Source organism: Salmo salar, chromosome ssa12 (assembly GCF_905237065.1).
Source record: "Salmo salar chromosome ssa12, Ssal_v3.1, whole genome shotgun sequence".
Classification (NCBI taxonomy): domain Eukaryota; kingdom Metazoa; phylum Chordata; class Actinopteri; order Salmoniformes; family Salmonidae; genus Salmo; species Salmo salar.
In genome coordinates, this window is record NC_059453.1 from 8,217,700 (window position 1) to 8,333,348 (window position 115,649).

Below are 115,649 nucleotides of genomic sequence, written 5' to 3' on the forward strand. Positions count from 1 at the left end.
AAGAATAAATAAAAGGGAGGACTGGGTGGTGGCAGAGCCATATTACTGTACTATCGAGTTGGTCCATTGCAGTTCTGTCTGAACGTTCTGAGAGCGCCACCTTCTCCATAGCTGAATAAAGGCACTGACATGGTAGCCGATCTAAAACCTCAGGGTGGTGGTAGTTGATGATGCCATCTTTAACAGGTATCTAGTCTTCACATAGAATTTACAACAATGGTCTGATTCACATAGGAAATGTACAAGTATAAAATGCATGAATAATATTAGGTGTGGTACCAAGATTTAACTGTGACTGAACTGAGGAGTCAAAACAATAAAAGGTCACGCACACTCCATGTAACTCAATGATTTTAATGAACCAATGTTTCTGTACACAGTGTCTTAAGTCATCTTAAAGCAGATAAAAGTATATGAGGCTATTTTATTCAATTTCTGACCACACCTCAATTTAAAAAGCCATTTTCTATCGAAAAAAATAAGGTTAGTATTTAATCTATTAAAACTCAATTCAGAATCTGTAGAGCTGGATTCAGGCACAGATGCGGGAAAAGAGGTCAATGGAACGCAGGACGCTGTGACGGAGTCATTGGCTCACATTCAACAAATCTGATCTAACTAAAGTGGATATATTCATCAAATCCGTCATATGATTTCTGTAACAGGCCCACAAAGTGGTTACTTTAGTCCGATTTAGATATATTTGTCGGTTTCCTCTGCATAACATTTTTGAAGTTGTCCCTTTTCCTGTTTAGAAGAAGTAACTGCTAACTCCTGTTGTTATGAGCTTGTAGCATACACAAATCGCTGATGGCAGTCAAAGTCCTTTTGTTACTATTATGCAGTTGATTGGTGATGATGACATGAACATGTGTTGGGGTTGACATCCATATAAGCATTATACTCCGATTTTTACCTCAACATATAGTGAGGGGACCATGAGGAGATTCGGGATCTTTCCCCCATGGCATCTTTCTCCCACCTGTATTCATGACATTTCTATTGTTTTGGTCGAGTTCCATCCATCTCTTTACCGCATATGCATATATGCATATATATATATGCATATATGCATATTGCCGGTAAAGAGATGGATGGAACTCGACAAAACAATAGATATACACATTATATATATATATATATATACATACATATATATATATATATATATACATACATACACATTATATATATATATATATACACATTATATATACATACATACATACATACACACACACACACACACACACATATACATACATACATACATATACATATGGTAAAGAGATGGATGGAACTCGATGTGTATATATATATGTATGTATATATATATATATATATATATATATATATATTATATACACTATATATATATATATATATATATACACATACATACATACATATATATATACACATACATACATACATACATACATACATATACATACATATCCCGGGGAGGGATATGGATCTGGAACTTTGTGCTGTTCAGAGTTTATCGAGGGTTCTGTTACTTTGGGCTGTTCAGATTTATTTGAGGGTTCTGGAACTGCTGCTGGGGAGGCAGATCTGTACACACGTCACCTGCTGCGTGTGATTTCTGGTGCACTTTCAATGTTCCTGTTCTAGCAAAGTTCTTTCCACACTCTCCACAGATGTATGGCTTCTCTCCTGTGTGTGTTCGCATGTGATTTTTCAAGTGTTGTGAATGAGCAAATTTCTTCTCACACTGATCGCAGATATGAGGTTTCTCTCCAGTGTGTATTCGCAGGTGTGCTTTGAGTTGTTGTGAATGAGCGAATCTCTTCTCACACTGATCACAGACAAACGGCTTCTCTCCAGTGTGTGTTCTCATGTGTGATTTCAGGTGTTGTGGTTGAGTGAATTTCCTCTCACACTGATCACAGCTAAATGGCTTCTCTCCTGTGTGCGTTCGCAGGTGTTCTTTCAGGTGTTGCGAATGACCAAATTTCTTCCCACATTGATCACAGCCGTAAGGTTTCTCTCCAGTGTGCATTCTCTGGTGAACTTTCAACCTTCCTGATTCACTGAAGCTCTTCCCACACTGGTCACAACAGTACGGTTTCTCTCCTGTATGAGTCAGCTTATGTTTAATCAGGGTTCCTGACATAGCGAAACTTTTCCCACATAGATCACAGCTATAAGGCTTCTCTCCTGTGTGTGTCCTCCGATGGTTAGCCAGGGTATGTGATTCAAAGAAACTCTTCCCACAATCCGCACAGCTATAAGGCTTCTCTCCTGCATGTTGTTTTCGCTTGTGCTTTGCCAGGGATCCCGGATTGACAAAGCTCTGCCCGCACTGATCACAGACATACGGTTTCTCTCCTGTGTGCGAACGACGGTGGCTGGCCAGTAGTCCTAACTGAGAAAAGCTCTTCCCACACTTCTCACAGCTGTAGGGTTTCTCTCCAGTGTGTGTTCGCTGGTGTCGGATCAGATTGAAGGCTACGTTAAAAGTCTTCCCACATACATCACAGCTATGAGGTTTCTCTCCAGTGTGTGTTCTCAGATGAGTTGCCAGGCTTCCTGACTGAGTGAATGTCTTCCCACACTGATTACAGCTGTAAGGATTCTCTCCAGTGTGTGTTCGCTGAGTCACTTCCAACTGTCGAGGCTTCCCAGCTTCATGGCAGTCTGCAGCGTCCCCGTCACCATCAGACTGGCTGGGACTCGAGGACACGCTGCTCGATGCACTGGAGCTCATGGTTACATGTCTACCATCCTCCTGTATACCTCTGATGTCCTCTTTCAGTTGGAGTAACCAAGAATTTGAATCCTCATTTTCCCAGATTTCCTCCATGATTTGACGCCGCAGCGTGCGTTCACTGTTTTCTTTACCTTTGAACCTATCCTTGGAGCCTATTCCACAACGAACGCACAGGTAACATAAGTTGTCCTTGGTTAGAGTGTATAAACTCTGTTCCAGTCCATCCAACAGCTTGTCCCTGTTTCGACTCATGTTGTCCTGCTCATGTGGCAACAACAGCAATGCAGTCAATGGAAAGACAGCAGGAAGTCCATACACTTTAGATGACCTGCAATAAAATACAGCAGGAAGTAAATGAACTGTAAAAGACAGCAGGAAGTCCATACACTTTAGATGACCTGTAGTAGAAGGATAGTGTCAAAATATATACATCCAATACTTCGATGCTTACTGATAACACTTTACCAATTGAATATTTCCACAGCATTTCAACTTTTGATGTGAAACCAACATGCTGTTGTAATATCAATGAATGCTTTTTATGTATATTGTGTGTTTATATAACATTTATATTTAGAGGCTATTGATCTCAACACTTTACACTCTAGCCCGTAAACGGGTTGAAAATGGCAGATTAGGTCACTGATATGGGAAAACATTGGAACACAGTGGCTGTACAGTAACATTCTATACATGTCAGAGCTCAGCGCTGTATGAGATTCAACTGATAGACGCTCTAAAAACGTGAGCACCACACACAACAAGATCTCACCCACATCCCTCCTGCTAATTGGGACTTCTGTGCATTGTGTCGTCTGAGTAAGGGGAATGCTGTAGATCAAGAGGACTCGATGTGTTCTGAGATGTTAAGGATTAGAATAAATACCGCTCTGATGTCATTCATATAAGCATCTTGGAGATGCAGGGTGAAGATGGAGATGCAGGGCTGGGTTCCAAACAAGAAAACTACAAGTGCTTGCTTCAGTTCCTCAATGGCAAAGCTAGGAGAGCTTAAAAAAATTAAATAAAACTTAGATGGCTCTTTCGTTGAGTCAAAGTGCATTGAAATTACTTAGTAAGTGTGCACACATTGAAGAGGTGTGTCCACTTGGAGACACCAGTTAGTCCTCTTACTGAAACCTTTGTCATTTTGGGGTCTTAGTTGCACCTACCCTTAGCCCTTGATCCTGACTCTCAGTTGCATTACACATAAGAGTAATTGGATGAAGGCATCTTCTGTACAGGGGAGTTTTGTTAATAGCCCTGATGTTTGGTCTGAACATTAACACACAACACTTACGGTAAGGTTTCGGAAGCATAAGGACCTTATCTTTCATATCATTGAGAAATAATAAATAAACATGTTTTAAAAAAAAAAGGTTAAATTGATGCACACCTTTATAGGGTTTGTGTTCCCACACGGCCATATCTCCATGTTAAAGCAGCGTGTTTACAGAAAACAGACGGAAGACAGCGTGGACTACATGCTCTAGTTAGTTATATGCATCTCCGAACACCAGTGTGTAAACGGGAAGTGTGTAAACGGAAGCCACAAACGTAACCGGTTAAAACAGTAAGTGTGTATTTCGCATTTGTGAAATTATTTTGATGTGATATGAAAGTCGAGAGATTTATGTTTCTAGAACCGTACCGCAATTGAGCATCGATTCACATTTATATGTAGTATTTGGCTTCCAGAGCCAATTCACCCTTTAAAAACAGAAGATGTAAGGTTCTTGAACTATTGAGTAACGTTAGACTCCTTTAGTCCAATACTGAGCTACACCTACCCCTAATTGAGCGTGAATATTCTAATTATTTTCCTGAATGTATCCAGAGTATTTTAGGGTGTTATAAAGAGAGGACCATAGATAGTATTATATAAATAACATCTACTGTATTCTGTGTAGCTATGGTCTAATCATATATTCTAATATCAACCAAAAAAAAAATGTGTCTGGAGGGAACCATTTTAAGGGAACGCATCTCATTTCGTGACGTAAATTTAATCAAATCGTCTCTAGAACATTACTATATCATACGTGTATAATAAAATAACACATGTTGAGAAGCTTTGCTTGAATAAGACACAAATAAACCTTCCACTATTCTATAAAGACGCGTCCAGTAAAGTCATGTAAATTTACCGCACATATTCATTGAGTTGGCGCTGCCTATTTAACTTACAGTTAGCTAACGATAGCATGCTAACTCACCAGCAGTAAAAGGCCAAGACCAAAGTTTCCACGGGATGACCGTTACTTTCGTTGACGTTCAGATTGAATTGTCGTTGCTCTTGAGGTCAGTTTGACGATGTACTTTATAGATCGAGTGTATGAAGTATGCCCAGCACAGAACATTTGGTGAAGTATCGCCAGAGTCGGCCGGAAGCGAAGTGACATCCGCTTGCCTATGGCCACTTCTTCTTCTATGATATAATGGCGGTCCGCAAACCAACGTTAAAGGTGCATGCCGCCACCTACTGTGCTGGAGTGGGTGGTCAATCACGGTTTACAACATTTCTAAATCCTTCTACCTAACTCAGTATTTCTGAGAAAATAAAAAAGATCCTACTAACTTCTAATAGACCCTCCCCCATCCCCCAAATCCCTTCCAACCTCAATGACCCTATACTTCAATCTCTTAAACACACTTTCAACAATATAACAACACATACTCCACCGTTTCATCGACCATACACTCGAGACACAAACCATTCACATGCTTGCCAAACAGATGTAATGACAAGTTCCAAGTACAATGTCCAAAGCGCAGTCGAGCAAACAACACCTCTTCCTTTGCATCTTGGTCCACAACCTTTCTTTAGAGGGCATATAAATGCCAGCACTTGGGCTCAGAGTTCCATCTCTTCTGCCACATATCTATCAAATGGCTCTGATCTTACATTTGGCCTCACCTCTACCCAGTGGAACATTAATATCAATTATATCTAATTTCAAAACTCTTTTGGCTAACTGGTCTACAATTTCATTCCCTTCCACACCCGAATGTCCTGGGACCCAGCAGAGTCTCACTAATACACCCATTCTCTCAATTCTCCATAATAACATTAATACCACCAATAGTAGGTCACTCCTATTAGATTTACCAAATTATAAACTATTCAATACAGACAGAGATCCTGAGCATACATTGTTTTACGCCGTATATTCAAAGGCATCTCACCTGCCTCCACTAGTAAGGCACAGATACAGATGTTGATAGTCTGGTAAAATCAACTGATCATGACCTGGGGCTGTATATCCACAGCCTATTTGTCAGAAGGTGAGTGTAGCTGGTGTCACGCCCTGACCGTAGAGAGCCTTTTTATTTCTCTATTTGGTTAGGTCAGGGTGTGATTTGGGTGGGCATTCTACCTTATTGTATTTCTATGTTGGCCTGATATGGTTCCCAATCAGAGGCAGCTGTCTTTCGTTGTCTCTGATTGGGGATCATATTTAGGCAGCTTTTTCCCACTGGGTTTTTGTGGGATCTTGTTTTTGTATAGCTGCTTTGAAGCCTGCAGAACTTTACGTTCGTTTTTGCATTTTGTTGTTTTGACGGTGTTCATTTTAATAAAGGAAAGAAAATTCGCCAACCACGCTGCACCTTGGTCTCCTTCTTACGACGGACGTAACAGAAGATCCCACCAAAAACAGACCAAGCAGCGTGGACATGGGAGGAAATCCTGGATGGAGAAGGGCCCTGGACGCAGATTGGGAAGTATTGCCGTCCAAGGGAGGAGATAGAGGCAGCAAAAGAGGAACGGCGAGGCTATGAGGAATTAGCATGGCAACAACGGAAGCCCGAGAGGCAGCTCCCCCCCAAAAAATGTTGGGGGCACACGGGGAGATTGGCGGAGTCAGGGTTTAGACCTGAGCCAACTCCCTGTGCTTACCGTGGGGAGTGTGTGACCGGACCGTGTTATACGGTGATGCGCTATGTATCTCCAGTGCGCATTCATAGCCCGGTGCGCTCTGTGCCTGCGCCTTGCATTTGCCATGTTAGAGTGGGCATTCAGCCAGGACGGATTGTGCCGGCTCAGCGCTCCTGGTCTCCAGTGCGTCTCTTTGGCCCAGGATATCCTGCGCCAGCTCTACGCACGGTTTCGCCAGCACAACCCAGTGCAGCCTGTGCCAGCTCCCCGCACTTGCCGTGCGACAGGGGGTATTCAGCCAGGACGCGTTGTGCCAGCTCTATGCTCCAGACCTCCGGTCCGCCTCCACGGCCCAGGGTATCCTGCACCGGCTCTACGCACTATGCCTCTAGTGCGCCTTCACAGCCCAGTGCGTCCTGTGCCAGCTCTCCACACTTACCGAGCTAAGGTGGGTATCCAGCCAGGACGTGTTGTGCCAGCTCCACGCACCCGGCCTCCAGTGCGTCTCTCCAGCCTGGTATGCCCTGTGCCTGCTCCACGCACCCAGCCTCCAGTGATGATCCATGGCACGAAGCCTCCAGTGATGATCCATGGCCCGGAGCCTGTAGTGATGATCCATGGCACGAAGCCTCCAGTGATAATCCATGGCCCAGAGCCTCCAGTGATAATCCATGGCACAAAGCCTCCAGTGATGATCCATGGCCCGGAGCCTGTAGCAATGATCCATGGCATGGAGCCTGTAGCGAGGGAACCCTGTCCGGAGCCTCCAGCGACAGTCCCCAGTCCGGGAGCCTCCAGCGACGGTCCGCAGTCCGGAGCCTCCAGCGACGGTCCCCAGTCCGGAGCCTCCAGCGACGGTCCGTAGTCCGGAGCCTCCAGCGGCGGTCCGCAGTCCGGAGCCTCCAGCGACAGTCGGCAGTTCAAAGCCTCCAGCGGGGTTCCCAGTGCAGAGCCTCCAGCGACGATCCACGGTCCGGAGCCTCCGGTGACGATCCACGGTCCGGGTCCTCCGGCGACGATCCACGGTCCGGAGCTTTCGACGACGACCCACGAAGTAGAGTCGCCACCGAGGATGGCGGATCCGCGAGCAGAGTGGGGTCTACGTCCCGCACCGGAGCCGCCACCGAGGCTCCCCTATTGAGTCAGGTTTTGCGGCCGGAGTCCACACCTTTGGGGGGTACTGTCACGCCCTGACCGTAGAGAGCCTTTTTATTTCTCTATTTGGTTAGGTCAGGGTTTATACCTCATTGTATTTCTATGTTGGCCTGATATGGTTCCCAATCAGAGGCAGCTGTCTTTCGTTGTCTCTGATTGAGGATCATATTTAGGCAGCTTTTTCCAACAGGGTTTTTGTTGGATCTTATTTTTGTATAGCTGCTTTGAAGCCTGCAGAACTTTACGTTCGTTTTTGTATTTTGTTGTTTTGACGGTGTTCATTTTAATAAAGGAAAAACATTTTTACAACCACGCTGCACCTTTGTCTCCTTCTTACGACGGACGTAACAGCTGGTGCATGAAGTCAGGCGCAGGAGAGCAAAATGAGTGAGCAACGTACTTTACTCATAATCAAGGTAACAAATACACTTGACCAAATACAAACGGTAAATATTACGCACGGGTGAAAACAGCAACCGACAAAAAAACAGCCATCATGAACCGACATGAACATAGAAACAATCACGCACAAAAAAACATGGGGGAAACAGAGGGTTAAATACATGAACATGTAATTGGGGAATGAAAACCAGGTGTGTAGAAAACAAAGACAAAACCAATGGGAAATGAAAGGTGGATCAGTGATGGCTAGAAGACCGGCGAATGCCGCCCGAACAAGGAGAGGGACTGACTTCGGCGGAAGTTGTGACACTATTAAGGCTGAACACATCTCAAATCGACATCTAAAGAAGACTCAATAGTATCTCTTTTCTTATATACATTAACATGAGCATTTAAAATCTCACACCTGTGTTGCTAATAAAATAAAATAAAATGTTATTGGTCACATACACATGGTTAGCAGATGTTATTGCGAGTGTAGCAAAATGCTTGTGCTTCTAGTTCTGACAGTGCAGCAATATCTAACAAGTAATATCTAACAATTCCACAACAAATACCTAATACAAACAAATCTAAGTAAGGAATAAAAATATATAAATATATGGATGAGCAATGTTAGAGCGGCATAGGCAAGCTGCAATAGATAGTATAGAATACAGTATATACAAATGAGATGAGTAATGCAAGATATGTAAACATTATTAAAGTGGCATTATTAAAATGACTAGTGTTCCGTTTATTAAAGTGGCCAGTGATTTCAAGTCTGTATGTAGGTCGCAGCCTCTCTGTGCTAGTGATGGCTGTTTAACAGTCTGATGACCTTGAGATAGAAGCTGTTTTTCAGTCTCTCTGTCCCAGCTTTGATGCACCTATACTGACCTCGCCTTCTGGATGGTAGCGGGGTGAACAGGCAGTGGCTCAGGTGGTTGTTGTCCTTGATGATCTTTTTGACCTTCCTGTGACATTGGGTGCTGTAGGCGTCCTGGAGGGCAGGTAATTTGCCTTGCGGTTGTGGGCAGTGCAGTTGCCGTACCAGGCGGTGATACAGCCTGACAGGATGCTCTCAATTGTGCGTCTGTAAAAGTTTGTGAGGGTTTTAGGTGACGAGACACATTTCTTCAGCCTCCTGTCTGTGTGGGTGGACTGTCTGTGTGGGTGGACCATTTCAATTCGTCTGTGATATGTACGCCGAGGAACTTTAAACTTTCTACCTTCTCCACTGCTGTCCTCTGCTATAAACGCTGCTGACAGCACAGGCACTTTGAGTGTTGAGAACGTGAAGAGGGTGATGGTAGTGAAAAACGAAAGTAATAATGTGTCGGAAGTGGAAAGTTGTAATCATGTTTGATGCGACCACGGGGTCTCAACTACACCCTATTCGATTAACCAAGGCCGTTAAGAAAGAGATAGGGAAGTCACATTAGCCCGGTTCATTGGTAATGGTAGCCTGTTAATATTCTGTGCTGACCATGTTCAGCGAGGGAAGATTCTGAAAATGAAAACTCTCAATGGGAAGAAAATCACAAGTCATGTCCCTGGAGCTTCGGCTAGGCTGAGGTTGTGTATAACGTTAGCAGTGTGGTTAGATTTAGGTTTTAAATCTGATTTTAAGAAGAGAATTGTAGAAATATGCAGTGTTTTTGACTTTATGGCTGTGGTAACAGCCCATGCTATCTGGAATCCCTGGGACGTCCATACCACACTACAACATTGCAGTTGACATTTAAAATGGTAGTGGTTAGGTTTAAGGCTAGGGACATCCCAAGGATCCCAGATAGCACAAAGCCTATGGTTGAAAATGCATAACATGGCGCGGCTATGTCACCTACGGTGGTTGCCATACAAACACATCCACCCACACTCATCATCATTGCAGCCAACCTGATAACAAATATGTTAAACCAATGACAGTTTGTGGGTCAACTTTTATTAGTCACAAAAGACATTGACAACATTGCAATAAGGATAATGGCAGATCTGTTGCTAGAGACTGGGTTAGGATTAGGCCTAAACATTTATATAGTTTATTAGTAATAAACATTTAGGGTTAGGATTAGGCCTAAACATTTATATAGTTTATTAGTAATAAACATTTAGGGTTAGGATTAGGCCTAAACATTTATATAGTTTATTAGTAATTAACATTTTGGGTTAGGATTAGGCCTAAACATTTCTATAGTTTATTAGTAATAAACATTTAGGGTTAGGATTAGGCTTAAACATTTATGTAGTTTATTAGTAATAAACATTTAAGGTTAGGGTTTGAAATAAACATTTATACCGTTGTGCCGTGCATAAGAACAGCCCTTAGCCGTGGTATATTGGCCATATACCACACCCCCTCTGGCCTTATTGCTTAATTATAGACCTGTTCAATAGCACTACTTCAAAATAACACATTTCAAAACAGTTAATTTCACATTTAGGCAAAAAGGGTTTTCTACTAACTCAGATCTGATTCCAGATCTACTGAAGACTGCCCTCACAGATCACAGTCAAATTACAAAGCTCCAGCACAGAGATTGATGTCCTGATTAGTCAATTAATCATTCAACCATTCGATCAATAAAATAATCATTCAATATAGCCAATGAATGAGCTGGTGGAGCAGCAGAGCCACCGTGGCACTCCCAGCAGCCTGACAGGAAGCTCCTGTGGAGGGAAACAGAAGTTGAACAACACCTTAAAAATCCGTTTCTAACACGCGCGCACACACACAAACACAAACAAACAAACACACCTCTAGCAGCACGGTCATGTAGGACCTCCACCTCCACTGTGTGATTGGCTTTTCCGATACGGTTCAAAGCCATGAGGGTGTAATTCCCAGCATCCTCTCTGCTCAGGTGTGTGGGCGGGGTCAGCATCTTTCCGTCTCTCAGCCAGGTGACCGATGGGAGGGGATTGCCTCTGACATCACAAGTTAGCCCCTCCCCCGCTCGCACCTGCAGCTTGGCAGAACAGGAGAACTCAGGAGCGACTGGGGGGGGGAGAGAAAGGATACGAATCTTCAGTGAAACAACCATATTATAATCATCATCATGACCTCATAATTACATCCCATCATTTGATCCCCGTCATCTTTACAACCATCATAACCACAGTACTGATCTGTACAGATAGACATTACCAATCAAGTCACGAATCTCCAGATGGACTCACAGTGCACGGTGGTGTTGAGGCATTCTGATTCCATTACAGGAGGAGGTTGGGGTCCCTGTGGTCCCAGATCCAACATGGCTGAACAACACATCTGGGCCCTGTCATCAACACTAGTGGGGGAGAACTGCAGGGAAAAGCTCTCATTCACCGGTTCCCTAATGTCATTGTTCAGTTGTTGTGTGTATAACACTGTCTGTTCACCATTGGTAGAGACTTTGAAGAAGGTCACTCTGAGGTGCTCAATAGGAGCGGTGTTCTGAACAACACAATGCAGAGAGTACTGATGCCCCTCAACCACGGGACCAGAGTGGTTTAAATATCTGATGGATACTCTGTCTGGAAGCTCTGTGGAGGAAGGGAAACACACACGCACCATTGAAATGGACAGAGTGTGTTTCTGGTCAGTGTGTTACTAACAGGTTTCTGGTCAGTTACTAACAGGTTTCTGGTCAGTGTGTTACTAACAGGTTTCTGGTCAGTGTGTTACTAACAGGTTTCTGGTCAGTGTGTTACTAACAGGTTTCTGGTCAGTGTGTTACTAACAGGTTTCTGGTCAGTTACTAACAGGTTTCTGGTCAGTTACTAACAGGTTTCTGGTCAGTGTGTTACTAACAGGTTTCTGGTCAGTGTGTCACTAACAGGTTTCTGGTCAGTGTGTCACTAACAGGTTTCTGGTCAGTGTGTCACTAACAGGTTTCTGGTCAGTGTGTCACTAACAGGTTTCTGGTCAGTGTGTCACTAACAGGTTTCTGGTCAGTGTGTCACTAACAGGTTTCTGGTCAGTTACTAACAGGTTTCTGGTCAGTGTGTCACTAACAGGTTTCTGGTCAGTGTGTCACTAACAGGTTTCTGGTCAGTTACTAACAGGTTTCTGGTCAGTGTGTCACTAACAGGTTTCTGGTCAGTGTGTCACTAACAGGTTTCTGGTCAGTGTGTCACTAACAGGTTTCTGGTCAGTGTGTTACTAACAGGTTTCTGGTCAGTGTGTTACTAACAGGTTTCTGGTCAGTGTGTCACTAACAGGTTTCTGGTCAGTGTGTCACTAACAGGTTTCTGGTCAGTGTGTCACTAACAGGTTTCTGGTCAGTGTGTTACTAACAGGTTTCTGGTCAGTGTGTCACTAACAGGTTTCTGGTCAGTGTGTCACTAACAGGTTTCTGGTCAGTGTGTCACTAACAGGTTTCTGGTCAGTGTGTTACTAACAGGTTTCTGGTCAGTTACTAACAGGTTTCTGGTCAGTTACTAACAGGGTTCTGGTCAGTGTGTCACTAACAGGTTTCTGGTCAGTTACTAACAGGTTTCTGGTCAGTGTGTCACTAACAGGTTTCTGGTCAGTGTGTTACTAACAGGTTTCTGGTCAGTTACTAACAGGTTTCTGGTCAGTGTGTTACTAACAGGTTTCTGGTCAGTTACTAACAGGTTTCTGGTCGGTTACTAACAGGTTTCTGGTCAGTGTGTTACTAACAGGTTTCTGGTCAGTTACTAACAGGTTTCTGGTCAGTTACTAACAGGTTTCTGGTCAGTGTGTCACTAACAGGTTTCTGGTCAGTGTGTCACTAACAGGTTTCTGGTCAGTGTGTCACTAACAGGTTTCTGGTCAGTTACTAACAGGTTTCTGGTCAGTGTGTCACTAACAGGTTGTATGGTCAGTGTGTTACTAACAGGTTTCTGGTCAGTGTGTCACTAACAGGTTTCTGGTCAGTGTGTCACTAACAGGTTTCTGGTCAGTGTGTCACTAACAGGTTTCTGGTCAGTGTGTTACTAACAGGTTTCTGGTCAGTTACTAACAGGTTTCTGGTCAGTGTGTTACTAACAGGTTTCTGGTCAGTGTGTCACTAACAGGTTTCTGGTCAGTGTGTCACTAACAGGTTTCTGGTCAGTGTGTCACTAACAGGTTTCTGGTCAGTGTGTCACTAACAGGTTTCTGGTCAGTTACTAACAGGTTTCTGGTCAGTGTGTCACTAACAGGTTTCTGGTCAGTGTGTCACTAACAGGTTTCTGGTCAGTGTGTCACTAACAGGTTTCTGGTCAGTTACTAACAGGTTTCTGGTCAGTGTGTCACTAACAGGTTTCTGGTCAGTGTGTCACTAACAGGTTTCTGGTCAGTGTGTCACTAACAGGTTTCTGGTCAGTGTGTTACTAACAGGTTTCTGGTCAGTGTGTCACTAACAGGTTTCTGGTCAGTGTGTCACTAACAGGTTTCTGGTCAGTGTGTCACTAACAGGTTTCTGGTCAGTGTGTCACTAACAGGTTTCTGGTCAGTGTGTTACTAACAGGTTTCTGGTCAGTTACTAACAGGTTTCTGGTCAGTTACTAACAGGGTTCTGGTCAGTGTGTCACTAACAGGTTTCTGGTCAGTTACTAACAGGTTTCTGGTCAGTGTGTTACTAACAGGTTTCTGGTCAGTGTGTTACTAACAGGTTTCTGGTCAGTTACTAACAGGTTTCTGGTCAGTGTGTTACTAACAGGTTTCTGGTCAGTTACTAACAGGTTTCTGGTCGGTTACTAACAGGTTTCTGGTCAGTGTGTTACTAACAGGTTTCTGGTCAGTTACTAACAGGTTTCTGGTCAGTTACTAACAGGTTTCTGGTCAGTGTGTCACTAACAGGTTTCTGGTCAGTTACTAACAGGTTTCTGGTCAGTGTGTCACTAACAGGTTTCTGGTCAGTGTGTTACTAACAGGTTTCTGGTCAGTTACTAACAGGTTTCTGGTCAGTTACTAACAGGTTTCTGGTCAGTGTGTCACTAACAGGTTTCTGGTCAGTGTGTCACTAACAGGTTTCTGGTCAGTGTGTCACTAACAGGTTTCTGGTCAGTGTGTCACTAACAGGTTTCTGGTCAGTGTGTTACTAACAGGTTTCTGGTCAGTTACTAACAGGTTTCTGGTCAGTTACTAACAGGTTTCTGGTCAGTGTGTTACTAACAGGTTTCTGGTCAGTTACTAACAGGTTTCTGGTCAGTTACTAACAGGTTTCTGGTCAGTTTGTCACTAACAGGTTTCTGGTCAGTGTGTCACTAACAGGTTTCTGGTCAGTGTGTCACTAACAGGTTTCTGGTCAGTTACTAACAGGTTTCTGGTCAGTGTGTCACTAACAGGTTGTCTGGTCAGTGTGTTACTAACAGGTTTCTGGTCAGTGTGTCACTAACAGGTTTCTGGTCAGTGTGTCACTAACAGGTTTCTGGTCAGTGTGTCACTAACAGGTTTCTGGTCAGTGTGTTACTAACAGGTTTCTGGTCAGTTACTAACAGGTTTCTGGTCAGTGTGTTACTAACAGGTTTCTGGTCAGTGTGTCACTAACAGGTTTCTGGTCAGTGTGTCACTAACAGGTTTCTGGTCAGTGTGTCACTAACAGGTTTCTGGTCAGTGTGTCACTAACAGGTTTCTGGTCAGTGTGTCACTAACAGGTTTCTGGTCAGTGTGTCACTAACAGGTTTCTGGTCAGTGTGTCACTAACAGGTTTCTGGTCAGTTACTAACAGGTTTCTGGTCAGTGTGTCACTAACAGGTTTCTGGTCAGTGTGTCACTAACAGGTTTCTGGTCAGTTACTAACAGGTTTCTGGTCAGTGTGTCACTAACAGGTTTCTGGTCAGTGTGTTACTAACAGGTTTCTGGTCAGTGTGTCACTAACAGGTTTCTGGTCAGTGTGTCACTAACAGGTTTCTGGTCAGTGTGTTACTAACAGGTTTCTGGTCAGTGTGTCACTAACAGGTTTCTGGTCAGTGTGTTACTAACAGGTTTCTGGTCAGTTACTAACAGGTTTCTGGTCAGTTACTAACAGGTTTCTGGTCAGTGTGTCACTAACAGGTTTCTGGTCAGTATGTTACTAACAGGTTTCTGGTCAGTTACTAACAGGTTTCTGGTCAGTTACTAACAGGGTTCTGGTCAGTGTGTCACTAACAGGTTTCTGGTCAGTTACTAACAGGTTTCTGGTCAGTGTGTCACTAACAGGTTTCTGGTCAGTGTGTTACTAACAGGTTTCTGGTCAGTTACTAACAGGTTTCTGGTCAGTGTGTTACTAACAGGTTTCTGGTCAGTTACTAACAGGTTTCTGGTCAGTGTGTCACTAACAGGTTTCTGGTCAGTGTGTTACTAACAGGTTTCTGGTCAGTGTGTTACTAACAGGTTTCTGGTCGGTTACTAACAGGTTTCTGGTCAGTGTGTTACTAACAGGTTTCTGGTCAGTTACTAACAGGTTTCTGGTCAGTTACTAACAGGTTTCTGGTCAGTGTGTCACTAACAGGTTTCTGGTCAGTGTGTCACTAACAGGTTTCTGGTCAGTGTGTCACTAACAGGTTTCTGGTCAGTTACTAACAGGTTTCTGGTCAGTGTGTCACTAACAGGTTGTATGGTCAGTGTGTTACTAACAGGTTTCTGGTCAGTGTGTCACTAACAGGTTTCTGGTCAGTGTGTCACTAACAGGTTTCTGGTCAGTGTGTCACTAACAGGTTTCTGGTCAGTGTGTTACTAACAGGTTTCTGGTCAGTTACTAACAGGTTTCTGGTCAGTGTGTTACTAACAGGTTTCTGGTCAGTTACTAACAGGTTTCTGGTCGGTTACTAACAGGTTTCTGGTCAGTGTGTTACTAACAGGTTTCTGGTCAGTTACTAACAGGTTTCTGGTCAGTTACTAACAGGTTTCTGGTCAGTGTGTCACTAACAGGTTTCTGGTCAGTGTGTCACTAACAGGTTTCTGGTCAGTGTGTCACTAACAGGTTTCTGGTCAGTTACTAACAGGTTTCTGGTCAGTGTGTCACTAACAGGTTGTCTGGTCAGTGTGTTACTAACAGGTTTCTGGTCAGTGTGTCACTAACAGGTTTCTGGTCAGTGTGTCACTAACAGGTTTCTGGTCAGTGTGTCACTAACAGGTTTCTGGTCAGTGTGTTACTAACAGGTTTCTGGTCAGTTACTAACAGGTTTCTGGTCAGTGTGTTACTAACAGGTTTCTGGTCAGTGTGTCACTAACAGGTTTCTGGTCAGTGTGTCACTAACAGGTTTCTGGTCAGTGTGTTACTAACAGGTTTCTGGTCAGTGTGTCACTAACAGGTTTCTGGTCAGTGTGTCACTAACAGGTTTCTGGTCAGTGTGTCACTAACAGGTTTCTGGTCAGTGTGTCACTAACAGGTTTCTGGTCAGTTACTAACAGGTTTCTGGTCAGTGTGTCACTAACAGGTTTCTGGTCAGTGTGTCACTAACAGGTTTCTGGTCAGTTACTAACAGGTTTCTGGTCAGTGTGTCACTAACAGGTTTCTGGTCAGTGTGTTACTAACAGGTTTCTGGTCAGTGTGTCACTAACAGGTTTCTGGTCAGTGTGTCACTAACAGGTTTCTGGTCAGTGTGTTACTAACAGGTTTCTGGTCAGTGTGTCACTAACAGGTTTCTGGTCAGTGTGTCACTAACAGGTTTCTGGTCAGTGTGTCACTAACAGGTTTCTGGTCAGTGTGTTACTAACAGGTTTCTGGTCAGTTACTAACAGGTTTCTGGTCAGTTACTAACAGGTTTCTGGTCAGTGTGTCACTAACAGGTTTCTGGTCAGTTACTAACAGGTTTCTGGTCAGTGTGTCACTAACAGGTTTCTGGTCAGTGTGTTACTAACAGGTTTCTGGTCAGTTACTAACAGGTTTCTGGTCAGTGTGTTACTAACAGGTTTCTGGTCAGTTACTAACAGGTTTCTGGTCGGTTACTAACAGGTTTCTGGTCAGTGTGTTACTAACAGGTTTCTGGTCAGTTACTAACAGGTTTCTGGTCAGTTACTAACAGGTTTCTGGTCAGTGTGTTACTAACAGGTTTCTGGTCAGTGTGTCACTAACAGGTTTCTGGTCAGTGTGTCACTAACAGGTTTCTGGTCAGTTACTAACAGGTTTCTGGTCAGTGTGTTACTAACAGGTTGTATGGTCAGTGTGTTACTAACAGGTTTCTGGTCAGTGTGTCACTAACAGGTTTCTGGTCAGTGTGTCACTAACAGGTTTCTGGTCAGTGTGTTACTAACAGGTTTCTGGTCAGTGTGTTACTAACAGGTTTCTGGTCAGTTACTAACAGGTTTCTGGTCAGTGTGTTACTAACAGGTTTCTGGTCAGTGTGTCACTAACAGGTTTCTGGTCAGTGTGTTACTAACAGGTTTCTGGTCAGTGTGTCACTAACAGGTTTCTGGTCAGTGTGTTACTAACAGGTTTCTGGTCAGTTACTAACAGGTTTCTGGTCAGTGTGTCACTAACAGGTTTCTGGTCAGTGTGTTACTAACAGGTTTCTGGTCAGTGTGTCACTAACAGGTTTCTGGTCAGTTACTAACAGGTTTCTGGTCAGTGTGTCACTAACAGGTTTCTGGTCAGTGTGTCACTAACAGGTTTCTGGTCAGTGTGTCACTAACAGGTTTCTGGTCAGTGTGTTACTAACAGGTTTCTGGTCAGTGTGTCACTAACAGGTTTCTGGTCAGTGTGTCACTAACAGGTTTCTGGTCAGTGTGTTACTAACAGGTTTCTGGTCAGTGTGTTACTAACAGGTTTCTGGTCAGTGTGTTACTAACAGGTTTCTGGTCAGTGTGTCACTAACAGGTTTCTGGTCAGTGTGTCACTAACAGGTTTCTGGTCAGTGTGTCACTAACAGGTTTCTGGTCAGTGTGTTACTAACAGGTTTCTGGTCAGTTACTAACAGGTTTCTGGTCAGTGTGTTACTAACAGGTTTCTGGTCAGTTACTAACAGGTTTCTGGTCAGTGTGTCACTAACAGGTTTCTGGTCAGTGTGTTACTAACAGGTTTCTGGTCAGTTACTAACAGGTTTCTGGTCAGTGTGTTACTAACAGGTTTCTGGTCAGTTACTAACAGGTTTCTGGTCGGTTACTAACAGGTTTCTGGTCAGTGTGTTACTAACAGGTTTCTGGTCAGTTACTAACAGGTTTCTGGTCAGTTACTAACAGGTTTCTGGTCAGTGTGTTACTAACAGGTTTCTGGTCAGTTACTAACAGGTTTCTGGTCAGTGTGTCACTAACAGGTTTCTGGTCAGTGTGTTACTAACAGGTTTCTGGTCAGTTACTAACAGGTTTCTGGTCAGTTTACTAACAGGTTTCTGGTCAGTGTGTTACTAACAGGTTTCTGGTCAGTGTGTCACTAACAGGTTTCTGGTCAGTGTGTCACTAACAGGTTTCTGGTCAGTGTGTTACTAACAGGTTTCTGGTCAGTGTGTCACTAACAGGTTTCTGGTCAGTTACTAACAGGTTTCTGGTCAGTGTGTTACTAACAGGTTTCTGGTCAGTTACTAACAGGTTTCTGGTCAGTGTGTTACTAACAGGTTTCTGGTCAGCGTGTCACTAACAGGTTTCTGGTCAGTGTGTTACTAACAGGTTTCTGGTCAGTGTGTCACTAACAGGTTTCTGGTCAGTGTGTTACTAACAGGTTTCTGGTCAGTGTGTTACTAACAGGTTTCTGGTCAGTGTGTTACTAACAGGTTTCTGGTCAGTTATGTTTCGTTACTAACAGGGTTCTGGTCAGTGTGTCACTAACAGGTTTCTGGTCAGTTACTAACAGGTTTCTGGTCAGTGTGTCACTAACAGGTTTCTGGTCAGTGTGTTACTAACAGGTTTCTGGTCAGTTACTAACAGGTTTCTGGTCAGTGTGTTACTAACAGGTTTCTGGTCAGTTACTAACAGGTTTCTGGTCGGTTACTAACAGGTTTCTGGTCAGTATGTTACTAACAGGTTTCTGGTCAGTTACTAACAGGTTTCTGGTCAGTGTGTCACTAACAGGTTTCTGGTCAGTGTGTTACTAACAGGTTTCTGGTCAGTTACTAACAGGTTTCTGGTCAGTTACTAACAGGGTTCTGGTCAGTGTGTCACTAACAGGTTTCTGGTCAGTTACTAACAGGTTTCTGGTCAGTGTGTCACTAACAGGTTTCTGGTCAGTGTGTTACTAACAGGTTTCTGGTCAGTTACTAACAGGTTTCTGGTCAGTGTGTTACTAACAGGTTTCTGGTCAGTTACTAACAGGTTTCTGGTCGGTTACTAACAGGTTTCTGGTCAGTGTGTTACTAACAGGTTTCTGGTCAGTTACTAACAGGTTTCTGGTCAGTTACTAACAGGTTTCTGGTCAGTGTGTCACTAACAGGTTTCTGGTCAGTGTGTCACTAACAGGTTTCTGGTCAGTGTGTCACTAACAGGTTTCTGGTCAGTTACTAACAGGTTTCTGGTCAGTGTGTCACTAACAGGTTGTATGGTCAGTGTGTTACTAACAGGTTTCTGGTCAGTGTGTCACTAACAGGTTTCTGGTCAGTGTGTCACTAACAGGTTTCTGGTCAGTGTGTCACTAACAGGTTTCTGGTCAGTGTGTTACTAACAGGTTTCTGGTCAGTTACTAACAGGTTTCTGGTCAGTGTGTTACTAACAGGTTTCTGGTCAGTGTGTCACTAACAGGTTTCTGGTCAGTGTGTCACTAACAGGTTTCTGGTCAGTGTGTCACTAACAGGTTTCTGGTCAGTGTGTCACTAACAGGTTTCTGGTCAGTGTGTCACTAACAGGTTTCTGGTCAGTGTGTCACTAACAGGTTTCTGGTCAGTGTGTTACTAACAGGTTTCTGGTCAGTGTGTCACTAACAGGTTTCTGGTCAGTGTGTCACTAACAGGTTTCTGGTCAGTTACTAACAGGTTTCTGGTCAGTGTGTCACTAACAGGTTTCTGGTCAGTGTGTTACTAACAGGTTTCTGGTCAGTGTGTCACTAACAGGTTTCTGGTCAGTGTGTCACTAACAGGTTTCTGGTCAGTGTGTCACTAACAGGTTTCTGGTCAGTGTGTTACTAACAGGGTTCTGGTCAGTGTGTCACTAACAGGTTTCTGGTCAGTGTGTCACTAACAGGTTTCTGGTCAGTGTGTCACTAACAGGTTTCTGGTCAGTGTGTCACTAACAGGTTTCTGGTCAGTGTGTTACTAACAGGTTTCTGGTCAGTTACTAACAGGTTTCTGGTCAGTTACTAACAGGGTTCTGGTCAGTGTGTCACTAACAGGTTTCTGGTCAGTTACTAACAGGTTTCTGGTCAGTTACTAACAGGTTTCTGGTCAGTGTGTCACTAACAGGTTTCTGGTCAGTGTGTCACTAACAGGTTTCTGGTCAGTGTGTTACTAACAGGTTTCTGGTCAGTTACTAACAGGTTTCTGGTCAGTTACTAACAGGTTTCTGGTCAGTGTGTCACTAACAGGTTTCTGGTCAGTTACTAACAGGTTTCTGGTCAGTGTGTCACTAACAGGTTTCTGGTCAGTGTGTTACTAACAGGTTTCTGGTCAGTTACTAACAGGTTTCTGGTCAGTTACTAACAGGTTTCTGGTCAGTGTGTTACTAACAGGTTTCTGGTCAGTGTGTTACTAACAGGTTTCTGGTCAGTGTGTCACTAACAGGTTTCTGGTCAGTGTGTCACTAACAGGTTTCTGGTCAGTTACTAACAGGTTTCTGGTCAGTGTGTCACTAACAGGTTTCTGGTCAGTTACTAACAGGTTTCTGGTCAGTGTGTCACTAACAGGTTTCTGGTCAGCGTGTCACTAACAGGTTTCTGGTCAGTGTGTTACTAACAGGTTTCTGGTCAGTGTGTCACTAACAGGTTTCTGGTCAGTGTGTCACTAACAGGTTTCTGGTCAGTGTGTCACTAACAGGTTTCTGGTCAGTGTGTTACTAACAGGTTTCTGGTCAGTTACTAACAGGTTTCTGGTCAGTTACTAACAGGGTTCTGGTCAGTGTGTCACTAACAGGTTTCTGGTCAGTTACTAACAGGTTTCTGGTCAGTGTGTCACTAACAGGTTTCTGGTCAGTGTGTTACTAACAGGTTTCTGGTCAGTTACTAACAGGTTTCTGGTCAGTGTGTTACTAACAGGTTTCTGGTCAGTTACTAACAGGTTTCTGGTCGGTTACTAACAGGTTTCTGGTCAGTGTGTTACTAACAGGTTTCTGGTCAGTTACTAACAGGTTTCTGGTCAGTTACTAACAGGTTTCTGGTCAGTGTGTCACTAACAGGTTTCTGGTCAGTGTGTCACTAACAGGTTTCTGGTCAGTGTGTCACTAACAGGTTTCTGGTCAGTTACTAACAGGTTTCTGGTCAGTGTGTCACTAACAGGTTTCTGGTCAGTGTGTTACTAACAGGTTTCTGGTCAGTGTGTCACTAACAGGTTTCTGGTCAGTGTGTCACTAACAGGTTTCTGGTCAGTGTGTCACTAACAGGTTTCTGGTCAGTGTGTCACTAACAGGTTTCTGGTCAGTGTGTTACTAACAGGTTTCTGGTCAGTTACTAACAGGTTTCTGGTCAGTTACTAACAGGGTTCTGGTCAGTGTGTCACTAACAGGTTTCTGGTCAGTTACTAACAGGTTTCTGGTCAGTTACTAACAGGTTTCTGGTCAGTGTGTCACTAACAGGTTTCTGGTCAGTGTGTCACTAACAGGTTTCTGGTCAGTGTGTTACTAACAGGTTTCTGGTCAGTTACTAACAGGTTTCTGGTCAGTTACTAACAGGTTTCTGGTCAGTGTGTCACTAACAGGTTTCTGGTCAGTTACTAACAGGTTTCTGGTCAGTGTGTCACTAACAGGTTTCTGGTCAGTGTGTTACTAACAGGTTTCTGGTCAGTTACTAACAGGTTTCTGGTCAGTTACTAACAGGTTTCTGGTCAGTGTGTTACTAACAGGTTTCTGGTCAGTGTGTCACTAACAGGTTTCTGGTCAGTGTGTTACTAACAGGTTTCTGGTCAGTGTGTCACTAACAGGTTTCTGGTCAGTTACTAACAGGTTTCTGGTCAGTGTGTCACTAACAGGTTTCTGGTCAGTTACTAACAGGTTTCTGGTCAGTGTGTCACTAACAGGTTTCTGGTCAGCGTGTCACTAACAGGTTTCTGGTCAGTGTGTCACTAACAGGTTTCTGGTCAGTGTGTTACTAACAGGTTTCTGGTCAGTGTGTTACTAACAGGTTTCTGGTCAGTTACTAACAGGTTTCTGGTCAGTGTGTCACTAACAGGTTTCTGGTCAGTGTGTTACTAACAGGTTTCTGGTCAGTTACTAACAGGTTTCTGGTCAGTGTGTTACTAACAGGTTTCTGGTCAGTTACTAACAGGTTTCTGGTCGGTTACTAACAGGTTTCTGGTCAGTGTGTTACTAACAGGTTTCTGGTCAGTTACTAACAGGTTTCTGGTCAGTTTACTAACAGGTTTCTGGTCAGTGTGTCACTAACAGGTTTCTGGTCAGTGTGTCACTAACAGGTTTCTGGTCAGTGTGTCACTAACAGGTTTCTGGTCAGTTACTAACAGGTTTCTGGTCAGTGTGTCACTAACAGGTTGTATGGTCAGTGTGTTACTAACAGGTTTCTGGTCAGTGTGTCACTAACAGGTTTCTGGTCAGTGTGTCACTAACAGGTTTCTGGTCAGTGTGTCACTAACAGGTTTCTGGTCAGTGTGTTACTAACAGGTTTCTGGTCAGTTACTAACAGGTTTCTGGTCAGTGTGTTACTAACAGGTTTCTGGTCAGTGTGTTACTAACAGGTTTCTGGTCAGTGTGTCACTAACAGGTTTCTGGTCAGTGTGTCACTAACAGGTTTCTGGTCAGTGTGTCACTAACAGGTTTCTGGTCAGTGTGTCACTAACAGGTTTCTGGTCAGTGTGTCACTAACAGGTTTCTGGTCAGTGTGTCACTAACAGGTTTCTGGTCAGTTACTAACAGGTTTCTGGTCAGTGTGTCACTAACAGGTTTCTGGTCAGTGTGTCACTAACAGGTTTCTGGTCAGTTACTAACAGGTTTCTGGTCAGTGTGTCACTAACAGGTTTCTGGTCAGTGTGTTACTAACAGGTTTCTGGTCAGTGTGTCACTAACAGGTTTCTGGTCAGTGTGTCACTAACAGGTTTCTGGTCAGTGTGTTACTAACAGGGTTCTGGTCAGTGTGTCACTAACAGGTTTCTGGTCAGTGTGTCACTAACAGGTTTCTGGTCAGTGTGTCACTAACAGGTTTCTGGTCAGTGTGTCACTAACAGGTTTCTGGTCAGTGTGTTACTAACAGGTTTCTGGTCAGTTACTAACAGGTTTCTGGTCAGTTACTAACAGGGTTCTGGTCAGTGTGTCACTAACAGGTTTCTGGTCAGTTACTAACAGGTTTCTGGTCAGTTACTAACAGGTTTCTGGTCAGTGTGTCACTAACAGGTTTCTGGTCAATGTGTCACTAACAGGTTTCTGGTCAGTGTGTTACTAACAGGTTTCTGGTCAGTTACTAACAGGTTTCTGGTCAGTTACTAACAGGGTTCTGGTCAGTGTGTCACTAACAGGTTTCTGGTCAGTTACTAACAGGTTTCTGGTCAGTGTGTCACTAACAGGTTTCTGGTCAGTGTGTTACTAACAGGTTTCTGGTCAGTTACTAACAGGTTTCTGGTCAGTGTGTTACTAACAGGTTTCTGGTCAGTTACTAACAGGTTTCTGGTCGGTTACTAACAGGTTTCTGGTCAGTGTGTTACTAACAGGTTTCTGGTCAGTTACTAACAGGTTTCTGGTCAGTTACTAACAGGTTTCTGGTCAGTGTGTCACTAACAGGTTTCTGGTCAGTTACTAACAGGTTTCTGGTCAGTGTGTCACTAACAGGTTTCTGGTCAGTGTGTTACTAACAGGTTTCTGGTCAGTTACTAACAGGTTTCTGGTCAGTTACTAACAGGTTTCTGGTCAGTGTGTCACTAACAGGTTTCTGGTCAGTGTGTCACTAACAGGTTTCTGGTCAGTTACTAACAGGTTTCTGGTCAGTTACTAACAGGTTTCTGGTCAGTGTGTCACTAACAGGTTTCTGGTCAGTGTGTCACTAACAGGTTTCTGGTCAGTGTGTCACTAACAGGTTGTATGGTCAGTGTGTCACTAACAGGTTTCTGGTCAGTGTGTTACTAACAGGTTTCTGGTCAGTTACTAACAGGTTTCTGGTCAGTTACTAACAGGTTTCTGGTCAGTGTGTCACTAACAGGTTTCTGGTCAGTGTGTTACTAACAGGTTTCTGGTCAGTGTGTCACTAACAGGTTGTATGGTCAGTGTGTCACTAACAGGTTTCTGGTCAGTGTGTTACTAACAGGTTTCTGGTCAGTGTGTCACTAACAGGTTGTATGGTCAGTGTGTCACTAACAGGTTTCTGGTCAGTGTGTCACTAACAGGTTTCTGGTCAGTGTGTCACTAACAGGTTTCTGGTCAGTGTGTCACTAACAGGTTTCTGGTCAGTGTGTCACTAACAGGTTTCTGGTCAGTGTGTCACTAACAGGTTTCTGGTCAGTGTGTTACTAACAGGTTTCTGGTCAGGGTGTCACTAGCAGGTTTCTGCACAGACAAAAGATACTGGGAGACACAAGAGAGTCAGAGAGCAAACATAAGAGGGAAGTTACTCACTGTAAACAGTAACATTCAACACTCTGACACACTGGCCTCCCTCCTCAGACATCTCAAAGCATTGAGGCTTTATATTCCAGTCAGTCAGGCTGTCTACTCTCCAAGTCAGCTCTTTCACCCCAGGTCTAAAGACCTGAGATTCTCCCTGGCTCGTCACCCAGCCCATAGAGGTGACCGTATCGGAGGTGCAGTAGCCCGAAGCAGGGGCTCCATACTTCACCACCAGCCCTGCAGGACTGACCACCAGGGAACAGGACTCACACACGCCTGGAGAGAGAGACGGACGGGGGAGGGAGGGAGGGGACAGATATTATGTCTGTGAGTGGAGAGCTTGGAGTGAGAGACGGACGGGGGGAGGGAGGGAGGGGACAGATATTATGTCTGTGAGTGGAGAGCCTGGAGTGAGAGACGGACGGGGGGAGGGAGGGAGGGGACAGATATTATGTCTGTGAGTGGAGAGCCTGGAGTGAGAGACGGACGGGGGGAGGGAGGGAGGGGACAGATATTATGTCTGTGAGTGGAGAGCCTGGAAGTGTCAGGAAACCAACGTCTTAACAATTACGCAAATAGGAAACTCCGTCTTGGTCCGAGGGTGACACTGATTTTGAAGTCAGGGCTACCTCATCAAAACAGCATAAGTCCAACTCACCTCTGGTACAGAAGCACGACTTCACATTTTTAGAGAGAGAGAGAGAGAGAGAGAGAGAGAGAGAGAGAGAGAGAGAGAGAGAGAGAGAGAGAGAGAGAGAGAGAGAGAGAGAGAGAGAGAGAGAGAGAGAGAGAGAGAGAGAGAGAGAGAGAGAGAGAGAGAGAGAGAGAGAGAGAGAGAAAGGGAGGTGACCTCACCGTTGTCATTGATAGAGAATGCTGACGACGCCAACATCCAAACACAGCAACAGCACACGCATGCACACACACACACTTCATTTCCAAAAATGAGGAGAGGAAAGGAGTTCCTGACAGGAAGGAAGGAGTCCCTGACCTAGCCAATCACCTTACTGTGACCGTTTTTCAGCCAATTACCTCATTCCTCTCTATGAACATTGTTCAGTGGTCCTCTGGGATATTATGATCTCATTTACTTTCACTGACATAGGGAAATCATGTACAGTCATGATAGCACTGTGTGTCTGAATGTGTGTGTGTGTGTATTTGTTCAACCGCCGTCTCTATCTCTCTCAACCTCAATCTTAGTGTAATATAATCCTAAACATACGTGACATTAGACATCTGAAATCAAGTTTCAAAGTTTATTCGCCACGTGCAAAGCATACAGCAGCTGTAAAACAGTACAGTGAAATTCTTACCTTGAGAGCTCTTTCCCATCAATGCAGTGATAATAATAATGATAATAATACTAATGATATAGATAATAATAGAAAATAGAATTTCAAAAAATACAAGAAGTATGATATATGTTATTTTTTTTAAACAATTGTTTCCTGGTGATCTAATTGTCACTGTTCTAAAGACTAAATCTCTTTCATGATCTAGTGCTCTGTATCACGCGTCTCTCCCTCATTTTCTCTCTCTCTCTCACACACACACACACACACACACACACACACACACACACACACACACACACACACACACACACACACACACACACACACACACACACACTCACCTGGCTTCAGAAGGAGGAGGAGGAGGAGGAGGAGAGTGTGTGTGTGCATGCTGTGTCTGTTTCTTCACTGAGAGATCAGTAGCTGCACATGCTCCCCTCAGAGTTCTCTTAGTAACTGAGACGAAGATAGCTGATCTCCTCCGATGTGTGTGTGTCCAGCTCATTGTCCCTTTTCTTTAGTCTTTTGGGTTTGTCCTGTGACCAACCTGGGTGTTCCTACTGTTCTGACTACGACCGCGTTCCAAAAATGACACCCTATTCCCTATATAGTGCACTACTTTTAACCAGAGTCCTATGGCCAATGGCACCCTATTCCCTATATAGTGCACTACTTTGGTGCACTACTTAGGGCGCAGGGTGACATTCAGGACGCATGACCTGTGAGAGGAAGTTAGGGAGGAGAGAGTGCTAGTCTAAACACAATGTGGCTTAAGAAGGGTGGGCAGTACACACACCATTTACAGCACACAGTACATACACACTAAAGTATCAGATACTATGTCTGCTAATGAGTTGAATAGTAGGAGAAGGCTACACACAATCACACTAAAGTATCAGATACTATGTGTGGTATGTGCTGCTTTGCGTGATGTATTGTTGTCTCTACCTTCTTGCCCTTTGTGCTGTTGTCTGTGCCCAACAATGTTTGTACCCTGTTTTGTGCTGCTACTATGTTGTGTTTCTACCATGTTGTTGTCATGTCTTGCTGCCATGCTATGCTGTCGTCTTAGGTCTCTTTAGGTAGTGTTGTGTTGTCTCTTGTCATGATGTGTGTTTTTGTCCAATATTTTTATGTAATTTATTTTTAATTTCAACCCCCATCCCCCCAGGAGGCCTTTTGCCTTTTGTTAGGCCGTCATTGTAAATAAGAATTTGTTCTTAATTAACTGACTTGCCTAGTTAAATAAAGGTTAAATGCATATACTATACATATTTATTTATATGTCTGCTAGTGTGTTGAATAGTAGGCGATTCCAAAATAATAGGAGAAGGCTAAACACAGAGCTGATCATAAGTGGAGAAATACATGTTTGATAACCAGTATACGATAGGATTATAATTGTGCATATATTTCCAATCGTTTATTTCGCCTTCATTACCCATTTACACACGGTTTACAGGACAGAACTCTTATGTTGAAGGATTTTTCCCCCAAATGACGTCACCCGGAAGTTATTGCTAGCTGGCGTCAAGTAGTTTTCCACCGATATTCTCATCCAAACAAACAATTATTTCAGGTAGCTAGGAAATTCGTTTAAATGTGTTTTACATGTTCATTTTGAACTTTAATGAGTTATTTAAATAACGCATGTGTCAGACAAACTCTTGAGTCTTTTAGAGTGCGTGTTATCCTAGCTTGTAAGCTAGCTAACGTTACACTAGCCATTGTCTTGGTTTGGAAAGTGACTACAGCTAAATAGGTTGGTATCGTTCTAGCTAGCTAACACTTTGCATTGTGTTTTGTCCATAATATAGTATTTAGCTATTGCTGTTGGCTACGAAAAGTTATGCACTCGTATGTTGCTCTGGATAAGAGTATCTGCTAAATTACTCAAATGTAAAATGGCTAGCTTGCTTTGTTTACTACCACATCAGCGTACACACGTTTGCATTGCACCCCTTTCCCAAATGTGGTATAACCTGTTTGTTTGTAAAACTCACCTTTTTATACCGCCTCTGGTTCTACTGACCCACCTCTAGCCCACCATGTCTGAACCGAGTTCTGGCTGTGGCATTCCAGTCCAGAGAAGCTCACAGCCTGGTCCAGAGACTGTGTCAGTAAAGCTGGAGGACTGCGTCTCAGTGAAGCTGGAGGACTGCAGTCAAACACTGGAACTCAATGTGATTGTCAAAAAGGAGGAGAAGGGAGATGTTAAAGAAGAACAGAGCAAAATCAAAGAAGATAAGGAAGAGGGGGAGAAGAGAGAGGTCCAAGTAGAAGAGGAGAGAAATGCTGATATGTCTCCTCCAGGTCAGTTAGGTTGGATGTGGGGTATGGAGAGATGTCAATGACAAAATAATACAGTTGACCTAAAATTTCCTAAGTGATTCCATACATTGAAACTAGTTAGGTGGAGTTTGCCTTCTCCCCCTCTCTCTCACTGCAGCCTAGAACTGGAAAGCTACATAAAAGGGTCACGTGACATGGAAAAACAGATAACAATAATTTTATAATTTTACATTTTTGTACCCATATTTTTGCCACTAGACTACTTCCATATATACTTCCATTCATTTTTTAAAACTGGTACCGGGCTACCTTCAGACGAGTCTTGTGGGCATCCTAGAACGAAACAAGTGTGTAGCCCCAAGCTGTTCGGACACTACAGACAGAAGTTGGGCAGATCGGCGGTACCGACTTCAGGCTTGTTCCATGACACTTGTGAACTATCATGTTCATGAGAGTCTCATCTTTCCATAGTGGTCACAGTAATTTGTAGGCCAAACCGTTCCGACGTTTTTGTGAGAAAGACCAATTTTCGGCATGTCTCGTGGTCTGACAAACACCACTGTAGTTTGCCCACCTTTCACCGCAGATGCAGAAGGCCACCATTGGCGAATGCAGTAGATTGAGACGCAGCCCATACAACAACAAAAAAAACCTAGCATTCTATCTGAAATAGATGGATTTTGATGGAGATTTTTTTGTATTATGCAAGGTGGTTAAAGAGTATATGTATTGATTTTAATTGGACTCAATTGATCCTAAATGTGAAAAACCCAGTTAACTCCTCATTGATTAATAAAATTCTGACTAATAACATCCATAAATATTTCTCTAGTGGAGTATTTGCATATGATCTCAGTGATCATTGTCCCATAGTATGTTTTAGAGATACCAAACGGCAAAATACTAATCTTCGTTTAATTCAGAAGATGCATTTTAAAATGTTTTCTCAAGGGATTTTACATGACATGTTCAACTCTTATTTAGCCACTGACCATGTTTACATATAAACACCCATATCCTGTTATTATTCAGGATACTCAACTATTCTGTTTTTGAGTTGACACATATAAATATCATATCCCGTTTTACAATAACCTGAAAAAAGCTTGTATCTCGGGTTATGAGAAACCCGGATAAGATGCCAGGGATGAGTTGATCTAAGACAGGATACTGTGGCATGTAAACATCTCCTTCCGTATACTGTAGTTTTTGCGGTCTGTGCGGGCTCAGTTTCACATATCATGGGTGTTGTGTGATGCTGTTTTCATCAGATTTTCAAACAAATCACTTCAAAAAGTAGGCTACCTGCGCAGTTAGATCCACCATAATAATTACCCTATCATTTAGCCAGCCATAATGAATTTACTACTGGCTACTTTCACCCCTAATTTAGACAAGTTTCTGCTTATAATTTCTGACATTTGTTAGGCCATATTATAATTTCTGACATTTGGTAGTCCATTTGTTTGTCAACTATAGTTTGATAAAAGCAGCTTCTCTTCTGTCATAACTTGTTGCCCCAGAAAACTAAATAAAGTAATGCTCACCAGAATAATGTCTTACGTCGTTAGAATGAATGCATTAGTAATCTAGTTAACACCAGTAAAGTTGTCTGTTTCGTTTAGGGACTGGGGAGGAAACGCCATAACTCCAAAACAGTGGAAAGATTGGTCCTATGCAAGATGTCCAAATATCATCCGTTTTACCAGTTTTAAGGAAATGACAAGCTGAGAAAACGAAGAAAGACTTCAGTGATGAGATCCTGAGGCCCATTGTCGTGCCATTTATCCACCGCCATCACCTCATGTTTCAGCATGATAATAAACGGCCCCATATCGCAAGGATCTGTACACAATTCCTGGAAGCTGAAAATGTCCCAGTTCTTCCATGGCCTGCATACTCATTGAGCATGTTTGGGATGCTCTGGATCGACATATACGACAGCGTGTAATGGTTGGAATGGAATAAATGGAACGTTATCAAACATATGGAAACCACAGGTTAGACTCCATTCCCTTTATTCCATTCCAGCCATTACAATGAGCCTGTCCTCCTATAGCTCCTCCCACCAGCCTCCACTGGTCACAGAGTTTGCCCCACGAGAGCGCACATGCACAGTTGTTACCCATCTCTGCTGTTGTTGCAGTCGGCCACATAAAATAACCACAATCGTTTTAGGTGGGAAAGTACACATTACCTGACTCAAAACCATTTAGTAATTTTGATTTTAAAAAATAGCTGATTTGGCCATATGCTTTCAATAAATCAAAGAATCTGTCCACAATTCGCAGATTTCACAATCACTCTTTGACTGACAACGGAGCAGAGTTAGTCGTACAGAAAGACGAGTAACGTGACCCTTTTAGCAGCTTTCCAGTTCTAGACTGCAGGGAGAGAGAGGGGGAGAAGGCAAACTCCACCTAACTAGTTTCAATGTATGTAATCACTTGGGAAATGTGGTATTTTTAGGTCAACTTCCCCTTTAACCTCATACATTCTGATAGGCGCTGTAATTTAATGGGGGAGATGCCTTTGTATTATTTGGTGTTTTAATCACACCTGAATTCTAAATAATAGATGCATTATTTTTTTACTTTTCTGATTGTAATCCCATATTACTTGCACATTCGTCTTCTATCACTCCAGTGTTTAATTGTTAAATTGCAATTATTTCGCCACTATGGCCTATTTATTGCCTTACCTCCCTTATCTTACCTCTGTATATAGACTTTTTTCCCTATTGTGTTATTAACTGTATGTTTGTTTATTCCATGTGTAACTCTGTGTTGTTGTTTGTGTCGCACTGCTTTGCTTTATCTTGGCCAGGTCGCAGTTGTAAATGAGAACTTGTTCTCAACTAGCCTACCTGGTTAAATAAATGTGAAAATAAATAAATAAAATCTGTTAATATATTCTCACAGGAGAGAGCTCCAACTCAGGCTCACTCAGCGAGCCCAGTACCACAGTATCAGGAAACCACCGACAACATAGAGGGAGGAACTCAAGACAGAAACATCACCACTGCATGGACTGCTTCACTAGTTTCTATGAGCCAGAGGAGTTGAGAAAACACACTTGTAAAGACCGCAGCCACGGTGCAACATGTCCTCCCAAACGGAAAAAGACTTCCAGCTCCTTCTCACCAATCCTCCCACCAGTCCTCCCACAATTTTCTTTCATCATCGTGTCAGCTAACGGGGATCCTAGTAAACATAAAGATATATGTGATGAGAGCTTGAACCAGGCCAGAAAACCAACATCAATCAGTAACCATGTGGATTTTCTCCTTACTAACCGTTACACTTTGTCACAGGAGGAGAAACTCCAGATAAAAAGTCTCGGTCCCCACCAGCCACCTGATGTAGAAATAACACTTCCCCAACACAGAACAAAGGGAAAGGACCCGACCCGTTCATTCAACCCCTCGTGGTTCCATAAGAAATCGTGGCTGACGGCTAGCGTCTCCAGAAAAGCGCTTTACTGCTTCCCGTGCCTTTTATTCGGCAAAGAGGGCACTTGGTCAACGGTGGGTTTCAAGGACCTGAAGCACCTCTCCGAAAGGATTTCCAAACATGAGAGTTGTTGTACTCATCTGGAAAACGGCATGAAACTGGGATTTCTAGGGAAGACTAACACCGCTGGTCAGCTGGTCAGCGTAAACCCAAGCTCCATTGAGATACACAACAGACAAACAGAGGAGAACAGGTACGTGCTGGGTAGAATGGTCAAATGCTACGTGCTGTGTGGAAGACACATGGCTGCCACGTGGCGGAGCGGCCGGGTAGAGTCGGACTCTCTAAACACATCCATGTTTAAGTGCATCTTTGAGACGATGTGCGAGGGAGACTCGAGACTCCAGAGGCATTACGACGCTCACGGCTTCTTTAAGCACCCAAGAGGCTATGTACAAAACAAACTGTTTGACTGTATGCACGAGGTGTACAAAGAGGCGATTACCAAGGAGGTGTGGGCGGCTAGCTTCGTAGCGGTGCAGGTGGACGGCATGCCGTGGACAGGGGAGGTCTCCTCTAGGGTGACATTACCCCTAGCTACAGATCTAGGATCAGCGTCTCCAATTCCAACCTTGACCATTAGTGTGGAAAATGCCATACTGGCCCAAGATCAGCTTCTTGGGCTAACAATCTACTCCTGTACGCCACAGCAGGTCTCTGTCGTGCTACGGTACATGCTTCCAGACAATACCGTCACAGAGAGGTTTTGGGAGTTTGTGGACCTAAAGGATAAAACGTCCGCCGGTCTCACCAACGCAGTCAAGGACTCGCTGGAACCACTGAAACTGGAGCACAAGCTGATCGCTCAGACGTACGACGGGGTCGCGGCAGCAGCAGTGGACGGGGCCGACGTACGCGACCTGGAAACTCACCTGAAACGCACCTATCCCAACGCTAACTTTGTGCACTGCTACGCTCACCCGCTACGTGTCACACTCCAACAGATCTGCTCGGCGACAGCGACCCAACTCAAAGTGTTTTTTGCGGATTTGTCTTTGTTCGAGACCTTCTTCAAAGATCAGCCAAAGAGAGCTACAGCTGCAGGGTGGAACTGTGAGCGAGAAACGGTCAGTGTGGTTTGGGAGAATCGCGTTGCTCTTCAGAAGTGTGTGGAGGATATTAGGACACAGCCGGTGTGGGACCAGGACTCTATCAGAGAGGCTTATGGCCTGTCAGCCAAACTCAGGGACCCCACGTTCCTACAACTGCTGGAATTATTCTATTTGGTCATGCAAGAGGTGGATGTTCTCACTGTCAATATACTCAAAAGGGACATTGTCGTGGCGGACATCGAACAGGCAGTTGATAGTTTCGAGAAGTACGTTCAGGCCCAACAGGGGAGAGCTGAGGCCACAGCACACGTAGGCTCCACGTCGGACAACGACAAGAGAGACACAAAGAGAACTGCAGCGGTCATGAGGAAGGCATGTGACATCATCGTCACACATGTGCATCACAGGTTTTCTCAAAGTAGTGACCATTTAATCGCAGCCAAACTGGTGAATCCCACGCTCTTCTCTAAGTTCGTAGGCTGTTTCCCGTGCTCAGCCCTACAGTGTGCTGCCAAGCTATGGCCGGTGGTTAACACTGGGAAGCTGAAAGATGAATTGACCTCTCTGTACCAACACACGGAGCTCCACAGGGGTACAACAGCGCTGTCTTTACTGAAAACAATCAGCGAACTCAACCTCCAGGATGTTTTGTCAGAGACGGTCTCTCTTCTCAAAATCATCATCACCACTCCCATGCAGACCGCCGAGTCTGATAGAAGGTTCCCCACTCTGAAAAGAATCCAGGCGTTGCCGTGTTCTCGGAACACCTCGGGATCCGCGGTCGCTTGGCAACAGAACAATGGCAGGCTAAATGCACTGTCCATGCTCTCTGTCGAGAAAGACTTAATTCAAGGACTCAGGTCAGACTTTCACGACAAGGTCGTCGATAAGTTTGTCCGAAATAAAACCTGCCCTGGAGCCTTCCTGTTTAAATGAGCAGTACAGCATCTGAGAAAAATCTGAGAAGGCTTGGGCTCTGTCTGTATATAGTATATACTGGGGGCTGTGTCTGTATATAGTATATACTGGGGCTGAGTGTCCCAAATGGTGCACAATTCCCTCTGTAGTGCACTACATTTGACCATGGGCCCTATTCTGTAGTGCACTACATTTGACCATGGGCCTTATGGGCTATTCTATTGAATACAAAATAAGTCCATAGACTCCAGTAGAATTCAGTTGTAAATAAAAAATGTGTATACATAATTCAAATCAGTAGAAGGGCTGGTTTGTATTGACATTAGAGGTCTTCACAGGTCCAGATATCAGCCAAGTTGCTCTTCTGGTTAATTAATAGGTCTTTATGTTGGCTAGGCCTTCTATAAGTCAATCATTTCACCTGATTAGCGTAAAATATATATGCTATAGACTATGCAGAGCCGGGGTCGGGTCTATCAGCTGTAGTTACGTAGACCCGAGATCCGATGACAATCAAGCAGGACCCACCCTGAACCGAGGGACATGTTAGAATTTCAGACCAGAACGGCCCGGGTCTCGGGTATATGAAGACCTCTAATTGACATCCAAAGTTAACAATATGAGTGTGTTGTAATGTTATGATCTGCTTGTAAACTGTGTAAAATGTTGTCAACTATCCTTCAACTGAATTATAAATACAAACAGGTCCAACTGTCTGTGGCTCCTCTTCTTCATTGAAAGTGTATTATGTTGGTAGATTGTCTTTATCCGATGACAAGTCAGTATAGTAACATTATGATAATAAAGGATAACAGATGTTATACACTGTTGAAATAATATAACATCACACTGCTGATATAAATATAATGTAATGATAGCTGTCATGTTTTGGTTGAGAAATCTACACTGAACAAAACTACAAATGCAACATGTAAAGTGTTGGTCCCATGATTCATGAGCTGAAATAAAAGATTCCCAAAATGTTCCATTAGCACAAAAATCGTATTTCTCAAAAATGTTGTGCACAAATGTGTTTACATCCCTTTTAGGGAACATTTCTCCTTTGCCAAGATAATCCATCCAATTGACAGGTGTGGCATATCAAGAAGCTGATTAAACAGCATGATCATTACACAAGTGCACCTTGTGCTGGGGACCATAAAAGGCCACTCTAAAATTTGTAGTTTTGTCACACAACACAATGCCACAGATGCCTCAAGTTTTGAGAGATTGTGCACTTGGCATACTAACTGCAGGAATGTCCACCAGAGCTGTTGCCAGATAAATTAATGTTAATTTCTCTACCATGGTTATCAACTGTACTGCAGGGATGGAATGTAAGTCGCAGAAGATTGAAGTTGTGGTGGCAGCTGGCAGAGAGGTATTTGGGTGTGTGAGACTTGACATCAAAAGAGTTACAGGGTGTGTTAAGTGGTGGTGTCCCATCCTTTCAGGTTGTTGACCTGAGGTAGGAGTAAAGAGATTTAAATAGTGGAGTAGGGTGGTGTTATTTAAAAAATATATATATTATTTTTTGTGAGTGAGTATTATATGGTAGGGTATTTATTGTTTTTTTTTTCAAAGTATAAGGAAGTTCTACTCCAATCTAGTAGGTGGCGGTAATGTAACATGTATTGGATGCCAACCCCGTTACACCATATCGAAGAAAACGTATTTCCGCCAGAGGCCAGCAACACATGCACAACGACTACGCTGATACGACGCTCACGAACATTTTTTGCAGCATCTCATAATCGAGACCAAACTCACTCGGGAAGTGGATGAATTTCCGCTTGCTCAACTAGACCTCACCATTTCATCAAGTTCTTCTCGGCTAAACAATTAGCTACAGGAAATCAGTTCAAGGTAACCTATTGCTAATTTCAAAAATGTTAAGCTTGAGCTTGTAGGACGGTCTGTGAACTAACGCATTCCACGATTAAACGGCAAGTGGTTGCCGCGGCCTGGCTTTGTTGTTATCCCAGCTAGCTAACTACCTAGCTGTTAGCCACTCGTTAGTTAGCTAGCTACACATCTCCCGTCCAACCCGTTTGTCGATAGCTAACTAACAAACTAACTTCATTTCGGGGTAACGGTTGAAGTGACTTTTACTTCATAGTTAGCGAGCTGTCGTCTAATTGTGAGTAAACTGACTGTTGCGAGGAATTCGCTAACCGCCAGCTCATTGTTTAGCCACAGATAGCTTAACGAAATATGTTTTTATAACTACAGTAACGTTAATCTGTCTAGCTAACGTTACTGTAGGTGGCTACATTGGCTGGACTAACCGTTGCTAAACTATCTGGCTACCGGTTATGAAAACAGCGAATCCCTAACCCTTTTCCCATAACGTTTTCAAGCAAATTTAAGAAGGAATGTCTACATAATTTGTAACAATTTTCGTGTTTCTATCAAAATAATGGCGCTGTGAAGCAGGCATACAAGCGTTTCGCTACACCCAAAATAACATCTGCTATATGTATGTGACCAACTTGACTTGAACAATAATTAAATACTTCCGGGTCACGGATTTTTTTGGGAAGCTTTCAGAATAAGAGTCTCGTTATGTATACTTATGCAGTAAGGCCAGAGGAGGTGTGGTATATGGCAAGTATACCACAGCTAAAGGCTGTTCTTATGCGCAGCGCGGAGTGCCTGGATATAGTGGTGGGGAGTCGACTCCAAATGAATCTATTCCTTGTCGACTCCCATTTCTGGGTGTCAAGCGTCGATTCCTAAGGAAACTATTTGCCGTAGTCTACTTCGAAAACACAAACTCACAGCAAAGAAAGAGCGAGGGGGAGAGAAAGAGATGGGAGGAACCACAGCCAGAACCATGCATCGGTAATCCAAAAAATGTAGTCAATCGCAAATCAATTTTTATTGCTCACATACACATGGTTAGCAGATGTTAATGCCAGTGTAGCGAAATGCTTGTGCTTCTTGTTCCGACCGTGCAGTACTGTATTTGCAATTTCTTGGCATGCAATGTCTCGCACAAGTTCACTAAAGTAGGGGCTATCGATGAGTAGACTGAGCTCTTCTACACACAGCAGACCGAAGACCAAAAACACACTAGCGTTTTTCATAGTGAAGAGAAAGAGGAGCCAGCGAGTTAGAAAGAGGATCGGGGCAGACAGAACCGTGCGCATAGGCTATTTCTTGGTTATCTGTCTAGCAATGCATCGTAAATTCACCAAAAGTCTATATTAGGCTGTCAATGACTATGGTTAAGCTATTCTTCATGGTGCCAGTGTTTTGACGTTGAACATTGCCAAATGCATCAGTTTAATTAGCCGTAAATATGCAATAAAGAAGTATTGCCTATAGCTTATTTAATGAAACCCTGGCTGTCTGTTGATGTCCTAGGTCAGGGCTCTCAACCCTGTTCCTGGAGAGCTACCTTTCTGTAGGTTTTTTGCTCCAACCCCAATTGTAACTATCCTGATCCAGCTTATCAAGCAGATAATTATTGGATCACATGCGCTACATTAGGGTTGAAGCGAAAACCTACAGGAGGGTAGCTCGACACGAACAGGGTTGGAGAGCCCTGTCCTAGGCGATAGATCTCAAAGCAGCATCCCCCGCTAAAGTTCACTTGTCATCCATAAACCCAGTCAAGTGCAAATATGGTTCAGCAACTGGAGTCAGCAGGATTGGGGGCGTTGTTATTAGGAAGGACGTCGACCATGGAATCAGCTACAATAATGAATAGGATCACATTTCATCAATTGTAAATATTATGGGGAGACCTATACATTTGGGAGCCAAGCACGAGTTATCAGTGTAGCCTGTTATCGTCTAGACGTGACATTGAATTATCTTCACGCCTGCAATAAGGCTTCCGTCATAACTCCAATGTTAAAAATAAAAAATATATATTAGAATTGCAGGGGTAGTTTGGAAAGACTAATCCTATGTGAATAGTCCTCTGGAATAACGCACATGCTGGGATACTAATTAGAAAACGCTCATCTCTAGTAATACCTGTCAGAATAGAGCTGTAACATGGAAAATAGTCTTATCAGCGTAGAGTGCTTTAACTAAGCAAGTTGGTTAAGAACAAATTCTTATTTACAATGACGGCCTATCAAAAGGCCGCCTGCGGCGACGGGGGCTGGGATTATATTCATCCCATGGGATCCGTCTAGGCACGGCAGATATATCAGTGAAATATTCTAGTCCTACACATCACCTAGGCTTTTTATAGGCTGCGTTGATGAGCAAATGGCGGTATGATGCTCATGTCAGTCCTCTAGAACGCAAATGTAGTCTTCCTAGTAGGACTGCAGTAAGGAGGTGGTGTGTGCGTATCCATTTCAGTGTGTTTTGGGAGTCGAGTCAGAGTCGACTCCAACCACAGGGAGTCAGAGTCGACTCCAACTCCTGAAGTTGTGCACAACTACCTGGACACAGCCCTTAGCCGTGGTTTATTGGTCATGGGCTCCTGCGTGGTGCCGCGGTCTAAGGCACTGCATCTCAGTGCTAGACGCGTCACTAAAGACACCCTGGTTTAGAATCCAGCTGTATCACAATCGTCCGTGTTTGGGTGTCCCATAGGGCGGCGCACAATTGGCCCAGCGTCATCCGGGTTTGGCCGGTGTAGGTTGTCATTGTAAATAAGAATTTGTTCTTAACTGACATGCCTAGGTTAAAAAAACACCACAAACTCCCGAGGTGCCATATGCTATTATAAACTGGTTACCAAAGTAATTACCCCAGTAAAAATATTGGTCTTATCATACCTGCGGTGTACTTAAGGGATGATCAACGAGGGTTGTTTTCTATGGAAAATAATGAATGACGTGGAAGGTGTTTTCCATGACGCGCTAGTGGAGTAGAACTGATAAAACTGACCTATTTTCCAGAGAACGCATAGAGCCCTGCGTTGATTATCCCTTTTTATACCATGGCTATAATTTAACACATTTGCAGGTAGAAATGTTTTAACATCCACTAAAGTAGCTAGCAAGTTTACTAGATGGCTACAGTAGTTGCTGTGGTAACCAAACAGACTTGCTAGTTTAGCTAACCAAACCACCAGTCCTAGCTTGCTATTATGAAAATCGAATTCAACAATACCAATATTGTTTTCAATTTGACTTTTGCAGCTCAAACACAACTTGTAAAAATGAACTATAGAAATTTTATTCTGAGTTAATATTAAAGAGACGCCAATCAGTTTAAATCCACTTGTTTCATATTGGACATAAATATTGCACTGTACATAATCGATTGTGTGTTCATAAAACCAGGGTCCAGCCTACAAACTAAAGTCCATAGCATACAAAACGGAAGAGTTTGTCTATCACATTTTGCAATATTCATTTTGCAATATTCTGAGTACATAGCTCGGCCATCACGGCTAGCTATTTTGACACCCACCAAGTTTGGGGCTCACTAAACTCAGAATTACTATTAGAAAAATTGGATTACCTTTGCTGTTCTTCGTCAGAATGCACTCCCAGGACTTCTACTTCAACAACAAATGTTGTTTTGGTTCCAAATAATCCATAGTTGTATTCAAATAGCTCCGTTTTGTTCGTGCGTTCAGGTCACTTTCCGAAGGGTGACGTGCAAGCGCATTTCGTGACAAAAAAATTCAAAATATTTCATTACCGTACTTAGAAGCATGTCAAACGCTGTTTAAAATCAAATGTTATGCTATTTTTCTCGTAAAATAGAGATAATATTCCAACTGGGCAACGTTGTATTCATTCAAAGGCTGAAAGAAAAAAATGGAGTAGTCTCGTGACCGTGCATCTCAGTCTCACTGTCCCAAGGCTGACCACTTACAAATTCTGCTGCTGTCCTTTGCCCAGAGACAGCAGACACCCCATTCCACTTTCTGGCGGCTTTAGAGAGCCAATGGAAGCCTTAGAAAATGTCACGTTACAGCACAGATGCTGTATTTTCGATAGAGATGCAACAGAAGGACAACAAATTGTCAGACAGGGCACTTCCTGTATGGAATCTTCTCAGGTTTTGGCCTGCCATATGAGTTCTGTTATACTTACAGACACCATTCAAACAGTTTTAGAAACTTTAGAGTGTTTTCTATCCAAATCTACTAATTATATGCATATTCTCGTTTCTGGGCAGGAGTAGTAACCAGATTAAATCGGGTACGTTTTTTTATCCGGCCGTGAAAATACTGCCCCCTATCCCAAAGAAGTTAACAGTAAAACATAATCAAAACCTATTTCTTTCACTTGTGCTGTTTCGTTGTTACATCTCAACCATGTATTTCATCATACATGTCAAGCAGTGAAGTTTCAGCTCTGTCTGTCCGTGGCTTCTCTTCCTCGGTGCGCACTGTCACTGTGTCCATTTCCATCTTGTCCAGCTGTGTCTAACATTTCACGTAAACCCTGTTTCTTGTCTGTATCGAAGTAGTAGCGGTCCTTATACCTAGCATCGAGCATGGTGGCGACACAGTAAAGAGGCTCAGAGAATGCCACCGAATCGCTTGTTCACAGCCTCTAGTAGAGTACTTTTCCATGTTAACCCGACAGTCTGTTGGCATTTTTGTTGAGCAGGCATGAGAACCAGCACATTTTTGAGCATGCAATACGGCTTTCCTCAGTACAAAATCCTTGTCGACCCACTTTGCTGTAAGACTCGGAATGCTCATCGCTGGTCCAAATGTCAGTCGTGAAGCAAATAGCAGTGATGCCCATAGCAAGTAGTTCATGGAAGTGTGTTTCAACAATACTCCGGTAGGGCAACATCTGAAAAATAGCGCCTACTTGGTAGTAGTGTACCGGTGCTTGAGCAGTCGGGGAAAGCCTAGATCATCCACGACAGAGAACGGTTGATTGTTAAGGGCAGTGAATTCCATTATCTGGCTGTTAATGGATTTAGTCTGAGTTGTCTCGCTGAAATGTTCTTACTCTTTTCAAATGACTGCTGGACTTGTTGACTGCTCCATCCACACAGCAGACATTGTGGGCTAGGTTAGGAATGCTGTGTTGCACGTGTAGCGCTATATTTGTTGTGGCGTCATTACGTCATCTACCTACGTTATATAGGTATGGACAGCTTTGACATCGGTTTTGCACATTGGCGTTAAACTAGACATCGGGCCGAGGCTGGCATTTTTAGCTAATATCGGCTGATTCCGATATGCCTACCTATTTTTATATCGTGCATCCCTAGTTTTGATAGCGTTTAGCGACTTCTCCCACTCAATTCTGCTGCAAATGCTGTCTGTGTGACAGTAACAGCAACGGCGCACACAAGCAGAGAAGCACAAGGGGAGAGTGTAAAAATGCTACATCGGGGACCAATAGCGATTCTCACTGAAATTGTTGGCAACACTGTGTGGAAGAAAGAGCGAAACAAACCGCATGTTGAATAGTGGCCTAAATAATAAAGCCTAAAGAACTAAGACTCAAAGGAAATAACTTCATAAAACAAAAATGTGACCCAACTGAAATTTAGGACTGTCTCCGACTAAAATAACAAATTAAAGTAAAAGTCTTGGTCGACCCAGAGTTGTCTGTTCTTTTAACTTTTCCATGTATAGACACATCCTATGTGTTTTAATCAAATCAACTATATTCATTTAGTTTGTCTGATGCTTTAAGCACACTGTTTTGATTAAATAGTTAAGACACACAAATTACTAGTGGGAGTCCAACCAGCAATAGATTTGATTGTGGCGGGCTGGGCTCAGACTTGCTGTACAGTGTTTTAAAAAAAAAAAAAAGACTGCAACTGACTCTGACTAGCAGCCGTTGTCTCTCCTCCCTGCTGCAGTGACCACCACAGAACATAGTGTTTATCGTGCTGTCCGTGTTGCTTAAGCTGCACCACCATTTTAGCCAATTCTGACTGAACGGTAATGTTACCAAATCCCTCATTTGTTTAGGAAAAACATTCCCTATTCCCTCAACCTTTGCTCTCTTTATGTGAGACATATGCATCGCATGCACGTGACCAATAGGGCCTGACCTATCGCATATCATAGTCACAAAAATAAATTGGTTTATAACAAACTCCAAAAACCATAACCGCAAAAAATGGATGCAGAGGATGTTTACTGGTTGCTCAGGAGGTAAAGGGGAAGTCAGATGTGTGGAATAAATGTGACTGGTTGTGGAAAATACTGGAGATCAAGGAAAAGAAGGTAAGGAGCAAGCATTGCGTGCATATTATGTCATGCCAAACAGGTGCTGTATAGGTTACAATACCATTTTTCTGACCGTTTGGAACAATGTTAACAACACAATACATTATAAGCGTACCAGAGTCCTGTAATGTTTTTTAGGTTTTTTTTGTCAAGCCTTTATTACAGCAAAGAAAAGTCACATTCATTTGTGAATGCAATTACCCGAAATGGAACGATTTATTTATTGTTCAAGCTAATTATTCAAGGTTCGCTTTATTTTATTTCAACAAACTAAAATGCTTGATTGCATTTCAAATCATGAATGACTTGTATGCTGGGTAGCCTTGTTTGAGTAGCCTCATTTCACTGCCAAAAATGTTGTTAAACCATCTAGTGTTCAGCGAAATAACAACACATTGTCAAATACAGGTAAATAATTAACATCCAATCACATTAACCTCTATGGGCTAGGTGGGACGCAAGCGTCCCACCCGTGGTGCACTCCATCAACAGCAGGTGCATTTCAAGAGCGGCAAATTTGAATCCAAATAAATGTCAAAATTCACATTTTTCAAACATACAACTATTTTACACCCTTTGAGAGATAAACATCTCCTTAATCTAACCACGTTTTACGATTTCAAAAAGGTTTTACGGCGAAAGCATAAATTTAGAGTATGTTAGGACAGTACATTTACAAGAGTTGTGTGTAATGTTTTGTCAATTCAAAGACAGGGTCACCAAAACCATAAAACCAGCTAAAATGATGCACTAACCTTTTACAATCTCCATCAGATGACACTCCTAGGACATTATGTTAGAACTAAAAATGCATGCATTGTCTATCAAGTTCATATTTATATCCAAAAACAGCGTTTTACTATGGCATTGATGTTGAGGAAATCGTTTCCCTCCAATAACCGGCAGTCAAGTCAGTACCACAAATTAAATAATTAAAATTAGAAAACATTGGTAAAATATTATATTGTCATTTAAAGAATTATAGATTTACATCTCTTGAACGCAATCAACTTGCCAGATTTAAAAATAACCTTACTGGGAAATCACACTTTGCAATAATCTGAGCACTGCGCCCAGAAAAATACGCGTTGCGATACAGACTAGACGTCATGTTGGGGAGATCTAAAATCGAAAATACTATGTAAATAATCCATTACCTTTGATTCTCTTCATCAGATGTCACTTCCAGGTATCACAGGTCCATAACGAATGTAGTTTTGTTCAAAAAAGCTCATCATTTATGTCCAAAAATCTCCGTCTTGTTAGCACATGATCTAAGCCAGCCGGACTTCTCGTCATGAACGAGGGGAAAAAATATATTTACGTTCGTTCAAACATGTCAAACGTTGTATAGCATAAATCATTAGGGCCTTTTTAACCAGAACATGAATAATATTCAAGGTGGACGAATGCATTCTCTTTTATAACGTATTGGAACGAGGGTACCCAACATGAACTCGCGCGCCAGGTGTCTAATGGGCCATCATCGTTCCATGGCTCTTGTTCGGTCAGATCTCCCTCCAGAAGACTCAAAACACTTTGTAAAGGCTGGTGACATCTAGTGGAAGCAATAGGAAGTGCCAAAATATTCCTCAGCCCCTGTGTTTTTCAATGGCATAGGTTTAAAGGTAATACAACACATCAGGTATCCACTTCCTGTCAGAAAATGTCTCAGGGTTTTGCCTGCCAAATGAGTTCTGTTATACTCACAGACACCATTCAAACAGTTTTAGAAACTTTAGAGTGTTTTCTATCCATATATAATAAGTATATGCATATTCTAGTTACTGGGTAGGATTAGTAACCAGTTTAAATCGGGTACATTTTTTTTATCCAGCCGTGCAAATACTGCCCCCTAGCCCTAACAGGTTAACCGTTACACTCTAGCGGGAAACCTTCACTCTTGCGCAGATATATAAAAATGAAACATGACAACTTGAAAAATAAGCCACAGGAGTTTTTTTGTGAGAACAAAGACAATTTTTGAGTAGTAAGACATGTATAAAAGCAACAGATACCATTAATAAGAAGGGTCTAGAAGCGTCTTATATGGTGAGCTACCGAGTGGCTAGGACAGACAAGCCCCATACTATTGTAGAGACAATGCTGGGGGAAAAGGCCCCAAAAAACTATACAGACAATGCCTCCATCAAACAACACTGTTTCACGACGCATCAGTGACATGGCAGGAGATGTTTTGAAACAATTACTGCTTCGCATATAAGCCAGTGAATTATATGCGTTACAGCTGGATGAGTCAGCGGGCGTGGCACAGCTCCTGGTATATGTTTGTTACGTTTATGGGGCTCTTGGCAAATCGCGCTGTTAAGACACTGATGCCCTTTGCAACCACGTACCTATGTGAGAGTGGATTCTCGGCCCTCACTAGCATAAGAACTAAATACAGGCACAAACTGTGCGTGGAAAATGATTTAAGACTGAGACTCTCCAATACAACCCAACATTGCAGAGTTATGTGCATCATTTCAAGCACACCCTTCTCCTTAACGATTAAGGTTTTATATGTAAGATGGTTAAATAAAGAGCAAAATTATTGTTTATTATTTATGCCCTGGTCCTATAAGAGCTCTTTGTCACTTCCCACGAGCCGGGTTGTGACGACAACGGATTCATTCTTATGTTTAAAAAAAATGTATTGTGTGTGTGGCAGGCTTACAATGATGTCAAAAAACATTTTGAGAGTGCGCTGACCCTGGTGCTAGAGGGGGTACGCAGTTGGAGGATGAATGTTTGAAGGGGTACGGGACTATAAAAAGTTTGCGAACCACAATGGAATTGTCCACTCAGACAGGTGCGAATCAGACAGGAGTCTTGTACACCATGAGGTACCGTGCATTCCCAAATTATTCAGACCCCTCGACTTTTTCCACATTTTGTTACAGCCTCATTCTAAAATGGATCAAATACTTTTTGCCAATTTATTAAAAATAAAACAAATACCTTATTTACTTAACCTCTCTGGAATCGTTCGGGACGTGAGCTTCCCACCTCGCCAACAGCCAGTGAAATTGCAGGGCGCCAAATTCAAACAGAAATCTCACTATTAAAATTCCTCAAACATACAAGTATTATACACCATTTTAAAGAAACTTCTTGTTAATCCAGCCACAGTGTCTTATTTTCAAAAAGGCTTTACGGCGAAAGCACACCATGCGATTTATTTTAGGTCAGCGCCTAGCCACAGAAAACCATACAGCCATTTTCCAAAGAAGAGAGGTGTCACAAAAGTCAGAAATAGCGTTACAATTAATCACTAACCTTTGATCTTCACCGGATGGCACTCCCAGGACTCCATGTTAGACAAATGTGTTTTGTTCGATAAAGTTCATCTTTATCTCCAAAAACCTAATTTGAAATTGCGGTGTTATGTTCAGAAATGCATTGTCTCAAACAAACATCCGATGAAATTGCAGAGAGCCACATCAAATAACAGAAATACTCATGAACATTGATGAAAGATACAAGTGTTATACATAGGATTAAAGATAAACCTCTTGTTAATCCAGCCGCTGTGTCCGATTTCAAAAAGGCTTTAGGGCGAAAGCACACCATGCGATTATGTTAGGAGAGGTGCAGTGGCGGTTCTAGACCATTTCAACTGGGGGGGGCAAGCTGGGGCCAGTTGTACTGTTAGAGGGGCCAGTTACATTAGATGTTATTGTTGTCATATCGTTTTCTTCACTGCATTGCAGGCAAAAGACCATGTTCCTAATCATCATCGTTGCCACTGTCTAATAACGGATGTAAAAAAAAGAACAATGGCAAAGATTTGCACATTTATTTTATACTCCACATTTAGGGGGGCCACAAAGGGGTCCAAAATTGTTGTCACAGGGGCACTGCCCCCCCCCCCATAACCGCTATGGAGAGGTGTCAGAAATAGCGTTAAAATTAATCACTTACCTCTTCATCTGATGGCACTCCCAGGTCTCCATGTTAGACAATAAATGTTTGTTTTGTTCGACAAAGTAAATCTTTGTCAAAATACCTCCTTTTTGCTTGCGCGTTTAGTCCAGTAATCCAAATGCACAAAGCGCGGGCACAAAGTCCAGACGAAAAGTCTAAAAAGTTCCATTAAATTTCGTAGAAACATGTCAAACGATGTATATAATCAATCTTTAGGATGTTTTTATCATAAATCTTCAATAATATTCCAACCAGACAATTCCGTTGTCATTAGAAAGGAAAGAGAATGAGCGTTGCGCTCATGCGCGAGACTAAACTGTCTTTCAGCTTGACCACTTGTTGAAACAGCTCTTATTCTCTCCCCTTTCACAATAGAAGCCTGAAACAACGTTCTAAAGACTGTTGACATCTACTGGAAGCCTTAGGAAGTGCAATCTGATCCCACAGACACAGGATACTGGACAGGCATTCACTTAAAAAACTACAAACTTTAGAATTCCCACTTCCTGGTTGGATTTTTCTCAGGTTTTCGCCTGCCATATGAGTTCTGTTATACACAGACATTATTTTAACAGTTTTGGAAACTTTAGAGTTTTCTATCCAAATCTACCAATTATATGCATATCCTAGCTTCTGGGCCTGAGTTGCAGGCAGTTTAGTTTGGGCACGCTTTTCATCCAAAATTACGAATGCTGCCCCCTATCCTAGTGAAATTAAGTATTCAGACCCTTTCCTATGAGACTAGAAATTGAGCTGAAGTGCATCCTGATTCCATTAATCATGCTTGATGTTTCTAAAACATGATTGGAGTCCACCTGTGGTAAATTCAATTGATTGGACGTGATTTGGAAAGACACACACCAGTCTTTATAAGCTCCCACAGTTGACAGTGCATGTCAGAGCAAAAACCAAGCCATGAGGTTAAAGGAATTGTCTGTAGAGCGCCGAGACAGGATTGTGTTGAGTCACAGATCTGGGGAAGGGTACCAAAACATTTCTGCAGCATTGAAGGACCCCAAGAACACAGTGGCCTCCATCATTCTTAAATGGAAGAAGATTGGAACCACCAAGACTCAACCTAGAGCTGGCCGCTCGGCCAAACTGAGCAATCATGGGAGAAGGGCCTTGGTCAGGGAGGTGACCAAGAACCCGATGGTCACTCTGACAGACCTCCAGAGTTCCTCTGTGGAGATGGTTGTCATTCCCTAAGGTTCTCCCATCTCTGCAGCACTCCACCAATCAAGTCTTTATGGTAGAGTGGCCAGATGGAAGCCACTCCTCAGTAAAAGGCACATGACAGTCCGCTTGGAGTTTGCCAAAAGGCACCTAAAGGACTCTGACCATACCAGATTGGCTGGTCTGATGAAACCAAAATTAAACTATTTGGCCTGAATGCCAAGCGTCATGTCGGGAGGAAACTAGCCACCGCTCATCACCTGGCCAGTACCATCCCTACGGGGAAGCGTGGTGACAGCATCATGCTGTGGGCATGTTTTTCAGTGGAATTATGTCAAAATAGTGGTGGCAACTTCCTCTGGAGTCCTTTTAACTTACATTTGCTCGGAAGAGGTGGTTTTATCTGTATCTAGTGTGCCTAAAGTCGGATTAAATCATTTTACAGTGCACTTGTCACCAATTCTTTTTTTGTTATGGAAAAAGTGTTCCTGTTGGACGGCATATGTGGTTAGCTAGCTTAGATACATTTTTGTCTTTTCCAGAGCTATACCACGATCTAGGTTTGAAAGTCTCACACTGAACTCTTTCGGTCTCCTCTTTTTGTTAGATCTACCCAGCCTACCATGTCTGAACCAGGTTCTGGTTGTGGTGTTCCAGCCCAGAGAAGCTCACAGCGGGGTCCAGAGTTGCTGTCAGTGAAGCTGGGTGACTGCAATCAAACCGTGGAACTCAATGTGATTGTCAAAGAGGAGGAAGAGGACAGAGAAATCAACGAGGGGGAGGAGGAAGAGCGAGAGGATGACAGGGACTCAGTTGACTCAGGTAAATTCAGGCTAACATCCTCTTTGGTTCAGAGAGTTGAACGACCCAAAATAGCTATTGATTTTCTGGTTCATTAAGAAATGTGAACTTAGATATGTTTTTGGTTAAGTCAATTAGACCATGCCAATCATATCTTTAAAAAAAAGTTATTTCTGAATATTTAGGCAAGTTAGCTGGCTAACTCATTGATTCTGGTTTGTAGTATACCCCTCAGTATGTGTAAGAGGTGAGGCGAGTGCCAAAACAAAAATGACTACATACCATTTTGACAATGTCATTATCTATGTGTAATGCAACAAGCCCATTGCAAAGTATTTACTTCAATACTCTGTTAATTCTAATGACTGAATCCTGCATTATTTAACTTAAATACTTTGTTTGTCTGTTTCTTACCCTATATCTGTTAATATTCTTACAGGAGAGCGCCCCAACCCAGACTCAGTCAACAAGCCCATTTCCACAGCATTAATACTACCTGGTTGTGGGAGTTACCCCTGTCCTCAATGTGGAAAGTGTTTCAGTTCCTCAATTAATCTAAAGAATCATCAAAGAGTACACACTGGAGAGAAACCTTTTGACTGCTCAGCATGTGGGAAGAGTTTCAGTGAGAAAGTAAACCTTAAGAGACACGAGAGAGTACATAGTGGAGAGAAGCCTTACCACTGCACCCAATGTGGGAAGAGCTTCAATCATTCAGGAAGCCTTAAGAAACATCAGCGGCTACATACATGGGAGAAACCTTACCATTGCTCTCTTTGTGGGAAGTGTTTCAGTCGAGCAGGAGACCTGAAAACTCATAAGAAATCACACAGTGGAAAGAAGCCTACCTGTACTTTCAATGTGATTGTCAAAGAGGAGGAGGAGGAGGAGGAGGAGGATGATGAGAAGGAAAAAAGAGGGAAGAGGAGGAAAATAGTGTTGTAGTTGACCCACGTTCATCAAGACTACCTAGTCGTGGGAGTTATCCCTGCCCTCAATGTGGAAAGAGTTTCAGTTCCTCAGGTAATCTAAAGAACCACCAGTGTGTACACACTGGAGAGAAACCATTCTACAGTGCCACATGTGGGAAGAGTTTCAGTGTAAAAGTCAACCTCACAAGGCATGAGATAGTACATAGTGGAGAGAAGCCTTACCACTGCACCAAATGTGGGAAGAGCTTCAATCATTCTGGAAGCCTTACACATAAAAGAGTACATACAGGGGAGAAGCCTTACCATTGCTCTCTGTGTGGGGAGGGATTCACTCAGCTAAGAAGTCTTAAAAGTCATGAGAGAATTTCCATTGGAGGGAAGCCTGCCTGTACTTCCAATGTAATTGTCCAAGAGGATGAGGGAGAAAAGAAAGAAGTTGAGGATAAGGGGGACAAAAGTGGTGTAGTAGACAGTGCATGTCAGAGCAAAAAGCGAGGCGTGAGGTCGAAGGAATTGTCTGTAGAGCTCCGAGACAGGATTGTGTCGAGGCACAGATCTGGGGAAGGGTACCAAAAAATTTCTGCAGCATTGAAGGTCCCCAAGAACACAGTGGCCTCCATCATTCTTAAATGGAAGAAGTTTGGAACCACCAAGACTCTTCCTAGAGCTGGCCGCCCGACCAAACTGAGCAGAAGGGCCTTGGTCAGGGAGGTGACCAAGAACCCGATGGTCACTCTGACAAAGCTCCAGAGTTCCTCTGTGGAGATGGTTGTCCTTCTTGAAGGTTCTCCCATCTCTGCAGCACTCCACCAATCAGGCCTTTATGGTAGAGTGGCCAGACGGAAGCCACTCCTCAGTAAAAGGAACATGACAGCCCGCTTGGAGTTTGCCAAAAGGCACCTAAAGGACTCTCAGACCACGAGAAACAAGATTCTCTGGTCTGATGAAACCAAGATTGAACTCTTTGGCCTGAATGCCAAGCGTCACATCACCACCCCTATGGTGAAGCATGGTGGTGGCAGCATCATGCTGTGGGGATGTTTTTCAGCTGCAGGGACTGGGAGACTAGTCAGGATCGAGGGAGAGATGAACGGAGAAAAGTACAGAGAGATCCTTGATGAAAACCTGCTCCAGAGTGCTCAGGACCTTAGGCTGGGTCAAAGGTTCACCTTCCAACAGGACAACGACCCTAAGCACACAGCAAAGACAACCCAGGAGTGGCTTCGGAACAAGTCTCTGAATGTCCTTGAGTGGCCCAACCAGAGCCCGGACTTGAACCCGATCGAAAATCTCTGGAGAGACCTGAAAATAGCTGTGCAGCGACGCTCCCCATCCAACCTGGCAGAGCTTGAGAGGATCTGCAGAGAAGAATGGGAGAAATTCCCCAAATACAGGTGTGCCAAGCTTGTAGCTTCATACCCAAGAAGGCTGGAGGCTGTAATCGCTGCCAAAGGTGCTTCAACAAAGTACTGAGTAAAGGGTCTGAATACTTATGTAAATGTTTTTTAAATAAATTTGCTTAAATTTCTAAAAACCTTTTTTTGCTTTGTCATTATGGGATATTGTGTGTAGAGTGACAATGAAAAAAACCTATTTTATCCATTTTAGAATAAGACTGGAATGTAACAAAATGTGGAAAAAGTGAAGGGGTCGGAATACTTTCCGAATGGGCTGTATATGAAGCTGCCACTTCATTAAAGCCGTTAGATGCAGTTTATCATAGCGCACTGCTCTTTATTACGGCAAACAGTTTCAGTACTCATCACTGCATTCTCTACCAGCAAGTTGGTTGGCCCTTTGTCACGTAGGTAAATAAATTGCTTTGTTTTCATTTATAAAGCCCTTTTACAAAAAGTCTCACAGTACCTAACCTGTTTACCACACCCGGTCTCCGGGATGGTTCACTCTGGAAACGCCTTTGGTCTCTACTGAGTTAGGTACATCAGCTTTTTGTTCCACAAATAAGGTGCAAGAAAACGATCTTCAAAATGTTGTTAAATTTGATGTTTTGATGCCGCTATGGGCAATTCATGAAGCTGATTTGAGGACCTTATAACTGATGAATGTTTATTTCTGCTTGCATTTTGTATTTATACTGGGGGGGGGGAATTATTAACGCAACATGCAACATTTCCTAAGATATTACTGAGTTAGAGTTCATATAAGAAAATCGGTAAATTGAAATAATTCATTAGGCCCTAATCTACCCGAACAATGTAATAGTCCGGTGGCCATTTGATTAATTGTTCAGCGGTCTTATGGCTTGGGGGTAGAAGCAGAGAAGTCTTTCCTCTGACACCGCCTAGTATATAGGTCCTGGATTGCAGGAAGCTTGGCCCCAGTGATGTACTGGGCCGTACGCACTACCCTCTGTCGTGCCTTACGGTCAGATCCCGAGCGATTACCATACCAGGCGGTGATGCAACCGGTCAGGATGCTCTCTGGTGCAGCTGTAGAACTTTTTGAGGATCTGGTGACCCATGCCAAATCTTTTCAGTCTACTGAGGGGGAAAAGGTTTGGTTGTGCCCTCTTCGTGACTGTCTTGGTGTGTTTGGACCATGATAGTTCATTGGTGATGTGGACACCAAGGAACTTGAAGCTCTCGACCCGCTCCACTACAGCCCCATTGATGTTAATGGGGGGCCTGTTCGACCCACCTTTTCCTGTAGTCCACGATCAGCTCCTTTGTCTTGCTCACATTGAGGGAGAGGTTGTCCTGGCACCACACTGCCAGTTCTCTGACCACCTCCCTATAGGCTGTCTCATCGTTGTCGGTGATCAGGCCTACCACTGTTGTCGTCAGCAAACTTGGTGGAGTTGTATTTGGCCAGGGAGTACAGGAGGGAACTAAGTACACACCCCATGAGGGGGCCCCAGTGTTGAGGATCAGCGTGGCAGACGTGTTGTTGCCTGCCCTTACCACCTGGGGGTGGCCCGTCAGTAAGTCCAGGATACAGTTGCAGAGGGAGGTGTTTAGCCCCAGGGTCATTAGCTTAGTGATGAGCTTCGTGGGCACTATGGTGTTGAACGCTGAGCTGTAGTCAATGAATGGCATTCTCACATAGGTGTTCCTTTTGTCCAGGTGGGAAAGGGCAGTGTGGAGTGCAATAGAGATTGCGTCATCTGTGGATCTGTTGGGGCGGTATGCAAACTGGAGTGGGTCTAGGGCAGTGGTTCCCAAACTTTTTATAGTCCCGTACCCTATCAAACATTCAACCTCCAGCTGCAGGGTCACTCTCAAATGTTGTTTTTTGCCATTATTGTAAGCCTGCCACACACTATACAGTACATTTTTTTAAAGAATGAGTGTGTTTTATTTTTTTTACAACCCGGCTTGTGGGAAGTGACAAATAGCTCTTATAGGACCAGGGCACAAGTAATAATATAACAATAATCAATCATTTCTTTATTTAACCATCTTACATATAAAACATGATTTGTTCATCAAACTGAATAACTCACCACAGGTTAATGAGAAGGGTGTTCTTGAGTGGATGCACATAACTCTGCAATGTTGGGTTGTATTGGAGAGTCTCAGTCTTAAATCATTTTCCACACAGTTTGTGCCTGTATTTAGTTTTCATGCTAGTGAGGGCTGAGAATCCACTCTCACATAGGTACGTGGTTGCAAAGGGCATCAGTGTCTTAACAGCTCGATTTGCCAAGGCAGGATACTCTGAGCGCAGCCCAATCCAGAAATCTAGCAGTGCCTTCTGATTTTAAATTCAATTTAACAGAACCACTTATTGCAATTTCGATGAGGCTCTCTTGTTCAGATATGGTAAGTGGACTGGAGGCAGGGCATGAAAGGGATAACGAATCCAGTTGTTTGCATCATCCGTTTCGGGAAAGTACCGGTGTAATTGCGCACCCAACTCACTCAGGTGCTTCGCTAAATCACATTTGACATTGTCCGTAAGCTTACAATGATGGAAAGACCTGTGTGTTGTCCTTGTTAATGCAGACAGAGAAGAGCTCCAACTTCTTAGCCTCAATTTTGTCCCGCACTTTGAATATAGTTGCGGAGAGTTCCTGTAATCCTAGATTCAGATCATTCAGGTGAGAAAAAACATCTCCCAGATAGGCCAGTCATGTGAGAAACTCGTCATCAGGCAAGCGGTCAGACAAGTGATTATGGTCAGTAAACTTTAAGCTCATCTCTCAAATAAACGTGTCAACACTTTGCCCCTTGATAACCAGCGCACTTCTGTATGTTGTAAAAGCGTTACATGGTCGCTGCCCATATCATTGCATAGTGCATAAAATACACAAGTTCATGCGCCTTACTTTAACTAAATTTAAAAAAAAATCTGTAGTGTCAAACGTATTTCAAGCTGTCAAGCTGTCAAGCATTCCCCCTTGTGTACCCAAGTGGCGTCGGGTGCAACTGCTTGCACGCGTGTTACCACGCCACTATGTCTCCCTGTCGTGGCTTTTGCGTCATCAGTACAGATACCAACATGAGCAGCAGCTATGTTTGGCTACATACGGACCGTTAGTGGAATTACCGCGAGAGTGCAGCGATTAATGTGATTGGATGTTAATTATTTGACTAGGCTACCTGTATTTGACATTTTGTTATTTCGCTGAACACTAGATGGTTTAATTTTATTTTTGGCAGTTAAACGAGGCTGCGAGGGGGAAAAAACTCACCCAAATGTAGAGCCCTGTTGGAAAATATAAATGTACTGTTTATTAATGTGAATCACATTTTAATACCTAGTCTACGGTATCCGGAAGGATGCTGTTGTGAGCCATGACCAGCCTTTCAAAGCACTAAATGGCACTTCATGGCTACTGTCTGTAATGCCTCTTCTTCGTTGAAAGTGTATTATGTTGGTAGGTTGTATTTATCGATGACAAGTCAGTATAGTAACATTATGATAATAAAGAATAACAGATGCTGTACACTGTTGTAATAATATAACATCACACTGCAGATGGAATGTAATGATAGCTGTCTTGTTTTGGTTTAAATCTATTTGCATTTGTTTTGCCTGACTTCTTTCCGTCAGAGGCCGGTAAAACATGCACAATGACACCGCTGATACGACGCTCACGAACATTTCCTGCAGCATCTCATAATCCAGACCAAACTCACTCGGAAAGTGGATACATTTTTTCGGTTTGCTCTACGAGACCTCACCATTTCCTCAAGTTCATTTTCAGTCAAACATTTAGCTACAGGAAATCAGTTCCAGGTAACCTATTACTAATTTCTAACACTTTTTCTTTTAAATTCTGCTTGTAGCACGGTCTGTAAACCAACATATTCAATGATGAAACGGCAGTGGTTGCCGCGGCCTGGCTTTGTTGTTATCCCAGCTAGCTAGCCGTTAGCCAGTTAGCCAGCTACACATCTCCCGTTCACCCGTAGCGTAGCTAGCTAGCTAGCTAACATGCTAACGATTGAAGTGTGACTTTTATTTCATAGTTAGCCAGTTGTCGACTCATCGTGAGTAAAATGACTGTAGCGGGGAATTGGCTAACCGGCTGCTCATTGTTTAGCCACAATTAGCCAAACCAAATATTTTTTATAACTAACCTATCTAGGTAGCTCGCTAGCAAAATTAGGACTAACCGTTGCTAAACTACCCGGCTACCGGTTTATGCAAACAGCTAATCCCCTGAACAAACCTATAGTGTCGTTGCGCAAAATGGTACACAGCATCATCTGGCTATGAGTGTAAATTCAACCCTCAGCTACCATTTCTGCCAAGCCGACCACGCATACAATTATGCATACGTTCGATTTATGCACCACACAGAACGCACTCCAACGCAAAGCAAACGCATTGTTCCGTTAAATTAATTAATGTACTTCTTTCTGGTGCAACAAATTGCAATGATGCTGGTGGCGTGATCAAGGCGTAACCATTTTTCCATAACGTTTTCAAAGCAAATTAAGAAGGAATGTCTACATAAGAATCAAAATTTGGGTTTCCATCAAAATAATAAGGCCAAAGATTTGTTATAACTAAACCAATATAAACCACAGCCTGTCGTTTCAAATGGGAACAGATTATAATGGACAGAATAAACACGAACTAGCGAGATCCTATTGGCCCGTTCTAGCATACATCTGCATATTTCCGTTAGGGAACGCCTACTCTGTGAAATACGCCTTGTGCAGTAAATCAATCAGACTTTCACTCCTACATTTAAAAAATAATAAAAATTTTTTGGCAAGGCTAAAGTCTACAAAACTTAGTCAACTCTGTTCATAACAGATTCTAGTTTTGGGAACAGAACTGTATTGAGAGAAAATGTTTAACGATAGAGACAATTTGCAGAATGTAGGTCAAAATCCATCTTGTTCCATCTTCTCCCACTGCCCGCCAGTGGGCTTGAGTTGAACCACCAAGCAGATGCTTCATATTTATACATGCAGTGAAATATCTGTCTCATTGTTCTTTCTGTGATACAGCTGTGACGTAGGCAAGAATAACGAAGTATTTCCAGGTCATGGATCTTCTTCTATGGTATAATGGGATTCTCAACAATTAGATGTGCATTCCGCCACCACCTGTGGGGTGGATAATAAGGATTCGGGTATTATTATATAATAGTTTGCAAAAAAGAAATTTGCTAAACCAAATCAACCTACTTTCCTGTAAAAATATAATAATAATAATAATACTAAAGAAGGAAAAAAGGTCCCTAAACTTCTAAACAGGTTCAGAAGACTCCTGTGAGGACGGGACATTTCCTAGCGACAATAGTCCTAGCAGTGCTTCTGCCGTGAAGTCTTGGAGACCCGAAAACTTATCTGCTGCAGATATAATGATATCCAGCTTCTTGGACTTCTTAGACACTTGTGCTGTACAATTAATCACTGTGGCTATAAATGCCCACAATCCACCTTCTTTACAATGAGTGTATCCAGATAACTCGATTTGACTTGAAACACTAGCAACTGGTTGCAATGCATCCACCACCATATCTTCAACACTGTTGCCCCTTCGACTCTCTTCATCACCTCCACATAGGAGATCCACTGTACAGCCCTGATCCTTGACACCTCGACCTCCCTAACAGGACACTCAAGGAAGTATGATCCCCACCACAGTTGCAACATTTTTCATTCACAGATTCTTTAATACCATACTTCTTCCATCTGCAAACATTAGACCATATCCTTTACAATTCCCACACTATAATGGTTTGGACATAAATGCTCTCACCGCATACCTCACATATCCAAGCTTCACATATTCAGGTAGAGTCTCATCAAACAACAATAATATCGACAGGCTTTTCTCCTTCCTTCCATTCACCATACGGGTCAGGTGACGTGCACTGACCACTCCTGGGACTCGTCATCTATATCCAACGAGACTCCAGCTATAACTCCTTTGGCAGGCGCCTTACTCCGAAGATCAATACAGGTTACTTCTGACGTAGGCACCTTTCCCACTGCTTTCTTCACAGTCCTTGGTATTAAAAATGGATTTCCCAAATGAACCTTCTTGTCCAAAAAATGCAGTCCAATAAGAAGTGCGTTATTGGACCGGTCCTTGTCTTCTACTACAACTTTTGCTCGTTTTGTTCCATTCTTTGATTTCACTCTTTTCCATTCATTGTCACACACTTCACTTGCCACACTTTCAGATTCAAGCACAGTCGCCATTTCCGTCAACTCGCTTCTTTGACCGGTTGTCATCATGGATCTTTTGGAATCCTTCAGAATAAGAGTCCCGTCATGGTTACCAAACATTATGGATAAACTGACAAGATACGTCTCTCCGCCCTAATAATGGGAGCGATTGTCCATAAAACGTCTGTCTAGCGCTCTGAATTGGTGGCCTCATCTCATTATTGTAATCCGTTTTTGAATATTTGATGAGGGTTGTTGACATCAACCGCCTGTATTCAATGGAGAGATATGCTATGCTACTAGCCTCATGCCATGAATATGCATAGCCATCTCGAGACAACTCCAATAGTGTTTTTATTTATTTATTTATTTTAATCTTAAAGTAGTGTGTCACGAATGTCACATGTCCTAGTTATCAGTACAGTCATAACGACTTAAACATTTATTTGATCAAATACATCTAGTGTAGCAATTAAGTCATTGCTTTTTTTGCTGACCAAATTCGACTCACTCTCATTGACCTCCATACAAAACTCCCTGCTTGGTGGGCAAAACAACGAGAACGCCACCTGCTGGAGGGAGACAGATTTGCAGCCGAGTTGGGCCTCTCTCTTCCTCTCTGGGTATACTTTGTAAATTAATAATTAGTGCTGAATTATCGATACATTTTATACTTGTTATCATATATAAAATATTTAATTATTCTTTGTAAGATATTATGTGATTTATTAAAAAAAAAAAAAAGTTCAATGCTAAATGTCCAATAGTGTTGTTTGTGTGTGTACTCTTATCTTCTGTACATTGTGCTGCAGTAAAAGGTCCATTCTACTCAGAAACACTTCTAGTTTCCAAGTCCACAGAGTTTACACCCCAAGGAGCATCGCTGCTCATTTTGCAGCCCTTAGAGTGGTCAATCAGCTTTAATCCACTTGTTTGTCATATTGGACATAAATATTGCACCGTACGTAATCGATTGTGTGTCTATAAAACCAGGGTCCAGTCTACTCACTAGAGTCTATAGCATACAAAACAGATGAGTTTGAACAAAACTCTTCTCATTGTAACAGATGAATTTGAACAAAAAGTTTGTGTCCAATATGAAAAATCTATTGGATTTAGGCTGATTGGCTACTCTTTAAGGGATGCAAAATGAGCAGCGACACTCCTGGATGTAAACTCTGTGACGATAAGAAGTAGCCACCGTAGCAGATAGCCTGGCTAATGCAAATACAGCTATTCAGGAAATTCATGAGCTGGAATATATCGCTAGTTCTGACTATGGAAGCAGATTATTAACAAATTTTAGCTGAAGATCATTAGTTTAATTATGGTGAAGAAAATGTTCCGCAGCTTGAGGGTAGAAGCTGTTCCAGAGCCTTTTGGTGCCAAACTTGGTATTCCGGTACCGCTGGCCATGCGGTAGCAGAGATGACTTGGGTAGCTGGAGTCTTTGATAATTTTTAGGGCCTTCCTCTGACACCGCCTGGTATTAAGGTCCTGGATGGCAGGGAGCTCGGCCCCAGTGATATACTGGGCCGTACACACTACCCTTTGTAGTGCCTTGCAGTCGGATGCCAAGCAGTTGCCATACCAAGTGGTGATGCAGCCAGTCAAGATGCTCTCAGTGGTGCAGCTGTAGAACGTTTTGAGGATCTGAGGGCCCCATGCCAAATCTTTTCAGCCTCCTGAGGGGGAAGAGGCATGGTCGTGCCCTCGTCACGACTGTGTTGGTGTGTTTGGACCATGATAGTTCCTTAGTGATGTGAACACAGAGGAACTTGAAGCTCTCGATCCCTCCCCTACAGACCCGTCAATGTGAATGGGGGCGTGCTCGGCCCTTCGTTTCCTGTAGTCAGTCCACTGTCAGCGCCTTTGCCTTGCTGACGTTGAGGGAGAGGTTGTTGTCCTGGCACCACTCTGTGTGTTGTCGGCAAACTTAATGGTGACTCACCTAGCTGTTTGGGGCCATAAGAAAACAAGAAAATGCTCATCCAGAGACGGCACACCTAGTGGCCGGTGATCAGTTTTACCAAAGTTCTACCAGCATGTCACCTGTGCAAAACTCTAAATCACCTTTACTACACACACAGAGAGAGACATACAAAGCTCTGCCTCGCTCTCTTCGTTTGGCAAATCATCCTCCTGATTCCTGCTTACAAGCAAAAACTCAAACAGGAAGTACCAGTGACTCGCTCAATACAGAAGTGGTCCGATGAAGCGGATGATAAGCTACATGACTGTTTTGCTAGCACAGGCTGGAATATGTTCCGGGAATCATCTGATGGCATTGAGGAGTTTACCACATCAGTTACCGGCTTCATTAATAAGTGCATCGACGATGTTGTCCCCACAGTGACTGTACGTACATATCCCAACCAGAAGCCATGGATTACAGGCAACATCTGCACTGAGCTAAAGGCTAGAGCTGCCGCTTTCAAGGAGCGGGACACTAATCTGTACGCTTATAAGAAACCCTGCTATTCCCTCCGACGAACCATAAAACAGGCAAAGCGTTAATACAGGATCAAGTTTGAATCCTACTACACTGGATCTGTCCCTTGTTGGATGTGGCAGCGCTTGCAAACTATCACAGATTACAAAGCAAAACCCAGCCACGAGCTGCCCAGTGACACAAGCGTACCAGAAGAGCTAAATGCCTTCTATGCTCACTTTGAGGCAAGCAACACTGAACCATGCATGAAAGCATCAGCTTTTCCGAATAACTGTGTGATCACGCTCTCCATAGCTGATGTGAGTAAGACCTTTTAAATAAGTTAACATTCACAAGGCCACAGGGCCAGACGGATTACTAGGACGCATGCGCTGACCAGCTGGCAAGTGTCTTCACTGACATTTTCTCCCTGACCCAGTCTGTAGTACCTACATGTTTCGAGCAGACCACCATAGTCCTTGTGCCCAAGAATGCCAAGGTAACCTGCCTAAATGACTGCCACCACGTAGGACTCCCATCTCTAGGCTGGTCATGGCTCACATCAACACCATCACCCCAGACACTCTGGTCTCACTCCAATTCACATACCGCCTCAACAGTTCCACAAATGACCAATCGCTATTGCACTCCACACTGCCCTTTCCCACCTGGACAAAAGGAACATGTGAGAATTCTGTTCGTTGACTACAGCTCAGTGTTCAACACCATAGTGCCCTCCAAGCTCATCGCTAAACTAAGGGCCCTGGGATTAAACACCTCCCTCTGCAACTGGATCCAGGACTTCCTGACGGGCCTCCCATTTATCTGACAATCTAAGGTTGATTATCTACAAGGTTATCGTTGAATGACTGTTTTAATATTTCACCAGCTTATGTTATTGGTTACTGAGTGTGAAATACTTTGTTACACCTTGCTGAATTTTGAATGTGGTTTTGGGAAAGCTAACTTTTTTTTATTATTGAGTGTTTTAATGCTGATGGTTTGATAAAACAGTCCACTGCTTTTTAATTATTTTGAGTGTTACCAGTGGGAAGCTATATCACAGTGAGTGATTGTATACATTGACTATTAAAGACACCATACTGTTGCTCTTGTTTTGTTGTGTTGACAATCAAGACTCTCAACACTATACCACTGCTCCTAGTGGATGAACATTGTTCATCATTCTAACATTCTTACACTTCATATGAACGGATGGAATTAAACCAAACAATTCTAAACTACTTTTAGCAATTAAGACTGAAAATGATACAAAAACACATTGACTTGAAGAACGGTGCATATACAAAGTTTGGTAACAGAATGACGGTTTGTGCTGTTTGTGGAAATTGTTAGAAGTAGGCCTTGTGCATAGAGTTGTATGGTTTGTTTAACCTTGTAGAATGTTCAGTGGAAATAGTCCTTGTGCTTCCATGGAGTTGTATGGTTTGTTTAACTTTGCATTCATTGGTTTTTCATACATTTTTAAAGTGACAACTCTGTGTCTCAGCATCACTCTGTTACCTTGGAATTGCCCCTAATCTATTCAACTTGAATAGCCAGGCGATTTTGTGGTAAGAAAATGCTTGTGTTGCTTATAGGCGAATGTTTGAATTGGCTACTGAGGATGGGGTGGTAATTTCAATCACTGAGTGTATCAGATATTAGTAATGAATTTGAACTGAATATGCTTGTACTCAAAAGCCAGTGGTTTTCTCTACTTATAGCCTAATCTGACTGGCTGTTGCCGTCAGTCCTATATTTATTATATGGAAAAAGGGTTCCTGCTGGACGGGATGTGTGGTTAGCTAGCACGATCAGGTTTGTGAAAATCACCCTGAACTCTTTCGGTCTCCTCTTTTTTAGATCTACCTCTAGCCTACCATGTCTGAACCAGGATGTGGTGTTCCAGCCCAGAGAATCTTACAGCGGGGTCCAGAGTTGCTGTCAGTGAAGCTGGGTGACTGCAATCAAACAGTGGAACTCAATGTGATTGTCAAAGACGAGGAGGAGGAGAGAGAAATTAATGAGGGGGAGGAGGAAGCGCGAGAGGAGGACAGGGACTCTGTTGACTCAGGTAAATTCAGGCTAACATCCTCTTTGGTTCAGAGGTAAACAACCCAAAATAACCATTGATTTTCTGGTTCATTAAGAAATGTAAACATGTGTTTTTGGATGTTGAATAAAATGTTAATTCTGAATATTTAGGCAAGTTAGCTGGCTAACTAATTGATTCTGCTTTGTAGTATACCCCTCAGACTTCTGTATGTATAAGAGGTAATGCGAGTGCCCCAAAAAAATGGCTACCGACCATTGCCGATATCATAACCGCCATCGATAAAAGACAGTACTGTGCAGCCGTCTTCATCGACCTGACCAAGGCTTTCGACTCTGTCAATCACCGTATTCTTATCGGCACACTCAATAGCCTTGGTTTCTCAAATGACTGCCTCGCCTGGTTCACCAACTACTTCGCAGACAGAGTTCAGTGTGTCAAATCGGAGGGCCTGTTGTCCGGACCTCTGGCAGTCTCTATGGGGGTACCACAGGGTTCAATTCTTGGGCCGACTCTCTTTTCTCTGTATATATCAACGATGTCGCTCTTGCTGCGGGTGATTCCCTCATCCACCTCTACGCAAAGGACACCATTCTGTGTACATCTGGCCCTTCTTTGGACACTGTGTTAACTAACCTCCAGACGAGCTTCAATGCCATACAACTCTCCTTCCGTGGCCTCCAACTGCTCTTAAACGCTAGTAAAACCAAATGCATGCTTTTCAACCGTTCGCTGCCCGCACCCGCCCGCCCAACTAGCATCACTCCTCTGGACGGTTCTGACCTAGAATATGTGGACAACTACAAATACCTAGGTGTCTTGTTAGACTGTAAACTCTCCTTCCAGACTCATATCAAACATCTCCAATTCAAAATCAAATCTAGAATCGGCTTTCTATTTCGCAACAAAGCCTCCTTCACTCACGCCGCCAAACATACCCTAGTAAAACTGACTATCCTACCGATCCTCGACTTCGGCGATGTCATCTACAAAATAGCTTCCAATACTCTACTCAGCAAACTGGATGCAGTCTATCACAGTGCCATCCGTTTTGTTACCAAAGCCCCTTATACCACCCACCACTGCGACCTGTATGCTCTAGTCGGCTGGCCCTCGCTACATATTCGTCACCAGACCCACTGGCTCCAGGTCATCTATAAATCAATGCTAGGTAAAGCTCCACCTTACCTCAGTTCACTGGTCACGATAACAACTCCCACCCGTAGCACGCGCTCCAGCAGGTATCTCACTGGTCATCCCCAAAGCCAGCACCTACTTTGGCCGCCTTTCCTTCCAGTTTTCTGCTACCAGTTACTGGAACTAAATGCAAAAATCGCTGAAGCTGGAGACTTACATTTCCCTCACTAACTTAAACATCAGCTATCTGAGCAGCTAACCGATCGCTGCAGCTGTATATAGACCATCTGTAAATAGCCCACCCAATCTACCTACCTCATCCCCATATTGTTTTTATTTACTTTTCTGCTCTTTTGCACACCAGTATCACTACTTGCACATCATCATCTGCTCATCTATCACTCCAGTGTTAATCTGCTAAATTGTAATTACTTAGCTACTATGGCCTATTTATTGCCTTACCTCCTCACGCCATTTGCACGCACTGTATATAGATTTTCTTTTTTTCCTATTGTGTTATTGACTGTACGCTTGTTTATTCCATGTGTAACTCTGTGTTGTTGTTTGTGTTGCAGTGCTTTGCTTTATCTTGGCCAGGTCGCAGTTGTAAATGAGAACTTGTTCTCAACTAGCTTACCTGGTTAAATAAAGGTGAAATAAAAAATTGCGCAATGCATTGTAATTTGACAATGGCATTATCTATGTGCAATGCAACAAGCCCCTTGCAAAGTATTTCTTTCAATACTCTGTTAATGCTACATTGTTAAACTTAAAGCCTTTGTTCCTCTGTCTGTTTCTTAACCTATATCTGTTCATATTCTTACAGGAGAGATCCCCAACCCAGACTCAGTCAACGAGCCCACTTCCACAGAATCAATACTACCACCTGGTTGTGGGAGTTACCCCTGTCCTCAATGTGAGAAGAGTTTCAGTTCCTCAACTAACCTGAAGAATCATCAAAGAGTACACACTGGAGAGAAACCTTTTGACTGCTCAACATGTGGGAAGAGTTTCAGTGAGAAAGTAAACCTTAAGAGACATGAGAGAGTACATAGTGGAGAGAAGCCGTACCACTGCACCCAATGTGGGAAGAGCTTCAATCATTCTGGAAGCCTTAAGGAACATGAGAGAATACATACAGGGGAGAAGCCTTACCACTGCTCTCTGTGTGGAAAGAATTTTCGTGTCGCAGGAGGCCTAAAGAATCATCAGAGATCACACAGTGGAGAGAAGCCTTATCACTGCACTCAGTGTGGGGAGGGATTCACTCAGCTAAGAAGTCTTAAAAGTCATGAGAGAATACCCATTGGAGGGAAGCCTGCCTGTACTTTCAATGTAATTGTCCAAGAGGAGGAGGGTGAGAGGGACATCAATGTGGAGGAAAAGAGAGAAGTTGAGGGAGAGGAGGACAAAAGTGGTGTAGTAGACAGTGCATGTCAGAGCAAAAACCAAGCCATGAGGTCGAAGGAATTGTCCGTAGAGCTCCGAGACAGGATTGTGTCGAGGCACAGATCTGGGGAAGGGTACCAAAAAATTTCTGCAGCATTGAAGGTCCCCAAGAACACAGTGGCCTCCATCATTCTTAAATGGAAGAAGTTTGGAACCACCAAGACCCTTCCTAGAGCTGGCCGCCCAGCAAAACTGAGCAATCGGGGAGAAGGGCCTTGGTCAGGGAGGTGACAAGAACGTTATGGTAACCGTATTACCGCCACACTGGGGGTCATGATGGCAGTCAAATTCCACGTGACCGTTTAGTCACAGTAATTAGGCTTCTCCAAGCTCTGATGCAGCTGATGGTTATTAGTAGCCTACCAAACTTGCTTAACTGCCTGGTACTCAGCATTTTAATCTCTAAACACTCTGGGATCAATGCAAATGTAATCCAAAAGCTAATCAAACACTTCATGATAATGGTCCATTCTAAATCAAAACTAATTTCACACACACATTATTTTGTAAATGTAAAGACAACATTAAATCAAGAATAGTCTGATAGGTGACTATTAGCTTGTGAATGATATACTGCACGAGCTGGGCATCATCCACAAGTGGTAAAACATCATCCACAAGTGACAGTAAGGCAAGAAACAGCGTATGCCTTTTTGTTTGTGACTTTTTCAAATCATAGTCGCACACCTCCATGAAGCCCAGCCCACAGGCCTATATGTTTTGATAAGGTTTGTATCACAACTAAAGTAGCCAAATAACTTCTTATAATTAAGCACATTAATCCGCTTTATAACTGGTGGAGAGCCTAACTGGCATACATAGGCTGCCCGTGAGTTTCAAGTTTGGGGAAGATAATTTTCACCAGTAAAAATGCACCTTTTATAATAAAGCATTACATGCATAATGGAATTTGCTGTCGCTTTCAAGAAGTGTTTTCCCGCTAATTGATTTCATTTTTGTAACATTGGCTCTTATAGCCTACTGCCGTTTGCGCATTCCTACGCTCATAATGTGGTGAAATAGCCTAATAGTTTAACATTTTTAAGCTAAATGTTCTGAGCTGTTGCACCAGCCTCAAGTGGTTGTATTAATTTGGGATCGATCGCATCCCACAACTGTCCCAGAGTATGTTTGGAATATTTATTTATTGCACAGAAGGACAAATTGACCAAAAGAATAGGCCTACTCATCTTGTTGGTTGACGTAAAATAGGCTAAATGTGGACCGTTATAAGTTCTTCAATATGCGCCTCGGAATTCGAAAAAGAGGGGCTTGCGCAATTCCATCCCCCGATGTATCGGTCTTCACTTGTAGCCTAGTTCTCAGCTGAAGTTATTGTGAGAAGGACCAGATCACGTGACGGGCGTTGGCTAATAAGAATTAAGATATCTGAGAGAGCCATGTGAGAGAGGTGCTTCGGCGCACGGCAGCTGGGAGAAGGGAATTATATATATATATATTCAGCCCAAGGGCACCATGATGCATTACGGCCACACAAGGGGGGACATCGCCAGGAAATTCGAGGCTTGATGAGAATATTATCAAGTGCTTGTCAACATTTTTAATGAGAGACTGATGAAGTGTGTGCAGCTGGCGACTATTTTCAAATCGTCATTAGAGTCCCACCATGCAGGCTTAGAATGTATTAAAAATCAGAACATGTATCCCAACATTTGTATCACAACTAAAGTTGCATAAGTAACTCTACATGAAGCATATAGGAGGACAGGGTTCTTTGTTAACCGCTCAACACAGAGTAGCCGCATGTGCGCACTTCCTTTTAAATTGTTTGTAGAAAATATCCTTTCTATTTTATTAAGCTGTGTTCAATTCTATTCGTCAAACTATAAAATTATTTTAAAAATAATGCCACGGAATTCTAAGCAAATCTTGTCTGCTAAATGAACTAGTGTAGCCCGCAGCCATATCAGGACCTGACATAAGGACAACTTTTACAGAGTATGGTATTCTGTTCTTCTGAAATAGACTACATTTTATTCATTTAGACCTGTCTAAAAGAAATAATGGATTTATTGTGATGTAGGCTACGTTAAATGGATGTATTAGACTTTTTAAAATGTAGATGTTCCAAAGGTCTACATCAGTGGCTTGTAGGCTGTGTGTGGAAGCCAGGAGATGCTAAATGTGTTTATGTTAATTACTGGTCAATTACCATATGACCGGCAGTTATTTGCTTGACAATCACCGGCTGACAAAATTTCATGACCACCACAGCCCTAACTCTGACAGAGCTCCAGAGTTCCTCTGTGGAGATGGGAGAACCTTCCAGAAGGACAACCATCTCTGCAGCATTCAGGCCTTTATGGTAGAATGGCCAGACGCAAGGCACTCCTCAGTAAAACGCACATGACAGCCCTCTTGGAGTTTGCCAAAAGGCACCTAAAGGACACTCAGACCATGAGAAACAAGATTCTCTAGTCTGATGAAAGGAAACCAGGCACCGCTCATCACCTGGCCAATACCATTCCTATGGTGAAGCATGGTGGCAGCATGACGCTGTGGGTATGTTTTTCAGTGGGAGGGACAGGGAGACTAGTCAGGATCGAGGGAAGATGAATGGAGGAACATATAGAGAGAGCCTTGATGAAAACCTGCTGCAGAGCGCTCCGGACCTCAAACTGGGGTGAAGGTTCACCTTCCAACAAAACAACAACCCTAAGCACACAAACAAGAGAACGCAGGAGTGGCTTCGGGACAAGTCTCTGAATGTCCTTGAGTGGCCCAGCCAAAAGTCCGGACATGAACCCGATCGAACATCTCTGGAGAGACCTAAAAATAGCTGTACAGCGACACTCCCCATCCAACCTGACAGAGCTTGAGAGGATCTGCTGAGACGAATGGGAGAAACTCCGTAAATACAGGTGTGTCAAGCTTGTAGCATCATACCCAAGAAGATTTGAGGCTGTAATCGCTGCCAAAGGTGCTTCAACAAAGTACTGAGTAAAGGGTCTGAATACTTTGTAAATGTGATATTTCAGTTTTTATTTGTAATAAATTAGCAAAAATGTCAACTTTTTGTTTTGTCATTATGGATTATAGTATTGTGTGTAGATTGATGAGGGGGGAAAACAATTTAATCCATTTTAGAATAAGGCTGTAATGTAACAAAATGTTTAAAAAGTGAAGTTGTCTGAATACTTTCCAAATGCACTGTATGTAGACAGGTGTGTGCCTTTCCAAATCATGTCCAATCAATCAAGTTGTAAAAACATCTCAAGGATGATCAATGGAAACAGGAGGCACCTGAGCTCAATTTCAAGTCTCATAGGAAAGGGTCTGAAAACGTATGTAAATAAGGTATTTCCATTTTTTTATTTTATCCATTTGCAAAGGTTTCTAAAAACCTGTTTTCTTTTGTCATTAAGGTGTATTATTGTGTCTAAATTGCTAGGAATTGTTTTATTTATCCATTTTAGAACAAGGCTGTTTCGTAACAATGCAGTTTATCATAGCGCACTGCTCTTTATTACGGCAGACAGTTTCAGTACTCATCACTGCATTCTCTACCAGCAAGTTGGTTAGCCCTCTGTCACGTAGGTAAATAAATTGCTATGTTTTCATTTATAAAGCCCTTTTACAAGAAGTCTCACAGTACCTAACCTGTTTACCACACCCGGTCTCCGGGATGGTTCACTCTGGAAACGCCTTTGGTCTCTACTGAGTTAGGTACATCAGCTTTTTGTTCCACAAATAAGGTGCAAGAAAACTCTTCAAAATGTTGTTAAATTTGATGTTTTGATGCCGCTATGGGCAATTCAGAAAGCTGATTTGAGGACCTTATAACTGATGAATGTTTATTTCTGCTTGCATTTTGTATTTATACTGGGGGGGGGGGCACATTTGGGCAGTCTTGATACATTTTGAACAGAAATGCAATGGTTCATTGGATCGGTCTAAACCTTTGCACCTACACTGTTGCCATCTAGTGTCCAAAATCTAAATTGTGCCTGGGCTGGAATAATATATTATGGCCTTTCTCTTGCATTTCAAAGATGGTACAAAATAAAATGTTTATTATCTTATACCAGATCTAATTTGTTATTTTCTCCTACATTCATTTCACATTTCCACAAACTTCAAAGTGTTTCCTTTCAAATGGTATCAAGAATATGCATATCTTTGCTTCAGGCCCTGAGCTACAGGTAGTTAGATTTGGGTATGTCATTTTAGGCAAACATTTTCAAAAAGGGTCCGATCCTTAAGAGACTTTCTTTAATATCATCCAGCTACTGAAGCTACTTCCTTAACATGAACAGGCAGTACTACTGTAGCTGCTTCCTTAACATTAACAGGCAGTACTACTGTAGCTGCTTCCTTAACATTAACAGGCAGTACTACTGTAGCTGCTTCCTTAACATTAACAGACAGTACTACTGTAGTTACTTCCTTAACATTAACAGGTAGTACTAGTAGTTCAACAAATGAAATAGAAACCAAAAGTAAACTTCCTGACTCCTCCTTCAGTCTGAATTTAGAACATTCCTGTTCGCGGACTTGGGCCACTGACCCTTAACCTGGATGTTCTTTTCTGCGTTGTGTACTATTCTAATAATTTGAAGTTTGATGGAATAACCATTTTAACTCTCCTACATACAGATCCTTGCGACATGGGGCCGTGCATTATCATGCTGAAACATGAGGTGATGGCCGACGGATGAATGGCTCAGCAATGGGCCTTGGGATCTCGTCACTGTATCTCTGAGCATTCAAATTGCCATCTATAAAATGCAATTTTGTTCATTGTCTGTAGCTTATGCCTGCCCGTACCATAACCCCAATGCTAACATGGGGCACTCTGTTCACAACGTTGACATCAGCAAACCGCTCATCCACATGACACCATACACGTGGTCTGCGGTTGTGAGTCTGTTTGGACCAGGCTGTTTGGACATACTGCCAAATTCTCTAAAATGACATTGGTGGCTTATGGTATAGAAATGAGCATTCGTTTCTCTGGCAACAGCTCTGGTGGACATTCCTGCAGTCATGCCAAATGCACGCTACCTCAAAACAGTGGCCTTTTATTGTCCACAGCACAAGGTTCACCTCTGTAATGATCATGCTGTTTAATCTGATTCTTGATATTCCACACCTGTCAGGTAGATGGATTATCTTGGCAAAAGAGAAATGCTCACTAACAGGGATGTAAACAAATTTGTGCACACATTTTGAGAGAAATAAGCTTTTAGTGCTTATGGAACATTTCTGTGATCTTTTATTTCAGCTCATGAATCATGGGACCAACACTTTACACGTTGCGTTTATATTTTTGTTCACCGTATTAGCGTAAAAATAAATATAGACTATGCAGAGCCATTGGTCCATTCGGATCTATCGGCTGTAGTTCCATAGACCCGAGATCCGATGACAATCAAACAGGACCCACCCTGAACCGAGGGACAAGTTAGAATTTCAGACCAGAACGGCCCGGGTCTCGGGTATATTGGGTCCACCCGGACCTGGAAGACCTCTAATTGACATCCAAAGTTAACGATATGAGTGTATTGTTATGTCATGATCTGCTTGTAAACGGTGTCAAATGTTGTCAACTATCCTTCAACTGAATTATAAATACAAACAGTTCCAACTGTCTGTGGCTCCTCCTCTTCATTGAAAGTGTATTATGTTGGTAGATTGTATTTATCGATGACAAGTCAGTATAGTAACATGGTGATAATAAATTAAGGATAACAGATGCTATACACTGTTGGAATAATATAACATCACACTGCTGATAGAAATATAATGTAATGATAGCTGTCTTGTTTTGGTTTTGGTTGTTTTGGGGCGACAGGTAGGCTAGTGGTTAGAGCGTTGGGCAAGTAACCGAAAGGTTGCTGGTTCGAATCCCTGAGTTGAAAAGGTACAAATCTGTCGTTCTGCCCCTGAACAAGGCAGTTAACCCACTGTTCCCCGGTATGCCGTCATTGTAAATAAGAAGTTGTTCTTAATTGACTTTCCTAGTTAAATAAAGGTAAAAACAAATATATATATATATATTTGTTTGGCCTGACTTCTGTCTGTCAAAGAGGCTAGCAAAACATGCACAAACGTTACGCTGATACGACGCTCACGAACATTTCCTGCAGCGTCTCATAATCCAGACCAAACTCACTCGGAAAGTGGATACGTTTTTGCCGCTTGCTCTACTAGACCTCAACATTTCCTCAAGTTCTTTTCAGCCAAACAATTAGCTACAAGAAATCAGTTCCAGGTAACCTGTTGCTAATTTCTAACATTTTTAAATTCTGCTTGTAGCACGGTCTGTAAACCAACATATTCAATGATGAAACGGCAGTGGTTGCCGCGGCCTGGCTTTGTTGTTATCCCAGCTAACTAGTCGTTAGCCAGTTACACATCTCCCGTTCGACCCGTGAGTGTAGTTACCTAGCTAACATGCTAACTTTATTTCGGGGTCACGATTGAAGTGACTTTTATTTCATAGTTAGCCAGCTGTCGACTCATCGTGAGTAAAATGACTGTATTGAGGAATTAGCTAACCGGCTGCTCATTGTTTAGCCACAGATAGCTAAACCAAATATGTTTTATAACTAACCTATCTCGGTAACGTTAGCTAGCTAGCAAAATTTGCAGGACTAACCGTTGCTAAACTTCCCGGCTACCGGTTTATGCAAACAGCTAATCCCTTGAACAAACCTATAGTGTCATTGCGCAAAATGGTACACAGCATCATCTGGCTATGAGTGTAAATTCAACCTTCAGCTACCATTTCTGCCAAGCCGTCCACGTATTCACTTATGCATACGTTCGATAAATTCGACGCAGTGATGGAAAAAAATACCCAATTGTCATACTTGAGTAAAAGTAAAGATATCTTAATAGAAAATCACTCAAGTAAAAGTCACCCAGTAGAATACTACTTGAGTAAACGTCTAAAAGTATTTGGTTTTAAATATACTTAAGTATCAAATCCACCAGATTAGGTAGGAGGGATGACCAGGGATGTTCTCTTGATAAGTGTGTGAATTGGACCATTTTCCTGGCCTGCTAAGCATTTAAAATGTAATCAGTACTTTTGGGTGTCAGGGAAACTGTATGGAGTAAATAGTACATACTTTTCTTTAGAAATTAAGTAAAAGTTGTCGAAAATATAAATATTGTAACGACCCTGGGTTTATAAGCGGACTTCGGGCTAGAAGGTCGAGGGTTCGAGTCCTACTCCCAGCCTATTTCATTACAATATAAATATTGTGATGATCAATGCATGTCGTCATAAGAAGCAAAATTCGTGTTTCCATCAAAATAATGCAGCTGTGAAGCAGGGAAAAGTAAGTATTTCGGGGTTACAGATCTTCTTCTTCTATGGTATAATGGCGTTCTCAACAATTGGATGTGCGTTCTGCCACCACCTGTGGGGTGGATAATAAGGATCCTAAAAATAAATAATGTGGGTATTTTTTATTTATTTTTTCATACAAACTATCAAAAAAGAAATTAACTAAACAAAATCAACCTGCTTTTCTAATTCTAATCAGGTCCCTAAACAGGCTCAGAAGACTCCTGTGAGGACGGGACATTTCCTAGCGACAATAGTCCTTGCAGTGCTTCTGCCGTGAAGTCTCGGAGGCCAGAAAACATATCTGCTGCAGATATAATGATATCCAGCTTCTTGGACTTGTAAGACACTTGTGCTGTACAATTAATCACTGTGGCTATAAATGCCACAGAATCCACTTTCTTTACAATGAGTGTATCCAGATAACTCAATTGACTTAAAACACTAGCAGTTGGTTGCAATGCCTCCCCTGCCATATCTTCAACACTGTTGCCTCTTCCCCCTTCGGCTCTCTTCACTGCCTCCACATAGGAGATCTGCTGCACAGTATGATGCTGCCACCACCATGCTTCACCATAGGGATGGTGCCTGGTCTCCTCCAGATGTGACGCTTGGCATTCAGGTCAAAGAGTTCAATCTTGGTTTCATCAGACCAGAGAATCTTGTTTCTCATGGTCTGAGAGTCCTTTTTGCAAACTCCAAGTGGGCTGTCATATGCCTTTTACTGAGGAGTGGCTTCCGTCTGGCCACTCTACCATAAAGGCTTGATTGATGGAGTGCTGCAGAGATGGTTGTCCTTCTGGAAGGTTCTCCCATCTCCACAGAGGAACTCTGGAGCTCTGTCAGAGTGACCATCGGATTACTGGTCACCTCCCTGACCAGAGCCCTTCTTCCCCGATTGCTCAAATTGGTCGAGCGGCCAGCTCTAGGAAGAGTCTTAGTGGTTCCAAACTTCTTTCATTTAAGAATGATGGAGGCCACTGTGTTCTTGGGAACCTTCAATGCTGCAGAAATGTTTTGGTACTCTTCCCTAGTTCTGTGCCTCGACACAATCCTGTCTCGGAACCCTACGGACAATTCCTTCGACCTCATGGCTTGTTTTTTTGCTCTGTCATGCACTGTCAACTGTGGGACCTCATATAGAGAGGTGTGTGCCTTTCCAAATCATGTCCAGTCAAGTTGTAGAAACATTACAAGGATGATCAATGGAAACAAGATGCACCTGAGCTCAATTTTGAGTCTCATAGCAAAGGGTCTTATGTAAATACATTTTATTTTTTTATTTTTTTTAATTTGCAAAATACATTTGACCTGTTTTCACTTTGTAATTATGGGGTGTTGTGTGTAGATTGATGAGGGGGAAAAAATGTATTTAATCCATTTTAGAATGTGTAACGTTCTAGGGGTCTGAATATTTTCTGAATGCACTGTATACCAAACATTATGGAATCCTTCAGAATAGGAGTCCCGTCGTGTATACCAAACATTATGGATATACTGAGAGAATACATGTCTCTCCGCCCTAATTATGGGAGTGGTTGTCCACAAAGCTGCACGGTGGGCTGTCTAGCTCCCGCCTATCCTTTCTTTGAATTGGTGGATACATCTCATTATTGTAATCCTTTTTAAAAGTATTCGATGAGGGTTGTTGACGTCAACCGCCTGTTTTCAATGGAGAGAGATGCTATGTCACTTTAATAATGCCACTTTAATAATATTTACATATCTTGCATTACTCATCTCATATGTATATAGTGTATTTTATACCATCTATTGCATCTTACCTATGCCTCTCTGTCATCGCTCATCCGTATATTTATATGTATATATTCCATCTCTTTATTTAGATTTGTCTGTATTAGGTAGTTGTTGTGGAATTGTTAGATTACTTGTTAGATATTGCTGCACTGTCGGAACTAGAAACACAAGCATTTTGCTATGCTCGCAATAACATCTGCTTACCATGTGTATGTGACCAATAACATTTGATTTGATTTATGCTACTAGCCTCATGCCATGAATATGCATAGCCATCTCGAGACAACTACAATATAGTGTCCTACTTATATCAGTACACTCGTAACGACTTAAACATTACGAAAACTCTATTCTATCAAATAAACCTTGTGTAGCAAATAAGCCATTGCTTTTTTTGTTGACCAAATTCGACTCGCTCTCATTGACCTCCATACAAAACTCCTTGCTTGGTGGGCAAAACAACGAGAAAACGCCACCTGCTGGAGATTTGCAGCCAAGTTAGGCCTCTCTTCCTCTCTGTGTATACTTTGTAAATGAATAATTAGTGCGAAAATGTGCAGAATTATCTATATATTTTATACTTGTTATCATTATTCAAAAGGCACTCGCACATCTGAGCCATCTTTTTTTGCAGGTGCCTGGTAACAGTTGAATAAAATGAGAAAAAAGAAGAAACCTGCACACTGCTCTTGATAGTATCACTGCTCTTTAATAAGCTTTACGTACGGGCCTCGAGGCCTTCATCGGAGTTTACGTACGGGCCTCGAGGCCTTCATCGGAGTTTACGTACGGGCCTCGAGGCCTTCGTCGGAGTTTACGTACGGGCCTCGAGGCCTTCGTCGGAGTTTACGTACGGGCCTCGAGGCCTTCATCGGAATTTACGTACGGGCCTCGAGGCCTTCGTCGGAGCTTTACGTACGGGCCTCGAGGCCTTCATCGGAGTTTACGTACGGGCCTCGAGGCCTTCATCGGAGTTTACGTACGGGCCTCGAGGCCTTCGTTGGAGCTTTACGTACGGGCCTCGAGGCCTTCATCGGAGTTTACGTACGGGCCTCGAGGCCTTCGTCGCAGCTTTACGTACGGGCCTCGAGGCCTTCGTCAGAGCTTTTGTGAGTTTAAAAAAAGATATGCGCCCTCATGTAAACATAGCCCCACCCACATCCATTCCACGCATCAAATGGGGAGTCGAGGGAAAACAAATAAGTGCTACCAAATATAACAATACACAAAACATATTAAACACGTCTGTGAAACCACAATGAGGACATTTGTCCTACCAAGCAAGTTTTCAAAAAAATCATTGGGTACAGCGCAAGGAAAAACATCAGCGTAATCTGAAATAGGGGCGTAATTCATGTTCACTTTTACAGCATAACATACGTAGACGTTTCATCATTAAGACCTTTAGGAAATAATGTCTGGAGGGTGAAAATCCCAAAACACTCTCTTTTACTCAGAGTATTATTAATATCACCTCCCCTGTCTGATATCTAGACTTTCTCTATGCCACGAAATCTAAAGTTTAGAAATGTCATGTTTTAGGTCATTAAAATGTACTGCGACTGGATAATCCCTGTCGTTTCTTCTGATTTTAACTTTTATGTTCACCGATTCTGTTTTTGAGAGAACGAGAGGTTTTACCTACATCACACAGTCCACATGGACATTTAATCATGTAGATAGCATGGGTGGTGGAGCATGTAATAATGTCATTTATTTGGAACCGTTTTCCTGTATGTGGGTGGCAGAAATATTCACACTTCATCATATTGTTGCACTGTGCTCAACCTATGCATTTATAGCTCCCATGTGGAAGAGCCTGGCTGATTTTTATTTTGTGGCTGGCAGTTAGCATGGACCAATTTATCGCGTAAATTGCGACCTCTCCTCGATACAATACGTGGTGAATTCTTAAATTCAGCTGGCAAAGCTGGGTCCATTGATAAAACATTCCAGTGTTTCTTGACAGCATCTCCCACTTTTTACAAGTTCAAAGTGTATGTGGTGGTGAACATTACAGAGGGTTCTTTAGCTTTAGTGGGTCTTTTTTTGTAGCAGTTCATCTCGTGTTTTCTCCAATGCCATATTAAGAGCTTCATCCACAAATTTGTGGGGAGTAGCCTCTTCTTAGAAACCTATTGCCCATCCTCCGCTCCTTTTTCTAGATAGTCCTCTGTGGAGTGGCATATATGGCGCAGTCTGAAAAACGGGCTTCTTAGAAGTCCTCTTTTTAATGTCTCAGGGTGGAAGCTGTCCCCCTGTAATAGTATTTCTCTCCGTTTCTTTGTTGTAAGTTGTAAACAGAGTTCCATTTGATTTCTCAATCCACATATCGAGGTAATGAACACGTTTAGTGTCCCATTCAATAGTGAATTTGAGATTGGGGTCAATGTCATTGAGTAATGCCATAAAATCTGACAGCTCTTCTCCCCCCATATGCAAAGGAATTCGTCAATATATCGATACCACTTCAGGACTTTATTCAAAAATTGATTTTTGATTTTCATTGTTCACAAAACGTTCTTCAAAATGACCCACATAAAGGTTAGCATAGCTCTGAGTGAATGTGGAGCCCATCAATGTTCCATTCCTTTGGAGGTATCATCAAACCTGAAATAGTTATTTGTCAAAACATATTCAGGCAGCTCTAGAATAAAGTTTGTTGGTGGGTATTCGTTAGTATCTCAGTCTCTCAAATAGTGAGCTAGGGCTGCCATCCCCGCCTGTATGGGGAATGCTAGTATGTAGACTCTCTAAGTAAAGTATTTCTATAAGATATTATTTGTTTATTATTTCAAGCCTAAATGGTCAACAATGTTGTTTGTGTGTGTACTCTTATCTTCTGTATGTTGTGCTGCAGTAAAAGGTCCATTCTACACAGGAACACTTCTAGTTTCCAAGTCCACTGAGTTTACACCCCCAGGAGCGTCGCTGCTCATTTTGCGGCCCTTAAAGAGTGGCCAATCAGCTTAAATCCACTTGTTTGTCGTATTGGACATAAATATTGCACCGTACATAATCGATTGTGTGTCTATAAAACCAGGGTCCAGTCTACTCACTATAGTCTAGAGCAGGGGTGGGCAAACTGTTTGGCTCAAGGGACACATCGGGATTTTGAAATTCAACGGAGGGTCACATTTTTTGGGGGACCAATTGTTTGTTAAAATCAATTTGCGTGGAACTCCCGAGTGGCGCAGCAGTCTAAGGCCCTGCATCGCAGTGCTTGAGGCGTCACTACAGACACGGGTTCGATCCCAGGCTGTGCCACAGCTGGTCATGACTGGGAGACCGATGAAGCGGCGCACAATTGGCACAGAGTCGTCCGGGTTAGGAGAGGGTTTGGAAGGCCGAGATTTCTAGCGACTCCTGTGGCGGGCTGGGCGTATGCACGCTGCCACGGTAGCCAGGTGTACGGTGTTTCCTCCGGCACATTGGTGCGGCTGACTTCCGGGTCAAGCGGGCATTGTGTCAAGAAGCAGTGCGGCTTGGCTGGGTCGTGTTTCGGAGGACGCACGGCTCTCGACCTTTGCCTCTCCCGAGTTCATACGGGATTTGCAACAATGGGACAAGACTGTAACTACCAATTGAGATACCACAAAATTGGAGAGAAAAAGAAAACACTTTATTTATTTTTTATTTTTTTTAGGAAGTTGTGTAGTTTAACTTTGCATATTGGTTTTTCATACATTTGTGTCTCAGCATCACTCTGTTACCTTAGAATTAGGGACAATTCCAACGCAAGAAAGTGCTTGTGTTGCCTGTTTGAATAGGTTACTGAAGATGGGGTGGTAATTAGATATTAGTGATATGAATATCAAATTAATATGCTTGTACTCAACAGCCAGAGATTTTTTAAAGTTTTTTTTATCTTATAGCCTAATCTGACTGGCTGATGCCCTCAATCTTATTTTTTTTTTAGGGAAAAAGGGTTCCTGCTGGACGGAATGTGTGGTTAGCTAGCTTAGATACATTTTTGTTGTCTTTTCTGGAGCGATGTCACAATCTAGGATTGTGAAAATCACCCTGAACTCTTTCGGTCTCCTCTTTTAGATCCACCTCCAGCCTACCATGTCTGAACCGGGTTCTGGTTGTGGTGTTCCAGCCCAGAGAAGCTCACAGCGGGGTCCAGAGATGCTGTCAGTGATGCTGGGGGACTGCAGTCAAACAGTGGAATTCAATGTGATTGTCAAAGAGGAGGGCGAGGAGAGAGAAATCAATGAGGGGGAGGAGGAAGAGAGAGAGGAGGACAGGGACTCTGTTGACTCAGGTAAATTCAGGCTAACAACCTCTTTGCTTCAGAGGTAACAACCCAAAATAACAATTGATTTTCTGGTTCATTAAGAAATGTAAACTTACATATGTTTTTGGGTGTTGAATAAAATGTTAATTCAGAATATTTAGGCAAGTTAGCTGGCTAACTCATTGATTCTGCTTTGTAGTATAAGAGGGAAAGCAAGAGGGAAGGCAAGTGCCTAACATCCTCTTTGGTTCAGAGAGGTAAACAACCCAAAATAACCATTGATTTTTCTGGTTCATTAAGAAATGTTAACTTAGATTGGTTTTTGAGTCAATTAGACCATGCCAATTTCATGCTTATCTTTAAAAAAATACATCTGAATATTTAGGCAAGTTAGCTGGTTAACTCATTGATTCTGCTTTTTGTATTATACCCCTCAGGCCTCTGTATGTGTAAGAGGGAAGGCAAGTGCCAAAACAAAAATGCCTACAGACCGATGTGCAATGAATGCATTGTAATTTGACAATTGTATTATATATGTGTGATGCAACAAGCCCTTTGCAAAGTATTTCTTTCAATACTCTGTTAATCCTAATGACTGTTGAATCCTGCATTGTTAAGCTTAAAGCCTTTCTCTGTCTCTTTCTTACCCTATCTCTGTTCATATTCTAACAGGAGAGAGCCCCAACCCAGACCCAGACAACGAGCCCAGTTCTACAGCATCAAGACTACCTGGGCGTGGGAGTTACCCATGCCCTCAATGTGAGAAGAGTTTCAGTTCCTCAACTAACCTAAAGAATCATCAAAGAGTACACACTGGAGAGAAACCTTTTGACTGCTCAACATGTGGGAAGCGTTTCAGTGAGAAAGTAAACCTTAAGAGACATGAGAGAGTACATAGTGGAGAGAAGCCTTACCACTGCACCACATGTGGGAAGAGCTTCAATCATTCAGGAAGCCTTAAGCAACATCAGCGAATACATACAGGGGAGAAACCTTACCACTGCTCTCTTTGTGGGAAGAGTTTCAGTCGGGCAGGAGACCTGAAGACCCATCAGAGATCCCACAGTGAAGAGAAGCCTTACCACTGCTCTCTTTGCGGGAAGAGTTTCAATCAGCCAGGAAACCTAAAAAGTCATCAGCGAATACACATTGGAGAGAAGCCTGCCTGTGCTTTAAATTTGATTGTCAAAGAGGAGGAGGATGAGAAAGAAATCGATGAGAAGGAAAAGAGAGAAGTTGAGGAAGAGGAGGAAAATAGTGGTGTAACTGACCTATGTACATCAAGACTTCCTGGTCGTGGGAGTTACCCCTGTCCTCAATGTGGAAAGAGTTTCAGTTCTTCAGGTAATCTAAAGAATCATCAAAGAGTACACACTGGAGAGAAACCTTTCCACTGTGCCACATGTGGGAAGAGTTTCAGTGAAAAAGTCAACCTCACAAGACATGAGAGGGTACATAGTGGAGAGAAGCCTTACCACTGCACCCAATGTGGGAAGCGCTTCAATCATTCTGGAAGCCTTAAGGAACATCAAAGAGTACATACAGGAGAGAAGCCTTACCACTGCTCTCTTTGTTGGAAGAGTTTCAGTCAGCCAGGAAACCTTAAGAAACACCAGAGAATACATACAGGGGAGAAGCCTTACCACTGCTCTCTGTGCGGAAAGAATTTTCGTTTTGCAGGAGACCTAAAGAATCATCAGAGATCACACAGTGGAGAGAAGCCTTACCAATGCTCTCTGTGTGGGAAGGGATTCACTCAGCTAAGAATTCTTAAAAGTCATCAGAGGGTACATATTTTAGAGACGCCTGCCTGTGCGTTCAATGTATTTGTTCAGGAGGAGGAGAGTGAGAGGGAAATCAATGTGGAGGAAAAGAGAGATGTTGAGGAAGAGGAGGACAATAGTGGTGTAGTTGACTCGGATATATCAAGACTACTTGGTCGTGGTCGTTACCCCTGCCCTCAATGTGAGAAAAGTTTCCGTTCCTCAAGTAATCTAAAAAATCATCAAAGAGTACACACTGGAGAGAAACCTTTCCACTGCTCCCAATGTGGGCGGGGTTTCAGTGAGAAAGTAAACCTTAAGAGACATGAAAGAGTACATAGTGGAGAGAAGCCTTACCACTGCACCACATGTGGGAAGAGTTTCAATCATTCAGGAAGCCTTAAAGAACATCAGAGAATTCATACAGGCGAGAAACCTTACCACTGCTCACTGTGCGGAAATAATTTCCGTTTTGCAGGAGACCTAAAGAATCATCAGAGATCACACAGTGGAGAGAAGCCTTACCACTGCACTCAGTGTGGAGAGAGATTCACTCAGCTAAGAAGTCTAAAAAGGCATGAGAGAATATCCATTGGAGCGAAGCCTGCCTGTGCTTTCAATGTGATTGTCCAAGAGGAGGAGGAGGAGGGAGGAGAAAGAGAAGTTGAGGGAGAGGAGAGTAAAGTGAAATAAAGGTGAAGTGAGGATACATAAGCAGCTCTGTAGATATGGAAATGTACACCTATCCTTGCAATGGCATCTTCTGTGACAACATTTTTTAAATTTATTTTATTTCACCTTTATTTAACCAGGTAGGCAAATTGAGAACAAGTTCTCATTTACAATTGCGACCTGGCCAAGATAAAGCAAAGCAGTTCGACAACATACAACAACACAGAGTTACACATGGAGTAAAACATATATACAGTCAATAATACAGTAGAAAAATAAGTCTATGTACAATGTGAGCAAATTAGGTGAGATAAGGGAGGTAAAGGCAAAAAAGTCCATGGTGGCAAAGTAAATACAATATAGCAAGTAAAACATGGTCATGGGCGGTACTATTTAGGGCTATTTTCATCTTCTTTTACTTCTATGAGTGTATTGGAAGTTCACAAATTAACTCAACTTGAATACCATCACCACCACCACCTAATGTCCTGGAGAGTGTATTTATTAAACCTTTGTTTTGACAGGGAGTCGATGCTGAGACCAAGGTCTCTTTTACAGATGAGCCCTGTATTGCACCATAGTACACATTAAACTACCAATTTATATACACATTAATATACAATAAACACATTACACTACACATTCATATGCACAATAAACACTTTAAACTACACATTCGTATGCACATTAAAATACATGTAATTATACACAACAATACACGAAAACCAAAACACAGTCGTAAAAAACAAACACATTCAGTAACAAGATCCCCTAACAACCATCTGAAATGCCCTAAAGGCATTAATTCCTCCATTGTAGATCATTCCACACACAAGGCGCAAGGAAACCAAAGGCTGATCTACTTAAATCTCTAAACACCAAAGGAGTCTCTAAAGTTAATAAATTGGACCCTTTTTTCCCCAATTCTCACCTAAAATGACATACCCAAATCTAGCTGCCTGTAGCTCAGGACCTGAAGCAAGGATATGCATATTCTTGATACTCCCAGGAATGTCAGACATGATGGATCATTAGCTTATACACAAACTTTCACACATCTAGATGGCCGGGCAGGGTGGGTGTGGAGAACAGAGACAGCAGGGGTTCAAACTGTAGAACCCAGTTCCTATATTTAAATATAACAATAACAGTTTAATTTATCAAATAAAACTATGTTACATTTTATCTCTGGCCGTGGTAAGTTTTTTGTTGTTATGCATTCTCCTCAAACAATAGCATGGTATTTTTTCACTGTAATAGCTACTGTAAATTGAACAGTGCAATAAGATTAACAAGAATTTAAGCTTTCTGCCCGTATAAGACATGTCTATGTCCTGGAAAGTTTGCCATTACTTACAATAGTCATGCTAATCAAATTAGCGCACGTTAGCTCAACCGTCCCAGTATAGGGACACCAATCCCGTAGAGGTTTTTAACCAACCCTGTGAACGGGTTTGAGGCAGCTGCTCTTTTATAAATAGTATCACCATAATTGAGAACAGGTAGAAAGGTTGACTGCCGAATCTGCTTCCTTCTGACTGGAGAGAGACAAGATCTGTTTCTGTAAAAAAAAAAGATACATTCATTCATACATAAACATCGGACGGTGAGAACAGAGGATTTTTACCACCAGCCGATGTGATGACATCACAGAAGCTCTCGCCATTCAAACTTCCTGCCAGTTCATTGTGAATGCTTTAACCTATTTTATATCCAACAAGGTTCTTCTTTCCTGATTTTATATACATTTTTTTATTGCTCAAAATAAGTGACCAAACTACAGGGTTTTTAGGGAAGGGTATAACATGTCTAAAGTGCTGAAGGTTTCCAAAAGCACAGTGGTCTCCATCATTGGGTTATGGAAAAAATATAGAACTACCCAGAATTGGCCTAGAGCTGGCCATCTGATCAAACTGAGCAACCGGGGAAGAAGGACCTTGTTCAGGAAGGTGACAAAGAACCCAATGACCACTGACAGAATTACAGTGTTCCTAGGCTGAGATGGGAGAACCTGCCAGAAGGACAACCGTCTCTAGAGCACTTTACCAATCTGGGCTTTATGGGAGAGTGGCCAGACGGAAGCCACTCCTAAGAAAAAGGCACATGACAGCAGGCTGAGATGGGAGAACCTGCCAGAAGGACAACCGTCTCTAGAGCACTTTACCAATCTGGGCTTTATGGGAGAGTGGCCAGACGGAAGCCACTCCTAAGAAAAAGGCACATGACAGCAGGCCTGAAGTTTGCAAAAAGGCACGTAAAAGACTCTGAGAGCATAAGGCAAAATAATCTGTGGTCTGATGAGACAAACATTTAACTATTTGGCCTGAATGCAAAGCTCTAAGTCTGGAGAGAAAAAAACAGGAACAGTTCAATCACCTGTCGAACACTATCCCTACCATGAAGCATGGTGGTGGCAGCGAAATGCTTTTCAGTGGCAGACACCAGGAACAGCTCCTCACCCGTCGGAACACTATCCCTACCATGAAGCATGGTGGTGGCAGCGTAATGCTTTTCAGTGGCAGGTACTGGGAGACTGATAAGGATAACAATGAACAATGAATGAAACAATGAAGGAAACCAAATTAGGGCTGACCCCATTTTTAGTCTACTGGTCGATTGTTTGGTCGATAGGTTGTTGGTCGACCGAGATTTCTTTAGGTGTGCAGTCACAAATATATATATTGTTGTTTTTTTTGTCACGGTGCACAAGACATCTGCCTGATTCACGCCTGTCTCGGTGGACTAATCCTTTCCAGAGGCCACGGGGATGGTACAGTCCAACACTCTAAATGTTAAATTGTAAATGGTTATATTATGTAAGAATAATGGTTCAACACTAATAAATATAATATTATTTTATAACAAATGGTTATAAAGCATAATGTTCAGTGCGCCGTTGAATTGGCGCCATTTCCTAGACCATGTTGCTCTGTGCGTAATAGCAAAGTTAACCATCATATTGCTGTTGTTTACACTATTCCTAACGGGCAGAAGAATAATATCGTAATCTTAACAGCACCTGTTTGTCACACATAATATGCATGCAGCTCTGGCTCCTCCTTTATCTCATGCTTCTTGTGATCATCATTATAATAAAGTCATTATCATGCTTCTTATAATAGTAGTCGTCTATAACCACCATTGAGGCTTAAGAGCACACCCTGTTTCATCTTAATACTTGTAATATTAATCAGTCATCACACAAGTCATTCTTACTTTGACATTTTTTTATTTTACCAGGCAAGTCAGTTAAGAACAAATTCTTATTTTCAATGACAGCCTAGGACCAGTGGGTTAACTGCCTTGTTCAGGGGCAGAACAACAGATTTTTACCTTGTCAGCTCAGGGATTTGATCTTGCAACCTTTCGGTTACAAGTCCAAGGCTCTAACCACTAGGCTACCTTTCGGTTACAAGTCCAAGGCTCTAACCACTAGGCTACCTGCCACCCCAAGCAATCAAGCATTTTGGTTTTAACATAAAAGAACAAAGAGAGCTTTGGATAATTAGCCTAAACAATAAATAAACCGGCATAAACAATACATAAACCGCAATTCACAAATGCATGCAACTGTTTTACTCTTTGCTGTAATAAAGGCTTTATATATTTTTACAAAAAATGAATTTAGTGTTGTTTACACTGTTCCAAACATGTTTCAAGGGTTGAGGGAGTAGGGAATGTTTTTCCTAAACAAATTAGGTATTTTGGTAACTTTATTTTTTAGTCAGAGGAACAAGTAAGAAACAAAATGGCTGTAATTATGGTGCAGCTTCAGCACGGACAGCGGTGATAAACACTTGCTGTGCTGTGGTGCCTGTTCGCTGCAGTAGGGAGGAGAGAGAGACAACGTGCGCCAGTCACACAGGCACTCACTGTCATTTCTTTTTAACACAATGTGGCCATCGGGCTCCCTCTTCAGTCATTTGTGTGTCTTAATTATTTCATCAAATGGTGCGCTTAAAGCATCAGACAAGCTTAGTGCATATAGTTGATTTTATTCAAACACATATGGAAAAATACACGTTTAAACATTTCGACCAATCGATTGGTCGAAAAAACAAACAACTCTCGGTCAACTAATTTATTAATGTTTTTGTAGGGAAAAGCTCTAAGTCAAATAAAGGCAAATCCTTAATGAGAACATGCTTCAGAATGCAAACAACCTTAGACTGGGTGAAGATTTACTTTGCAACAGGACAATGACCAAGCAACGCTGGAATGACTTCAGAACAAGAATATGAAAGTCCTTGAGTGGCCCAGCTAAAGCCCAGACTTGAATCCCATTGAAAGACTTGAAGATTGGTGTTCACCACTGCTCCCCATCTAACTTAACAGAGCTTGAAAAAAGCTGCAAGGAAGAATGGGAGAAAATCCCCAAATCCAGATGTAAAAAGCTGATACAGACATACCCAAGATGACGCGAAGCTGTAATCACAGCCAAAGGTGCTTCTACAAAGTATTTACTCAGTGGTGTTATTGACTCGAGGATGTGAATACTTATGTAAATGAGTTATTTCTGTACTTAATTTTCAATAAAATTGCAAACATTTCTATAAACGTGTTTTCACTTTGTCATTATGGTGTATTGTGTGTAGATGGGTGAGGAAAAAAAGATTCAGTTTTGATTTCAGGCTGTAACAACAAAATGTGTAATAAGTCAATACTTTCCGAAGGCTCTGTAGGTGAGACAAGTTCACAACCATATATCAGTCATAGTAAGACCCCAGAAATGTTGCACACGCACAAGGTGCACCTGTGTAATGATCATGCTGTTTAATCAGCTTCTTGATATGCCACACCTGTCAGGTGGATGGATTATCTTTGCAACAGTGATGTTAACAAATTTGTGCACACAATTTGAGAGAAATAAGCTTTTTGTGGGTATGGAACATATCTGGTTTCTTTTATTTCAGCTCATGAAACATGGGACCAACACTTTACATGTTGTGTTTGTATTTTTGTTCAGTGTATGTTGGCTAGGCCTTCTGTAAATAAATAATTTCACCTTATTAGCGTAAAATATACAGTCAGGTCCATAAATATTTGGACATTGACTAAGTTATTATCATTTTGGCTCTGTACGCCACCACAATGGATTTGAAAGGAAAGTGCAGACTTGCAGCTTTAATTTGAGGGTATTTACATCCAAATCGGGTGAACGGTGTAGGAATTACAGCACTTTTTATATGTGGTCCCCCCAATTTCAGGGGCTCAAAAGTAATTGGACAAACTAACAATCATAAATTAAATTGTGAGATTTAATACTTGGTTGCAAATAATTTTCAGTCACTGACTGACTGAAGTCTGGAACCCATATACATCACCAGATGCTGGGTTTCTTCCCTGGTGATGCTCTGCCAGGCCTTTACTGTAGCCGTGTGAAATGCATGCTCAATTGGATTCAGGTCAGGTGATTGACTTGACCATTGCAGAACATTCCACTTTGTTGCCTTAAAAAAGTATTGGGTTGCTTTCACAGTATGCTTCGGGTCATTGTCCATCTGCCCTGGAAAGAGCCGTCCAATGAGTTTTGAAGCATTTAGCTGAATCTGAGCAGACACTATAGCCCTAAACAGCAGCTCCTGCTGCTTTTGTCAGCAGTCACATCATTAATAAATACAAGGGAACCAGTTCTATTGGCAGCCATACATACTGTACGGTGACGTTGATGCGGTTACAAAACAACGGAGGAGAGCTTTGCTTCTACATCATGCAGAGATAGATGTGCAGGACATTTTCTCCACACTCGCAGACACCGGAGAACCAACGGACTTAGGTCAGGGCTGTGGCTGCGTTAAACGTATACTTCGTGCCACAGGTGAACACAGCGTTCGTGAGACAGACATTTTATCAATTGGCACAGAAAACTGGCGCGACAGTTCAGCAATTTGTTACTAGTCTTAGACAATGCAACTAAAGATTGTGACTTTGCTGGAGATAAGGATAATCAGATTAGAGATGCCATACTGAGCAAGTGTAATTCTGAACATGTGCGCCGAAAACTATTGGAGGAGGCACCTGGGCTAACATTAGCATGTCCACTTGAGCTAGCCGCACAACGTGAAAGAATGGAAGTGCAAATGTCCTCCAAGCGTGTGAGTACAGATGCTAAAGATAAAGAGACCTTGCATCGTGTTTTCAAAAAGGAGGGGAAATACCACAAAAAGAGGACGGAGAAGGTGTGCTATGGTTGTGGACACGCAGATCATTTCGCAAAGGAGCCTGCTTGTCCAGCACGTGGGCAGACCTGCAAGAAATGTAATGGGAGGGACTATTTTGCCCCCAAAAACTGTGCAAGACCAAAAGGTTACTTGAAACAGACGGAAATATGTTGATTCAGAGGAACAGAACCGAGACCATGCATTTGTGGTAAATGAGAACTTGTTATCTCAGACAGGATCACCTTCTCAGTGGGAGGGGTCAGTTTATTCATGTTAATTGACTCCGGGGCCACGAGTAACATAGTAGATGAGTGCACATTGGAAATGTTGAAAGCCAAGAAAATCAGGTGCAATTCATCACTGACTGATAAAAAGCTATATGCATACTCATCACGTGAACCATTACCAGTAAAAGTGGTTTTCACATGCCAAATAAAGATAGGCGCAGCGCAGGCCGAGTTCACTGTGAAATGTGGACGTGGAGAGCTGTTGCTAGGTAAAGAGACTGCCATTAAATTGGGTGTGCAAAAAGTGGGTGTTGACATAGCAGCAGCGACAGATGTAAAAACGCAGATAAAACAGCAGTAGCCCAAGTTGTTTGAAGGGGTGGGAGATCAACCTACATGTTGAAGGGGTGGGTAAGCTCAACACAAAGCAGATCAACCTACATGTTGAAGGGGTGGGTAAGCTCAACACAAAGCACATCAACCTACATGTTGAAGGGGTGGGTAAGCTCAACACATAGCAGATCAACCTACATGTTGAAGGGGTGGGTAAGCTCAACACATAGCAGATCAACCTACATGTTGAAGGGGTGGGTAAGCTCAACACATAGCAGATCAACCTACATGTTGAAGGGGTGGGTAAGCTAAACACAAAGCAGATCAACCTACATGTTGATAGCAGATCAACCTACATGTTGAAGGGGTGGGTAAGCTCAACACAAAGCAGATCAACCTACATGTTGAAGGGTTGGGTAAGCTCAACACATAGCAGATCAACCTACATGTTGAAGGGGTAAGCTCAACACAAAGCAGATCAACCTACATGTTGAAGGGGTGGGTAAGCTCAACACAAAGCACATCAACCTACATGTTGAAGGGGTGGGTAAGCTCAACACAAAGCACATCAACCTACATGTTGAAGGGGTGGGTAAGCTCAACACAAAGCACATCAACCTACATGTTGAAGGGGTGGGTAAGCTCAACACAAAGCAGATCAACCTACATGTTGATAGCAGATCAGCCTACATGTTGAAGGGGTGGGTAAGCTCAACACAAAGCACATCAACCTACATGTTGAAGGGGTGGGTAAGCTCAACACAAAGCACATCAACCTACATGTTGAAGGGGTGGGTAAGCTCAACACATAGCAGATCAACCTACATGTTGAAGGGGTGGGTAAGCTCAACACAAAGCACATCAACCTACATGTTGAAGGGGTGGGTAAGCTAAACACATAGCAGATCAACCTACATGTTGAAGGGGTGGGTAAGCTAAACACAAAGCAGATCAACCTACATGTTGAAGGGGTGGGTAAGCTCAACACAAAGCACATCAACCTACATGTTGAAGGGGTGGGTAAGCTTAACACAAAGCACATCAACCTACATGTTGAAGGGGTGGGTAAGCTAAACACAAAGCAGATCAACCTACATGTTGAAGGGGTGGGTAAGTGATGAGATAATTATCTAATAAAGGTAAATGAATCAATAAACCATGATGGATTATTAGTCATACAGCATGGTTAATGAATAATCAATGTAATGATCAATGTAGTGATCGATTAGTCTGATTAGTTCCAGAAAGTCCAGGAACCACTGGAGAGGGAAAGAAATGTGTGTATGCAATTAGTATAGAGAGCAGGGGACAGATGGTAAAGGGAGTAAAACTTCAAAGGGTTCCTAACCTTGAGGGAAAGGAACAGGCTGAGCTAGGTAGTGATAAACAGTGTGGCAAGTCAATGGGGGATGCAGGTCACCAACAGTTTGTGTGTAAATGCATGTGCGTAAGTAAGCAAGAACTATAAAATGACTGTTTTGTTATCCTGACCTCAGAACGTTCTCTGAATAAAGCTACAGAAACCTTTTGCAGAAAGCTGAGTCCTTGCCTAATTATTTAACCCATTGTCTTGCAAACCTTGGGCATTAGTCAAGGCGAATTGATTATTGATTATTATCATCAAGATATAGAATTCCTTTAACAGTAAGCTCAACACAAAGCAGATCAACCTACATGTTGAAGGGGTGGGTAAGCTCAACACAAAGCAGATCAACCAACACATGACACCAGTAGCACAGACCTTTAGGCGTGTTCCATTCCACCTGAGAGGAGCTGTGGATAGAGGAACTACAAAACATGGACTTAATGGAGAGAGTGGATGGTGCAACACCCTGGGTGAATCCGGTAGTGTTAGTGCCAAAACCGGACCGCAATATAAGACTGTGTCTGGACATGAGACATGCGAACACAGCGATCATACGTGGCAGGTACCCAATCCCCACAGTTGATGAACTTTAGCAAGGAATGAATGGGTCTGTCCCGTTCAGTAAACTGGAATCTTAAATGGGGGCTATCATCAACTGGAGCTAACACCAAAGTCAAGAGGCATAACGACGTTTGCAGTGCATAATGGGATATACAGATATAAAAGACTTTGGAGTTCCATCGGCGAGCGAGCAGAATCAACGTGAAATCGCAACAGCAACTGGCAGGCATCGAGGGGTTTGGAGAACATATCGGATGACATCATCGTCCACGTCCCAGACAAAGGAGACCCATGACCAGTGGCTACATGCTGTCCTCAATAGGCTGGAGTGTTTTTTTGGGGCTGACTCTCAGCTCAGAGAAATGTCAGTTCAACATGGGGCAAATTGGTGTTTAATCGGCCCAAAGCTGAAAGAGTGAGAGCAGAGTGGTCGAGGCCAGTGAGCCTGAGAGACGGCATCAGAGGTTTGTAGCTTTCTAGTTCCACTTCGGACCAGGAAACAGAAGAAGAAGAAGAAGAAGAAGAAGAAGACGAAGGAGAAGAAGAAGAAGGAGGAGAAGAAGAAGAAGGAGAAAAAGGAGGAGAAGGAGAAGAAGAAGTAGAAGGAGGAGAAGAAGGAGGAGAAGAAGAAGGAGAAGAAGAAGAAGAAGAAGGTATTTCAGACATTTTAAAGAGGAACGGTCTAAAGCCGTCGACACTCTCACATACTTTGACAAAGACACTCCCCACACAACAGCAGACGTAGGACCAGCGGGCCTATAGGAGCTGTGCTCCTGCAAGAACAGCACAGAGAAATGGTTCCAGTCTGTTATGTGAGCAGGAGTCTGAACGCAGATATTCACAAACTGAGCGTCAGGCCCTTGTGTTGGTTTGGCCTTGTGAAATGCTTCAGCCGTATGTATACGGCAGGGAGTTTGATCCAGTGACTGATCATAAGGCGTTAGAGGCTATTTGACAGTCCTCGCTCAAAGCCATGCGCTCGCATCGAACGGTGGGGTGCTGAGACTGCAACCCTATGACTTTCATGTTGTCCACATATCAGGGGGAAAAAAACAACATGGATGACCCTCTGTCTCATCTAATTGGAGAGACTGCAGTGAAAGACTCACACACACACACACACACACACACACACACACACACACACACACACACACACACACACACACACACACACACACGGAGCAGAGGAGAGCGTGAGATTTGTGGCTGTGAACGCAACTCCAAATGCAATGACCACAAGGGAAGTGGAGGAAGCATCAGCTACAGACGAAGAGCCAAGAGAGCTGAGAAATGCTCTGCAGAGTGGGTGTTATGAGACATGCCAGGCCTATAGCAAATTAACTGTGTGTAATCCGACAGTTAGTCCTAAGGGGAACAGGCATTGTTTTACCACGTGGACTTCGTGTGATGGCTGTAGCCTTAGATCACCAGGGACATGTGGGCATTGTAATCACAAAACTACATGTCATGAGTAAAGCACGATGGCCGGGCATTGTACAAGGCTGCAGAGAAACACGTCAAGTCATGCCATGGTTGTCAGATTGTAGCACAACCAGACGTGCCAGAACCGCTGAGACCCACAGAGCTACCTGAAGGGCCGTGGCAGGATGTCACCACTGATCTATTGGGTCCACTACCAACATGACACTCAATCACTTGTAGTTGTAGACTATTACAGCAGATATTATGAATATGATATCATGCAATCTACTACCACAGGGAAAAAAGGTGATTGATAGTCTGGAGACTATTTTCACTCGTCATGGTCTACCATTAACAATCCGATCTGATTGTGACCCACAGTACATGTCATCCCAGTTCCAGAACTTCTGCCAGGAAAATGATGCTGAGCAGAAAGGGAAATCCAAGATCTATGCAGACAACCGTCGCAGAGCCAAACACTCTGACATGGACATCGGAGACCAGGTTCTCCTAAAACAGGACAAAAACAGACAAGTTCACAACAACCTTCAACAAGATACCACACACTGTGATCACTATAGAGGGAAACAATGTGGTTGTTTCCCTCTATAGTGATCACAGTGTGTTATATAGAATATATACCACACACTGTGATCACTATAGAATTGAGGAGCCAAACCCACAACCAAAGGACAGAGACTGAAAGAGACTGTGGAACAGAGTCCTACTCTGAGACATTACATAGAGGCCAAACCAGAGACTATCTGTGAGGGATCACCACAAAGACCACGGACATCCAAGCTAGTCAGGCCTCACAGACAAATTAAACTGCCACAGAAGTTAACAGACTTAGTCATTTAAATAATTATCCTGTACTGCAAGGGGTAAAGAAAACAAGCATAAACTGAAAAAATGACAAGTACAAAGGACTAATGTGAAGACTGAATGTTTGAATTATGTTGTGAAAAAGGTGCAAAATGTTTTGTTACAGTAAGAAAAAAATTAAAATACGGTTTTGTTTTTCTTAGAAGTAGGCTTAAAATGGAATGTCCATTAGGAGAACAGAAATAAGACATTGAACAGATTTCAGTTGTTTAATGGTAACACAACCGTTGCTATACAGGTAAAGAAGGAGTGTTGTAGTGTATGTCAGAGAGGCCCAGCGTCATCCGGGTTAGGGTTTGGCCCGGGCTAGGCCATCATTGTAAATACGAATTTGTTCTTAACTGACTTGCCTAGTTAAATAAAGGTTCAATAAAATAAATGTAAAAAAAATGTCAGGTTGACAATAAAGTTCGTGTACAAGTAAAAAGGAATGTCGTGTATTGATGTGACGCGCTGACATATGACGTCACCACAGGAATGTGGGGCTTGTTACACGGACAGTGACGGAGTAAAGACATGTTGAAGTTTACCTTCGAGTCTGGTTGAGTTAATTCTGTATAATATCCTCAGTATAATATCCTAAGTATAGAATTGAACAAGAGAGGCCAGTAAAACATGCACAATGACTATGCTGATACGACGCTCACGAACACTTCCTGCCCCATCTCATAATCCAGACCAGACGCACTCGGAAAGTGGATACATTTTTCCCGCTTGCTCTACGAGACCTCAACATTTCATCAAATTATTTCAGCCAAACATTTAGCTACTAGAAATCAGTTCCAGGTAACCTATTGCTAATTTCTAACATTTTAAAATTATGCTTGTAGCACGGTCTGTAAACCAACATATTCAATGATGAAACGGCAGTGGTTGCCGCGGCCTGGCTTTGTTGTTATCCCAGCTAGCTAGCCGTTAGCCAGCTACACATCTCCCGTTCGACCCGTGTGTGTAGCTAGCTAGCTAACATGCTAACGATTGAAGTGTGACTTTTATTTCATAGTTGGCCAGCTGTCGTCGCATTGTGAGTAAAATGACTGTACCGAGGAATTAGCTAGCCGTTTGTTACAAAATATTTGGTTTAGCTATCTAGGTAGCTAGCCAAATTAGCTAAGCTACCCGGCTACAGGTTTATGCGTACAGCTAATGCCTCCATCATACCGATAGTATTATTGCGTTTTGGTACTCCCGAGTGGCGCGGTCTAAGGCACTGCATCTCGGTGCTAAAGGCGTCACTACAGACCCTGGGTAGATTCCAGGCTGTATTACAACCGGCCGTGAACGGGAGTCCCACAGGGCGGCGCACAAATGGACAACTTTTTCTATTTATTTAACTAGGCAAGTCAGTTAAGAACAAATTCTTATTTTCAATGACGGCCTAGGAACAGTGGGTTAACTGCCTTATTCAGGGGCAGAACGACAGATTGTTTACCTTGTCAGCAACCTTTCGGTTACTAGTCCAACGCTCTAACCACTAGGCTACGCTGCCGCCCAAGCATCGTTAAGGTAAATAAGAATTTCTCAACTGGCTTGCTTAGTTAAAGGTTGAATAAAAATATAAATAAAAGTATATTCCTTTCCAACGGGTCCGGCATTTGCCTTGTAGCATTGATTTGCAGAGGCAGTGCGTTCTGTTTGGTGATTATGTTGAATTTATTAACATCTGCTACCATTTTTGTCAAGTAGATGCTGAATGTTGAACCTTTGTTCCACACATTTCCAGATGATGCTGTGTACCATTTTTCGCAATAACGCTGTTGGTGTAATCAAGGCATAACCCTTTTTCCATAATATTTTCAAACAAATTTAGAATTAATGTCGACATAATAAGCAAAATTTGGTTTTTCATCATAATGATACAGCTATGAAGCAGGCAAGAATAACGAAGTACTTCTGGATCATGGATCTTTTGGAATCCTCCAGAATAAGAGTCCCGTTATGTATACCAAACATTATAGATGAACTGACAAGATGCACGTCTCTCCACCCTGATAATGGGAGTGGTTGTCCACAAAGCTGCACGGTGGGCTGTCTAGCTCCCGCCTATCCTTTCTTTGAATTGGTGGATACATCTCATTATTGTAATCCTTTTTAAAAGTATTCGATGAGGGTTGTTGACGTCAACCGCCTGTATTCATTGGAGAGATTGTATGCTACTAACTATGAATATGCATAGCCATCTCGGGACAACTCCAGTATAGTGTCCTACTTATATCAGTACACTCGTAACGACTTAAACATTACAAAACTTCTATTCGATCAAATATACCTTGTCGCAAATAATACTTTTTTTGTTGACCAAATTCGACTCACTCTCATTGACTTCCATACAAAAACCCATTACTTGGCTAAACAATTGAAAGAAAACACCACCTGCTGGATGGATACAGATGTGCACCCTAGCTGGGCCTCTCTTCCACTTCCTCTCTTTGTAAATTAATAATTAGTGCAAAAATGTGCAGAATTATCCATGTATTTTATCCTTGTAATTATTCTTTGTTTGGTAACAAGTATTTCTATAAGATATTATGTGATTTATTTGTTTATTTTTTAAATGCTAAATGTTCAATAGTGTTGTTTGTGTATGTACTTCAGCCTTCTGTACATTGTGCTGCAGTAAAAGGTCCATTACCCAGGAGCACTTCTAGTTTCCAAGTCCACTGAGTTTACACCCTCATTTTGCGGCCCTTAGAGTGGCCAATCAGCTTCTTAGGGATAGGGGGCAGTATTTTCACGTCCGGATGAAAAGCGTGCACAAAGTAAACTGCCTGTTACTCAGGCCCAGAAGCTAGGATATGCATATAGTTGGTAGATTTGGATAGAAAACACTCTGAAGTTTCTAAAACTGCTAAAATAATGTCTGTGAGTATAACAAAACTGATTTGGCAGGCTAAACCCCGAGGACAAACCATCCAGGGAAATAAAATTGAGGTCACTGTGTTTTCCATGGGTTTCTATGGGAATCCCTATTTAATAGGAACCTGGTTGCAGTTCCTATGGCTTCCACTAGATGTCAACAGTCTATAGAAATTGTTAATGTTGAGAAATGAAATGAAGAAGTAGGGCTGTTCTTTGTAGGTGTCACTCTGAAGGGCTTTAGTCTTTTGGTGCGCGTGAACTGGAACACGCTTCACGTTGTTTTTATCCGGTATTGGAAACAGTTTATCCCATTTAAATTGTATCGATTATTTACGTTTTAGGATACCTTAGGTTGGATTAGGAACCTTGTTTGAAATGTTTGGACCAAGTTTACAGGTAACTTATTAGATACTTTGTAGTTATGTAGGGAGAGTTGGAACCGGTGTATTTCTGAATCAAACGCGCCAAATAAATGGAAATTTTTGGGGATATAAAGAAGGACATTATCGAACAAAATAACCATTTGTGATGTTTTTGGGACATTTTGGAGTGCCAACAGAAGAAGATCTTCAAAGGTAAGGCATTTATTATATCATTATTTCTGACTTGTGTCAAGGCATTTATTATATCATTATTTCTGCTGACTTGTGTCGTGTCGCCACCTGCCTGGTTGAAAATTATTTTCATGTGTTTGTATGCTGGGCGCTGTCCTCAGATAATCGCATGGTATGCTTTCGCCATAAAGCCTTTTTGAAATCTGACACTGCGGCTGGATTAACAAGAAGTTAAGCTTTATTTTGATGTATTACACTTATATTTTCGTGAATATTGATATTTATGTAGTTTGAATTTGGCGCTCTGCAATTTCTTGGCAACGATAAGAAGTAGCCGGAGTAGCAGATAGCATAGCTTATGCAAATACAGCTTTTCTGGAAATTCATGAGCTGGAATATATCGCTAGCTCTGACTATGGAAGCAGATTACTAACTTGTTACAGCTGAAGATCATTAGTTTGATAACGGAAACGAGAGAAGGGGACTAATGATTGTTTCACAGTGACTCTAAAAGAAAACAACATTATTCTCTTCATGGAATAAAGAAGTTCCGTGAAGAGAACTGAACGTCATTAAAGACAGGTTAACACTTGAGTCACTGATTTTATTTAGAATTATATATATATTTTTTTTTAACCATTTTCTTCCGTTGACAATTTTATATCAAATCAGATGTTTTGTCACCGGTGTAGACTTTTACAGTGAAATGCTTACTTACGAGCCCAAGTTGCTGGATCGAATCCCCGAGCTGACAAGGTAAAAATCTGTCGTTCTGCCCCTGAGCAAGGCAATTACTTTGAAGAATCTCAAATATAAAATACATGTTTGGTTACTACATGATTCCATATGAGTTATTTCATAGTTTTGATGTCTTCACTATCATTCTACAATGTAGAAAATAGTACAAATAAAGAAAAACCCTTGAATGAGTAGGTGTGTCCAAACTTTTGACTGGTACTGTATGTACAGAGTGTGAAAGTGTTTTGTGTAGTATGTGTGAGGGTGCAAGAGTCAGTGCAACAAAAAAGGGGGTCAATGCAAATAGCCCAGGTTGCCATTTGATGAACTGTTCAGCTGTGTAATGCCTTGGGGGTAGAAGCTGTTCAGCTGTCTAATGCCTTTGGGATAGAAGCTGTTCCAGAGCCTTTTGGTGCCAAACTTGGTACTCTGGTACCACTGGCTGTGTAGTACCAGAGATTACTTGGGTAGATGAGGTCTTTGACCATTTTTAGGGCCTTCCTCTGACGCCGCCTGGTATAGAGGTCCTGGATGGCAGGGAGCTCGGCCCCAGTGATTTACTGGGGCCATACACACTACCCTCTGAAGTGCCTTGCGGTCGGTGTGTTTGGACCATGATAGTTCCTTAGTGATGTGGAACACCGAGGAACTTCAAGCTCTCGACCCGCTCCACTACAGACCCGTCGATGTGAATGGGGGCGTGCTCAGCCACACCATTTCCTGTAGTACACTGTCAGCGCCTTTTTGTCTTGCTGATGTTGAAAATGATACAAAAACACATTTACTTGAAGAACAGTGCAGATATAAAGTTTAATAACAGTTTAACGGTTTGTGCTGTCATTGTTATCAAACGTTGTAGAATGTTCAGTGGAAATAGTCCTTGTGGATTTTTTTAAATTTGTTATTTATTTAACCTTTATTTAACCAGGTAGGCCAGTTGAGAACAAGTTCTCATTTACAGTCTTGGCCAAAAGTTTTGAGAATGACACAAATATTAATTTCCACAAAGTTTGCTGCTTCAGTGTCTTTAGATATTTTTGTCAGATGTTACTATGGAATACTGAAGTATAATTACGACCATTTCATAAGTGTCAAAGGCTTTTATTTGTTGGTTTTTGTTTGTCCACCCGCCTCTTGAGGATTGACCACAAGTTCTCAGTGGGATTAAGGTCTGGGGAGTTTCCTGGCCATGGACCCAAAATATCGATGTTTTGTCCCCCGAGCCACTTGGTTATCACTTTTGCCTTATGGCAAGGTGCTCCATCATGCTGGAAAAGGCATTGTTCGTCACCAAACTGTTCCTGGATGGTTGGGAGAAGTTTCTCTCGGAGGATGTGTTGGTACCATTCTTTATTCATGGCTGTGTTCTTAGGCAAAACTATGACTTTGACCACTACAGGCAGCTGGTGCATGAGATAACGCAGGCATTCTGTGGCCTCTCAAAGGAGGTGCTAGAGATAAAGGAGCGGCTGCACCAAGACTTTGATCGTCCAGATCTCTCCGAACACATTGACAAGTTGCAGAAACTCTGCAACTTTGCAAGTTGTCAATGAGTTCCTCTGCAACTTGTCAATGTGTTCGGAGAGATCTGGACGATCAAAGTCTTGCAGTGCACCAGCTGCCTTATCTCTAGCCACCTGCTAAAACCCCTTTGAGAGGCCACAGAATGCCTGCGTTATCTCATGCACCAGCTGCCTGTAGTGGTCAAAGTCATAGTTTTGCCTAAGAACACAGCCATGGCTGAGAAGCAACCCCACACATGAATGATCTCAGGATGCTTTACTGTTGGCATGACACAGGACTGATGGTAGCGCTCACCTTGTCTTCTCCGGACAAGCTTTTTTCCAGATGCCCCAAACAATCGGAAAGGGGATTCATCAGAGAAAATGACTTTACCCCAGTCCTCAGCAGTCCAATCCCAGAACCTTTTGCAGAATATCAGTCTGTCCCTGATGTTTTTCCAGGAGATAAGTGGCTTCTTTGCTGCCCTTCTTGACACCAGGCCATCCTCCAAAAGTCTTCGCCTCACTGTGCGTGCAGATGCACTCACACCTGCCTGCTGCCATTCCTGAGCAAGCTCTGTACTGGTGGTGCCCCGATCCTGCAGATGAATCAACTTTAGGAGACGGTCCTGGCGCTTGCTGGACTTTCTTGGGCTCCCTGAGGCCTTCTTCACAACAATAGAACCGCTCTCCTTGAAGTTCTTGATGATCCGATAAATGGTTGATTTAGGTGCAATCTTACTGGCAGCAATATCCTTGCCTGTGAGCCCTTTTTGTGCAAAGCAATGATGATGGCACGTGTTTCCTTGCAGGTAACCATGGTTGACAGAGGAAGAACAATGATTCCAAGCACCACCCTCCTTTTGAAGCTTCCAGTCTGTTGTTCGAACTCAATCAGCATGACAGAGTGATCTCCAGCATTGTCCTCGTCAACACTCATACCTGTGTTAACAAGAGAATCACTGACATGTCAGCTGGTCCTTTTGTGGCAGGGCTGAAATGCAGTGGAAATGTTTTTGGGGGATTCAGTTCATTTGCATGGCAATTCATCTGATCACTCTTCATAACATTCTGGAGTATATGCAAATTGCCATCATATAAACTGAGGCAGCAGACTTTGTGAAAATTAATATTTGTGTCATTGTCAAAACTTTTGGCTACGACTGTACAACTGCGACCTGGCCAAGATAAAGCAAAGCAGTGCAACACAAACAACAACACAGAGTTACACATGGAATAAACAAACATACAGTCAATAATACAATAGAAAGTCTATATACAGTGTGTGCAAATGAGGTAGGATAAGGGAGGTAAGGCAATGAATAGGCCATAGTGGCGTGCATAGAGTTGTATGGTTTGTTTAACTTTGCATTCGTTGGTTTTTCATACATTTTTAAAGTGACAACTCTGTCTCAGCATCACTCTTACCTTGGAATTGCCCCCTAATTCTAACACAAAGTGCTTGTGTTGCCTGTTTGAATAGGCTACTGAGGATGGGGTGGTAATTAGATATTAGTAATATGAATATCAACTGAATATGCTTGTGCTCAACAGCCAGAGTTTTTTTTTTATTTGTAGCCTAATCTGACTGGCTGTTGGTGTCTATCTTCTATTTTTTTAGGGGGAAAGGGGTTCCTACGGGATGTGTGGTTAGCTAGCTTAGATACATTTGTGTTGTCTTTTCTGGAGCTATACCATAATCTAAGTCGGTCTCCTCTTTTTTAGATCTACCCAGCCTACCATGTCTGAACCAGGTTCTGGTTGTGGTGTTCCAGCCCAGAGAAGCTCCCAGCGGGGTCCAGAGTTGCTGTCAGTGAAGCTGGGTGACTGCAATCAAACAGTGGAACTCAATGTGATTGTCAAGGAGGAGGGCGAGGAGAGAGAAATCAATGAGGAGGAAGAGAGAGAGGACAGGGACTCTGACTCAGGTAAATTCAGGCTAAGATCCTCTTTGGTTCAGAGAGTTGAACAACCCAAAATAACTATTGATTTTCTGGTTCATTAAGAAATGTAAACATGTTTTTGGTTGTTGAATAAAATGTTAATTCAGAATATTTAGGCAAGTTAGCTGGCTAACTCATTGATTCTGCTTTGTAGTATAACCCTCGGGCTTCTGTATGTGTAAGAGGGAAGGCAAGTGCCCCCAGAAAATGGCTACCGACCATTGCGCAATGCATTGTAATTTGACAATGGCAGCATTATCTATGTGCAACGCAACAAGCCCCTTGCAAAATATTTCTTTCAATACACTGTTAATCCTAATTAATGTTGATTCCTGCATTAAGCTAAAATACTTTGTTCCTCTGTTTCTTACTCTATATCTGTTCATATTCTTACAGGAGAGAGCCCCAACCCAGACTCAGTCAACAAGCCCAGTTCCACAGCATCAAGACTACCTGGTTGTGGGAGTTACCCCTGTCCTCAATGTGGAAAGTGTTTCAGTCGAGCAGGAGACCTGAAGACTCATCAGAAATCACACAGTGGAAAGAAGCCTGCCTGTACTTTCAATGTGATTGTCAAAGAGGAGGAGGGTGACTGTACTCTCAATGTGATTGTCAAAGAGGAGGAGGATGAGAAGGAAAAGAGAGAAGTTGAGGAAGAGAAGGAAACTAGTGGTGTAGTTCACCCAGATACATCAAGACTTCGTGGTCGTTACCCCTGTCCTCAATGTGGAAAGAGTTTCAGTTCCTCAGGTAATCTAAAGAATCATCAAAGAGTACACACTGGAGAGAAGCCTCACCACTGCTCTCTTTGTGGGAAGTGTTTCAGTCGAGCAGGAGACCTGAAGACTCATCAGAGATCGCACAGTGGAGAGAAGCCTCACCACTGCTCTCTTTGTGGGAAGCGTTTCAGTCGAGCAGGAGACCTGAAGACTCATCAGAGATCGCACAGTGGAGAGAAGCCTGCCAGTACTTTCAATGTGATTGTCAAAGAGGAGGAGGATGAAAAGGAAATTGATGAGAAGGTAAAGAGAGAAGTTAAGGAAGAGCAGGAAACTAGTGGTGTAGTTGACCCAGATACATCAAGACTACCTGGTCGTTGTCGTTTCCCCTGCCATCAGTGTGGGAAGAGTTTCCGTTCCTCAGGTAATCTAAAGAATCATCAAAGAGTACACACTCGAGAGAAACCATTTCACTGTGCCACATGTGGGAAGAGTTTCCGTGAAAAATTCAACCTCACGAGACATGAGAAGGTGCATAGTGGGGAGAAGCCTTACCACTGCACCCAGTGTGGGAAAACCTTCAATCGTTCTGGAAGTCTTAAGGAACATCAAAGAGTACATACAGGGGAGAAGCCTTATCACTGCTCTCTTTGTCGGAAGAGTTTTAGTCAGCCAGGAAACCTTAAGAAACATCAGAGAATACATACAGGGGAGAAGCCTTACCATTGCTCTCTGTGCGGAAATAGTTTTTGTTTTGCTGGAAACTTAAAGAATCATCAGAGATCACACTGTGGAGAGAAGCCTTACCACTGCTCTCGGTGTGGGGAGGGATTCCCTCAACTTAAAAGTCTTAAAAGCCACCAGAAAATACATATTGGAGAGACGCCTCCCTCTACTTTCAATCTGATTGTCAAAGAGGAGGATGGTGACTGTACTTTCAATGTGATTGTCAAAGAGGAGGGGGATGAGAAGAAAATTGATGAGAATGAAATAAGAGAAGTTGAAGAGGACAATAGTGGTGTAGTTGACCCAGATAGATCAAGACTGCCTGATCGTGGTCGTTACCCCTGTCCTCAATGTGGAAAGAGTTTCAGTTCCTCAAGTAATCTTAAGAATCATCAAAGAGTACACACTGGAGAGAAACCTTTCCTCTGCTCCCAATGTGGGAGGAGTTTCAGTGAGAAAGTAAACCTTAAAAGACATGAAAGAGTACATAGTGGAGAGAAGCCTTACCACTGCACCACATGTGGGAAGAGCTTCAATCATTCAGGAAGCCTTAGAGATCATCAGAGAATTCATACAGGGGAGAAACCTTACCACTGCTCACTGTGCGGAAATAATTTTCGTTTTGCTGGAGACCTAAAAAATCACCAGAGATCACACAGTGGAGAGAAGCCTTACCACTGCATTCGGTGTGGAGAGGGATTCACTCAGCTAAGAAGTCTAAAAAGTCATGAGAGATTATCCATTGGAGGGAAGCCTGTCTGTGCTTTCAATGTGATTGTCCAAGAAGAGAAATAAGTTGAGGGAGAGGAGCGTGATGTGAAATAAAGGTGAAGTGAGGATACATAAGCAACTCTGTAGGTATGGAAATTCACACCTATTCTTGCAATGGCATCTTCTGTGACAACATGGTCATGGGCAGCACCATTTAGGGCTATCTACATTTTCTTTTACTACTATAAGTGTCAATGCTGAGACCACGGTCTCTTTTCCAGATGAGGCCTGTATAGCACCACAATACACATTAATATACAATAAAGACATTCAACTAAACATTCATAAACACAATATACAAGGTGTTATACACAACAATACACGAAAAGCAAAACACAATCATACAAAAACAGACTCGTTCTTTAGTAACAAGGTCCCCTGACAATCGTCTGAAAGACCCTAGGGCCACCAATTCCAAAGTGCATTGTAGATCATTTGACACACGCAAGGCACAAGTAAACCAAATGCTGATCTACCGAACTCTGTAGACACCAATGGAGTCTAGAGTTAACCAACCCTGTGAACGGGTTTGATAACTTATCATTTAGAGGCAGCTGCTCTTATATAAATTGTATCACCATAATTGAGAACAGATTCCTGCTGACTAGAGAGAGACTAGACCAGTTTCTGTAAATAAATACAAAAACACTTTAAATCTTAGTTTCTTAACAAGCTCAGTCATATGTTTATTTATTTATTTTTTAAACGTTAAATCACACCGTCTTTGTATGCTGGGACTCGTTCGATTTATAAAACCATCCGATGAGTGAGGGAAGATGTAATCCAACTGAGACAATAAGTATGAGTTTTAAATCAGTAAGGGCTTTCCTGCACAACTGTAAAATCTGTAGCCTTGTCACAGCCAGGACAGCAGTCGGGGTAATTCCTTAACGTAATAGTATCATCCGTATTTACATGAGATCGAGACAAGATCATTAACAACTATAGTGGTTGCTGTAATAGTGCTATGCCCAGACCTAAACCCTGATTGGTTTTACGTTAACTATACATGTCTCATTGTAAACCAGCTTGCCAGTCCGGGCCTAAAGCCTTTACATGAGATCGATATACTGAACAATGTTTTCCATTCGCACAAAAAAGCTTATTTTGTGCACAAGTTTGTTTACATCCCTGTTATTGAGCATTTTTCCTTTGCCAAGATAATCCATCCACCTGACAGGTGTCATATCAAGAAGCTGATTAAATAGCATGATCATTACAGCATGATCATTGACAAACCTTAGTCTAGTCATGGTAAAAACTTGACGTCTGGCCACCCGAGTGGCACAGCGGTCTAAGGTACTGCATCGCAGTGTTCCGGCGTCACTACTCAATCCCAGGCTGTCTCATTACCGGTCGTGACCAGGAGTCCCATAGGGAGGCGCTCAATTGGCCCAGCGCAGTCCGGGTTAGGGGAGGGTTTGGCGGGGGTGGGGGGCTTTCCTTGGCTCATCGTTCTCTAGCAACTCCTTGTGGCGGACCGGGCACTTGCAGGCTGACTTCGGTTGTCAGTTGAATGGTGTTTCCTCCAACACATTGGTGCAGTTGGCTTCTGGGTTAAGCGAGCGGATGTTAAGAAGCTCGGTTTGGTGGGTCAAAAATGATTTAAAAAAACATTTAGTCTTTCTTTTGAATGCACAGATGACACAAACAACAGTATCTAACCCTAACTACCACAGTATCATGTTAAAGGGACATTTCACAATTTCATGTTCATCATCTCAAGCACCACCCCAACATCATCATATGTGAAAATGGCGCGTTTCTATGTAAAACAGTAGCATAGTCTATAGAGGCCTGTATACTGGGGGCTGAGTCTATATACTGGGGGCTGAGTCTACATATAGTATATACTGGGGGCTGAGTCTACATATAGGATATACTGGGGGCTGAGTCTGCATATAGGATATACTGGGGGCTGAGTCTGCATATTGGATATACTGGGGGCGGAGTCTGTATATAGGATATACTGGGGCGGAGTCTGTATATAGGATATACTGGGGGCTGAGTCTACATATAGGATATACTGGGGGCTGAGTCTACATATAGGATATACTGGGGGCTGAGTCTACATATAGTATATACTGGGGGCTGAGTCTACATATAGTATATACTGCGGGCTGAGTCTACATATAGTATATACTGGGGGCTGAGTCTACATATAGGATATACTGGGGGCTGAGTCTACATATAGGATATACTGGGGGCTGAGTCTACATATAGGATATACTGGGGGCTGAGTCTACATATAGGATATACTGGGGGCTGAGTCTACATATAGGATATACTGGGGGCTGAGTCTACATATAGTATATACTGGGGGCTGAGTCTACATATAGTATATACTGGGGGCTGAGTCTACATATAGGATATACTGGGGGCTGAGTCTGCATATAGGATATACTGGGGGCTGAGTCTGCATATTGGATATACTGGGGGCGGAGTCTGTATATAGGATATACTGGGGGCGGAGTCTGTATATAGGATATACTGGGGGCGGAGTCTGTATATAGGATATACTGGGGCTGAATGTCCCAAATGGTGCACTATTCCCTCTGTAGTGCACTGCATTTGACCATGACTATGGGCTATTCTACTGAATACAAAATAAGTCCATAGACTCCAGTAGAATTCTGTTGTGGATATTTTTATACATGATTAAACTCAGTAGAAGGGCTAGTTTGTATTGACATAACAATACATTTTATGTCATGATCTGGATGGAACTGGTGTTTTTTAGAATATTGTTCTGTTCCAGAACAGTATAGATCCCTTTCGTTGTCAGTTCTGGTTCTGTTCCTTGAAATTCCAGTTTTCTTTTCTGTTTCCTGAACTGGTTCCAACCCCTGGTTTAGAATATTGTAAAGTATCCATTAATTAAATAATAAATGCAAACAAACTGTAATCTTCTTCTTCATTAAAGGTGGATGATGTTGGTAGATTGTCTTTATCCATGAAAAGTCTATTGTATCATGGTGATGATAAATCATAAGAATAAAAGATGCCATACACTTACAGCATTGTTGGAATATTATAAACTGGCTGGTTTGACCCCTGAATACTGATTAGCTGACAGCCATTGGTATATCAGACAGTATGACAAAACATGTCTTTTTACTTCTCTAATTACGTTGGTAACCAGTTTATAATAGCAATTAGGCACCTCGGGGGTTTGTGGTATATTGGCCAATATACCACACCCCCTCTGGCCTTATTGCTTAAATATAAGAGGCTACTCTGGTGAATGTTTGACGAATGGAGAGTGGATTATCTACTTTACACACAATCTCTGCTCTACTTGTTCAGCTTCCCAGAGAAGAGGCTACACCGGAGAATGTTTGTGATGAATAAAAAGTGGTGCTCATTTTATTAAGTTAGATCAAAAACTGAATCAATGTAGGATCATAGGCTGAGTTTACACAGGCAGCCAAGATCTGATGTGAAAAAATGTCATGTGATTGGTCAAAAGAGCAATGAATGGAGAGAAAAAACCTCAATTGGGCTGCCTGTGTAAACGCAGCCATAATGCCAGTATTCTACATTTGTGCTCACCCTCCTTTCACATTTCTCAACGTGAATTTAAAAAAGATAATTTTTCAAGTCTTAGATCTTGAGTTATGTACAGTGTTGTTTTGAAGTAGCCTACAGCGTTGTGAATGATGTACAGTGAATGAATTTTAGAGCATATGGCGTTAAAGAACTAGCCTGTCTTTTGTTTCAATAAAAGCACATGGCCTATTGTCTATAGTGGCTCGCGTTGTTGAGTTTTGACGGCATGAGAGAAAAATGCGATCGTTCACAAAATCATCCAAATCAATCTCATTTGCCAACAAAAATAACAGCTAAAAGACCGTTCGAAACACTTTCCAAATGTTTTACACGAAAGTGGTTGGAAAATTGTTTTGCACTCCGTGCAACGTTGTGCTGGAACACGAGAGAAGGTCGACAATCAACAGTCACTTCGAATCAGCAAAGTATGTGAGAATGTCAGAACAGTTCCCACAGCAGCGGCAGATCACCAAGACTGAAGTGGTAGCAGGGAAGACTGGCAAGCGCTGAAAGAATCAAGGTGAGTGGCGTTCTACTCAAACTTTTACTCCGTTAACCTTGGCTTTAGTAGGGTGGTCGGCACTCTGCTCTCCCCAGTCTGTCTATGGAGAGCGCTGCTCAAAGCGCTGAGTGCAATTTGTCAGTTTTGCCGTATTAAACTATATACGTATGACGAAAGCACAATCTTTCTGGATTTAAAAAGAAAATGGTAATACCGTTTTAAAAGTACATATCAACCATAATAGTCTATTTTTACGTTTTCTGTTCTTCATCTCCCTTACGATCCTTTCAGAAAAAAATCACAATAATTTTGAAGACAACAAAAATCGATGCTCAAATTGAAAGCGATTGATCAGCTTTGAATCTATTAGTTTTGTTTGAGAGAATGTGAGTAGGAATGAGAGGTGCATCTTGTGTTGATAGCAAGCCCCAAGCCTGATGGAGAGGTGTGTGTGAGTGAGTGGATATATTTTATCTAATTAATTGGTGCAATTGTTATTTTTCAGATTTGTGAAAATTGGCTACACACTTGCACAGCAGGCAACATGCCCCTTTCCAAAAGTGATCACCCCTCAATGAGGCAGTTTCTGAAGGAGAAAGTCATCAATGGAGGTGCCATCCCTGGATACCACCAGCTACAGCAAAAGTACTTGGGAGATGTCTACCTGAAAGTGAAGGAAGAACTCAAGCAACATCTTGCAGGGAAGCCAGTGGCAGTCATCTTTGATGAAACTCCAGATGTTGAAGGAAGATGTGTACTAAAATCCTCATGGCACCACTTGAAAAGGATACCTGGGGAGAATTATTGGCTACCTCGCAGACAGTGTTTCTAGAGCAGTGCAAACATTCAACAGTTTCCATGGCGGTGGTGAAATGTCTACAAGACTGCAATATCTCCAATGATGACGTCTTTGTCTTTGTCTTTGACACAGACAATGCTGTGTACATGAAGAACGCCTACAAAGCTGCACTTCAGCCATTGTTCCCCAACTCCCTGCACATAACATGCATGGCTCACATTATGAATCTGATAGCATGAATGTTTGTGGAAAGCACTCCCTAAGTTTTTTTCGCAGATGTTTTACCAGGCAGGGGCACGCAAAAGAAGATACCTTACCTTCCTCACCAACAAACTGGCAGGACGGAAGAGAGCGACTATGGCTCCCAATCCATGAGCAACAAGCGGGAACTCATGGTTCTCAGCAGTGCAGTACCACTTCGAGCAGTTTGGCCTCTACAATGGGTCCATGCTGTGTTGTCATGTGTTGCTGCCATGCTGTGTTGTTGTCTTAGATCTCTCTTTGTGTAGTGTTGTCTCTATTGTTGTGATGTGTGTTTTGTCCAATATTTGTATTTAATTTATTTGTATTTTTAATCCCCCGTCCCCGCAGGAGGCCTTTTGCCTTTTGGTAGGCCGTCATTTTAAATAAGAATTTGTTCTTAACTGACTTGCCTAATTTAAATAAAGGTAAAATAAATGCAAATGGAGATGGAAATACAGGTATGATATAAATCTACATGCATTCTACAATTGCTTAAGTCATTGTCATATCATTGTAATTATGCCGTGTCATTTCATATTTCATAGTCATATTTCCTATGTTCGTCTTTTTTTATTCTGTGTCATTGACAGGTGTGTGGCCAAAGTGCACCACAGTCTGTAGAGAAACTCCACGAGATGCTACAAGACCACGAGCTGGTTCAGTTGCTGCAGATTCAGCTTAACATCATGGCAGACAAGTGCAAAGTCATCCTGCAGCTTCTCGACATCTTCCAGAGCAGACGCCCCGTGACGACAAAGATCTTTCACTATTTAGAGGACTTGCAGATGAATATTGCAGCCAACAAAGAACTACAGTATGAGGCTTATTTACACTACTTCGACGCAGTTGACGACTTGCCCTTTGCTGTGAAAACAAACATCTTGAACTCTGTTGAAGAGGCATACAGCAATGCAGAGGGAAAAAACTTACAAAGTACATGTCAGATGGACAGCCTGTCATGGAGATCCTCCAAGAAGTTAGGGTGTTTTATCCACGTCACTTTGTGTTTATGGTTGACAGAGTGTCCAGCTACAAGGCTATTCCAGCTACAAGGCTATTCCAGGAACTTGAGATATAATATGTCTTAATTGCAGATTGGACCCCAGGTGTTTCTTTTGTCCTAGTTTAATCTTTTTTAGTACCTACAGATTATGGGGGCATACATTTTTTTATGTTGGAACTCTGAGCTAGCTTCCACCCCTTTTTTGTTCAGAAAAAGAGCTGTTCAGGAAAATTTGAGCACTTTAAATGTTTCTAATTGTTTTTGTATTATGTATTCTGCTTAAAATCGTCCTAAAACTGAGCGCATATGACTTTTTATTGCTTTATATGAAATTAACGTTAAGAAAAAATATCACAAAATGTATCGCAGAATTTCCGAAAAGCTTCCACAAAATCAAGCATTTTTGGAAGTAGAAATCATAAAAGAATGTCGTGAAATCCTGTATTATGTTGGTAGATTGTCTTTATTGATGTCAGTATAGTCACTTTAAATAATGCCACTTTAATGTTTACATACATTACTCATCTCATATGTATATACTGTATTTTATACAATCTATTGCATCTTGCCTATGCCTCTCAGTCATCACTCATTCATATATTTATATGTACATATTCTTATTCCATCCCTTTAGATTTGTGTGTATTGGGTAGTTGTTGTGGAATTGTTAGATTACTTGTTAGATATTACTGCACTGTCGGAACTAGAAGCCAAGCCTTTCGCTACACTCGCATTAACATCTGCTAACCATGTGTGACCCATACAATTGATTTGATAGTAACATTATGATAATAAAGAATAACAGATGCTGTACACTGTTGTAATAATATAACATCACACTGCAGATGGAATGTAATGATGGCTGTCTTGTTTTGGTTTAAATCTATTTGCATTTGTTTTGCCTGACTTCTTTCCGTCAGAGGCCGGTAAAACATGCACAATGACTATGCTGATACGACGCTCACGAACATTTCCTGCAGCATCTCATAATCCAGACCAAACTCACTCGGAAAGTGGATACATTTTTTCGGTTTGCTCTACGAGACCTCACCATTTCCTCAAGTTCTTTTCAGCCAAACATTTAGCTACAAGAAATCAGTTCCAGGTAACTATTGCAAATGTTTAACATGTTTTTAAATTCTGCTTGTAGCACGGTCTGTAAACCAACATATTCAATGATGAAACGGCAGTGGTTGCCGCGGCCTGGCTTTGTTGTTATCCCAGCTAACTAGCCGTTAGCCAGTTACACATCTCCCGTCCAACCCGTGTGTGTAGCTAGCTTGCTGACTTTATTTCAGGGTAACGGTTGAAGTGTGACTTTTATTTCATAGTTAGCCAGCTGTCGACTCATCGTGAGTAAAATGACTGTTGCGAGAAATTAGGTAACCGGCTGCTCATTGTTTAGCCACAGGCCTTTTGGTAGGCCGTCATTGTAAATAAGAATTTGTTCTTAACTGACTTGCCTAGTTAAATAAATAAATACAATATTTGGTTTTAGCTATCTAGGTAACGAGCTAGCAAAATTAGCAGGACTAAACGTTGCTAAACTAACGTTAGCAGGTGTTGTGCCGAAAATCACCCCCCTGCCAGAATTCAGCCCCCTAATGCGTGAACGCGTACGCACGCACGCAATTCTAAATTGTCTTGCATTTTCTTGGCACAACACCAGCTACCGGTTTATGCAAACGTCGAATCCTAAAGCTTCGAACACACCTACAGTGATTTTGCGCAAAATGGTATGCAGCATCAGTTCAACCTTCAGCTACCATTTCTGTCAATCCGTCCAGGCATACACTTTTATGCCTTCGATCAATTCAACGCAATGCTGTAAAGCAAACACAGTGTCCCATTGGATATGAATGAATGTACTTCTGGTGTACCAAAATACAATGATACTTTTGGTGTGATCAAGGCGTAACTTTATGGAAAAAGTGTTTTCAAGCAAATTAAGAAGGAATGTCGACATAACTTGTAGCAATATAAGATGCAAAATTCGGGTTTCCATCAAAATAATAAAATACAGTTGTGAAACAGGCAAGAATAACAAAATTCTTCCGGGTCAAGGATCTTTTGGAATCCTTCAGAATAAGAGTCCCGTCATGGATATACTGGATATAGTGACAAGATACATGTCTCTCCGCCCGAATTATGGGAGTGGTTGTCCACAATGCTTCACGGTGGGCTGTCTAGCTCCCGCCTATCCTTTCTTTGAATTGGTCGATACATCTCATTATTGTAATCCTTTTTTGAATATTTGATGAGGGTTGTTGACGTCAACCGCCTGTATTCAATGGAGAGCGATGGATCAAATCAGTTGTTATTGGTCACATACACATGGTTAGCAGATGTTAATGCAAGTGTAGCGAAATGCTTGTGCTTGTAGTTCCGACAGTGCAGTAATATCTAACAAGTAGTCTAACAATTCCACAACAACTACCTAATACACACAAATCTAAAATCTAAGTAAAGGAATGTAGTAAGAATATATACATATAAAGATATGGAAAAGTCTGTATGTAGGTAGCAGCCTCTCTGTGTTAGTGATGTTTAATAGTCTGATGGCCTTGAGATAGAAGCTATTTTTCAGTCTTTCGGTCCCAGCTTTGATGCATCTGTACTGTCTCTCCCTTCTAGACGGTAGCAGGGTGAACAGGCAGTGGCTTGGGTGGTTGTTGTCCTTGATGATCTTTTTGGTCTTCCTGTGACATCGGGTGCGGGAGGTGTCCTGGAGGGCAGGTAGTTTGCCCCCCGATGATGCGTTGTGCAGCCCGTACCACCCTCTGGAGAGCCCTAGCGTCATGCCAGGAATATGCATGGCCATCTCGAGACTCCAATGTTTTTTCTAAAAGTTGTGTGTCTCGCATGTCACGTGTCCTACTTCTATCAGTACACTCGTAACGACATAAGGATGACACAACTTCTATTCGATCAAGTAAACCTTGTGCAGCAAATAAGCCATGACTTTTTTTGTTGAACAAAATCGACCCACTCTCATTGACCTCCATACAAAACTCCCTGCTCGGTGGGTGAAACAACGAGAAAACGGCACCTGCTGGAGGGAGACAGATTTGCAGCCGAGTTGGGGCCTCTCTCTTCCTCTTCCTCTCTGTGTATACGTTGTACATAAAAGTATTTCTATAAGATTTTATGCAATTTGTTTGTTTATTAAATTTTTTCCAGCCTAAATGGTGAACAATGTGTTCTGTGTATAGTCCTGTTAATTATTGTCCACAATTATCCGTTTTATACTAGTTATCATACAAAGAATAATTAAAATATTTATATAAAATATTGTTATTTATTTGCTAATTTTTTCAAGTCTAAATGGTCAACAATGTGTGTCCTCCTATCATTTATTGCACCTTACACAATCTGTTCGTTGTGCTGCAGTAAAAGGTCCATTCTACTCTGGAACACTTCTAGTTTCCAAGTCCACTGAGTTTAAAATACACACTAAAAACAATTCTAAACTACTTTTAACAATTTCCACTGAAAATTATACAAAAACAGTGCAGATTGACAGTTTTTGCTGTTTGGTGCCGTCATTGTTACCAAACTTTGTAGAATTTTCTGTGTAAATTGTTAAAATTAGTCCTTGTGCATGGAGTTGTATGGTTTGTTTAACTTTGTATTCATTGGTTTTTCATACATTTTAAAGAGACAACTCTGTGTCTACATCACTCTGTTACCTAGGAATTGCCCCTAATTCTAACACAAGAAAATGCTTGTGTTGCCTAATAGCCTATAGGCGAATGTTTGAATAGGCTACTGAGTGTATCAGATATTAGTAATGAATTTGAACTGAATATGCTTGTACTCAAAAGCCAGTGGTTTTTCTCTACTTATAGCCTAATCTGACTGGCTGTTGCCGTCAATCCTATATTTATTATATGGAAAAAGGGTTCCTGCTGGACGGGATGTGTGGTTAGCTAGCTTAGATACATGTTTGTCTTTTCTGGAGCTATACCACGATCAGGTTTGTGAAAATCACCCTGAACTCTTTCGGTCTCCTCTTTTAGATCCACCTTCAGCCTACCATGTTTGAACCAGATTCTGGTTGTGGTGTTCCAGCCCAGAGAAGCTCACAGCGGGGTCCAGAGTTGCTGTCAGTGAAGCTGGGTGACTGCAATCAAACCGTGGAACTCAATGTGATTGTCAAAGAGGAGGAAGAGGACAGAGAAATCAACGAGGGGGAGGAGGAAGAGCGAGAGGATGACAGGGACTCAGTTGACTCAGGTAAATTCAGGCTAACATCCTCTTTGGTTCAGAGAGTTGAACAACCAAAAATAACTATTGATTTTCTGGTTAATTAAGAAATTGTAACTTAGATATGTTTTTGGTAGTTAAGTCAATTAGACCATGCCAATTTCAAGTTTATCTTTCAAAAAATATATATATTTCTGAATATTTAGGCAAGTTAGCTGGCTAACTCATTGATTCTGCTTTGTATTATACCCATCAGGCTTCTGTATGTGTAAGAGTGAAGGCGAGTGTCTACCGACAATTTGGCAATGCATTGTAATTTCACAATGGCATTATCTATGTGTGATGCTATGCAACAAGCCCATTGCAAAGTATTTATCTCAATACTCTGTTAATCCAAATTAATGTTGAATCCTGCGTTGGTAAGCTTAAAGCCTTTGTTTCTTTGTCAGTTTCTGACCATATATATGTTCATATTCTTACAGGAGAGATCCCCAACCCAGACTCAGTCAACAAGCCCAGTTCCACAGCATCAAGACTACCTGGACGTGGGAGTTACTCCTGCCCTCAATGTGAGAAGAGTTTCAGTTCCTTAACTATTCTAAAAAATCATCAAAGAGTACACACTGGAGAGAAACCTTTCCACTGCTCTGCATGTGGGAAGAGTTTCAGTGAGAAAGCAAACCTTAAGAGACACGAGAGATTACATAGTGGAGAGAAGCCTTACCACTGCACGCAATGTGGGAAGAGCTTCAACCATTCTGGAAGCCTTAAGGAACACCAAAGAGTACATACAGGGGAGAAACCGTACCACTGCTCTCTTTGTAGGAAGCATTTCAGTCAGCCAGGAAGCCTTAAGAAACACCAGAGAATTCATACAGGGGAGAAACCTTACCACTGCTCACAGTGTGGAAAGAATTTTCGTTTCGCAGGAGACCTAAAGAATCATCAGAGATCACACAGTGGAGAGAAGCCTTACCACTGTTCTCAGTGTGGGGAGGGATTCACTCAGCTCAGGCGTCTTAAAAGTCATCAGAGGAAACACATTGGGGGGAAGCCTGTCTGTGCTTTAAATGTGATTGTCAAAGAGGAGGAGGTTGAGAGAGAAATCAAAGAGGAGGAAAAGCGAGAAGTTGAGGAAGAGGAGGACAATAGTGGTATAGTTGACCCAGATACATCAACACTACCTGGTTGTGGTCGTTACCCCTGCCATCAATGTGGGAAGAGTTTCCGTTCCTCAAGTAATCTACAGAATCATCAAAGAGTACACACTGGAGAGAAGCCTTACCACTGCTCTGAGTGTGGGGAGGGATTTACTCAGCTACAACGTCTTAAAAGTCATCAGAGAATACACATTGGAGGGAAGCCTGTCTGTGCTTTAAATGTGATTGTCAAAGAGGAGGGGAGTGAGAGGGAAATCAAAGAGGAGGAAAAGCGAGAAGTTGAGGAAGAGGAGGACAATAGTAATGTAGTTGACCCAGGTACATCAAGACTACCTGGTCGTGGTCGTTACCCATGCCATCAATGTGGGAAGCGTTTCCGTTCCTCAAGTAATCTAAAGAATCATCAAAGAGTACACACTGGAGAGAAGCCTTACCACTGCTCCCAATGTGGGAGGGGTTTCAGCGAGAAGGTAAACCTTAAGAGACATGGCAAAGTACATAGTGGAAAGAAGCCTTACCACTGCACCCAATGTGAGAAGAGCTTTAATTATTCAGGAAGCCTTAAGGAACACCAGAGAATACATACAGGGGAGAAGCCTTACCACTGCTCTCTTTGTGGTAAGAGTTTCAGTCAGCCAGGAAACCTTAAGAAACATCAGAGAATACATACAGGGGAGAAGCCTTACCACTGCTCTCTTTGTGGTAAGAGTTTCAGTCAGCCAGGAAACCTTAAGAAACATCAGAGAGTACATACAGGTGAGAAGCTTTACCACTGCTCTCAGTGTGGGGGGGGTTTCACTCAGCTAAGAAGTCTTAAAAGTCATGAGAAAATACACATTGGAGGGAAGCCTGCCTGTGCTTTCAATGTGATTGTCAAGGAGGAGGAGGAGGAGGAGGAGGGAGAAAAGAAAGAAGTAGAGGGAGAGGAGAGTGACGTGAAATAAAGGTGAAGTGCGGATACATAAGCAACTTTATAGGTATTGAAATTCACACCTATCCTTGCAGTTGCATCTTCTGTGACAGCATGGTCATGGGCAGCACCATTTGAGTTTTAAATCAGTAAGGGCTTTCCTGCACAACTGTAAAATCCGACTGTAGCCTTGTCACAGCCAGGACAGCAGTCGGGGTAATTCCTTAACGTAATAGTATCATCCGTATTTACATGAGATCGAGACAAGATCATTAACAACTATAGTGGTTGCTGTAATAGTGCTATGCCCAGGCCTAAACCCTGATTGGTTTTACGTTAACTATACATGTCTCATTGTAAACCAGGTTGCCAGTCCGGGCCTAAGCCTTTGTTCCTGGCCTTGACCCAAGCATAATTTATTTTATGAATTACTTCTGAACAGGATACCAGCTAATGTGCTGCAGTGTGTATAGTCTGAACAGGATACCACCTCCTAATGTGCTGCAGTGTGTATAGTCTGAACAGGATACCACCTCCTAATGTGCTGCAGTGTGTATAGTCTGAACAGGATACCTCCTAATGTGCTGCAGTGTGTATAGTCTGAACAGGATACCACCTCCTAATGTGCTGCAGTGTTTACAGTCTGAACAGGATACCTCCTAATGTGCTGCAGTGTGTATAGTCTGAACAGGATACCACCTCCTAATGTGCTGCAGTGTTTACAGTCTGAACAGGATACCTCCTAATGTGCTGCAGTGTGTATAGTCTGAACAGGATACCACCTCCTAATGTGCTGCAGTGTGTATAGTCTGAACAGGATACCACCTCCTAATGTGCTGCAGTGTGTATAGTCTGAACAGGATACCACCTAATGTGCTGCAGTGTGTATAGTCTGAACAGGATACCACCTCCTAATGTGCTGCAGTGTGTATAGTCTGAACAGGATACCTCCTCCTAATGTGCTGCAGTGTGTATAGTCTGAACAGGATACCTCCTCCTAATGTGCTGCAGTGTGTATAGTCTGAACAGGTACAAAGCCAAGGTTAGTGATTTACTGCTACCTGCAGTTGTGGAATGTTAGCTCAGGACTATAATTCAGTGGTTGACTCCTCCTCCTGACCTGGATGGAATTATACGACCTGGATGTAGTGCACTACATTTGACCATGATTTTGGAATGAGATGTTCGACGAGCAGGTGTCCACATACACTACGTCGGTTACCACTACAAAAGTATCTTCCTTTATCTTTTTTTTTAACTACAAACATAGAAACGTGTCATTTTCACATATGTTGATGTTGGGGTGGTGCTTGAGATGATAAATATGTAGTAGAATGTTTTTGAAATGTCCCTTTAAAGGTACGTATGCCCATGTACATGACTAACATTTAAATGTAAAACAGTTCATAGTAGCATAATCTATTTTTGACTTGAGCTGAATAATGGGGCTGAGTCTATATATAGTATATACTGGGGCTGAGTCTATATATAGTATATACTGGGGGCTGAGTCTATATATAGTATATACTGGGGGCTGAGTCTACATATAGGATATACTGGGGGCTGAGTCTACATATAGGATATACTGGGGGCTGAGTCTATATATAGTATATACTGGGGGCTGAGTCTATATATAGTGTATATACTAGGGCTGAGTCTATATATAGTATATACTGGGGGCTGAGTCTATATATAGTATATACTGGGGGCTGAGTCTACATATAGGATATACTGGGGGCTGAGTCTATATATAGTATATACTGGGGGCTGAGTCTATATATAGTGTATATACTGGGGCTGAGTCTACATATAGTATATACTGGGGGCTGAGTCTATATATAGTGTATACTGGGGGCTGAGTCTATATATAGTGTATACTGGGGGCTGAGTCTATATATAGTATATACTGGGGCTGAGTCTGTATATAGTATATACTGGAGCTGAATGTCCCAAATGGCGCACTATTCCCTCTGTAGTGCACTACATTTGACCATGGGCCCTATTCTGTAGTGAACTACTTTTGACCATGGACCCTATTCTGTTGTGCACTACATTTGTCCATGGGCCCTATTCTGTAGTGAACTACTTTTGACTATGGGCCCTATTCTGTAGTGCACTACTTTTGACCATGGGCCCTATTCTGTAGTGCACTACATTTCACCATGGGCCCTATGGGCTATTCTATTGAATACAAAATAAGTCCATAGACTCCAGTAGAATTCAGTTGTGGATATTTTTTATACATGATTAAACTCAGTAGAAGGGCTGGTTTGTATTGACATCAAGTCTATTGTTATGTCATGATCTGGATGGAACCAGTGTTTAAAACAGGGTTTGGAACCTGAAAGTATTTTCCAATCATTTCGTTCTGAACAGAACCGTTATTGTTTTTTTGTTCCATTCCAGCAAAGTAAAGTTCTGAACCGGTTCTAACCATTACACGCTGGGCATCTTGTTGTTATGACATGTATTATCTGTTATGACCATGTATTATCTGAATTAGGCCCACAGAAGTACACCTACGAAGGAGCGGCTTCTATGATGAAACTTTGAAAATCGTTGAACTTCAGAGTTGGCTTTAACTAACGTTGGACCAGAACTATCCCTTAATCGTGACTCTCAGTTCCATTACAGTACAGATAATGCCTCCTAGAGTTTTGGAAAGCTAGGTCAGAGCTAGCTAACAAGCTTGTGTGTGCAGAACAGCACCAGAATTAAAATAAAAACATGTTTTACCTTTTTTGTAGTTAATAAATCTAATGTGAAACGTGATAACTATAGTATCCTTAACTAGCATTGAAATAGTTAATCAATGTTCTCTAATTAAACCTCTCTCTCCGTAATGTCTGAATCACGCCTGTAATGTCAGTAGCTACAGTAGACTGTGCAGGCTTCAGTGGGAGAGGAGGGGGAATGTAGCCTACACACACACTGGCAAAGATTTTCAGCAGGCAGACACTGGAATACATTTCTGAGTGCATAGGGACTGGAAAAAAATGCCTGGAATGTAAAATAACATTATTAACCAGTTCCCATGCTTTTAAAATAACTGTTCTGTTTCGGAACAGTATAGATCCCTTTCGTTGTCAGTTCTGGTTCTGTTCCTTGAAATTCCAGTTTTCTTTTCTGTTTCCTGAACTGGTTCCAACCCCTGGTTTAGAATATTGTAAAGTATCCATTAATTAAATAATAAATGCAAACAAACTGTAATCTTCTTCTTCATTAAAGGTGGATGATGTTGGTAGATTGTCTTTATCCATGAAAAGTCTATTGTATCATGGTGATGATAAATCATAAGAATAAAAGATGCCATACATTAATTGTTGGAATAATATAACATCACACTGCAGGCCTGTGTAGGATTATCT

At 42.4% G+C, this 115,649-nt stretch overlaps 8 protein-coding genes across 9 annotated transcripts; 6 read left to right on the plus strand and 2 right to left on the minus strand.

Annotated features, from left to right (window-relative positions):
• Positions 1-1,442: 1,442 nt before the first annotated feature.
• On the minus strand, positions 1,443-5,139 carry LOC106564070 (zinc finger protein 883-like). The gene is made up of 2 exons (XM_014130050.2): positions 4,951-5,139; positions 1,443-3,062 (listed from the first exon to the last, which is right to left on the minus strand). The coding sequence occupies exon 2, from the start codon at positions 2,984-2,986 to the stop codon at positions 1,517-1,519; it is 1,470 nt and encodes a 489-aa protein (XP_013985525.2). The 5' UTR covers positions 2,987-3,062; positions 4,951-5,139; the 3' UTR covers positions 1,443-1,516.
• A 4,948-nt stretch (positions 5,140-10,087) lies between these two features.
• Positions 10,088-26,935, minus strand: LOC106564074 (vascular cell adhesion protein 1). The gene is made up of 5 exons (XM_014130058.2): positions 26,315-26,935; positions 24,685-24,951; positions 11,331-11,675; positions 10,909-11,148; positions 10,088-10,820 (listed from the first exon to the last, which is right to left on the minus strand). Exons 1-5 carry the CDS (start codon positions 26,361-26,363, stop codon positions 10,747-10,749), a joined length of 975 nt encoding a protein of 324 aa, XP_013985533.2. The 5' UTR covers positions 26,364-26,935; the 3' UTR covers positions 10,088-10,746.
• Positions 26,936-27,455: 520 nt separating this feature from the next.
• On the plus strand, positions 27,456-34,461 carry LOC123725398 (uncharacterized). Of its 2 annotated transcripts, none has more exons than XM_045690606.1 (3): positions 27,456-27,735; positions 28,016-28,286; positions 31,187-34,461. In XM_045690606.1, the coding sequence occupies exons 2-3, from the start codon at positions 28,022-28,024 to the stop codon at positions 33,763-33,765; spliced, it is 2,844 nt and encodes a 947-aa protein (XP_045546562.1). In that variant the 5' UTR covers positions 27,456-27,735; positions 28,016-28,021; the 3' UTR covers positions 33,766-34,461. The 2 variants fall into 2 exon arrangements, with proteins under 2 accessions (XP_045546562.1, XP_045546563.1); XM_045690607.1 differs by having other exon boundaries at positions 27,457-27,552.
• Positions 34,462-35,438: 977 nt separating this feature from the next.
• Positions 35,439-49,418, plus strand: LOC106564035 (zinc finger and SCAN domain-containing protein 2). Its single transcript, XM_014130005.2, has 3 exons — positions 35,439-35,613; positions 47,592-47,806; positions 48,225-49,418. The coding sequence occupies exons 2-3, from the start codon at positions 47,608-47,610 to the stop codon at positions 48,728-48,730; spliced, it is 705 nt and encodes a 234-aa protein (XP_013985480.2). The 5' UTR covers positions 35,439-35,613; positions 47,592-47,607; the 3' UTR covers positions 48,731-49,418.
• Positions 49,419-53,760: 4,342 nt separating this feature from the next.
• On the plus strand, positions 53,761-75,437 carry LOC123725607 (zinc finger protein with KRAB and SCAN domains 7-like). Its single transcript, XM_045692046.1, has 4 exons — positions 53,761-53,919; positions 60,613-60,823; positions 62,766-63,488; positions 75,325-75,437. Exons 2-4 carry the CDS (start codon positions 60,631-60,633, stop codon positions 75,435-75,437), a joined length of 1,029 nt encoding a protein of 342 aa, XP_045548002.1. The 5' UTR covers positions 53,761-53,919; positions 60,613-60,630.
• On the plus strand, positions 69,429-79,846 carry LOC106564034 (zinc finger protein 345). Its single transcript, XM_045690608.1, has 3 exons — positions 69,429-69,623; positions 76,515-76,731; positions 77,377-79,846. Exons 2-3 carry the CDS (start codon positions 76,533-76,535, stop codon positions 79,158-79,160), a joined length of 1,983 nt encoding a protein of 660 aa, XP_045546564.1. The 5' UTR covers positions 69,429-69,623; positions 76,515-76,532; the 3' UTR covers positions 79,161-79,846.
• Positions 79,847-90,562: 10,716 nt separating this feature from the next.
• On the plus strand, positions 90,563-101,515 carry LOC106564030 (zinc finger protein 345). Its single transcript, XM_014130000.2, has 3 exons — positions 90,563-90,883; positions 97,476-97,678; positions 98,090-101,515. The coding sequence occupies exons 2-3, from the start codon at positions 97,492-97,494 to the stop codon at positions 99,931-99,933; spliced, it is 2,031 nt and encodes a 676-aa protein (XP_013985475.2). The 5' UTR covers positions 90,563-90,883; positions 97,476-97,491; the 3' UTR covers positions 99,934-101,515.
• A 5,431-nt stretch (positions 101,516-106,946) lies between these two features.
• On the plus strand, positions 106,947-113,849 carry LOC106564031 (zinc finger protein 883-like). The gene is made up of 3 exons (XM_045690610.1): positions 106,947-107,110; positions 110,025-110,241; positions 110,694-113,849. Exons 1-3 carry the CDS (start codon positions 106,952-106,954, stop codon positions 112,313-112,315), a joined length of 1,998 nt encoding a protein of 665 aa, XP_045546566.1. The 5' UTR covers positions 106,947-106,951; the 3' UTR covers positions 112,316-113,849.
• The last annotated feature ends 1,800 nt before the right edge of the window (positions 113,850-115,649 follow it).

Bases quoted from the DNA above. Each gene is read 5' to 3' on its own strand.
- LOC106564070 (XM_014130050.2), bottom strand. From the start codon at position 2,986: ATGAGTCGAAACAGGGACAAGCTGTTGGATGGACTGGAACAGAGTTTA.
- LOC106564074 (XM_014130058.2), bottom strand. From the start codon at position 26,363: ATGCACACACACACTCTCCTCCTCCTCCTCCTCCTCCTTCTGAAGCCA. The intron at 11,676-24,684 runs GTGAGTAACTTC...CTTCCTCCACAG, and splicing joins GTTGAATGTTACTGTTTACA to AGCTTCCAGACAGAGTATCC. The intron at 11,149-11,330 runs GTGAGTCCATCT...TCCCCCCCCCAG, and splicing joins CCTCAACACCACCGTGCACT to TCGCTCCTGAGTTCTCCTGT.
- LOC123725398 (XM_045690606.1), top strand. From the start codon at position 28,022: ATGTCTGAACCGAGTTCTGGCTGTGGCATTCCAGTCCAGAGAAGCTCA. The intron at 28,287-31,186 runs GTCAGTTAGGTT...ATATTCTCACAG, and splicing joins TGCTGATATGTCTCCTCCAG to GAGAGAGCTCCAACTCAGGC.
- LOC106564035 (XM_014130005.2), top strand. From the start codon at position 47,608: ATGTCTGAACCAGGTTCTGGTTGTGGTGTTCCAGCCCAGAGAAGCTCA. The intron at 47,807-48,224 runs GTAAATTCAGGC...ATATTCTTACAG, and splicing joins CAGGGACTCAGTTGACTCAG to GAGAGCGCCCCAACCCAGAC.
- LOC123725607 (XM_045692046.1), top strand. From the start codon at position 60,631: ATGTCTGAACCAGGATGTGGTGTTCCAGCCCAGAGAATCTTACAGCGG. The intron at 60,824-62,765 runs GTAAATTCAGGC...ATATTCTTACAG, and splicing joins CAGGGACTCTGTTGACTCAG to GAGAGATCCCCAACCCAGAC. The intron at 63,489-75,324 runs AGGTCCCCAAGA...GTTGTGCTGCAG, and splicing joins AAAAATTTCTGCAGCATTGA to TAAAAGGTCCATTCTACACA.
- LOC106564034 (XM_045690608.1), top strand. From the start codon at position 76,533: ATGTCTGAACCGGGTTCTGGTTGTGGTGTTCCAGCCCAGAGAAGCTCA. The intron at 76,732-77,376 runs GTAAATTCAGGC...ATATTCTAACAG, and splicing joins CAGGGACTCTGTTGACTCAG to GAGAGAGCCCCAACCCAGAC.
- LOC106564030 (XM_014130000.2), top strand. From the start codon at position 97,492: ATGTCTGAACCAGGTTCTGGTTGTGGTGTTCCAGCCCAGAGAAGCTCC. The intron at 97,679-98,089 runs GTAAATTCAGGC...ATATTCTTACAG, and splicing joins GGACAGGGACTCTGACTCAG to GAGAGAGCCCCAACCCAGAC.
- LOC106564031 (XM_045690610.1), top strand. From the start codon at position 106,952: ATGCTGATACGACGCTCACGAACATTTCCTGCAGCATCTCATAATCCA. The intron at 107,111-110,024 runs GTAACTATTGCA...CTCCTCTTTTAG, and splicing joins CTACAAGAAATCAGTTCCAG to ATCCACCTTCAGCCTACCAT. The intron at 110,242-110,693 runs GTAAATTCAGGC...ATATTCTTACAG, and splicing joins CAGGGACTCAGTTGACTCAG to GAGAGATCCCCAACCCAGAC.